The 120,988-nt window shown below is 43.2% G+C and overlaps 8 protein-coding genes across 18 annotated transcripts; 3 read left to right on the top strand and 5 right to left on the bottom strand.

The window, feature by feature from the left end:
- The first annotated feature begins 1,105 nt into the window (after positions 1 to 1,105).
- On the top strand, positions 1,106 to 10,397 carry kansl3 (KAT8 regulatory NSL complex subunit 3). 6 transcript variants are annotated; one of them, XR_009956253.1, is made up of 22 exons: positions 1,107 to 1,295; positions 1,927 to 2,201; positions 2,309 to 2,479; positions 2,587 to 2,677; positions 3,277 to 3,462; positions 3,569 to 3,697; positions 3,780 to 3,896; positions 3,990 to 4,088; positions 4,241 to 4,312; positions 4,444 to 4,518; positions 4,621 to 4,796; positions 4,915 to 4,978; positions 5,100 to 5,288; positions 5,602 to 5,758; positions 5,953 to 6,030; positions 6,191 to 6,367; positions 6,631 to 6,718; positions 6,927 to 7,054; positions 7,454 to 7,560; positions 8,049 to 8,253; positions 9,119 to 9,229; positions 9,761 to 10,397. XR_009956253.1 is itself a non-coding variant. In XM_062562392.1 (22 exons), the coding sequence occupies exons 2-22, from the start codon at positions 1,990 to 1,992 to the stop codon at positions 9,764 to 9,766; spliced, it is 2,625 nt and encodes an 874-aa protein (XP_062418376.1). In that variant the 5' UTR covers positions 1,107 to 1,295; positions 1,927 to 1,989; the 3' UTR covers positions 9,767 to 10,397. The 6 variants fall into 6 exon arrangements, 5 of the variants coding, with proteins under 5 accessions (XP_062418379.1, XP_062418376.1, XP_037337513.1 ...); XM_062562392.1 differs by having other exon boundaries at positions 4,639 to 4,796; positions 9,114 to 9,229; XM_037481616.2 differs by having other exon boundaries at positions 9,114 to 9,229.
- Positions 10,398 to 12,181: 1,784 nt separating this feature from the next.
- On the top strand, positions 12,182 to 37,028 carry bmp1a (bone morphogenetic protein 1a). The gene is made up of 20 exons (XM_037481610.2): positions 12,182 to 12,359; positions 19,140 to 19,253; positions 21,388 to 21,513; positions 21,761 to 21,878; positions 23,153 to 23,331; positions 23,740 to 23,845; positions 28,485 to 28,609; positions 30,112 to 30,227; positions 30,349 to 30,451; positions 30,623 to 30,739; positions 31,133 to 31,278; positions 31,385 to 31,580; positions 31,812 to 31,937; positions 32,772 to 32,932; positions 33,084 to 33,264; positions 33,362 to 33,487; positions 33,623 to 33,750; positions 33,868 to 34,081; positions 34,455 to 34,705; positions 35,783 to 37,028. Exons 1-20 carry the CDS (start codon positions 12,212 to 12,214, stop codon positions 35,915 to 35,917), a joined length of 2,916 nt encoding a protein of 971 aa, XP_037337507.1. The 5' UTR covers positions 12,182 to 12,211; the 3' UTR covers positions 35,918 to 37,028.
- A 6,680-nt stretch (positions 37,029 to 43,708) lies between these two features.
- On the bottom strand, positions 43,709 to 56,782 carry disp3 (dispatched RND transporter family member 3). The gene is made up of 21 exons (XM_037481596.2): positions 56,166 to 56,782; positions 50,075 to 51,031; positions 49,764 to 49,983; positions 49,526 to 49,662; positions 49,287 to 49,421; positions 48,926 to 49,086; positions 48,664 to 48,803; positions 48,451 to 48,542; positions 48,196 to 48,360; positions 47,798 to 47,959; positions 47,562 to 47,708; positions 47,334 to 47,470; positions 47,061 to 47,230; positions 46,825 to 46,955; positions 46,455 to 46,639; positions 46,234 to 46,360; positions 45,743 to 45,888; positions 45,493 to 45,652; positions 45,274 to 45,387; positions 44,972 to 45,144; positions 43,709 to 44,808 (listed from the first exon to the last, which is right to left on the bottom strand). Exons 2-21 carry the CDS (start codon positions 51,021 to 51,023, stop codon positions 44,452 to 44,454), a joined length of 4,008 nt encoding a protein of 1,335 aa, XP_037337493.2. The 5' UTR covers positions 51,024 to 51,031; positions 56,166 to 56,782; the 3' UTR covers positions 43,709 to 44,451.
- Positions 56,783 to 57,255: 473 nt separating this feature from the next.
- si:dkey-32e23.4 (dynamin-1-like protein) lies at positions 57,256 to 64,036 on the bottom strand. Of its 2 annotated transcripts, XM_037481638.2 has the most exons (18): positions 63,883 to 64,036; positions 63,279 to 63,410; positions 62,946 to 63,087; positions 62,655 to 62,693; positions 62,409 to 62,455; positions 62,252 to 62,323; positions 62,071 to 62,157; positions 61,780 to 61,942; positions 61,180 to 61,300; positions 60,696 to 61,034; positions 60,285 to 60,405; positions 60,016 to 60,171; positions 59,849 to 59,938; positions 59,662 to 59,760; positions 59,367 to 59,483; positions 59,144 to 59,253; positions 58,888 to 59,047; positions 57,256 to 58,747 (listed from the first exon to the last, which is right to left on the bottom strand). In XM_037481638.2, exons 2-18 carry the CDS (start codon positions 63,378 to 63,380, stop codon positions 58,691 to 58,693), a joined length of 2,022 nt encoding a protein of 673 aa, XP_037337535.1. In that variant the 5' UTR covers positions 63,381 to 63,410; positions 63,883 to 64,036; the 3' UTR covers positions 57,256 to 58,690. The 2 variants fall into 2 exon arrangements, with proteins under 2 accessions (XP_037337535.1, XP_037337536.1); XM_037481639.2 differs by lacking the exon at positions 62,655 to 62,693.
- Positions 64,037 to 64,255: 219 nt separating this feature from the next.
- On the bottom strand, positions 64,256 to 67,427 carry ubl4a (ubiquitin like 4A). Its single transcript, XM_037481721.2, has 4 exons — positions 67,198 to 67,427; positions 66,006 to 66,111; positions 65,679 to 65,908; positions 64,256 to 64,871 (listed from the first exon to the last, which is right to left on the bottom strand). Exons 1-4 carry the CDS (start codon positions 67,243 to 67,245, stop codon positions 64,764 to 64,766), a joined length of 492 nt encoding a protein of 163 aa, XP_037337618.1. The 5' UTR covers positions 67,246 to 67,427; the 3' UTR covers positions 64,256 to 64,763.
- A 7,050-nt stretch (positions 67,428 to 74,477) lies between these two features.
- acsl2 (acyl-CoA synthetase long chain family member 2) lies at positions 74,478 to 84,238 on the top strand. 3 transcript variants are annotated; one of them, XM_037481627.2, is made up of 20 exons: positions 74,478 to 74,592; positions 78,109 to 78,350; positions 78,442 to 78,556; positions 78,764 to 78,828; positions 78,916 to 79,017; positions 79,617 to 79,716; positions 80,190 to 80,368; positions 80,482 to 80,514; positions 80,720 to 80,771; positions 80,920 to 80,993; positions 81,320 to 81,397; positions 81,471 to 81,605; positions 81,671 to 81,805; positions 82,241 to 82,409; positions 82,491 to 82,579; positions 82,663 to 82,779; positions 82,877 to 83,020; positions 83,123 to 83,224; positions 83,322 to 83,393; positions 83,492 to 84,238. In XM_037481627.2, exons 2-20 carry the CDS (start codon positions 78,111 to 78,113, stop codon positions 83,630 to 83,632), a joined length of 2,142 nt encoding a protein of 713 aa, XP_037337524.2. In that variant the 5' UTR covers positions 74,478 to 74,592; positions 78,109 to 78,110; the 3' UTR covers positions 83,633 to 84,238. The 3 variants fall into 3 exon arrangements, with proteins under 3 accessions (XP_037337524.2, XP_062418374.1, XP_037337526.2); XM_062562390.1 differs by lacking the exon at positions 74,478 to 74,592 and adding an exon at positions 76,588 to 76,828 and having other exon boundaries at positions 83,492 to 83,974; XM_037481629.2 differs by lacking the exon at positions 74,478 to 74,592 and adding an exon at positions 77,581 to 77,904 and having other exon boundaries at positions 83,492 to 83,974.
- Positions 84,239 to 85,170: 932 nt separating this feature from the next.
- bin3 (bridging integrator 3) lies at positions 85,171 to 108,254 on the bottom strand. 2 transcript variants are annotated; one of them, XM_037481704.2, is made up of 9 exons: positions 108,057 to 108,254; positions 102,452 to 102,500; positions 101,412 to 101,452; positions 99,112 to 99,173; positions 97,417 to 97,553; positions 93,548 to 93,588; positions 89,387 to 89,528; positions 88,179 to 88,313; positions 85,171 to 85,629 (listed from the first exon to the last, which is right to left on the bottom strand). In XM_037481704.2, the coding sequence occupies exons 1-9, from the start codon at positions 108,062 to 108,064 to the stop codon at positions 85,483 to 85,485; spliced, it is 762 nt and encodes a 253-aa protein (XP_037337601.1). In that variant the 5' UTR covers positions 108,065 to 108,254; the 3' UTR covers positions 85,171 to 85,482. The 2 variants fall into 2 exon arrangements, with proteins under 2 accessions (XP_037337601.1, XP_062418375.1); XM_062562391.1 differs by lacking the exon at positions 108,057 to 108,254 and adding an exon at positions 107,349 to 107,503.
- A 137-nt stretch (positions 108,255 to 108,391) lies between these two features.
- Positions 108,392 to 116,955, bottom strand: egr3 (early growth response 3). Of its 2 annotated transcripts, none has more exons than XM_037481674.2 (2): positions 116,429 to 116,955; positions 108,392 to 113,847 (listed from the first exon to the last, which is right to left on the bottom strand). In XM_037481674.2, the coding sequence occupies exons 1-2, from the start codon at positions 116,580 to 116,582 to the stop codon at positions 112,769 to 112,771; spliced, it is 1,233 nt and encodes a 410-aa protein (XP_037337571.1). In that variant the 5' UTR covers positions 116,583 to 116,955; the 3' UTR covers positions 108,392 to 112,768. The 2 variants fall into 2 exon arrangements, with proteins under 2 accessions (XP_037337571.1, XP_037337572.1); XM_037481675.2 differs by lacking the exon at positions 116,429 to 116,955 and adding an exon at positions 113,995 to 114,172.
- Positions 116,956 to 120,988: the final 4,033 nt, after the last annotated feature.

Genomic DNA, 120,988 nt, shown 5'->3' with positions numbered 1-120,988 from the left:
AATCAAAAAGTTTTTATTTTTTGAAGATTATATTAGTGAAGATGAAAGTATCATGATGTTTGCCCTGAAGTTATAAAAATGGAGATACATGCATTATATATAAAATATCTTATTCACTAGCAAACCTCACACAACTATCTTCAACTACATGATTCCTGTATTCCATCTAATGCAAAAATAACTATACCAAAAAAACAATTTCACAATGTAATCATTTTAAACTCACCATAGTCAAATTTGTCTGGCTTGTGTTGAGATATTAAGATGTAGGCAGCTAGAGTTCTAATGAAGGGCTTTGTCTTTAAATAGTGTTTTTTGCAAGGACCTTTGGAATTAAATAACGGGAAGAAAAGGTGGGGGTTCTTTACTGAAAGAGGTCACTACAGTTCATTAACTAAATAAGTATAAAAATACCACATTTTTAAATAGCAGAGGTTCATTTTAAGATTTGAATTCTAATAATTTAGTAAATATCAGAATTTTTTGACTATGTTCTCATTAATAATGCTGTTAATTCAGCACACTGCTTTTTGGCTTGGCATCGCTCCTCTGAAGTTATTGCCTTTTTTCAGAATGGATTTGTATGTTGTATGTTGTGTGTTGTGTATATTGAAAAGGAGTCATATGTAATTTAGAGCTATACAAAATCAACTCTGAGTCTATTTGTACATGAATTTGTCTAAATCTTGTTGTGGTATTTGGACATTCTGGCAGCCTAACTCTGAGATTAGAGCTCAGTGTCCTAAAGTGATATTGTTTTCTTTTTCAAAATAATAACGGGGCGGCTTAAAGTATCTAAATTATCACTTCCGTCAAATAAATTATATTTAAATATTATTAAAATATAAATATTAAGTTATGTCTATATAAATATAGATAAACCATGCATGTAAATAAAAAACAAAATCCAGGCCTAAAGTTCATACGGTTAATTAAGTAAATAACATCGAGTGTTTTTTAAAAATAAGAGCAAATAATCCCGACCCCCATTAAAAAACCCTGTCCGTGTTTTGCGTCCCTCAGTAATGCGCCACAAATGGGGTTGCCAGTTCTCTTGAAATGCGGCCCTGCCTTCCCCAAGTCTTTTTTTACTGAAAAGGGAGGATTGTGGACAGTGACGTGGCAACAAATCCCACAACAAAAGGAAGTAACGCTACGGTTTTCGCGCACTGAATATATGAGGCTTAAAATAAACTCTAGAATTCGTAAAACCAATCACGTTTTTATTTGGTGATGCTTTGCTCAAAAGAAGAATTCAACGCGTCTCAACAAACATGGAATAATAGAGCGAAAAGGTGAGCAGAAGAACACAGCGATAGCGCCATTAAGATAGCCTTTAGCTTGCTATGCTACCGTTAGCATGTCAGGCCAGCCCACAGTCGTCAGACCCTTTTGTAAAAATCCTAAGAAATCTTCAATTTTGATCAACAGCCATTTAAAGGTACATTTTAACAAGCATGGTTTATATTCAACCCGAAACAAGGTGATAAATAAGTTGTTGTTAATGTAGTGTTACGTGGTGCTGACTGTGGACAAAGCAAAAGCATGTTGTATCGTATCATAATGCAAAGACCATGTTACGGTTATTTCCCCGAGTACTCGTTTAGTCTTTAACGTTGAATGGTTATGATGTTGATGATGCATGATGAGGTGAGTCCCAAGGCATCATCGTCAATAGTCTGGTTTCATGGCACAAGCCAAATATATGTAAAATACCATAGTAGTAACCTATGAAACAAGTATTAAACCTGAACTAAATTCTGGGCTTTTTCTTTAAACTTTATGGATTGCTGCCCCAAAACCTTTCAGCACTAGATTATGTTCAGCATGACTATTGCCCCCTTTCACCTATTAAGTACCTCGTGGGAGGTCTGTAAACAATTCTCCTCTTATTTCAAATATTTAAATGTGGCTCCTCTCTTCCAGTTCGGTCTGAATCCACCCAAGTTGTTGAGCTCTCCCCGGGGCCCCATCGGGCCCAGGAGGACGATGCATCGTGGTGGGGAGAAGGACTTTCAGATAACGGCACGGAAGATGGGCACGTCCTTGCTCTTCCAGCTGTCAGCTCATGAGAGAGAGCTGGATCTGGTGTTCCTGGACCACAGCTATGCCAAACCATGGAACGCCCACCCAGATGCCAGCAGTGCCCGGCCCACCAGAACCCTGTTTGTTAGCGCTCGCCGCCAGCCTGAAGCCCCGTTGTAAGCCAACAAAACAAAACAGAGTTTCTATTTCACTAATAATAATAAATTAAAGGCGCTGTTTTCTGCCTTGCCGTAGACTAATATTTTCCTTTCTTTGACTGCAGAGAATTGGATGCTGTGTTGGATGTGGAGACCGTCACACCGACACCTGTTCCTCTTTATGATAATCAGAAAGCCCTCAGTGTGATGAAGGAGTGCGAGCGTCACGTTCTGTTTGCGCGAACAATTGCTGAGAGCCCTCCGCCCCCCGATGACTGGGAGGAACATGTCAACAAGTAATCAAAATCTTCATTTAATATCCACGACACTTTTTATCAAGATAATGTTGAACGTATATATGTTATGGTACACAATTTTTGACTTAATATTTATTTCGTTTCAGGACTGGATGGTCAGTCGCCCAGAACAAACTGTTCAATAAAGTCCTTAAAGCTCTACAAGCTGAAAGACTAGCCCGGCTGGCCAATGAAAATGTAAGTTCTGAATAAGGTTTCTAAATTCTGCAGCAACGTTTGTGATCGCTGGATTGAAACGTAATTAATGTTCTCTGAAATCTACAGTTGTTGTGCAACGAAAATACACTGTTATATTATATTACACTATATTTGCAACAGTGTTGCAACTTTCTAACTTTTTGATGAGAAAGGCACTTTAAAACCAAAGGCTGTGCGTCAATGACTGTTTACACTCCAAAGAGTTTTCAGAACAGATTAATTGGACAGTCACTCAAGACGACTTGGATATTTTTTATCCGTCATAAACCCCATGAATCAATGCAGCTGTATCTTGAAGAACAGTGTACCGGTTGTGAGTAAAATTAGCTTTATAAACCAGTGCAGTATTTTTTGGATTGTAAAACCACCGGTTTTTAGTGTCCCGAGTACACAGGGTTTGTTCTTTTTATGAACCCTCAAGTCAAATCCATATTGATTTGTGCTATGGGCATTTGGAATCATACATCATCATTTGAAAAGCTTTACCTTAGGTCCCATAACCATTTCTGTCGAGTCCCCTGATGATATAGGATCATTGATCTCACGTTGTTGGGGTCTTTTGGGATCTTTTCTTTTAGGCCTCCAATGAGCCAATCTTGCGAAGAATAGCTGTGGACAAGTGTGCGAGGAAAGTACGGCATGCATTAGCCAGTGTGAACTGGGACACCAAACTGACGCAGTGGTTGCACACTACCATGATTGAATCCCTGAGCCTAGCTATGCTTGCTGCTTACTTGGATGTGCTGCAGACTCTCAAAAGCAAGGTACGATGTGTGTAATTCAACAGTAAGAATTGCTCTGACGTCCCTTTCTGTAATTGTAAAATCTAGAATTCTTGATTCATTACTTTCCCTATTTGTGTTTTGGAAGTTGCCGTTGCTGATTGACAGGATGTTGCTGACGACAGCAAAGACTGGCACTCCGAGCGCAGAGGCCTTGTCGTTGCTATTGAAGCGGCCTTGGGACCCTGCTGTGGGAGTCCTGTCTCAAAACAAACCTGTAAGAATTGGCCATTGTAAAATAAGGCATTGACGCTCCTTTTTTCTGCTATTAAAACGTCAGCTTTCCTTACATGTTTCAGAGCAAGCTTCCTGGATCGCCACTCATTCTAATTGCACCATCATGCCCAACCAATCCCGCCCTCTCTACTTCACGGCGAATGAGATTCTGGCAGTCGCAACTCTCTTGTCTGGGAAAGGTCTGCGGTTTTATTCAGTTTAAAGCTATATATTATTTGAAAGTCTGGTTTTGATAATCTCAGACGTGCCTATAATAGCTGTTTCCATGTCAGGTCATTCCAGTGCACAGTCACGTGAACAGCGGAGCCAATATTGGCATCACACAGTGCTTGGAGCACATGCTGGGGACTGTCAGAGCCAAGGTCATGGAGGTAGGACCTTCTGCCATTGTTTTCTACTTGAGCTACTTTAAGTTGCAGCGTGGTGGTCATGTTTGTGTAGTTTTTTTGTATTCACTGTCACATTCATTGTATGAAGTGCGGATGTGTCTGCAGCTGATTAATGCCATTAATTGTCCCGCCAGGTTCACAGTCACTTCCCTCACAAACCCATCATCCTGGTTGGCTGGAACGCTGGTGCTCTCATCGCCTGTCACGTGAGACTTCTTATAACGTGTCATTGCTATTTAATGTGAAGCTGTGTGGTTTATAACCCATTAAAAAATATATTTTTCTTTTTTCTCTCTTTTAAAGCGTCTTTAGCTCATTAAATCCTGATTCCTTACAGGTATCTCTTATGGAGTATCTGACCGCTGTAGTGTGTCTCGGCTTCCCCCTGCTAACAGTCAATGGGCCACGAGGGGTAAGACCTTCAACAGTATCTTCCACTCATTTTCATTCATTAGTTTTTGCCAACAAAAACTGACCCTTTTCCCTTCAAGCCAGTAGTTGTAACAAATGTTAGTGTGCCACTGGTTTGCAGGATGTGGATGACCCGCTGATGGACATGAAGACCCCAGTGTTGTTTGTGGTTGGCCAGAACGCACTGCAGTGTAGCATAGAGGGCATGGAAGAGTTCAGAGAGAAGCTGAGGGCAGACAACAGCTTGGTGGTGGTGGGAGGATCCGATGACAACCTCAGGTCAGTCACAGCCTTGGACTGTCGGTTTAACCAGGTGGAAATGAGAGGATATAATATTCTTTCTAACTGAGGACAAGTTTTAGTACTGGTGTTATCACTAAGTTTTCTTCTTCCACAGAATCAATTCGACAAAGATGAAATCGGAGGGACTAACGCAGACCATGGTGGACCGCTGCGTTCAGGTTCGTCCCTGTAACTAGAAATGTTCAATTTATACTGTTAGTCTGGAGAGCTCCCTTCTCCTGCAACAACCCCAAAAAAAGCCAATGTCAACACCCTCCTCCTTTCATGACGGATCCGCAGGATGAGATAGCCGACTTCTTGTCAGGCGTCCTCACTCGGGCGGAGGGCCACGGCCATGGCTCCGGGGAGATGAGGGACCTGGACACAGAGAAGAAGAAAAGGCCTCGGCGGGAGCTTCCCTTCGACATGGAGAGAGGACGACCCTCCTCCCCTGCACTGAGAGTTCCCATCTCACCTTCAGGTTCAGAGGTCAGTTGGCAGGTGCCACAACTACAAACATTCTTAAAATAAAGTGTACATGCATTTATTTTTTCCTCCGCTGATTTGAGTTCCAGAATTTAGGGAATATGTGGTATATTCTTATTTGTTTGAAATGATACAGGTGCAATTTTGGTGACTATTTGGGTGCAAATCTAATAAATATATATAGGTAGGTCGTTGGCGCTAACTTCGTTTTCGGTTAAAGTTACGTTTGTGATAGTTGAAAAAATGCCATAAATAGGTATCCATGTTCAATGCCTGACACTCATCAATAATGATTCATCAAATGTCCGTCCTCCAGGATCTGTCTAGCGTCTGTAGCAGTCCCACTTCAAGTCCAAAACCTAAGACGTCTGGTCTCTCTCCAGCGCAGAAGTCGAGTCTGATCACCGCCACGCAGCTCCTCAAGACGCACATGCAGCGCTCCGGCACGGTGCTCACTCCCAAGCAGGCCCAAGGTTCGCTCCCCGCCACGCGCACCGTGGGATGCATTGAAACACAGAGTCGACAGTCATGTTCCTTTCCTACCTGTCCGTACGCAGCTATAGAGCGAAACCATCTATAAGTCACAACATCTGATAGAAAGTGACTAAACACTGTCCTGTCTTCTTTTCCTTCAACTTTCCGACTTTTTTTCCTTCATTCATTCCAGCTCAGTTTGCTGCTTTTATGAAACAGAACATGCTTGTTAGGAAAAACCTTCCTCCTGGCACCCCTCCATGTATTTTTGGTAAGTGTCTATCCCTTTTTCCTCTTTCCTGCTTTCCATTGCTCTAATTGTCTATTAATGTCACACTGAAATACTGCACTGGCTCTTACATTTTAGTCAAAATATGAAGCTGTAATATTAATGTTGGGGTTAACGGAGGATACATGTTTGTGTGGTGCAGTGCCAGTGACCAGCGATCAGATGGAGGGCCTGGACAGAGATGAACTGAGGTCCCATGGCAGGAGGAGGCAGGCGCCTGGGGCCCAAAGCAAAGCCGCCAAGAGAGCGAAGATCAAGGTCACCATTGTTTCCCAAAGCGAGTCGGCGGGGGGCACCGCCAGCCCTGCCGCACAGGAAGGTACGAAACCTGGTGTTCTTATTGAGGATTGGACTCATTAGTTTGATACAGACTCCTTGATTTTATTCAGGGTTTTTTTTTTTAAACATAACTTTTGTTAGTAGCATCAGAGTGAACCGTTTGTTTGTTTTGTGACTTGATCAAAATCAGTAGTTGTGCTCACCTTTATACAGAAGTCTAGATGGTAAATGTGTAAGCCTTTTCCTAAAACGGCCCCTTGTGAAATCTCTCTAACATCATGATGTGACCCCTTTTCCACACAGCGGGTGTTTCTGGGAAGCCCTTAAGAGTGACAGTGGGACAGACCGTCTCTGATGCAAAGGAGCTCTGTGGACTTTTGAAAGGCCAGCGGTAAGCTCGCTTGCTCTGGTACGCACATTCAGTATCCAACACTTAGACCCGTCAGTCACACACACACACACGGCCCACACGCTAAGCCTTTTGGGCAAAAGTTAGTCTGGTGCAAGGGGATCGACAAATGGTGTAGTCTGAGAGACGACCAATCATCCCTTGCTGGGGTAGCTCCTGAGTAGAATGGTGGTTATGTGTGTCACTGCAGGTCTGGTAGTCTCTCAGAGGTTTCTGGGGCCCTGTCCCCAGGCTCCAGCTCATTCAGCAGCACGCAGCCTTGCACGGTGTCAGGGTCCTCCGCACCAGTCCAGGCGCAAGCTCCGGCTACTGCCCAAGGTATCTTTGTCCTGTCCTGCCCCGCACGCCTGTTTGCACTTTCAACTGTGCAGCTAATATCCGCACAGTAACCTCAACACACAGCGCAGTTCTAACCACGTTTGTAGAGTGAGATTCCAGATTTGGACACTGGATGAGAACATTGTGTGCAACATATATAAACAAGATATTTGCACAGACTCATTATCATCACTGATAACCTCTTGCGCCATCGCTGTCTGTCGCGTTCCCCGACCTTCCCCTTTGGACATGACTTTCGTATGACCTGTGTGTGTGTGAGAGAGAGAGAGAGAGAGTGTGTCCATCTGGATTAAGGCCTTTGGCGGATGGGAGCAGTTTGTACACAGAGTTGGTATTACTTCAGCTTGCGTGATCCATTCTCTTTCTGTCTGTGTTTAGGCCCTTCCGCCAGCAGTCTACTTCAAGGCCTAAGTTTCAGTCTGCAGGAGATCATCACCAAAGCTCCTAGTTTGCCTGCCACAGCAACCAATACAGGCAGCACCCAGGTACCTCATTGCTTTTCAGTTAGTACACAAAGAACAGCTAGTTATTTCTTCTTAATAGGAAATGATTAAGCAATGTGTTAGAGCGTACTGTGGGTATTTCAACCTGAAATGATACAGTAAAATTTCTAAATCCAATGCAAATGTAGTGTGATCAGAGACGGTTGCTCCAAACACACCTCTATGGTGCTTAAAGCTAAATTAATTAATAGACAGATGTCTTGATATTCATACTCTGACGGGAGATGTGATTTCTAATACATCTGATGCATCTGCGTCACAGATGTGGTACTCAAAATTAAAATATATCCTCCTTACCATTTCTATGAATATTTGTTTCCTAAATAGAAGGTTTGATCTTAATGCACCTAATAAAATGAACGTAATTTGTACCTACAACAATACTCTGAAGAGTTTTCTGTCCATCTGGTTGATATTGTCATAAAAAACAAGGCCCGTGAACTATTGTTTGTCTTCTTCTGCTCCTCCAGCTCCAGGCGGTCTGTGGCAAGCCCCACGATCAGGCCCCGAGCTCCGTCTCTACCAGCAGCAGCACTCTGCTCCGGGCGTTACCTGTGGTCAGCGCAGGAGGAGTGGCTAAAACCACCGCCATCCACCAGCTGCTCACTAACGGCGGGCTGGCCAAGCTTGCCAGCAGCTTGCCTGGCTTGGCGCACATCCCCAATCAGACCGCTGGTATGTCTGCCAAAACAGCCAAAGCACGGCGGCCACGTTGAATGCTCAGAGTTCATTCATCCGTAGTTTTGGAAGCACTAGTTCAGGACGCCGGAGGGCCAGGGAGGACTACCGCTGTAGAGGACGGCTCTGACGTGCGCGTGTATGTGTGTGTGTGTGTGTGTGTCGATGGTTTTCCTGGCTGTTATCAGGTGTGCAGATCAGCGCCATACAACATGTTCTGTATTCATGTTCAGACAGAGCCATACACAATGCTTGTGTTTGACACATAAGCATTAAAGTAGAAGTGGATGCAAATGTAAAATATAAATGTACGAAAACTATTTGATACCGAAGATGTGCGTGTGTGTGACCTACAAGTTCAATCCAGACTGCTTTGTACGTCAGATTTTTTTTGGCACTTCATGTTTGTTTGCCTCATGTAGTAACATTTTGTAAACCCTTCCATTAACTCCCCCGCATCCATGTTTAAATGCTAACCTCTTACAAAGTGTGTTGAAAAGCAATACTATTAGCCAAGCTTCTTTTCTGTTGTTACAATAAAGACTGGAATCAAACTTGTGTTTTCATCGCCCTGTCTTCTTTTTCTTTTAGTGTGAATCATTTGTGATTCCCTGTTCTCTCTAAACTAACTAAATCTCCCAGGTGTCCCCCGCCCGTCCCCTGTTCTTTTTTTTTTTTTTTAAACTCATACCGTTCATTGGACTACGACCTGAGATCGTTTTTGTTTTCTGAACGCAAAGCAAAAAGGTGGCTCTGACTTCACAACACGTTTTGGTGGCATGGTCGGTCCATTTCCACTCGGTACATTTTATTTTGGGGCGTGTTATTGCTGAGCAGCTGTGTTTGTGTGTTGGTAGGGCAGAAAGCCCCCACTTCCATAGCGGTGAGCCTGCGTGGAGAAGAGTCGAGTAGAGCGGGATCTCTCAGGCAAGCTGATGAGGTTGTGACGCCGGCGCAGAGCCTTGAGTCCAAGGTGCGTCTCATCCAACGTCCCACGAGATCACTTTGTCTTGCTTGATGCTTTTATGACTAATCAATATTACTGCACGTTTGCTCTTTTTTTTGCTTTCACAGTATCTTTTTGGCTAGTTTATTTATACTTTCACTGTCAAGGCAACCGCAGAGGCATGAAATCATTATTTGTGTGGAGGTATAGTATTTATCACTGGGGCTTTTAAGTTAAAGGCACACATGTTTGAAATTCTGCTAACTGGGCGGCCACATATGTACAAGCACTTTTACGTAATTCCCTTAATTAACCCTAGATAGCCAGAACGCTAATAGGAAAGATGCAGTGAAAATGACCCTCTCTATTATCATAATCCTTCTATATATGAACTTCCTTAAATATGGGAATGAAAGTGAAATTATGAAAATAATTTGTGAAGATACTGGGTGCATACCACTAATAAGTATTCAAAGCTGTCCTTTCTACTTCAAGCAAGCTTCATTTGGTTATGTTTTCTCAGTGTGGATTTATTAACACCACTGTGCCCTTTCACAGCGCTGAAAGGTGTCCTTGTGGCGATACAACCGGACTAAGCTGATGTCGCCCAAGAGAACTCTCGGAGCTGCAGCCTGCTAACGAGACTGCCTTCACGGCCTTGCATTGATACAAGACACCAACGACGTGCAGAACACCTGCCTGGGATCCTCCGGGCAGCTCCCCGATGGAGATGAGTGAAAGCGGCCAGGCAGTCACTGTGGATGTGGGCGTGCCGCTGTGCACAGACGGGCAACGCTTGCCAAAGCCTGCAATGGTTGGTCGTCGTGCTGCAGTCTGTGGTCTCTTTCACCTTCAACATCCTGACAGAGTAGAAGAAAATGCATGATTGCACATTATTTACCACATTAATCTTCGCTCCATCAGTGTTTTGTCATAATTGCTTTTTGTGCAGCGTTTTTTTTTTCCTGGTGGCAAACAACTCCCCAATAAGGTAGGCCTCAAATATGTTGGGGTAAGAACTAAACCTAAAATTAATTAAAAGTCTGTTAGTCACGATTATGTATTTGCAGAAGCTGCAGTGTTTTGTCTTGAGTTGACTGGGTCAACACAAAGTTCCCTTTGAATAATATCCACTGAAAAGGCTGCATAACATGAAAGGTCATGTCTATGTACTTACAATAAACTGTATGTGTTACATCTGTTTCTACTGAACTACTTCAGTTTAGACGCTCTTTCCTATCTGCACTGCGTATGAACCTTTAAAACAGCGATTTAAAAAAAAAAAAAAAAGATTTCCCTGAATTGACTCAACTTTGTTCCCTGTTTGCAAATCTAAATATTTGGGCTTGTTTGTTCAACACTGTGTTGAGCAAGCTAAGAAACTTCTGATTGCAAATGTAATGAAGGTGCATGCTGCCATGCACAATAGTTATACTGCTGTGTTTACAGCAACAACATAAATACAGCCCACTCATCTCATCTGTCTTAAGTTCCACACATAAGCAGCAGTCAGATAAGATAAAGAGAAGAGTGGGTCTCCTCCCTCTTATATAAGCCAGGCTGTGTTTGTAATAGGCAGGGACAGGATAACGGATGCCAGTCAGAGATCAACAGAGCTGCTGGCACGTAGCCTCCCGTCTCCAGCAGCAGATATTCAAGCTGAAGTCTCTATATCCAGGCTACGGTTTTGTTATTTTCCACATGAATGAGTTTGTAAAGCCTTTAAAATCCAGCGGGACTGGAAAATGCAATCTTCACCATTTAGATCCATCCTTTAAATCCATCTTATTCTGTCATTTCTGAATACATTGGATATACAGCACAGCTAAAATTAGATGGATTAAACATGGCAGTAATAAACTGTTGCAAAAAACAGCTTTTAATGAAGGATGGCCCCTGTGCATATCTAGCCAATACTAACAACTACATAAAGGACAATAGTAGTTTAAAGTTGATCTACTTTACACTGCATGTGCATCTGTTAACTCACAGATGTTTATATGCAAGGTCAATAGACATCAGACAATATGAGAAAACAATAGAAAACCGATTTGATTTATTAAAAGTTATCCATATTGAATGAAGTCTTGCAAATGATACATTAACGAAACTATAAATTTGCCAAACAGACCGAGATGATGACGACATGGACCTGTATTTACATTTAGTCCACGTGTAATCTACCATCGATTGCCAACAGGTGGTGCTCCAATCATGACAGTTTACTCAGGGATGCTTATATTTATGTGCAAGTAAAGATCGAGCTCAGTCTGTTTTGTTTGTGTGCGTGCGTGCGTGCGCGTGATAGCACGAGTGGGCGCCTGATGTCGAGGGCGCACGTGCGTTATAATGGATTGATTGTCAAAAAGGAGAAAAAAGAAAGTGAAGAAGGGAACTTGCGTGCATACAGCTTTGATTCAACTCAAATACAACCGGCATAAATAAACATACCATTTGTCATATAGGTACAGCTTCACATATACTTTTATAACTACTATGAGATTCAAATTGACTTCATTCATTAAGCGCTCACCCAGCGAGTAAAACATGACTCCGTTGGTCCATTCATAATGGAATTAACGTGGAGTATAAACAGCGGGCGGGACTCTGTCCCCACTAATCCTGCTTCACAAAGAGACACCGGGGGGACAGATCACAGTCCCGTGCACGCGCTGCAGGGGCCCCTCGTGGAGCAATGCAAATACACAGGAGCCTCACTGCGTAATGAGGCATCTTCATCTTCTGCCAGATCATCAAAGTTCCCTCAGGCAGTCCTCTGCACTCTGCCCCCCCCCCCCCCCCCCCCCCAAAGAACACACCGGAGAGAGGCTGGATTTAAAACCCGCCCTCCGGTGGGATGTCGTCGCACCCCCCCCCCCCCGCCCCCTCCAAAGAAAACCCCTCCCATTTTCTCTCTCTTCTTCTCACTCCCTCCCGTCCCCTCCCTCCCTCCGTCCCCCTCTCCGCTTCTACCTATAGCCCTCGCCTTTCGCCGTCTCCCCCACCACAATGATGGACCTCACGGCGAGATGTTGGTGTCTCCTGCTCTTCCTCGGCGTGGTATTTGCGATCGATTTGGAGGCGATTGATCCGGGCTACTATGTGGAGTCCGGTGCCACATCAGAGCCGATCGACTATAAGGATCCCTGTAAAGCTGGTGAGGTTTATTTTTCCCCCCTCTTTTTTTGTTTGCAGAAGCTGTGCGCTGTGATTCACCTTTTCTTTTCCTTTTTTTTTTAAACGTGGACACACGCCACGAAGCTCTCCTCGCGGAGCTCGGCGCGAGACCCGCTCTTTGGAGAGATGACAGCGGTGGATGTTAGTTGTTGTTTTTTTTTTAAAGGCTCGAGGGAACATTGTGTGCGTTTTTGGCTTCGCGCAGAGTGACACAGTTCGTGCAGTTTGAGACCCGTGAAGCACGCGCCGAGTCGCCTCGGATAAACCCAGCTGAGCGGCCGCGAAGGCTCGAGCGAATCAAATAGTGCGCGAGCGTCTGCATGCGTTGCTCCACACTTAAAAAGAAAAAAAAAGTTTTGCTTAGTCAAATGTCTGCAGCAAATTCACTTCTATCATTTTTATTCGATTGATGATAAAGCCCCTGCAGGCGCTGTGCTGTTATATCGTCAAAGGAATGATTTCTGCTCCCTTTCGGGTCGGTTTTTGTCAAAGCACAAATAGTTTTTTCTTCTTCTTCTTTTCTTCCTCCTTCACCGGCTTCTCACACGGCCACTAAAACAAGGTGGAGGAGGGGAGAGATGAAAGTACAGTGGAGCTTAGACATGATGCAAACATGAAGAAGTAAGGCTCAAAGTAAGCCTGTTACTGTATATTTTGTGCTGTAGTGAGCGCTGCATTTATTTATTTTCCAATTCTGTGTCGAATCTGACTTGTCATTGCAATCCTGTGCGCGCGCGCGTGAGTGTGTGTGTGCGTGCGCGTGCTGTGAACTCACTGTCTTGCCAAATCCCTTTGGGGGGAGTTTGAACAGATTGTGTTTTCCATCTGGTGAAAGTATTCCGGTTACAGATACAAAGAGTTGGCTTCACTCATGACCTCTAAAGTCTGGGAAAGGCTCACCGATTTGGCAATTGACAAAAATCAACATTTTTTCTGATGAGGCTGTCACTTAAAAAAACAAAACAATTCCAATCCCCCAACTCTAGCCTACCTACCTGCCTACCTGTCTGTGTGTCGTTTTTCTTCATCTTTCCTCTGAAGACTAAGTGGCGAAGCGATTGTGTTTCATGGGTGGTGTGGCTTTACATAAAAATGGCCCTGTCAGGCTGCAGATGAGTCACGTGCCAAGTCAGTGAAAATGTTGCTTCATTTTAATTCCTTGATTAATTAGAGTAATTAAAATGTTTTTTCCAGATTGTTTTGCATCACTAGGATGGATAAATGGTCATGTCTCTCCTTTATAGACTTCAGGGTAAACTAGCAAAGGGTGTGTATTTCAAAAAATAGTATTATCTTTGTTTCCACGGAAATGACTCATCTGGGACTTCAGGGTTGATTTTTGTCTTTTAATCTCCACCCTGATGGTCTCACAGACTTTGAGGCGCGCTCCCTAACTCCGCGAGGGTTTAGTTGTGTCCCACTGTCAAATCGTTGAGGGGCAGACATCTTGTGCCCTTTGTGAACCCTTTTCCTAAGTCACCATATGATGCCCACAATCGAGACGTTTAAAACCGGGAAACCAGTGAAAGCATAGAGACAAACAATAAGGAGGGCACGTGTGTTCGGACTCTCGTACTAAAATGTATACTTTCAAAACCTTCAAGGTGAAAACGCATTAATCATAAATCCGAAGATATTTACTAATTTATTTATAAAATTACATTTTGGCATTAAAGCATGAGGGACATGTCCAAGATGTCTCCTCTCCCTTTACCCCTCACTCTGCTGAGAGACAACATTTTTCAGTCAACCCGATACTAGTAGATCAGAATTCCTGGATTATTGATTTACTCTTTTTATATATATATATATTTTTGGCTTGAGTCCATCTGATCACTCCCCGTGGCCTCAGGGTCAGCAGTTTTTGGTCCGCCCAGGAAAAATGCTCACAGCATCCTGCGCAGTAGCTTTTTGTTAGGCGTGCATTTCTTTCTTGTCCTCTACGCTGTCCTTGGTTAACAGTCTTATTCCTCTAACAGCCGAAATGTCTTGAAAGGCGAGTGCATTCAGGACATATGACATGAAACCTTTCCGTGCCACTTCATTTGTGATGGCTGGTCAGTTGGCCCATTGACCAAATAGAGCCCATATTATATCATCAACTCATACTAATCAAAGTTCATAATTTCTTGTTGCAACAGTCAACTAAATCCCTAAAAAAGGTTTACAAAGAATTAGATGACCCATCACGTGAAACAATAGAAATGTGCATGGAAGCACTCAAGTGGTGTCATCTCTTAAGGAAGGGAACCAGTGGAAAATTCCTTAGTTCGCTGAACTCAATCTGGCAGCATCCCAGAAAGTTATTTAAGGCTCTAACAAGCCTCTGAGATAAGATCTGCTTTTTTTCCAAATGAAAAATAGATGAGAAGCAGTAACCTTCATTGTCTGCTCCGCTGAAATAATAATCTTGAAAACAGTGACGTGTGTGCATTAAATTATGAAGCAAACATCTCGATGCAGGCTCCTGCTCGAGCTTTGACGCCGTCTTCCTGTGCTGCTGCATCCTCAGCTGCAGGCCCCGCCCCCCCCCCCCCCAGCTGCGTCCACGAGCTCTGTGTCCGTCAACGGTGATGTCCTCTACCCATCTGACATGTGATTTTCCCCATTTAAAAAAAAAAAAAAAACTCAACAAATTATTTTTTCGCTAACAATGATTTGAAGCTTTTACCGATTTAAATCCCTGAAAATGTCAGCCACTCGAAGCAGAGGACCCTCGTTACTCCCTCCCTGCTGCTCTGGCAGCGCGTTAGTGCCGTTTGTTGAACTTCACGATCGGGCCTGTAAGCAACACTCGGGCAGATGCTTTTCTTTTATCATGAAATGCAGGCCGCTTGGCTCAAACGTGTTTTTTTTAATTTTTGTGCACACATTAAAGGACCCCCTGCCACTTCTCTCCCTGCAGGGTTCAGGTGATTAGGGAGCCAAATCTATTGGCACGATGGCAGTCCGTTAGTTAGAACAATGTGTTTTTTGTCATTGCTAATCTTGCATTACGTTTTAAGACTGGTTCCGGAGCCTAAATAACAACAAATGCTTGGTAGAACGTATTTAAATGGCTTGAATGAGCCATTTAGCCTATTAGAATGAGGAGTTTACCAGTCACTTCATTATTCAGTGTGTGTGGGGTTTTTTTCATTCTAAATGATTCATCTGCGCTACGTTGCAGTTCATCTGGATGGATTTTTCTTTGTTTCCTCCGACTGTGGTGAATAAAGATAGCTATTGTTTATGGAAAGTGTTGAAAAGCTTCCAGATTTAGTTAATCCACACACCTGCTTAAACTTTGCTTTGAACATTTGATTCTTTCCAGATGTATCAGCATGTTTCAGTCTGCTCCTATAAACCACAAAGACGACGCCTGGAGGGTCAACACAACAACTTTTTTTTGTCAAAAGGAGAAAATCCCTGCGGTGTGTCAATGAATTATTCATCAGCTTAAACGCTCTGTCGTTGACGGTTATTGAACGACCAATAGCTGGCAAGCTGATAAGTCATTACAGGGGCTTGATACGGGCGATAGTGGGCCTCAGTAATCGGTGGCAGGGTTGAGCTGTGGACTCCAATCTGCTAATGGGCTTGATGGAGTGTGAAATTAAAGGGGAGGTAGGATCTTGCTGTGTGCCCTTTAGCGGCTAAAGCTGCTCTCACTTTGCCCGTAGGACTGACGCTGCAGTGTGGTGACTGGATCTCGGCTGTGGCTCTGATGAGACTTCAGAATTTCAATGGAAAATAATTCCGCTTGGACTACAGCTTGAAACATTTGTACGTTCGCCTCAATCTCTCCTCCTAAACATAATGAAACCTGAAAAGTGATCCTCACCTGAGGGCAACACATTATTGGCCTCCATTTGAATTAAAATGCTGCGTTTGTCACCAAACAGCGGCTGTGAAAGGCAGTGCTGGGGTATTGTGATGCGTTCCAGGCTTACACATTGGCCAGTCGTTCTCATCTGTATCTGGGAGGACTGTCTAAACATCTCTATGGGCACGCCCAGGAGTGAAACATGGGCTCGCAGAGGAGTTGGCCTTCTAAATATAAGCTGGTGGCTTAGTATTAATGTTTGTGCAGGTTTCAGTGGCAGATGTCGTGGTCTGTGTTTGCGGAAGGGGATTTGTGGCAGTAGTCCTGGAGTATTTGACGCGGCAGAAAACGAGGGGAGGGCCTTGCGCGAATCAATGGGATTAATTTGATTGAGATGTCATGTATAATCTGAGTGGATGCGCTGACTGATTAGGGGGACAATCTGAGATCAGAATGATTTTTGATGGTTTAGATTAACAAAAGAAATTCAACGGATTTACATTGACAGGTCTCCCTTTCATTCAGGGTCATTAGTTTGAGAATACATACGTTGTTTACATTGTTTTCTCACTATAAAATGGGCATCTAACAACAGCAGCTAATATTATTACCTAACGAACAGATATTATTATTCCAGCTGCAGCTGTGGTGATTTAGGTGATGGATAATGTTGCCATCTGCCACATTCTGTGAGTTTTAATCTACAGCACAACACACACGTTGCTCTGTGTTCGTACCTCGTCCCATTACTGTGCTCTGTCACCACATCAGCGTTTTTACCTTCCTCCATTGCTTCCCCTCAATCTCAGCCTATAGTTGTCCACAAAAGATTCCCTGAAGCCGTGCCTCCATGGATAATTAAAGCCAGGAAACAAGGGGATTAATTCACAATTCCCCCCCCGAGTCTCTCCGTAAAACCTGCAACAGCGTCTCCACGACGACCGCTGTGCCCGGGGGGGAAATGAGTCCTAATGCCGCCGTGTTGTGCATTTGCTCACTTCAATCTCCACTGTTGTCTGAGAACAATGACACTGCGGATTAACCGGCCTCTGCGACACGGAGGTGGATGATTGGGCAGCGAGCGCAGCCCTCTGTGAACCTCCGTGGGGGTGGGAGACGGCCTGCTTATCGTTGTTTGGCCACATAGCACTGCTAATATGGTGAGTTAGCACTCAATGTGGGGGGGGGGGGGATGAAATGTCTTCTTAAATTGTGGGTTAATATTCTTCAGTCAAACCAGAGTGAAAAGGAGTTTCATAGAGTTGTTTTGGATATTTCTTCTCCGTGCTTAAGGCCTTATATGGCAGTAACTAGGAAACACGTACTGTCTGTTCTTTTCAGTGCTCCGTCAGTTCTGGGAATCAAATGAAAAAAGGGGGGACAGCAGAAGGGAAAATGTCCCGCTGTAATCACCTCAGCCATCCTACACTAAAATACAGTTACAACTGCATGTCTTAACATAATCCTTATTGTAAATGTTCCTATTTTCTCTTTTGGAATGATGAGTGTCAGTATTGCGGCATGTTTAGTGTTACTTGTCCCAACTCCTCGTATACATGTACATTAACAATAAACTGATTCTGATCTGATAAGAAGAAGCGATGAGTGGTGTTTCGGGGAACGGCTGTCAGGATGAGTGCTGATTCGGGATTTGGTTGGAGTGAATTAGTGGGGTTTTTTTGTGAGCACAATTTTTAAAGGATTCCTTTTAACCTCTGGAATTTAAACCCATCTTCAGAGCATGCCCTGTCTTGTCTGCTGTGATCTGCACCTTTTTCTTATAGTCATTAGCCTTTAATCCCAAAAACAAAAAAATCTGCTTTGCTTATCATACCTTTTTTGTCTTTTATAGGTTTGCTAGAGACAAGAAGATCTTTCCTGTCAATGTTTTTGATGCATTCTCGAAGAACAATAAATGCTGGCTTTTATTTCTCTACAAATAAGATGATCTAAACATATTGGCTTCTTTAACAGTTATGGTAGCTTCCATCTGCGCGACTCATTGGAGATTTACAGGTTCAAACTTTTGACAAGCACCTACTGTTAATCACTGCCCTGAACTCCCATCTGCGCCGGCCTGCCCTCCGCCACGCTGACCTCCAAACACACAGCAGAGGGCTGTCATTTTCTCTCCGCTCCACATCTGCCCTCCCTATTCAGAGGTGCGGTGAGGACACAGAGGATATGTCTTCTTCCTCTCTTCCCTTTCCGCTGTCGTTGTCGCCTCCTGTTCCCTCCCCCCTTGGCCCCTTCTTTCCCCGCACCCCAAAACTCCTGCATTCGAGCCGGGCCATAAATCGGTGCTGGTGTTAAATGGCTGTAAAAGTGACTCCCTGTCTCTGCGGAGAAGAGTCCCGGCTTATCGTGCAAAGCAACGGGGCCCGTGGGGATCCCTTACAGCGCATTCCTCATAAAGTGGGACTGTTGGGTTATTTTTCTCTCTCCTTGGCCTCATTGAAGAGCTATTACTTGTTCAAGGTGACCCATATTACTCCATTGAGAGTGTGTCACTGGCTCACTGTATCATGTCCGCTAGCTCCCATGAACGCCCTCAACGGCAAAAGCACAGAGTGTTTTTTCTTGTTTGCTCACATCAGAGTTTAACTTGGCTCAATTAATCCTGGTGAGGTTTGTGAGTTCATGCTCTCTCTTCATTGCATGTACAATATGCTACTTACTTTTATTTCCTACAATTTGGAGTCCAGATGCTGCAGCCAGTTTCTCAATGTCTTTTTCCCTGCAATGGAAGAGTAAGCAGATTAAGGACGGGGAGAAAGGAAAGCTGTTTTAATATTTGTTTCACTCGCTCTTGGCCTTCCATCAGTACTTTGACTGGGTTTCTATGCAGCCTGCGCTGTCTGGGCAGCAGGAAAAGCTTGAAGCCACATGGCGGCTCGGACCTCCGCCCCACATTGTGCCTCTCGTCTGACATGTGCCATCTCTTGTCTCTTTCAGCTGCCTTTCTGGGAGACATTGCTCTTGACGAGGAGGACCTGCGATTGTTTAAAGTGGACAGGATAATCGATTTGGCGCAGAGAACTGTCCAGATTGTTAATCATACAGACACAGGTAACAACAATATAAGAAATGTAAATGTTTGGCAATTACACTGCGGATGAAATGAACATGGTTCGTTTCCCAGAGTCTGCAGCAGCACCTGTCGGAAAGCACTATTGTGACTATTCTCACCACGCTTGTATAACCAGGTTCAAGAGTAATTGAAAGGCTTAGTCAACTTAAATGTTGCTGTTAAAATAAAAAGCAGCATTTAAGGAACAGCCGTGAGTTAGCAGGGACCAACGAGCTTCACAACCCTGCAAACTACAGGTGAACATGAACCAACAAGTATGTGCACGGTGCGGTTTGCTCTTGAATAGTAATCATTTTCTGTTTTTCACGGGAGTTAATGAGCTTGAAGAGGAACGAAAACGTTTTACAGGATTAGAACCTATTTACTGCAATCAAAATATCCAGGGGGTGATATTGATTTAAAGACTAGTGGTGCCGCCTCAGGAGAGCGCTGAGTGGAGACTCGTGGCTTTGAACTGCAACAGAGACCGAATGTGTCTACGCACGTATCTCTAAATAGCAATAGGTTCGCTTAAGCGGGTTAGTCACTGCACATCTAATCGTTTTGTAGAGGAAAGGATACTTTAGTGTTAAATATGAAAAACCCTATACCCTAGACAGAAATTCGGTCACTTTGGTTTAAATACCAGATCACCTTAGACAGATGTAAATGCTGATTATTATTCAAGGAAACCTCTATACATTGTTGTATTTAGCACGTTTCAGTCGTGTTTTATATTGAAGTATCTCAACTTTCTTTTCACAAATTGGTAAAATTATATTTCTTCAATTTTAGTATTTAAATCCCAATGCTGTCCTGTCACCTCACTGGACTATGACCTTCTAAACCAAAACTCAGCAGCTGCCTCTTTCTTCCTTCCTTCAAAGAGCATAAATAACAATCAAAATAGCAACAAATAAAACCTTTGACCTAAAGTCCCTCATGCCTAAATATGAACAACGGTGGTAAATTAAATACTACTATTGTAATTAACACATCTTGTCACAAGTGTAGTCTCCGCAGCATTTTCTTATCACTTAGCTCAGCAGATCTGGCTGTTATCAACGTTTTCCTCAACACGTGCAAGTGTTTGTGCTAATTGATCTCACCGGGCTGCTAAGATCTACTCTTGCAGACTGAAATTCGACAGAACATGGACACAGAACACATGGTTCAGCAAAATTTTAAAAAGCTGTTCCAACTTTGGCTCTCACTTTAATCCCGATTCCTTAGAAAAGCTGAGTGCTCGTAGTGGCACGACTCCAAGTATTGTTATGGAGCAACAGCCCATGTGCAGGATGTACTCAAACCAGATGTAAATGTACTTGTTTTTGCTGCAGTTTTGTCCTCATCGGACTTTCCCTTCTTTACCAGAGAATATCGTCTTTCTACACAAGTGTTAAATGTGTAGCTTAAAAAGAACTCCCATTCAATTCCTGATCTACGTAAACTCTATTTAAAGGTCCGTAGTCATTTACCTCAATCATCAGACTTCAGAATGCGTTTCTCTTTTCACCCATTTACCATTTCTTCTCATAGAAAAGGAGTTAGCCTTTTAACAGCATATATAGATATAATACCAATTTAGCCCCAAAATTGCATCGTTAAGTCATTTGAAAACCCACAACAGAATATAAAATTAGGGTCATGATTAAACCTTGTTCTATAAAATATGCATTTCTTATTATCACCAGGTTGGAGCTTAGTCGCCATGGTTACTCTGCATTTATGTGTGTTTGAGTGACATAGAAATGGTGAATCTATTTTGGAGAAAGAAATGATCAATCTTCAAGAAAATAATGAATGCAAAATGGGAAGACTATGTTCTTTGGACTATTGTCAATTTATGGGTGTATATGTAACTTCAGAAATAAATAAAAAAAATCCTATCTGAATGGCATCGAACCTTGTAACAGTGTCCTGTAGATTTAGGATAAAAGGCTCTTGTCATCTGTCGTCATTTATTTTGCATTTTTTATATTCTATTTTTTACTTGTAAATTATTCTATTTTCGTTCCATGTATCGCCAACATAGCGAATGTTTCTGATTTGGATTCTGATACTGTTAATTTTTAAAAACGTCGGACGGAGGAATGTATTTACCTTTTTGTTGTCTGTATTTGACATCTTAAGGATCAACCAACCAGAGTAGCCAAAATGGTCGAGGTTCACTCCGCAACAAAAGGGCTGCCACCTCCAGACCTGAACGTGTTTGGCCCGAAGGTGTTATTCCTTATGTCATCAGCGGAAACTTTAGCGGTAAGTAACGATGATTTACTTGATGATTGTCTTTCACCACGAATGCTTTCAAATACACGGAAAATCAAGCACCAAGGCGTCATCTTTGCACTGATGTAGTGTGTCATAATGCAACATTAATTCAAGTTTCCATCAGGATGTCAACAGACTCCATTTCCAGTAACTCTCTGTGTGCGTGTGTGTGTGTGTGTGTGTGTATGGCTCCCCTCAGCTCCACTGATCTCACCTTCTCTGTCGTCCTATTCAGGCAGCCAGCGGGCAATATTCCGGCAAGCCATGCGGCACTGGGAGAAGCACACCTGTGTGACCTTTGTTGAGAGGACACTGGAAGAAAGCTATATTGTCTTCACCTACCGACCATGTGGGTGAGTCAGTGGGTGTTTTTTACCTCCCGCGTGCAGGAACCGAACAATGGTCGGCCGCCGATGAGCTTCGTTATCTACAGCTAATTATTTAGCGCCTTAGTGCTTCTCCGTCCTCTCTGTTCAGCGGCCTTTCACCATTGTTCATCCAATGTGGCTCATCGTCGCTGCAACAGTCACTGAGCACCTCTGTCAAACGTGGTTGCACATAGTTGCTTCCGAGCCTTCATCATCTTCCTCAATAATATACTGTTTACTGGACTCGCTGAGTTGGGCTCAGTGTCCACTCAGCATTTGGCAAAGTTCTAGTTGTGGCTGTCCTTGTTGCTAAGCGACTATGGACAACCTGTTTGGGTGTGCGGGGCTCTTTTTAATTTTGCGGTGAAATATTTGCTGCTACTGGGAACACAAACTAGTTCAAACTTTTAATTTGAGGAATGCTTTTGAGGGTAAAAAAGATGGCCAAGCTGTTTCTATCAGAGAGCTGTCCAGGGGACACACAAATAGAAAACATTTCCACTTCCCATGTTTAAAACTCGCATAGATTTTAACCACAAGCTGGAACCATGATGTCACTATACACTGTGTACCTCTCCCACTGATGTGTGTCAACCCACACAACCCACTTAACAGAAAGTGGATGCAGCTAACGAAGAAATGAGCCTTTTCTAGTTGCCATTTTTATCTTGGTAACCGGTCCCTGGAGCAACAGGGATGGCATTATCCACGCAGGCGGCAGTGGTTAGCAGTGGGAAGGCTCGGCTCCGCTGCATATTCAGCGCGCCCCCATCTGTCCTGCAAAGTTCAAGGCGTGTCTCAGGAGAGCCTGGCCTGGCTCGCAGTAATTAAAGAGCGGCTGTCTGGCCCACAGGGCCGTGTGTGTGTGTGTGTGTGTGTGTGTGTGTGTGCTCTCTCAACTCCCACACTGAACCTTTCATGTCACGCTGAGATGGAGCGCTGCAGCCAGCTTCCACCGGCGCACTCAGCAGTTGCATTGGCAGACGGATGAATGAATGTCACTGCTGTGTGTGTGACGGGTCACCTGGTACGGCTCCCTTGTAAAACAGACCAGAGGTTGTTGAGATGATGTTGCTCTCATTACAAGCTCCATTTTTATTTGTACAGCGCTACCGGGTGACATTCTTTCTTCTTCTCCCCCCAAGAGAACGATTTACGTTTTTTTGTTTTTCTTTGGACTCCCTCTGCATTTTCCACCAAAGTCTAGGCTTCGTTAACACTGTGTGTTTGCGTGTGTGTGTCTTGCTGCTGATTCACAGGTGCTGCTCCTATGTGGGTCGTCGCGGCGGGGGCCCTCAGGCCATATCCATTGGAAAAAACTGCGACAAGTTTGGCATTGTGGTGCACGAGTTGGGTCATGTGATTGGTTTCTGGCACGAACACACACGGCCCGACCGAGACGAACACGTCAGCATCATCAGAGACAACATTCAACCAGGTAGGAGCACAGGTCTCATCGATCCCTCAGCAATAATGTTGGAGAGATTCAAAATAATGAAAGTAACACATTTGTACACACAGAAAGTCTGGGCTAGGATGGTAAAAACACCAGTGGGGTGTACGCTCATCCTCAGCCTTCAAGTGTTTATAGAACCGGTCAACGGCATATAAACAGCTGATCGTGACAGTCAGTATCCGGGCCAGCTTATTCCAATTTTTGCTGTGAAATGTGAAATGTCGAAGCATTTGTCATCCTAAAATGCATAAAATCTGACTGAAAAATTATCGTTTTTTTCTTGTAGACCCATAAAGTGTTAAAACTAGTAAAAGTGTCTTTACCGTGACATACGGTTGCAGATTATGACTCTGCTTCATATTTCAACTGTTTTCCCTTTTCATTTCACAGGACAAGAGTATAACTTTTTGAAGATGGAGCCGGGGGAGGTGGACTCTTTGGGAGAGGTCTATGACTTCGACAGTATCATGCACTATGCCAGGAACACATTCTCCAGGTAAAAGCCAAATTCCTTCCCATAAGACACAGACATAAAAACGAGTCTTGGATTGAGACGGGTAAAGCTGTTTCCTACTTTGCGGCAACCTTTTTAACCCCGTTTCTTTATTTTCCATTTCTGCTTTTAGAGGTTTAGGAGTATAAAGCTGTGTAATGCACCAGGTCTGTGTCTATGGGAAGCTGCTGAGTATTGTGGCAAGAGTCCCAAAGAGAAGAATGAAACACTCAATTCTCAAATAACAAATCGCTAGGAAACCTGTAGCCCAGATATCAAGTTCCGAAATGGCTCACTGTTGTCTATCTTGGATCTAAATTGTTTCCTCAGTGTTTGCGTTCAAGTGCAAAGATGTAGAAACTCTTTTCTAAGGAGAGAGTGTGTGTCCTTTAGTTTATATATTTATAATGTAGTTCCAGCCAAAAAGCCTGTATTTTGAACTCATTCTCTTGTCCATGTCTCCTTTGGCAGACCTTTTCCCCTTCAACAATCAATGCTCACATTGCATTTGGGCCTTTATGGAGAGTGTTTGAGCACTAATGTGATTTATGCACTATTTGGATAAGATGAAACTGCTTTAATGGAAAAACAAATACACTTGCATGAGGTAGGTTGTAGTTAGAAATCCGACATGTCTGTTTTCCCTTTAGTTACTCAGAGTAGATCTGTTGGTTTTGCATCTAGCTAGTAGTAGCAGGTCCGAGCAATGTATTACATTGTTAAAATCCAACAACTCTAAAGGGGGAAAAAAAATACATAATTTGAATTGGTTTATTTTTTCATAGTGAAAGCCAAGTCTTTGTAGCCATAGTGAAAGTGTTTGTCAAGGATGTGGCTGCTCTTTCCCACAGCCTGTTCAAATTAAGACTTCCCTCCCATTCCCCGTTCCCATTCCTGCAGTAGCTGCAGCACCAGTCCTCGGTCTGAGCTAGCACAGCAACAGTAGCCCTGCTTCATCAGGACAAAATGTCCATGTGCTACTTTCAAGGCTGCATTAGGCCCCTTGTAAAAGCTGGTACCAGCTCATTATGCTACTGAAGGCTCTGTGAGGAGGCTTTGGTGATTAGTAGCATGATGTTCACCGTAGGCTACTTACAAGCAAAGTAAAAAATGGTTGGACTTTAAAAAAAGAGAGAAAAAAAAATAGTCAGTTATAATAATATTGGGTCGAAAAATGTTTTCACAGGCACAATTCGAGTAAACCTCTGATGGCCTACATCTAACTATACATAATGTATTTCTCTTTTGCAAATGTCAAGAACCGCTCATCTGATCAACTTCACTCTCAGACGGTTTTATCCATGGGAATGCTTTCTCATATTTGGTGGCATTCCAACTAGTGACATGTTCCATAGGAATAGACTGAACAATCCAGCAGACAGGACTCTGTGCAGAAGCTGGAATGGGTTCAGGGCTCTACAGACTAAAATCCAGCATGTCGTCTGCAGCAGGCGGAGAGCAGTTTTTTTTTTAACTTTAAAACTAACCACCCTGCCGTCAATATGAGCAAATGAGAAATCAGACCAAGTGTACTTCACCAGTGAATGTGGCAGTTATGTCACAATAAGTGACTAATATGCCTATATTTGGAAATGTCCTTGGTTACGTACATTTTCCAGTTGTTTCTCTACTAAAAGTGACTCAGTCACAAGTTGTCTTGCATTAGTTTGTACCCTTTTTATTGGTAGTTATACTAATTTATTTTGCCAACTCAACCATATACTAAACAAAACAAACATTAGGTCTGTAAAGATATTTATTTTTAAAACAACACCAAATCCTGACTAACCTTGCTTTTTTAAAAATGAAATGTATCGACACCTTCTTTCAGTCTTGCTCCCCATAAATACTCTTCACACAAATTGACCGCAGACGCGTATCATTTAGAATGGACACAAATCAGGAGAACGACTTGATTAGTAGCCCAGTTAATAAAATCACATGACTTTAACATTGTGTATGATAGAATTTATACAGACTTAAATTGATGAACAGTAAAACAGTGTACCCAGATTAAACCAAATTTATTTTTGAATTTATTTTTAGTCTTTAGTCATGTCAAGATACTGTCGATTAAAAAGTCTTATTCACCAGTCGAGTCACTGCAAAGCCAATCTATTCCTCTTTGTAGAAGTTGACTCAGATTCAACTTCTGAGTAATATTCTTCCAACTAGAGAAGCGCCACTTTGCTCACTGCAAAGGAGCTTTAAACAACCACCTGCATGAGAGGATTTCCGAAAGCTCCGACAACCAATCTTCTGTCGTGTAAATATTATCGTTACTGCCTGCTGACATGCAGGATATGACTTGAGGTTTGTGTATTAAACTGCATTTCGACCCTTTTCTGTGTTTCGTAAATAAACTCAGTGGGAACCTTTTGGACATCTGCAGGTCTCTTCAACAATGGGAGAGTCCACCTAAAGCAGGAGAGGTTTTGACAGCGTGAAGTGAGAGTGGGTGTAATGTGATACATGGGCACACAGACGAGGCAACCCAGACTATGATCATAACTAGCGTATTCTGATATGAGAACCAGCTGTTGGCTGTCGTTTTGTTTTTACTTGGCCCTCTCTGTCAGCTATATATACTCTTTATTTCTTTTTTCTTTTTCGCCACCACCACCACCACCAGTACTACCATGACCTGTGTTACTCAGTCAGTGTAGGGGCCTCCTCCCAGGTCATCCGCCATGCCATTACTGTAAAAAGGCCGATGTACAGCAAGGCCTGTGATGTGTGTCCCCACTGAAAACCCTCCTCACAGAGCTGAACTATTGAAGGGTCTATTGCAGAATTTTAGCTCGTACAGACAGCAGCTATTTCTCTCTTTTTAGGTTCACGGAGTCATTTTGTGACTGATAAATTGTTTACTTAAAGAAACTTCTTGATAATCCCAATTTGTCTTGCGCTCTACACTCTTGCTGCAACATGGAAATGCCCTCCCATAAATAAAGCGTGTCAGGTAATCCGTCTTGTTCGGTCTTCACTCCTACTCTGTGCCTTTCTTAATTCCTGGAACAGTGTTGATCAATAAGACAGAGAAATGGCTGCCACTAGCGGGGACTGTTTCTCAGACCCGCATCGGCACACAAGAAGCCCCTGTTAGCTTTTCACAGGTCATCCCGAGCGCTTTCTCTTGAGCGCCGATTGGCTGATTTACCTGTGCCAGTGTCCTTCTTTGTTAGAACATTATTAGCCTCTGTGTTTGCTCGGTGTTTTACAGTAAATCACCGTGGGAAACCAGGGCCTCCGCTGCGGTGGTTTGTTGGGACGATTTCATGGCTGGTCTTGATGTTTTTCTTCGTCTCCCGGGGGGCAAGCAGGGCTGATCCCTCCTCCCCATGCTTTTTGTCTGGGGTGCGTTACTGACCCACAACTCTGCCTCCCCCCCCCCCCCCCTCCTCCTTTGCTCCAGAGATATTTTTCAGGACCGTTGCATGGAGCATTGCCAACTCAAATAGAGATCTGCCAGTGTGCCCTTTGTCTGCAGTGACACCGGCCGCAGTTGCGTTTTTCACCGAAAGCCCTCAAACGGGCTCCTAGAAGCTCACAGACGGGCAGGCAGAGTCTAAACTGTTAGCTCAGGCTGCTCTGTTTGCACATGCCTGGCGTTGATAGGCATGTCACCATGGGAACCACTAAGGAGCCAGAACATCTCTTGCCAATACCTTGAAAGAAATGGAAAATGGAGATGATAAACTAGCAAAGTGAGGGAGGCAGTGGGGAACAATTCAATTCAATTCAATTCAATTCAATTCAATTCAATTCAATTCAATTCATTTTATTTTGTATAGCCCAAAATCGCAAATTACAAATTTGCCTCAGAGGGCTTTACAGTCTGTACACATGCAACATCCTCTGTCCCGAAACCCTCACATCGGCACAGGAAAAACTCCCCAAAATATGAAAAAAACCAGTTCTTTCTGTTCTGCTATTTTTTTTAAAATGGTACTTAGAGGCCTTACCTGATTTATACAGATTATATAATGATCACACTGTTCCTCTGGAGAAGGACTCAAGCTCTTAATTTTGGTCCCATCAGTAGGGCAGATTTGTGTTAAGAATGATGTCAGCTTTAACCTCAGAAAAAAACCAACTTCGCAGGCAAGATTTTCATAAATGACTGAAACTGTATATTAGCCAGAGATGAGTAGATCTGAAAGAATCCTAAATAATTGATCAGTAATTAATACACATTAAGATATTCCAATAAACTGGAGATACAATAAGAAATGTTGACATATTTAGCCATTTCGTATGGTAGAAAATGTATATTTGTGATGTGAGTCACCAGGTTTAAATGTCTGCTTAAAAGTTTATGCAAAGTGAATAAAATAATTAGCACCTCATGCCTCTTTTGTGCGCTGTTGGATTTGCTGTATTTCTGTCAAACGGCCTTATTCGGTTTAGTTGAGCCAACACTGGCAGCACTCATCTTTGTCATTTAGAAGTCTGAACACTTTAGAAACCGTTCATTACAGTGTTGACAGTGATGGACTTGCCCTGTTGGTAAGTCACTTAATCCTATGTGCAAATCTATTTTGTGGTGTGTATTCATGTTGGAATATTCACCAAGGATTGTGTGTGCACGCCGGCTGGGTTTCATGCAACATTAACAGCAGCCTCTCTTGCTGAATCACAGGGGGATTTTCCTGGACACCATCCTGCCGCGCTACGATGTGAACGGAGTGCGTCCACCCATTGGCCAGAGAACCAGACTGAGCAAAGGGGATATCACACAGGCACGCAAACTCTACAAATGCTCCAGTAAGACCAAAATGACAGATGATTTGTGCTTAGGTTTTTTCTTTTCTTTTTCCCCTCCAGTCTATTTTTTGCACGTGTGTGTTACATAGCAGAGAGAGAGAGAGACTCCTCTGGATGCAGCTCACACTGTGGAAATAACCTAGCATCCACTGTTGATGTGGTGCGTTTTCTTGGTTTTAGCATCAGGCCGGGATGAGGGTTAAACACTATCCAGAGACGGGAAGTTTGTCATCACTCTTTCCCAAATACATGCAGAGGGACAGCTGTTCTCAAGAGGGCAGTGGCTAAAAGATTGTTAGGAGCATGACTCATGCGCCACGTGAACCCCGAGGAGGGTTACACTGAGGAGGGTTACGTAAGCCCGACCATTCCAGGGATGAGCGGATTCTACCGTGTTGAAGTAAACTGAATTCATAGCTTAAACAGATGTACGTTGAGGGCCGCCTTCTGCTGAATAGATTTGATGACACACAGTTAATTGCAGGTCAGGCACCACATTTAAAGCTTAATGAATTAAACCCAGTGATGTTCACCAGAGCTGGAACTACTGGTGCGGGTTTCAACCGTGAATGTGTCTATGCAAGCATTCTTTCTCTTCTATCGAGACACGTTCTGTCTCGTGGGGACTCACTCATGATGTGACGCACATTTTGTGGAGGGGGGTTGAGAGGCTAAAGATCCACATGTTCTTGGAAAAAATAAATGCTTAAAGATCTCCCATTGTGTGCCTGAGCGCTAGTTAAAGGCAAACCTCTCCCAAGCATTATTAAACACAACTCTTGGCTCAGGGGTTCTGGTTTTATTGCTTACGCACAGACCCCAAGGCAAGAATTTAATGTAAACTGACTGTCGGAGATGTTTTCTTGACTCCTTCAAAACCCAACCAGAAATAAAGATGACGAGCAGCAATTTAATTAATAGCGACGACAGCTCCCCAGATTAATAATTGAAGATACAATCTACTCTGGATCATTTCCTCTCTGCCTTAATTAACTGCAGACGACAGACGCGAGTCTCCCCGTGAGTTGGGTTCCGAATTAGCTCTCTCACACTTTCATGTTTAAGTTTTTGCCAGTCAAACAAAGGGTGTTTTTTCACTGGCAATGCGTACATAATGCATCACGTCTTCCACAGGGCTCGGTTATTTATAGTGGTCCAGGTTTATTTTCAGAGGGCGCTCAGAGAAATTGTCACAGTCTCGATTCCTTTGTGTGATCATCATCTGGAGGAGGTGGGGGAGGGAAGGGTTGAGGTGTTGGGTTGTGGGTGAGTATCGCAAGCAGATGTGCCTTTTTCAACATTAAGGAGTTGGGTGTTAGAACTCCAGCATCCGTCTCAGAGGCAAAAGGGGATTTACTTCAAATCTGATGTGTAGTTTGAATAAGTGGCTTTGGTGTTTTCAGGTGAAGACGAAGTGGCAGTGCGTCCTGCTCACAACTCGTAGAACCTTTGTTACACTGATGCGTTGGTAAAGGCAGTTTTCTGTGTGTGTTTGTGCACAGGATGTGGGGACAGTCTGCAGGACAGCAGCGGGAACTTCTCCTCCCCTGGCTTCCCCAACGGATACTCGGCCTACATGCACTGCATCTGGAGAATATCAGTCACACCGGGGGAAAAGGTATGAGCTTATGGAAATACCAGATCGTCCAGGAAATTCCTGAAAACCGCCTTTACGAACGGTTCACACTGATGTTATGCATCTGATCCGTGTCGGTAATCATGCTCTCTTGGTTTTTAAGATCATTCTGAACTTCACCTCCATGGATCTGTACAGGAGCCACTTGTGTTGGTATGACCATGTGGAAATCCGGGATGGATACTGGAGGAAGGCTCCTCTCAAAGGTAAATCAAAAATAATTGTTAGTTTGTTCTTGTCCATTTCCATGTATTGGAATTCTGTCCCTTAGGGTATGTTTTAGTTTCTATGAAATAAAGAGCTGTTTAGAGGAATCTCAGAACTATCCCCAGTGTTGTGATAATCGCTTCTTTTTCCTTTTCGTGTGTTTGACTCAGGTCGATTCTGCGGCGATAAGCTGCCCGAGCCGATCGTTTCCACCGACAGTAGACTGTGGATTGAGTTCCGCAGCAGCAGTAACTGGGTGGGAAAAGGTTTCTCCGCCGTTTATGAGGGTAAGCATCCATTCCGTGACCTAACGCCACCCAATTCCCAATTCCGCCCGAACGCATTGCCAGTCACAGATACAACAACGCGCCTAGAGGCTGAAGTGTTATCCACAGTGTTTGGCTCCCCTACTGTTGATGTGTCAGGCGCTTCATTCTGCATTTATCAGATTTTGGCCAGCCTTCACACTCCGCTCCATTGTTTCCAGACCGTTCAAAGGTGTGTGTGTGTGCGTGCGAGAGAGCTGATTTCAGCTAGACCACATTGTGTGAATCAGTGCAGTGAGCACACGTCTTTTTTTTTTTTTTTCCTCTTACGCGCGTGCTGATGATATTGCTATCGAGGGAGCTCAGTGTGAGGTTTCTTTTATTGTTTTGTTTTTTTTGTTCCGTCACATGCAGCCATCTGTGGTGGGGAGGTGAAGAAAGACAGCGGCCAGATCCAGTCCCCAAACTACCCTGACGACTACAGGCCGAGCAAAATGTGCATTTGGAAGATCACTGTTGCTCAGGGTTACCATGTTGGCCTTACCTTCCAGTCCTTTGAGGTAGGATGCTGGTACTTTTCTAATTATTGTTTGAAATGCGTTTGATTTTTTATTTTTTTTTGCCAATGTCCAACTCAAACCCCTTGAACCCTGTGACCTTCCTCAGATTGAGAGACACGACAGTTGTGCCTATGACTACCTTGAGGTGCGTGATGGAAACTCTGAAAGCAGTCCCCTGCTGGGCCGCTTCTGTGGGTACGACAAGCCAGACGACATCAAAACCAGCTCCAACCAGCTGTGGATGAAATTTGTTTCAGATGGCTCCGTCAACAAGGCCGGCTTTGCTGCCAACTTCTTCAAAGGTCAGAGGTTAAGGGTTATAAATTCTTAAGAGAGAATGTCAACATCAGTTAAATCGGACACACTGAAACAATCACTTGGTCCCTTGTTATCTTTGGCCCATTTCAGATGTTTTTATTCCCCCGCTCGGTACTTCGCGACCGTCTTTTTTTTTTGGATGTTTCTATTGTAAGCAAGGGGGCTGACAAAAAGGGTCCAAACATATCTTTTTTTTTTTTTTCTTTTTCTTACAGAGATGGACGAATGCTCCAAGCCGGACAACGGTCGCTGTGAGCAACGCTGTGTCAACACATTAGGCAGCTACAAGTGTGCCTGTGACCCAGGATATGAGCTGGCGGCTGACAAGCGCAGCTGTGAGGGTAAGTGCAGGGAGGAAAGTCACCAGCCTTACTCACCGTGATAGTTACATGTTAAAGTATTTAAGACCATTAGCTACCCACATTCATTAAGTATAGTCTTTGTAAAAGCCAGAAAAGATGCCAACAGTGATGCTTGTGCTGGCGCAGCACTGATTTTAAAATGTTGAGTCACAGCAATGAAAGAAATAATTTTATCTCAATTTTTTCTTTATTGTTATAACTTTTTAAATTCTAAACATGCAAATACGATTAAAGAAGGTTCAATAAGAGTCTTATATAAAAATAATGAAGAATTCATCAGGTTTTGTACAAATATAATGTTATAGAACATCTCACATGAAGAGTCTCCTCTGTAGGAGCATTTGCATACACAAGGGTACAAGGGTATTCTGTCAATACAAAAATACATCATATTGCATGGTATAAGAACAAATGGGGGTAGTACTCACTGTACTGATACCTGCGTTACATATAGAGAAAAAAGAAACATCCGCCTTACTTCTGTGTAGCAGGTAAAAATCATACTGTGACGTTTACTATCCAAACATTTCACCCTGTCCACATCTAATAACTTTGAAATCTATTTATCAAATTAACATCTGGGGCAGTTGCCAAGGATCAACTCTGCAGATTAAGTTTAGCTAAAAATAGCCAGGTGAGGCAACACCAGTATTTGTAACAGTCGCATGGGCCGGTTATGCAGAGAGACGATCCATTCCGTACAAAAGGATATTTTAGACCTTCATTTCACATGTGACATGTTTGCAGCACAATCCTTCGCTGACACGATTCATTTTTGTCCTCGTCTCTTCCCATGTTGCGCTTTCCATGCAGCCGCATGTGGAGGCTTCATCACCAAGCTGAACGGGTCAATCACCAGCCCGGGTTGGCCCAGGGAGTACCCTCCGAACAAGAACTGCATCTGGCAGCTGGTCGCACCCACGCAGTACCGCATTACCCTGCTCTTTGACGTCTTCGAGACTGAGGGCAATGACGTGAGCACTGTGGTTATTTTGAAGCGGCACGGGGTGGGTTTGTTCTGTGTTCTCTCTCTCTCTCCGTCATTGCAACAAGCCCTCCTGTCGTCCTTGTGTTACATAATTAAAGCACGATAAAATGTTCACGTGCTCCGTTTCCGTGCTCCAGGTATGCAAGTACGACTACGTGGAGGTGCGCAGCGGACTGTCGGCGGATTCCAGGCTACACGGCAAGTTCTGCGGGGCGGAGAAACCAGAAGCGATTACCTCCCAGTACAACAACATGCGCATTGAGTTCAAGTCGGACAACACGGTTTCCAAAAAAGGCTTTAAAGCACAATTCTTCTCAGGTGAGTCCTCTGACAGTGATGTCACGTGGCGCTGCCGTCTCTCCGTCTCGTGAGGAAGGAAGCAGTCACCAGGGTTTTGTCCGCTCTGCCTCCTTAGACAAAGACGAGTGCTCGAAGGAGAACGGCGGCTGTCAGCATGAGTGTGTCAACACCTTCGGGAGCTACAGCTGTCAGTGCAGGAGCGGCTTTGTGCTGCACGACAACAAACACGACTGCAAAGAAGGTCCGCCGCTGCAAGCGTTGTGTTTCTCTTGAATGTCCCAGCACATTGGAGCAGGCATAAGAGTCACAGACATATTAGCCTTATAAACAGGACGGCTTTGATTCAGTGATGTCTTTTTTTTTTAAAAATTTACAGCTGGCTGTGATCACACTGTGAACAGTGTGAACGGCGTCATCACCAGCCCCAATTGGCCGGATAAATACCCCAGCAAGAAGGCCTGCACCTGGGCACTCACGACCACTCCAGGCCATCGCATCAAAATCGTACGTGTCACATCCTCTCATCGCTCTGTATAATAAATACTTGAAGTATTTGCTCTCGTACTTGACCAATTGCTACAGACTTCTTCAAACATGCTCATCATTTTGTAATTGTCGTAGGCGTTCAATGAGCTCGACATGGAGGCCCACCTGGAGTGTGCTTATGACCACATCGAGATCTATGACGGCCGAGATGGGAAGGCTCCAAGTCTGGGCCGCTTCTGTGGCACCAAGAAGCCCCAACCCATCACCTCCAGCGCCAGCAAGCTGTTTGTTCGCTTCTTCTCTGATAATTCTGTGCAGAAGAAAGGCTTTGAGGCTTCCCATAGTGCAGGTAAGAATATAAACTGTTTACAATACTCCATTTCCATTACTGCTTATGAAAAAACACAATAGTAGCTGAGAAGGATTCCAGTAAAATCACTTTTGTGTTTTTTGGCTCCTTTTTTCAGATTTGATTACTCAAATATCGAATGTCTTGCGTGTAATGCTTGATATGATTTAGTTTGGTGAACATTCTCCACCCTGTCGGAGAATGATTGTGACTCATATCCAACTACAGGGCTTGTTGAAGAATCCTTTGTATCTGTATGACTATGAAACCACAAATAAGCCAGAGACCAACAAGTACAGACAGCTGAACGTGTACCTTTTTCAACATTGGCCTCCGCTCACAAAATATGACAACTACGTCTTTTTGGTCCCAGAGTGTGGAGGTCGCCTAAAGGCTGAGGTCAAAACCAAGGACCTGTTCTCCCACGCCCAGTTCGGGGACAATAACTACCCCGGAGCCTCTGACTGCCAGTGGGTGATCTCAGCGGAGAAGGGCTACGGCGTGGAACTCATCTTCCAGACCTTTGAGATCGAGGAGGAGGCGGACTGTGGCTACGACTACATGGAGCTGTTCGACGGCGCTGACACCAAATCACCCCGGCTGGGACGTTATTGCGGCTCGGGGGTAAAGCCATTTTTCCTGACAACCCCTACTATCTACTGTCTGTCCATCCCGGTGTCTTTTCCTGTTTGTCACAGCACTTCTTTTCAGGTGTATAACATCAGGAGTACTTAGGCAATGGTTCTGTAGGTCGCGCTGTTAAATGACCTCTGCCAGCGGTATGTAAAAGAATTTAGTCCCTTTTGTTAAAGTTGACCTGTTGCTCTGGGTTTAATTCATGTTACAACATGAATTAATCGGCCAACGCTGAGCCCTGAGTCTGCAAGCACGAGGCCAGCAGGGAACGAAAACACGCATTGCCTCAAGTCTGAGAACAGCTTGATTTCATTTACACACTTCCATAATGAGCTCTGGCCTTTTACTCACGCCTGTTCCTGTCAATGATTTGCTGGAGAGAACATAACAGCCCCCAGAACCCCAGGGAGTGGCTCCTCAATCAAGATTCCTTTTCATAAAACAGGTCGACTGACACAGTTCCGTCCAAAGTAGGGCGAAAACTCCTTATGGTGTTGGGGGGCTGAAATTAAGCCTCCCAACAACGGCTTTTCTCAGATAAACTGCACACTACATAATTGTTTGCTCACACCTAAAAAATTGTTGGCCGTTTTCTTTCTCTTTTGAAATAATCTACGTATAGTAGTAAGTAAGTACGGTATTGTACATGTATCATCCGTGGCCTGGTGTTTCACAGTTGGTTGCACAAGCTTTGCTGGCTTTGACTTCAGTGTCGTCTTTGGCGTAGCCACAAAGCTGCTGTCTGAGCACCTCAACAAACTAATTACATTTCAGTATGCGGTTTAGAGTTAATATTCATGTGATTCAACTATTCTGACAGCCCGTTCATATTTTCTGGGCACACAATTCATTTTATTCCCTCTTATTATTTTATTAAAAGTTAAAAATAGTTATACATAATAGCCCTGAATGGCCCCTGTGGCAGCAGGCATCTGCAATTAGAAGCCCTTCGTCATAGTCACTGACTTGACATCCGTGTCAGCTGGTGACAAGTCTTTCTTCTTCAGTGAAGAGCGGAACAGCAGGGACTAATCTGTGTTTTTTTTTTTTTGTCCCTCCTGACAGCCTCCAGAGGAGATCTACTCGGCCGGTGACTCCATTGTGATCAAGTTCCGCTCCGACGACACAATCAACAAAAAGGGATTCCACGTCCGCTACACCAGCACCAAGTTCCAGGACACGCTTCATTCTCGCAAGTGACCAGCGGGGGCCGGAAGGGGCCGTGCGGGGCAAAGGGGCAAACGGAGGGGCCCCCAGGGGAGGCGCCAGCCTGACGCTCGGAAACCTTCGCCCACCAAGATGAATCGGACACGACCAAACAGCCGCAAGACCACCAACCGCACCTCAGCTTCCAGGGGCTCCAGCTCCCCCCGCAGACTGTGAGGAGTAAAGCCATTCCGCAGCACACCTTGTTTTTACCTTTTTATGGTTAGATTTTTGGGGTGGATGATGAACGTCCACCTTAGGCGGACATCGGGGGTAAAGTTATTTACCCACATCCCTCCAGATATTTTTTGTTAGTTTCTTCTTCTTCTTTTTTTAAACGTGCCTCCCAATGAGCGGCACAAAGGAAAATAGTGGATTCTCAGGACCTGTAGGAAGTCGGGCATCAGCTGGACAAATCCTTGCTTTTGTCTGGCCAGCCAACTTCATCCAGGGAGGGGGGAGGGGGGGGGAAGAGGAGGAGGCGTACGTCAGGGGTTTCCTGCACGCCTTAAAAATTGCTCTCCTCTCCTTCGACTCTGATCCTTTTGGTTCAAGGATTGCTATCTGTAAAAGGATTAGAAGGACTTGACTTGAGATGTTTTTTATGCTGTATGTCAGTCGATTTGCATGTAATTACAAGGAAAGAAGCAAAGCTGTACAGTGACAACACCAGCATTTGTAATTGGCATTGCCCTGGCAACCAGTGGCAAGATTCTCATTGTTACCATTAACAAGGAAATTAAGGAAGCAGTTATCTTATTAAAGGACTAATAAATGAATTGTGGTCCATGTCTTCTGGTTGGTAATGGCTTGCCTGATGACTTGCTATTACTTTACCTCCATGTATAAAGTAATGTGTATGATCTTTCAAAGGGAACATGTGCTTTTCTCAGCTCAAACCAGTTAGCACTTTACAGTGAATTGTTCCAAAATCATGAGCTTATGAATTTTTGTGAAATGCAATGCCAGTTCACTTATTTTTAAATGCATTTTATCTCTTATGCTTTTTTTTTTTTTTTTTTTTTAATTGCTCCATTTAGTTTCTCGGGCATACTTGAACATTGTGTGTGCCCTGTAACACGGGGTAATAAAGATATGAATTATGTTTCAGTGTTGATTTACACTTCTGATGTAAAATTTCTGTCCAGAGAAAATACATTTTCTTGGTACAATGAAGTATTTCACAAGAATGAAATGAGCCTGGGTATTTATTATAATAGCTATTACAAAAATATATATGGAGGGGAAGGTGCTGTGGTAAGTAACTAATACTTGTCTTATGTATAGCAATTGAATATACTACCCCGCTCCATTTTATTCTCACTCAACATATTGACAATAATTTTAAGTGACATTTCAGTACTCTTGAGCACAAAACGAATGGATAACTGTTCATCTGTTTTCTGCCACTTTATTTAAAATATGTGTTGCACAGGACATGGTTACAGAGCTGAAGATTTAAATGCACGTTGCCCAGTGTATGACACATTCTTCTGACACAGGGTGGAGATGAAAAAACAACCACAAAGCAGACATAAATATCTCTGATTCAGGTTTTCTTTCATTTGCTATTTATAGATGGAGCTTGTCATTTGAAACTACAGAAGAAAAGCATTTAATTTTCTACTTTCCTGAATACTGAGTAGCCTCACAGCCCTCTACACATGTCCTTATTATTCTGTTATGTGATTTTATCTTATTAATACACAAGAAGCAGAGCAGTAGATGCAGACAACTGCAAGACTGAAATCATCCCTTATTCAAAAGAAATGCTGGAAAATATATGCAAATGTAAACAAGCGACACTCTGGGAAAAGTCTTGTTGTAGCATGTTGAACATTATATACGGAAAGGCATAGTATAATATGTTAATTTAATATAAAAGCATTAAAAAGACAAGTACGGGTATATGAAATCTAAAATAAAAACATGTTATAAAAGTGTAATAAAAAAAGTCAAAATACACCCAAAAAGCCAGGCCATAGTATGTTAACATAAGGCATAGTATAAAACAATCAAAATAAATGTATATTATATTATGATTAAAAAGAATCATTATTCTACTTACGCATGACTGAGCCAAACACAGTCCGAGTCCAACCGAGGCCCCGGAGTCTTCCTCTGTGCCCTGCGGTCCACCTGACAAATGCAGCTTGAGACGGATGCGGTGATCTGTAAAGATGTGGGCACAACAGTCACTGACCTCACGCTGCAGGGATCGCCAAATTCTCCAGCGTGTGGTCATAAGCCAGGAGTAGAGCGAGTGGTGTAATAGCCTTGGTGCCTCACTACGAGCCTTTAAAGAGTCATTGTATGTTATGTCACAAAGGTCACAATAAAATATGTAATGTAAATATTAGGGCCGGGACTTTAGCGCATTAATTACGATTAATTAATTACAATGTGAATTAAGATTAATTAATTACACAAAAAATAACACATTAAACATTTCTTACGCATTTTTACACTTATTTTTTGCACCGCGGAACGTTTCTCACTGGATGAGTTTCGGAGGACCGATTATACTGGAGCACCAACCAGCGTTCATGACTTCAGACAACAACAAACCACAGTGAACATGAACGAAGAAGCTGACGAGACCGTGCCGGGTGGCCCCGTGAATGGGAGATTTTATTATAATAAACACACGAATGGAAGCGTCGATAAGAGCATGGTTGTGTGCAAGCTACGCAACAAGGAATTCACATCGAGCCTCAAGTATCACCTCAACGCAAAACAATTAGCAGCTAGCGTGGACGTTAGCTCGACGAGTACAAGGACCTACACCCAACCTACACTGCACCGGATGACTGGTTTAAGGACCAGGGTAACTAAGTCCACGTCTGAAAAAATAACCAATGTTCTGAATGTACTTGAAAGTATTGGTCTACTTAAAAAAAACTAGTTTACAGAAGGTCTACTTACCTATAGGCTACCTGAATTTCTGAAAGTACTATATTTCTAAATATGCTATTTCTACACTTGTCTGCTGGAATTGTTTGAACAAAAATTAAAATCCATGTGAAAAAAATTACTTCTCACTGTTCTCAGGTCAAATATTTATGCAATTAAAATGTGATTAATTTTGATTAATTAATTACAAAGCCTCTAATTAATTAGATTAATATTTTTAATCGAGTCCCGGCCCTAATAATATATATATATATATATATATATATTGACCTTACATATATTTTTTTATAATAATGTTTTACCTATTATTAAAAAAAAATCTTTTCTTTTTTGACCCTACATATTTTGACTTTTTTCACAATATTTTTTTTCCCATGACATGACTGGAATGATCTTAGATGGAGCAACCTACACGTCCCTGTCACTAATGCCAAATGCCCCAAATTTCTGTACTTTAAACCTTATCTGGGTTCAACCCTCAAGGGACATGGTGGCTCTTCCTAAATCCTTTTTTAGTTTTGGGTAACTGACATTTTCCAGTGAGCACAAGACGTTATTTCAACGTTGAAATATGGTTGAAATCGGGTTGAAATGAGGTCTGAACGTCTAAGACCTCATTTCAACGTCTTTTCAACCGGCGAAAAAGTGCGAGAAACCTCAACGTGCTAGAAAAGGGTAAATTTCTCGATGATGTGTAATGTTGTAACGTAAGGTTGAAAGAGAGACGATAATATCATTAAGATTATCATAATAATGAATGAAGTGGTCGGCGAAATTTGGTCTACGCAAAGACGTGATTTCAACGCATTAAAGATTTTTCTTAAAACGTCATGAATATGGAAATACAGAGTGTGAGTCTGTTACGCCGCCAACCCCGGCTCGGGAGAGGAGGCGTAACAATATGCTTTAAGGACAAAATAATGCGGGCCGTTTCAAACATTAGTTGAAAACACGTAACTCTGCTCACATCTGTAACGCGCATGCACACGTTCTTAGACCCTTGCAGCGCTTCCATCGGGTGCACCGCGAGGGGAAGTGTGTCCGGGAGCAGAGCGACGGCCCCAATACTCTGTAAGTACGTGAGTGTTTGAATGAAGCATACCTATAACCAGATATTTTACTTGTGCTGCCCACTCGATACGGGAAAGACTGTTATTTTGGTAAGCTAGTTAGAGTTAGCGCAGATTGTTTGCTAGTTAGCATGCTAGCTCGGAGCATGCTTAGCGTTCAACATGAACTGGACCAAAAGTAAACATCATAGAGTATTTTCCTTGTGTTTGGTGTTGCTAATGCGTTAGGTTGTTGCTGTACCATATCATATTATTGCCGTTCCCATGTCATGTAGAAAATACACGTTTTTAAAACAACGCGGCCTAAACACAGTTCGCAGCTGAATTCAACAAGCTGTGGTCTGTAAACAAGCTAGCCAATACATCGTAAGTTACTGCATGCTTAAAGCAACATTGTAAAGTATGGTACTGTGTAATATACCTGGAAATGTTACTCCAGAAATGCCATAATTTGCAGATGAATTGTTTATAATGTCATAAGTAAACAATCTATAAATAAGGGTTCTCAAACACCTCCTGCTGTTATCATTATTAAACTTTTTATTACTGTCATTATAAACCCAAATTACACACTTTTTCCTAAAGTCTTTGTTCTTCCCTCCTCACAGGTTCCTGTGGATGAAGGTTACATCTGATGGAGTTTGTCCCTGCAGTTGTCCTGCCTTACACCTGGCGTACTACTCTGAATATTTGAATAATTTCTGTCGTAGGAATTGAACATACTGTACATCTTTAAGTTGTTCTCTCTGTACACAGCTACTCCTCCGCTGTTCTCCCTGGTTTTGGTTTTGTCCAGTTGAAAGGAGTTTTGCGTGTGCCGATGTGATGGTTTTGGGACAGGAAGCTGGAAGGTTTACAGACTGTAAAGCTCCCTCGGGCTTATTTTTCATTTTGGGTTGAACAAAATAAAATTAATTGAATTGAACGAACATGTTGACTAGAGGCATCTGCAACTGAGGGGTGTTCTGCGCATTCTGAATCATTGAGTGACGATGAGGGAGACGGAGCTGATTTCAGGTATACGATCCGGATTCAAGTGACTCAGAGCCAAATGAAGTGCCAATGATTCAGAAAAATGGTTTACAAACACAAAATTCTAAACTGACTGGTTCGTGTTGTTGCTGCACTTATAATTTCATAGTTTATTTTCACAAATTGTATTTTTGTATTCTGTTATGTATAGGAAAAGTGTTGTTATATTGATATGAATAAATACAAATTAATCAAATTGTGTTGTCCTTGTTATGGGCTGTTGACATGACAACTGACTGTGTGTAACTTGTACTTTTCCAGCGAGCAATTTATCCGTTGAAAAGACATTGAATAGACGTCTATGGCCCGACGTTGAAAAGACGTTATAAAATGGTTTAAAAGTGAAAGTTGTTTCAACGTCTATTCGTAAACCATTTTGCAACGTCGGGCATAGACATTCAACGTCTTTTCAACCAAAAAATGTTCATTCACTGGGCTGAATGAGACACATCTGCTCATCTTTACTGACTCATCCGGCCTTCTCTCCCGTCAAAAAGGTGGAACCCTATAGGCTATGTAGCATGGCTAATAAGTGATAAAAGCTAAATTAGCAATTAACATCAAATTTAGTAAATTCATCATTCAAAAGATTGATCATCATTCTTGACAATGCCATCATAAACCAAGTGACCGCACCTTGTGTTTCTGCATAACCCCCAGGGTACACTTCTCTGAAACAACCAGTGGGGACAATGCCCCCACAACTACCTCCGCGGTAGTGCGCTCAAGACTTGGCAGGAGCGGGATTTGAACCCACTGGCGGCGCTTAGAGAGGCTTTCGGCTCCTTCTTGCAGCCCTACACTACCAGTCTTGGTCACATTTTGGCAACTTTGATTCTCCTATTTAACCTTGAGCATGCGAGTTAAACCTCAAAACTCTTTTTAAATGCTATTTCCACATCTGGGCTTGAACCCACCACCTTCAAGTGCAGTGCAGGGGCTTATGTCAGCAGCTCTCGCTGTGCTACTTCACCACACACTAACCAGCCCTTTGTTTGTTGTATTTAACCTTGAGATTGCTACTCAAACCTGAAGTAAAGCCAAAGGCTGAAACCCAAGACTGGGCTTGAACCCACCACCTTCAAATGCAGTGCAGGCTTGTGGCAGCAGCTCTTCCGCTGTGCTACTTCACCACACACTAACCAGCCCTTTGTTTGTTGTATTTCACCTTGAGATTGCTACTCAAACCTGAAGTAAAGCCAAAGGCTCAAACCCAAGACTGGGCTTGAAACCACCACCTTCAAATGCAGTGCAGGCTTTTGGCAGCAGCTCTTCCGCTGTGCTAATTCACCACACACTAACCAATCCTTTGTTTGTTGTATTTAACCTTGAGATTGCTACTCAAACCTGAAGTAAAGCCAAAGGCTCAAACCCAAGACTGGGCTTGAAACCACCACCTTCAAATGCAGTGCAGGCTTGTGGCAGCAGCTCTTCCGCTGTGCTAATTCACCACACACTAACCAATCCTTTGTTTGTTGTATTTAACCTTGAGATTGCTACTCAAACCTGAAGTAAAGCTAAAGGCTCAAACCCAAGACTGGGCTTGAACCCACAACCTACAGGGTAAGGACAGTAGCTCCTCTGCTCTTGTGCTGCACTACCTCACCATGCACAAATTACATTTTTGTTTCTCGTATTTAACCTTGAGACTGCTACTCAAACCTCAAAACTCTTTCAAAGCAGAAGTGATGTCTGCATGAAGGGGCATGAACCCACAACCTCAGACAGCAGGTTGGAGCCTGCAGCCCTTCAGTTGTTCCCTTGTGCTATTCAAGCACATGCCTCATTGTGTCCGTTTCTCATATTAGACCTTGGGAAACCTCAAAACTGTTTCAAAGTTTACAGTTTGAAGCCCTGACTGCAACCAAACCCTCCTTCTGAGAGAGCAGGTCTGAACTGAGGATCCTCCACACTTCAGCCTTTCTGCTATCTCCCTGCACCGTTCCACCACACACCTGTTGATGCTCTCACTGTTCTCAGGTCAAATATTTATGCAATTAAAATGCGATTAATTTTGATTAATTAATTACAAAGCCTCTAATTAATTAGATTAATATTTTTAATCGAGTCCCGGCCCTAATAAATATCCATGGAACGGTATGTTATCAAATTTCATTAGAATTCATATTGTAGTATGAATGTTGTTAAAAGTAAAAAAATCTAATTTAGACAATTTGTACTTCAGAAAAGTTATGAATGAACTTCCAATATTCCAATATAATGTCCCCCCCAAAAAACGCCATAGTATAGTACATTGTCAAATCAAGCATGTCAAAAAACTGTATAAAAAAGACAAATCTCTTATTTTGTCTTATTTTGTTATATTATAAGGTATAGCATATTGAGAAAAAAGGTTCCAAAACTCCTATTAAAAATAAGTAATGGTATAGAAAGTCAATAAATAGTAAACTAAATGTAGTATAGCATGACAAAAACATTGGGCATATTTCCTCCACTGGGAGTAGAAATTTACTCAAAAGTGTCGACGCAAACAAAATAAATGTGATATTGCTGCTTCAGTAAAAAAACAGTGTCTGCCAATGTCTCTGCTCATGCTCCAAATATCGCAGTTCAGTTATTTTGTTTTGACAGACATGAAACATTCATGCACTGCAATTCAATGGAAAATATGAGCTCATAATCAATGAAAGTCAACTGGAGATATGCCTGCCTCTTGTCACTCCCTCATTAACCATGTGACTGAAGGCACTCGCATAACAATTCAGAAGAGAACCGTGCTTTTCACCAAAGAAAATACCAGAGGTTTTCTGCACCCGTTTTATTTGACATTCACACGTTCACAACACACGTGAAACACAAACCCACCCCCCTCGGCGCAGTTGAGTCAGACTCTCTCCCGAAGCCACTGTTGTGTTTTGTGGTTTGACAAACGGCCCTGACCTTCGCTGCGGGGCCGACCGCGGCGCGGCTCGATGGCCCTTTGAGAGGTGCTCTGACATCGGCGGAGTGCGGACGAGGGAGCCGAGTTGGTTAACGCGAGTGAGGAGCTGACCAGAGGTCTTGTTCGGTTGGTGCTGACGACAAAAATAGAGACACAGGTCCAACGTCTGAACATGTGAAGGGGTCCAAAAAAAAAACATCAAACACAACACAACATCTTGTGGGAGGCCTTTGTTTTGCACATCCATTCAGAACAGGTGAGTGCTGCCAGCCTCAAAAAGTCAGTTCAATGTGTGAGAGCAGCATACAGAAATCTCACAATACACTTAACAAAACTGTGCACAGTATAAGTTTGACTAGTACAACCTTTAATCCAGCCGATCAGCACATTGTGACCTAATGTGGCTGAAAACACATTTGATGCACAGCCAAGAAAACACAAAATAACGTTTCACAAGATGGCCGCGGCGGCTCATGTGACCCAGTTACAATAACCATCACAGACGTCAGAGTGCGGAAACCTCTCGGTCGTCCCTACAGCAAATCCCAGAACAATCGTTGATTTACACAGGGAAAAAAATGATTTGAGTCAGCCAGTGACTCCCATCGTGTTCACGTGGTCATTGACTGCCAGCTAAACGCTCCCAGCTGTCCTCCCACCCAGCACACAGCCGCTCCCAAGGCTGCCGCCGCCGTCACGGCCAGGCCGGCCCTCAGCACGGCGCCGGGGGGGCGGCCGAAGCGGACAGGGGCCATGCAGGCCAACATGGCCACGGTCACGGTCAGGGTGAAGAAAATGGAGACAGTGGTGTTGATGGCCACTATCTGGCCGAACTTGGCAAAGGGCACAATGACGCAGAAGAAGAGAGGGACTGTGGAGATCACCGTGGTGATGGCACTGGACACTATGGCAACGCCGACATGGTTCACCGCCTCCAAGGTCCGCCTCTGCCTCTCGGGCCCGGGCTCCTGCAAACAAAGCAGAGATCAACGAGAGTAGCGGCGCCCTCTTTATTCGCGAGTCGGCAGGGCGCTTTTATTAAATGCCAAATCGCAGTTATTATCTGTGTGTAAACACGCGACATGCCAGTGGAGGCTTTTCTCATTGCTAAACAAACGCACACTCCCGTACCGAGTTATGACCATGAGTAGAGGAAATGGCCTCCCCGGCCAGCAGATATCCCTCCACCAGGTGTAGACAGTAATCCACCGAAGATCCCACCAGTATAGAGAGAGAAATTGCCTCCACTGCTCCCATCTCCCAGCCCAGCCAGTACATGACCGCCACAACCAGACAGATCACTCCTGTTCAAAGCCCAAAAAACTCTGAATGATATACACACCATTCCAACCCAGGCATGAATATTTGGGAATTGTTTTTATCCAAACGGGAGCTACTTCAGAATGTGAAAATACCCATTTGTCCTCTCTTACCTAGGATGGTTATGAGCACTGGGAGCAGCAGCAGAGGATGGGCAGTAAATACCGACACAGCTGCCACACAGATGGCCAGAGACAGCAGCAGACTCCAGAGGGCGCTCTCCACACCTACCAACAGACCCCAGAGCAGTATAACCTCAGATCTTCACCTCCTCATCCCGAGGATGTCAGGTCACAGAAATCAACACATCATTTTGACACTGACTGACTCGCCTATTATTTCCATGAAGATCTGTTTCCAGTGCTCGCAGGTCTGGAATCCCCGTTTCAGAGCGGAGGACTGCGGCAGTGAGGCGAGCTGCTCCTGGAGGAAGTTTTCCCACTGAAGGAAGTCCGAATAGGTCTGAAAGGAGGATTTTCCCTTGTACGTGGTCTTGGGAGAACAGAGGGTAGGAAGAACATTACGCTGGATGGGGGCTGCCCTGGTTTGCAGGAGCACGAGCTGAAGGATGGAGGGACTTACAGACTCAAAGGCCATGGACAGCCAGCGGACCTTTCCCCCACGCACCCCCACTGCTCCGTGAGAGAGCTGCCCGGGCAGCAGGTTGGGCTCAGGGAGCGAGTGACATTCAGGATGCAGCAGAGGCAGAACAGCTGACAGTTTATTACCTGAAGGGAACATAGGACGGAACCTTTTACACAGGTGACTCTGCTTTTGTTCAGTGTCCTGGTAGTTAAGCACTTTGTAAAGTCTTTTATTTATGTGGTGCAAACAATGATTATTTTCATTAACATTTTATGATTATCAAAATATTCAATTTGGTTTATAAAGTGCAGTGACAAAACACACAATATTAATATTTTGGAAGATAGAACAAGTGGGTTTTTGACACTTTTTATTCAAAAATCAACAATTCAATTAATTAACTATTTCAGCCAGATAAGGTTATCATTGTTTTATGATATTGGCTGGCAAAATAAAAGCTTTCCTTGTTAATAGTGTTTGGATGTTACCTGAAGGCAAACACTGCGCTCCTCCTGGCTTTACAAGTTGTGTGTTTGCACTAATTGCTTTACAGATTTTGCACAGAAGCTCCATTTCCTGGAAAATGTCAAAGTCTGGATCCAATATAATGCTGCCCTTTGGAGAGAATTAAACACCATGTCAAAAAGTCTGTCTTTTTCTCCCATTTTGTGGATTATTCAGATGAAACTGACACAGGTGTGACCCTCACCATATCGCCAATGACGTGGTTCTCCCTGTTTCCGGTTCGATTGACTCCCAAGATGCCAAACACAACAAAAACCATCGCCCCGGTGTCCACCAGAGGACGAACAGCTGGATGTCCACATGCACCGCCGCTGCATGGGTCGAAGCCAGATGTTTTGGATGATTTCGTTTTGGCAGCAGAAGACAGATCTTTGGAAATATAACCAGAACAACTCTCACCAGGCCTTAATTTATACGTTGTAAAAATATATCTGTATGAGTAGAGTAGCTACTGAGAAAGAAAAAAATACCTTTCCTCATGTGACAAAAGAAAGAAAGAAAACCGAACAAACGGTCTCAATGTTAATGGTGCTTTCTGACACTTGCTCTCTCACCACTGGGAAGTGGAATATAAAATGTCCCCTGTGTGGGTCCATCAGGCCCAGAACCGATGCCGCAGCCAGGCGGGTGGACACACACGCGGCTGGGGTGAGGTCTCAGGCGGCGCTGGGCAAAGCACAGTCTCCTAAAAGCAGAGAGCAGAGTTTGAAATGGTAGATTGCCCACTAAAAACACATGACAGTCCATGTGACTCCCGATAAAGTTTTTATTTTTTTATTTGTATGTTGACCTGCTGTGCGGCTGCAGGGATGACGCGATATAAAAGGAAAACTCAGGGTTCCAGCCGTGACGCGCCTCACACGAGGTGGATGTGATCATCCAGCTGGGGTGCGGGTGGTAAGCATGGGAAACACACACTGTCATTCTGGTGGTGTAATTGCCATGGGGCTGATTATAAGCCTATTCAGATAAAACAAGATTAGTTATCAGCCGCTTTCGCGGCGCATAGCAGTTGGGAGACGTAATGGTACAACTAGCTACACCGCTGCTGTTACTATTTTACCTGAAAGGATGGGACCTGTTCATGCTCCGTGCTGCATTGTGTCCATGGGGACGGAGTGCTGGTGTTGAGGGAGAAGCGGTAAAGGGTTGTAGAGGCTCCAAGGTCCAATTTTGATATGAACACTGTCAGTAAAGCACCTGAAAAAACGCCCCACAAAGTCCAATATTTTAAAATAGTTGGAGAGGTTTTGAACAAAGAGGAAGAAGATTTTTACAGGCGGAATTTCACCCGTTTGGTTGGCGCTTGAATTTGGCTTTATTGATCTCAGAGCAGTAGAGACGGTGGCTGCGCTCTCGCTCTGCTGATGTGTGGAAAACTTAAACGTCGACGAGGAGGCGTGGGTGTACAACTGATGGGGCTTTTCCATGAACACACCTGGAGGTCACAACAAGCAACTTGGCTCTTTGGTTTGGATCTGTGGGAGTAACCGGCGCATTGGATTTCAATCGCTCCCACCGTCTCACCTGAGCACATGGGGCAGGAGATGCCTTGGCCACTGAGGTTGCTCCTCAGAGCCAGCAGGCTCTGGAGGTTCGTGTCCCGGCGGAAAAGAAGGGGGGCGTGGGTGGCGGGCCTCAGGAGGCAGCAGAACCCGGCCGACAGCAGCAGCACCAGGAGGAAAACACCTGGGTCGACAAACGATAAATGATACTCAGACAGAGAGACAGACAGGCACCAAGAATCAATTACAATCTGGCCTTAAAAGGAGGAGGATAAAATCTCCCCGATAGACACTTCCTCTGGCGGAGATGAGCTGACCTTGGCTGACAACGTCTCTGAGAACCAAACTGTAGACATTTCTCCCTGATCTTTTACAAGTGCCATGTCGCGGGAGTTTTCATTGATTTATATCAAATCTCACCCAGAACAGCCTTTCGTCGCACCACGGACGGCTCTGCCACTAAGTGCTTCAGAGCCCACCGGAGATTGGTGCTCACCACGCCCACTCGCTGCTGGCCCGGAGGGGGAAGAGGTGTCTCCACTGACAGGGAAAGGACGGCCGCGTCGTCTTCTGTGTCACACGAGCCTTGGGCCAGGACAAACGTATACTATATTTTTAAATCCTTTAAAACCCCTCCTCATGATTCACTCAATGTGAGGGAGATGATGATCTCACCTGGCTCCATCTCCACCGTCAACAGTGCCACATCATCATCCCCATCCGACAAAGGAGCGGGGCTCACCGACAGGCCCGAAAACAGCTTCCAGCTTCAGCGGCAGGAGGCAGTTTGGGGAGAGGGACGGCTGAAGGGATTACAACGTGCCCGTGGTGTCGCACAGCTTGCGCAGAGAAAAACCCACACACAAAAGTAAGCAAACAACGCCTCACCGATTCAACCAGGCGTGTTCCTGAGGCTCCACACAGTTGGTCCAGATACAGAGAGCTGCAGGCATCAAGGCGGACACGCAAAGCCAGCAGCAGCTGACAATGAGGGCCATGAAGAGGCCAAAGTCATGCACGGCTGGAATCTGAGTGCACAGTGTAAGGGAACCTGAGGTTTAATTTGTCTTTATCTGCTGAGAGAGGCACTTTGTCGTTTACATCCCTCGTACAGGTCCTATTAAGAGCTGAATTTATCTTCTTTGACTACCTGAGAGAAGGTGTTAGCAGCATAGGCAGCTGCGGTGGTGAAGGAGGTGAGAAAGGTCGCTCGGCCCGCTGTTTTAATGGTGTAGATCATGCGCTGCTGCGGTTGACGCAGGTGAGAAGCCTGTCTGAAGGTGCTGATGAACACAAATACATCATCCACCCCTGAGCAAAAGTGAGAGAACATAAGAGCAGCCTTATTACATAGTAGGGCAAATATACTGTAAATCATTTGTTTTTCAACTGAAGGACTGGTTTAACCCTTTGGAAAAATACACTTAACTTTTTTGCTTAAGGTTAGATGAGGATATTGAAACCACTCTCAGACATGATATCAAACAATGAATTCATTCATTTTCTCTTACCAATACCGATAATAACAAAGGCTGCAACTCCATTGAGAATGCCCAGGTACCTCACGCCAAAGGCAACATGGTAAAGAAAAAGAGCCATTAGGCAGCTCAGTCCAATGCTAGCAAGTCCGAAGAAAGTCAGAAACACTTCAGAGAGAGAACAAAGCACAAAAGAGCTCATTAACATTCGTACGGTAGATAAACATGTACAAAAATGAGGGGCTTCAATGTAATTGAAGGTGATACTCTACCAGAAAAGGAGGTGAGGACATAGACGAGCACAGTGATGCAAGCTCCACTGATGACCGCCAGCATCATGTCATTGTGGAAGGTGTGTCTCACCTCATCATCAAACAGCTCTGTTCCACCATACAGTACCTTCACCTGGCTGTGAAAAAGGAGAGCACTCACACAATCACGTCACATGTGAATGTTACTTTGAGGCAAATGAACGGGATGATCATGTAGTGTAAAACGAAGTTACTGGACCTGGTAGATTGCTTTGCCAGGATATCTGCGTACTGAACAACAAAGTTCTTGAAACGGGATCTTTGCTCGTGAGCTCGGTCCTGCGTGGAGTAGTAGGAAGGAAGAGGAGCTCCGAAGTGGATCTCACTTCGTAAGAGGGAGGAGGAGAGATGCTCGGGGGACAGACCCTCATCCACGTACCAGTAGAACTGTGGGTGGGTGATGGCCAGACTCAGAGAACCTGGGAACACGAACATGGCAAATAAGCAGCATTAGGAGGATGCCCCCCCCCCCGCACCCGCTCACCCACACTTTCTTCACTGTAGGCTCACCTTGAATATCAGCCAGATCTGGGCCCATGCCATCGTAGTATATCTTCCCTCCCCTCTCACTGGGGTACAGATAGGACAGGAGTGAGCTGGGTGGGGAGCAGTAGGACGGCCCCAACGGGAGATCCCTCAACATCTCCAGAGGCTTCCAGCAGAACTGGTGAAACTGCGGGTGCTGCATGAGCAGGCGCTCCACGTGGTGGATTGTCTGCAGACGTTCGGGGGTGAAGATGTTGCGATCGCCGTCCCCTTGAGCCACAAACACCAGCTCGATCCTCCACAGAGCCTGGCTCTGCAGGTAGTAGTTGGGAGCGAACCGGCGCCTCCTGATCAGCGGAATGGTCCAATTCTCCTCCCCTGATCTCTCTGTCTCTCTGGGATGCCCTGCCCCCTCATCACTCCTCTCTGACGTTCCTCCCTCGCCGTCATCTCCTGCGCGTAAAGGGTCCCTTCGAGGAGCAGACGACCTCGTGGCCCCGTCGTCGGTCCTGTTGGATGCCCCCCGTCTGCTCAGCCTCTCCAGCAGGAGCTCCCTCAGGGCATCAGGCTCGCCGTCATCCAGGTCTCGCCTACGTCTGTCCCAGGACCCCAGCTGGCTCTTCACAGCAATGGAGAGGGCGTCGAAGCGCTCGGCAGAGAAGTGACTGTGAACCTCGAAGGCACTGTAGGAGAGGTCTATGTCCAGAGGAGGGCAGTAGTGGAGCATGTAGGCAAACAGGGCGCACGGCAGTGAGACAACAGCCCCTAAAACCACTCCACTGGCCCAGGGCTGTGTGTACACCCAGCCTACTGCTCTCCAAAGTCCAAGAACACCGGCCTCCCCACAAAAACAACCCTGTCTTGTTGCCGGCGTTACTCCATCGTCATCCTCCTCCTCCTCCTCCTCCTCGTCCTCCTCGTCCTGCCCTCCCCAGTTGGTCTGAAACAGCAGTGGCGCATCATCCACATCCATGCTGGCACCTGTGAGGGACACATAGCACCACTTGATCATCGCTCATTTTAAGTAACACCCCTCCCCCCCCCCCCCTCTCTCTCTCTCTCTCTCTCTCTCAAGGCAGCAGGAGAAAAAAAGATGTTTGAACTGCCAGCTGACATGAGCATTAGAAAAAAAGATGGAAAAGGTTTGAAAAAAAAATGAAAATGAAGTGTGTCCTCAGTCGACAAGCAGCTTCTCCTGGCAGCAAGCATACGAGGAGGGGAGACTTTTTTACTTTTAAGGGGAAATTGTTGTCCGAGTCCTGCTTTGAAATGCTGATCACAAGAGCTTGAGGGTATGTGTGTGTGGTTGGGGGGGGTTAGACAGGTTAAAAGCTGTGATTTCATTATTCTCTGTCTATGAATCACCTCCAGCAGTTTCTGCTCTGCAGCAAATTAAATCGGTTGACTTGTCTAATTACTGACAAGAAGATCGAGTGTGATATCAGACGGGGTTGAGGAATAAGAAAAGCTTTATCTCCGGTGATGGGCACCCTTTGAATAAGTGTGTCAGTAGGGGGCCTCTTTTTCCGCACTCCTCTACACACCAGATACAGCAGTTTGTATTCAAGTGGCACTGAGCCCACTAACTGCAGCAATTTGTCTATTCTCCTTAGAGCGGTGCTTTAAGGTCAGCCAGGTGACAAAGTGACTCTGGAAGATATCTGCGCTCAGCTCTCTGGCTTAAGTGAAAAATCTATCATGAAAAATAAGGATTTAGAAAGTGACACCATGTAATCAATATTTGTAAAAAAAAAGATGTAAAGACTCTTCTAGTTGGAAAGCAGAGAAGAAAAAGATTCTGGAGAGAAATCTTGGAGCACAAAGTAAACTGGAGGCTTGTAGGTTTATAGGATTTGAGTTTGTGTTCTTACACTTGAATAAACTTTATTTTATGGCAGGATTATAGAAAAAAAGAGTTCATGTTTGCTGGGGAAAAATCTGTCGTCTACTAATGTGGTTCACTGTAACGGAGCGGCTCGTAGTTTTAACATTTGACACTTGTGTCAACAAAATGAAAGACTAGAATATGGCAGCTGATTGCTGGTTGTCTGCACGTTAATATGTTAATATTATTATACTGAGCAAATATATTCTTCTGTGATGCCATAATGAAAGCCACTTTTCCTCTTGAGACGTGTCTGTTTGTGTCCGCAATATCAAACATCATGGAACAAAATATATGTGAGATATAATTGCGCATTAAGAGTCAATTAAATTGAGTTGAGTTTTAGTAAATAAATTATTGTAATCCTCTTACATTTCATCATATCAGCCTCTGCAGCTTGTTTTGATAACGGTGCACTCATCAACAGAAGATGAGAGGAGACATTTAGACAGACACAGAAATATGATGAGACAAGAGGCTGTGGAATAAGAAACACACACACAAACCCACACAAACCCCCCCCCCCCCCACACACACACACACACGCACACACACCACAGCCGTCACCCTTCAAACAAACAACCAGCACCTCATGAATCTATTAAATAAAATGCGCTTTTCTTCCAATTCATCTTCATGGGAAAACATCTAAATGTGACTCCAACAGGCAGAACAAGTGTGTCTGTCTATTTCAACGTCAAAACAGGCTGATTAGTGCTGCAGACCTCACAGTCTGACAGTTTGAGCAATTCGTTGGTGAAGAGCTCCGTGATGAACGCCAACCCCCGTGTCCCCTGCTGCGTAGCGGGTAACGCGGGGGGGGGAAAGACGACTGCGTGGGTCTGCACGGCCATCGGGACGCTTCCTTTCCCCTCCTCCTCGTGGAGTCTGACGGTTCTTTGTGTCCAAGAGCATTGCACCACATGTGACATGATTATGAATGGTGTGCAGGTGAAAAGCACTGCAAGGAGCTCGGATGTGTTCCAAAGCACTGTTTTACTGTGGATTAAAAATAGTGTGTAATTTAAGATTAGGTTTTTTTGTGTTTACGAAAGTAAATTCTGTCTCCCTCAAGGCTCGGCCTACATGTTTGTTTGCCTAAATGTAGTTTTTGCCTCAAAACAGAGATAAATGCAGTCAGGCCCCCGGAGCGAAAATCTATTCGCAGCTTTTAAGGTATGAATTTGTGTATTAAACGATTGGAAAGCACTTTCCTTCCCTCACATGAGACACGATTTCAACTCCCCGCTTAGCTTCTTTTGCTTCTTAATATTTTGAATGGGGTGTTGCCCCACGCAGCCTCTGCTTGTTTGTACAGCAGTATTAGACACACTGCATTGTGCAGCACACCGTGTTTGAAAGCAAAGGTACTAGACCAGGGGCCTGTTTCAATAAGGAGGTTCAACCAACTCTGAGTTAAAACTTGAACTCTGAGTTGACTTACCCTGAGATGGGAAACTCTGAGTTTTCGGTTACAGAACAGCTGAAATGAGTTAGTTCAATCAACTCTGAGTTGACCTACTCTGAGTTAAGCGCGTGCACCACAACTATAAAAAGCCATTATCAATGGAGCGCAGATATTACGAGTCACCATGGCAACAGCGCCAGACAAAAAGAGGTCTTCATATTTTTCACCAGCAGAACTGGATGTGCTTATGCAAGCATATGGAGAGTACGAACATATATTTTTAAAAAAAAGCAACACGGCTGCAGCGGCGAAGGACAGAGAGTTAGCTTGGGAGAAAATAGCTGCTCGAGTCAATGCGTAAGTTTACATTTGAATTACTGTTATACAGTGTTGTGTGTAATTAATTTCTATGTAATCTAAAAACTAATTTAATTCCGTAATTTAAAGTAAAATCTGATGTAATTGCATTTAATGCTGCATAAACTATAAAGCAATTCTGTATAAAACAATAGTGGATTTAACATCAAATTTAAAAGATATATTTTTTCAAGAATAGTTCATGCAATTGTATAATGTTTATTTGAAAGCATTAAAAGTGCAGTTTCTTGTCTCTCCTTGTATTGTTCAAGTGGTTGAAGTTGATATGGGATTTAGAAAGTAATTAGTAATAAGTAGACCAATACTTTCTAGAGATAGTCATTATTACATTAATCTAATTACACTGTTGAAGAAGCCAGTTGTAGTTAGTAATATAAGTGACTTGCCCAACTGTTATAATATCAGAAGTGAAACTGGAAGAACAGTGTGTTATTCAACCTAATTTTAATTTTCATGTAGGTGCAATCCTGCACATTAATACTGTGGATGGACCTCCTGTTGACATAGTCCGCTTCATTTTCGGAAGGTGCAATGATGGGAATATGTGTGCCATCAATGCATCCAACCACATTCGGAAATCCTAAAAGGAATTCTATTATTAGTTTACTTCCAGGGGTCGCAGCAATATGCTCTTAACTGAACGTCATTTATCAGGTTAGCCTCATTTAAACCGATTTATACATCACTGACCTGCAATCCTGTGAAACTCCTCTTTGATGGCTTTCACGGCTTTGTGCCCAGGAAACAGCACAAAAATTCGGAGAAAGCGCTTAAGAGCGAGGCACACTTTCCTTACAACTCTGCAAACAGTAGCCTTACTGATATGTTCTGCATCCCCAATGTTATACAGAAAACTACCATTTGCAAAGAAACGTAATGCAACGCAAAGCATCTGCTCGGATGTTAGAGCACGGCCGCGATGGCTGATGTTTCTGATGTAAGGATGGATGAGATTATGGATGTATCTTATTGACTGTAAAGAAAAACGGTACCGCTCAAATAAAAATGAATATGGATATGACAAAAAATCCACTCTGGGTCTCAAAATCCTCTCCCGACGTAAATGCAACTCCCTACGGATTAATGCAGCCTCTTCATCCACAGGATCGTCCATAAAAGGACATGCCATTTCATTCACTTGATTTGATGCGCTCTGCGTGACTGAAATGTGCGCAATGAATGAATACCGAAAGAATGAATGAGGTGATTAAATACCACTTCCTCTTTAAAAAAGGGGAGGAGACGAAATAAACTCTGGGTTTCCCGAAGAAAACCTGCTCCCGACCAGGTTAGGTTCACAGAGTAAGTTGCCATGGTAACTGACTCTGAGTATAAGTTACCTCTCTTTCTGAAACAGGCTTGACTTACTCTGCTTTCTCAGGTTTAACATACCTCCCATTCTGAAACAGAAAACTCAGAGTTTCCCTCATTTCAGGGTTAACATACTCAGAGTTTTCACTTAACCTCCTTTCTGAAACAGGCCCCAGGTTTTCTCATGTATGTTGTCTCCGGTAAAAAGGCAAATAATCCGAGTGTCAGTGTTTTTACCCTCCGTTCCATCTCTGGATTGCGCCAGGTAGCCGAGGAGGGAGCTCTGAGGAGTCCCAGCATGCTGCCAGCGTGAACCTTTCACCTCCAATCATCTGTCTCCACATCTCTCTCACCCCCCTTTTGCTAGCCATCCCTCACTCCTTTGCCCTTTTCCTCCTCCAATATTTCTTTCTTTTCTCTATCCCATGCTTATAGGTGAGATGTGTAACCTTTATTATTGACAGCAGCTACGGATAACCTCACCCCTCAGTTTCATCTTCTTCCCATCTCATCCAATATAGATATCAAATGCTGCCCAACACAAATTCAGCCCTGGTGTAAACTGGGCAAACCACCTCATTTAAAGAGGCATCGATTTCCCCGCGTGTGCTCTATGAATACATTCCTTATGCATGAGCGCTCAGCGGTATGGTTATAGCGGACGTGCCTTCCATTCTTTACGCACTGTGAATCTGGATAACGGGGCTCAACTCAAACTCCAGATTAATTTGCACCTTGACGACTGTGTTCATTTTCTCATTGTGTTCTCGATGAATTCATGCTCGCGCTGAAGGGAATGCCAAGCCAGGTGTAAGGTGTGTGTGAAGCATCCTGGTGTACCATGCAATTTCTCCCACTCTTTCACATGAATTGTGGCAAAAATGAGCCAGTGGTGAAGATAGTGATTTTTTTTAAGCAGCATAAAAACAACACATTGATAACAAATAGATAACAACAAACCTCAGAGTTGCAATGCTATGCAAAACTCTCTTAATTGATTTGTTAATTCTTGTTTGAATTTCATTTGGCAGTAACTTACATATTCGTGATTGCGGTGTATAACCTTCAGAAATGACTATCGATATCAATACGTCAAAATCCAAAGCATCCCGAGCAACAGAGGAGAGTCTTACCTGAGGCTGACGACTCGGGAACCCAGGTGGAGCGTTCAGGCCCACTGGGTCCACTTGTATTGTGCTGAACTTGTGCTCTGCTATTTTATCTCTCTCTCGTGCCCTTGTGCGGAAGAAAAAAGAAAATCACTGCTTTATTGTCATAGTTAATAACTCATCATATGAGAGACACCAAGGGAACCCTGACTGACAAAAATCTACTCCCACCCTACTCCCCTCACTCTGAAGGAGTCTTCTAATCTCAGCAGTTCAGAATGGGTTGTTTTCCTCTTTTATGCTCCTGTGTCCTTTCTCTCTCTCTCTCTCTCTTTTTCGTGCGCCCACCCCTCTTCTCTTAGGCGGTTGTCCAGGCGACAGAGTCAGTGAGAGGCATTTCTTCCCAGAAGCTCCCTCTCTCTCTCTCGCATGGCTTTGTTCAGCTTGCACTGCTGACTGGCTCCACGGTTGAGGAGCGGAGAGGAGTGGATCGCAGCCGGGAAACCTCCCGTGAATCCCTGGAGAGCGGCAGAAAAGCCTCGAGTCATTTCGAGAGTGGATTAAAACATGCCTCGGGCTGGTTCCAAAATAATTCAGCATGATTTGTAAGACCAAAGCAATGCAGTCGTCACGATAGTGCAGCAGAGAACCCTCCAATGCTGTCAGAGTTGGTATGGTCTAGTCTAGTCTTATTGGGAAGAGGAGGAGGAAGGGGGGGGGGGTATAATAGGGTGAACACAATAAATTGGTACAAAAACTGCAGGAATTATGAAATAATTGCTTTAAAATCTTGGTCAATTTTGTTTCCAAGCATCACTCATTTAATCCATATCTGTTGTAGATGCATTTATTCCATCTAACAAGTTGTTTGGGAGGTTTTGTGAAATAATTGACTTTGACTTGCGTTTAACTTGTTCACAACTTGTTTCTTGTGTGTGTGTGTGTGTGTGTGTGTGTGTGTGTGTTTGGGGGCATTTGAGGAGTTTGTCAGTCACCCAGAATCAGTGTGAATAAAGTGAAGCAGGGCGACTCTGATCGCATGTCACTGTGTATGAAAACAGATCAATTTCTATCACTGCATGTTGTCAATATCACTCAAACAAACCTCATACAGTGTTTTTTAGGGTTTAATGAGTCCCACCAATATCCACAGACTTCTTTCAGTAGACATGTATCACAAATATTGGCAGACAATAACTCGTAGGCAGCTGAGACGTGATAATAAAATACATTTAAATAACACAAAATATACATACACCCGGCATTCATAAGTCCATGCATGCACACTGAACACACACGTGCAAACTAACATGGCTTTCCTTATCTTCTCTCTCTGATCACACAGAAGAAAGTTAAAAACCTTATCTTTAGGATCATTATTGGAGATTTACATGGATGGAGACAGCAATGACCGAAAACCTGAACTGGGAAGAAACAAAGATATGAACTTTACACATCTATCAATATTACAGGATTAATTTATGATTGGCACAGAAGCAAACTGCTCTGCATGCAGGAGGTATCTTCACAATAGTCTTTTACTTGGGTAATGTCCTTACTATTGGACAGGGACAATAATAGGGATCCATCTTATCTCCCTTTGTCACTATGAGCAGAACACAGTGAACAAATGGCTGGAGGAAATAAAGAGGAGCTAGAGAACATTACCGCCCCACCATCTGGCTTTTGAATGAAATGATCAAGTATTACATCATCTTCTGACTATTATTAAATAGTCATTTCTTTTTTTCTAGATCCTAAAGCGTATATACACACGACATACTATAACTTCCCAAATCATCTCCTTCAAACCTGTAAACATTTATGTTAGGAATGTTTGTCTCGGACTACACACAAAAGTAATTGCAACAGAATAAATGAGTTGATATGAAAATCTGTCTCTGGAATATAAACCTGTTATTTATATGCAGAAAAGAGATGGAAAAACAATTGGTATTCATCCAGTAATTTCTGTAAATAACCACAGTCTGTCTTCAGTGTTGCATTGGAGACAACATTAATTAAATTGGATTTTCACTTAATTTCCATCTCCGGTAGGAGCTTGAATAAAAGGGATTAAAGTTAAAAAACCTCTAATCTAGCATAGTTGCAGCATCTGCGAAAAGCATATTTTTTTGGTGGAATTGTACAGTGCAAACACATTTTGATCGAAAGCAAACACCATCGGGTACAACGGAATCCATTGAAAACGGCCTTACGATCCAACAGAACTTAATGTCACAAATTATACAAAAAGAGTGTATCTTTGTGTTTGACATTTCAACTTTAAAGTAACACTTTTTGCCTGAGTATTTCATCAATTTGCTTGACTACACAACGTTCATCGTGAAAGCAACAGCTCGAGTGTACTGGTCATGACCGCTGATGGAAAAAGAGTCGATCTGGATGTGCTATGCTCATTGGTCCATGACAAAATGTGGGTGCTGCCCCGCACACACAAACACACACAGCCACTCTGTGTAAACTCAAAAACACTCTCATACTCTAGAAACCTGTCACATGACAGGCGAATGATATCTTTCTTCTGGCTACCACAGATGTGTCTCCCGGATCTCAGAGATGATGTTATTGGCTTTTTGAAGGGCCTGAGGAAGACAAAAAAAAGAGAATAAAGGTCAGTGAAATCACTGGTTTTAAAATAATAGATACAAGAGAAATAGAAAAGGGCTTTTGGTTTTTCATGCCCAGAACCTATTCAGAGAACAAAAACATCCGCCGGCTTCACCTCAAGCATTTGAGCCACCTCGGTGCGCTGCTGTGCCGTGTCCTCTGACTCAATGAGCAGCTCCTGCAGCAGGGTCTGTTTGTAAAGCTGACCCACCAGCTCACTCTGCAGATGCTCTTTCACAAAGTTCACCAGGAAGTGCATCACTGTCTTTGGCACACTGCGGACATACAGCCCGGAGAAACGACGTTAATAAAAACAAAAGTAGAGGCCAGACGGGGGAAATTGCCCCCTTAGATCCTGGCTCCAGACAAACCTGTCTTGGATGCTTTTGCGGACAATAAGGAAGTAGCACTTGATGAGGCGCTGGATAATCTCGCAGTCCCTCTGCTCCTTCGCGCTGAGCTTTCGTGATGCGGGCACCGCCTGGCAGAGAGAGAGAGAGAGAGAGAGAGAGAGAGAGACAAAGTAATATGTTAACCGTGTGCAATGTGTTCACTGCTAAGTGTTACGTTCTAGAGGCCAATCGCCCCACTCACCGTGTCGAGCAGGTTAATGGACTGGCCTTTGCTGGGACTGCCAAAGCCTGCAGCCGGGACCCTCTCCTCCGCAACCTTCTCGTTCTTCCAGCGCTTTCCTCCATCGAGGGCCTCCGCCTGTCAGCGAGGAATCACAGTTAGTCAGGGAGGGGGTCGTGGCTATTTTGGCTGAGTGCATCACTTCACTACAAGCTTTAATAGGGGAGTTACCGTTTTGGAGGTAAGACTGCTCCTGTTTAGCCTAAAGAGAATAAATAATAAATGAGAGTACTTGCCGTAAGGCAAAAACAACTACCTGCTGACTGTTGACAGATGCAGAGACCTGCGCCGCATCCGTGAAGTCTGGGTGTTTGGTGTTGATGTAAGCAAGCTCTATCGATACTAAATGGTGCACCTAATAGGGGGAAAAAATAGAACGTCAGGCAGTAAAGAAATACTCGGCTGTAATTTGTATGAAAGATTTTAGCTACGCCGTGGATTACCATTTCATTAGTGATTGGCAAGCGCTTTCTCAGTAATCCAGTCACAACTTCCACGATGGAATCGTGCAGTTTGGGAAACCGCAGGAGCTCCTGGCAAAGACACACGTTTCTCAACACGGTGGCGCCATAATTAGTGCTTCTCTGTTTCAGCGAGTCTTTTGGCTAACCTGTGTGCTATAGGAGGAGCAATGCTGGATGATCCTCTGCAGCTCTTCATGAACCAGTTCCACACAACGCATGCTGGGCTCCTCCAGGCGCTTAATTTGCCGCTTCACCAACAACTCAAAGGACACCTCGGGCACAAAAAGTGCGGGTCGAGGACCCTGCAGGAAAAATCAGACACACGCCGGCTCAATAATTCACCTGCTATTCCTTCGAAGGAGAGAACTTGACAAGAATTTGGATGAACCCTATTAAAAGAGGAGAATGAGCTCACAGTAGCATTGCGGATGGCGGTGAGGATATCAAGCTCAGTCAATCCTCCCAGGGGGTCAATGGACTGCAAAGTGCGCCCAAAGGTCTCATGGAATATGTAACAGATCCGAGCACCCCCGCAGCTGGAGAAAAGAAAAATGAAATGCAGTGAACAAAAAAGGTCAATATTTTCTCTCTACATATTTACATAAACAAATCACCTCATGGCAACAGATCTGTAGAGATGAGGCAGCAAACAAAGGCTGACCCCAATTAAAATGAGATTTTTACCATTAGAGCACCACAAGAAAATAATTTATCTGTTTATATGATCTATTTCATGAACCACAAGAAGTCAAATGTGGCGTTCCACACAATGCGTGTAATCAGAAGACCAAAAGACAACGAATGAAATCACAGAAATTGGACCCACAGCTCTGAGGTCTGGATGTATCTGGCCGTGCCCTCAATGGTGTTGCAGTAATCGCTGGCGAACTTGGTGACAATCTGCAGCAGGGTGGCGCTGTGGTCTTCTACCGGCTGGCCATAGCCGTTGAGGCGCGCCTGGTACTGGGCACTCAGCATGGTCACACGGGTCTTGAGCTCCGGCAGGCAATCCCGGATGTGATGCATGAGCAGCCTGCTGAGGGTTTTAGCCAGAAAGCGTGAGCCGGAGCGCGAGGCGAGCGAGGGGTAGTGGCGCTGAAGGTAAGCCTGCTCGTCCCTCATCGAGTCCTCAAGGCTCTTCTGGGTATTGATGTCATGCTGGCTCCTGTGAGGATAACCAATCGGGGAGGGAGCGGCAAAGTAGTCCGATTTGCAGCGTAATAAAAACATGAATAACTCCCCCTTGCTGTATTGTGAAGCTTAAAACATCACATAACTTAACTGAATCAAAAAATAGTATCACTGCAAACCTGTTAACCACCCCGATAATGCCCAGTCTGACTGGAATGACACGACCCAAAAGGACCTCCAGAGCATCAGTCCCTGCATCCATCAGGTCCAGCTTACTGACCACCAGCAGTGTTCGACGACCTGACGCACACACACACACACAATGATATTTGTATAGGCAGTGAACAGTTTTTGAAATGTAGTTTTTCATAACTTGAGTGAGTCGAGATTAAAGTATTCAGTAGGAAATCTTAAGAAGAAAACCAATTCAACTGGTCTCTAATGGGATATAATTGAGGCCAGAAGCCGGCTACATACACCCTGACTAGCACACACACTAAATGCCATATTACAAGACAATTAGTCCAAGCAGATTTACGTCATGAACGTAATACATGGACCTATTATTCAGAGTGCACCATGAAAACATGCATTCATTCATTTCCTGAACAACGCAACCGGTTAGAAGGCTTTCGACACTAAAGGCTGAAGGGATTTGAGCATAATATAGTCTTCCTTCACTTTTAATAATTCAAACGCTTCTACGTGAGGCATGTTATGAAATAAGCAAAATTAAAAGGAAATACGAGGAGACGAGGCACATTTGCAAAATGTCCTACCATCTGTATCAACCTCACGAGCCAATTTGAGAGCGTCTGAGGTGGCCAAGTCGGAGTTGGCTGGGGACACTGTGAGGATGAGGCAGTTTGGATTGGAGATGAAAGACAAGATCATCTCCTGTACTTGTGCCTCAATGTCCTCTGGCTGGTCCCCAACCGGAACCTGAGGCAACAACAAGGATCAGCCAGCATTAGCACGGCAAAGCACACATGCCTTTCTGCTGTGAATCCGTGAGCTTTGCACTTATGATCATTTGAATTTGCATACGCGAAACAACTGGCTTAGTTTACCTTAGTGATTCCAGGTAAATCAACCAGGGTGAGATTAAGCACTTTAGGGGAGAAAATCTTCAAATATATAGGCTCGGGACTGATACCCTAGAGGATGTGTAAAAAAAAGATGCAACATGAATTATTGCCGAGTAAAAAGATAAATGAAAGGCATCCATGACTTAACACGGCTTTCTCTCACCTTGTTGTCACCTGAATTGCGTTCAGTCTCTGCTTCAATTTCGTGACGGATTTCCTGAAAATCTGTAAAGATCTTTCAAAAAGGTGTAAGAATGATATATTAACTAAGCCCAGGACATAAAACAGGACAACAATTTGAAATGTGCAGTTAAATCTACCTGGTTTTTGCAGTGCAGAAATGTTCCCCATTCCTCAGCTTTGACACCTGAACGGACATTTAAGAGTGAGTGCACGACAATGACAGATGCTTTGAAATAAATTACGACAAATAATACAACAAAAGATTATTAATGGAGTGATATCATGCTCAAAAGACGAAGTTCAGAAGAAACAAAATGTTTGAGAAAGTTTACAAAAGAAATGAAATGGCTAAACAAGGACAAGCAGAACAAATATACAGAGACCTGGGTAGCTGATTTGGGCATTTTGTTTTAGCCCATTTCCTGAAGAGTAGGGAAGAAGAAGAGGAACAAAGACCGCATATTACTAAAGAGAGGTTCGGCAAGAAGTTAAATAGTGAGTGAAAGTGCGTAGCTATGCATACAGATACAAACCATACATATTATATACAGTACGTTCTAATATTTAGTTTATCATAACTTGCACCAAAGCTTAGTTGAGGGTTTTCAAGGAATATCAAATGAATTCCTTCTAATTTAAAATGTGAAGCAATAAATGAAGAAATCTGATGGTACCATTTTCGTTTTTCAGTCTCTCCTGCAGAGGGGCAACATTAACAAGTTGCAACACGAGGGGTCGTCTTGTGACTATTCCTGATCCTCGGGGCAAGAAATCCCGTCCGACCAGGCTCTCCAACACAGAGCTCTTTCCACTGCTCTGTTAAAGCACACAATGAGAGCAATTCAGCCATTTCGAGCAGCACTGCAGCAGTCAGTGTTTACTCAGACACAAAAACCATAAATATTCAACCTCTGATCAAATCAACACTTCATGACCAAAAACTCAGAACAGAAGGACTTTGTAAGTTTATAGTTCAGCTTCTCGTTGGGGTTTCATCCCCGACCGACCTGTGATCCAACCACGACTATTTGCGGCAGCTGTACGACCTCGGCACCCACTGTGAGGAAGACCTCCTGCAGCCGGTTGATGGTGGGAATCAGAGTCTCCATCCTTCCAAAGGTCCAGGGGCAGCTGCTTATCTGGTTAAAAAAAACAGAACGAACGTGAACAGACAGGAAAGTAAAGTAGCCCAGGTCTCATTACATTATACTTAAACTAAATTTAACTAACCAGCTAAAAAAAGATGCTATTTCAAAAAGCTAGCTATGATGATTCCTTTGGGAAAAACTGGTCCTGATGAGAGACAGGGGGGGGGGGGGGTGTGCAACGTTGACGCCCCGGCATCAGTTTGACCACCAGTTACGAAACCTCCCAGATTAAATACTCGAATAGAAAAAAAAGAATTTCGAATACAAAACTGACAACTAACCATTAACTGCCCGACACGGCAAGAAATGATGCAGAACAGACCGAGCGGTCAGCTAATGTTAGCTCAAGCTAATCGGTAGACAGGAAGGGAAATGGTTGTGCTAGCTTTGTGCTAATACTAGCTTCACCTACGGAACAACCATGCAGTCTTTACGCAAAACCGATGCTCCGTTATGACCATACCGAGGTTCAAGAGATAGTATCCGTCCTTATCCAACGATGTTGTCCATCGTAATTTGTAAGGGATAAAGGGAGTAAAAAAACATGTCATGCCATCCAAATTATGAGAATTGGCCGGGAAAACAGGGAACTCGCTACATGGGCGGTACTCCTGACGTCACTTCCTCTGATTGGTCATCAAACATACTAATATGTATATCTGTTATGTGATTGGCTGACAGGTATCAGAATCACTGTGATCCCGCCTTAAGAATCCCCTGGAAACTTCAAATTCTACTCTTCAAGATAGAAATCGCTTTAAAACATTACCGTTCAACATTATATTTCTTTTTCATTTCTTCACATTCACATAAAATATCAGCATCCAAACAAAGATTACGTTTTTCCTTCTGTGGTTTAATGTACATGTATATAAACATGATATTTACAAATCATTCAATGACCATCAGTTAGTTACATAATAAAAACATGTGTTACCTTTCAAAGGACTGTTAACAGAACACGCCATCAGACACAGAAATTACAAACACAATCCCTCCGGAAGCTGCCCACTGGGAGTTGTAGCAGCCAGAGATTATGTGAAACCAACAGCATAAATTAAGTCCTTTGTTTTAAAATAGTATATGATCAGATTGAATGTCAGAGACACTGGAAAATTCAAAGTTGCTCGGTTTAAACATCCGTCCTTTTGTCATAAGAAAGCCCAATAGCTGACATAATCAATAGTCTCTGGCATCTGTCTTCACTCAGCCAATGATTAGGCACACAGCTCAATGCAAAGGGATATTGTATTTTTCAATGTCTCAAAGGCTAAACACCGTATGCACCTCAGAGAATCGAGCGCTTCTCAAAAGACAATGACAATGACCAACTTCCAGCTAATCTTAGTCCATGTAGGAGGTGTCCATGACTTCGCCGTCGGGGTGAAGCAGTCGTCCCGCCAAACGCTCAATGTCGTCTAGACTAAGTTGACGAAGAGAACGTTCATAGTCCTTGAAGAAAAAACAAACAAAAGAAAAACTTTGAGAAGGGGCAATTTTTTAAATATTCTACAACCTATTTTAACACTGTGTACAGCCATATTGTTTTAGTGCTAATGAAGGATGAGAGAATGGATTCTTTAGTTGTTAGTAATGCAGAGCGACTAGTGCATTTACAGAAAGCTGTGACTAAATTGGTAGGTAAAAGATTTTCATACGACGATCTCAAAAAGCTGCCACTAAACTACCTATATTTAGATTATCATTTATGGGGCATTTACGTACTTTAGTAAATGCTCATTTGCAGGAGACTTTTTTTTATCTAAAAATGAAAACCAAGACAGAATTTATGCTTACAGGAACAAAACGTGTGATTTACCCAGCCTTCATATGGAGACCTTGCAGTGCTTCTTACATTGATCAAGTTGTAGAAATACGTTCCTCTGATAAAGAAGAGGACCATCATTTTAGAATTTGATACATTCACCAGGCATACCTCAATGATGGAGCATTGAGGTATGCCTGGTGAACTCATCAACAATGGATTGATGGATTTAGAGGGCTTTGAAGGATAAATCAAGTCTTAATTTGATTTATTAAAATGATTTAAACAGTTTTGATTGTTCTATCTTGGAATCAAAACTTACCTACATTTTACACACATGGAATTTCAACTCGGCATGTAATAGTTTGAACCAGAGCTTTTACGCATGACAGTGTTCTTGCTTGTTCCAAGAACATCCACCGCCAACCCTATGGTTAAAGGACGACCCACTCTTGTTTGAGACTACAATGCATTGAAGCACCATCATTAAATACCTTAATAAGCTGTTCATGGACTTTTGCTGCATCAGCTGGACTAAAGTGTCTAGCAAGTATAGTGGACACTGTCTGCCACACTCTTCCTTGTGAGGAGGAAGAGGAGGAGGCGCTGCTGCAGCCGCTACTGGAAGCCGTCCCCGACGCTCCAGTTCTCTCCCCCACTGGACGGATGACCAGATTCAATTTAGCCTCTGGCCCAATGGAATAATCACTCAGTCGGTGTTCATCTGAAAGAAGAAAAAAAAAAGAGGCAAACTAGATTAGTGAATCAAGCCATTACAATTATGCATAAAGATTAGGAAACTTGACTTTCGGCAAATCCACCTGCAAGCGCTTTTCCTTTATAGAGCAAACGCTGCTGGTTGGCTGGTATGTTGAGACGGTCTGACACAAGCTCCTTCACTGTGGAGACCTTTTCATCTTCAGTCACCTAGAAGATCAACAACACTAAAAAAAGTCATACTAAAATACCTTTACGTACCTCCTCAAATATACATATAACCAACAATGAATGGGGAATTCCCCATTCAAGAATCAAATGCACATATACCTTTATGCTTGAGAAATGGACACTTCAGCACATATATTCCAAAGAAAATAAACTATGCCAGTGGCCTAAAGTGGTGGCATCTATCATTGTAGCATTGAATACCATCAATTAGAGGCATGTTAGTGGCCAGGTACTTTTGAACTTTAAGATCAAAATCAGGTTTAAAGAAAGGCACCAGGATCAACTTATCTTCTGCGGAGTACGTTTTGTCCAGTATTTTATTTACTTCCTCATTTGATATACAAGTCAGCAAATGCTTTACAGTATTACATTTTATAAATACCCTGGAATGCAGAAGCATACATATCCTGTGGGTAGCCCGTACGACAGTTCATGCGATCCATGAACGATCAACGAGTTGTTGCCTCCAACAGCCCAAGTCAGTGACTCATCCAATAATGTTATGAACTAAAACCACACTGAGGCCAGCACCTGTGAGCCATACTTGCCTTAGTCAGAGAAATGACATCAGCAAGATAAACTACACATCATTGAGTGCTTAGAAGACCATTTAAGTTACCTTAACGCCAGTACTAACGTCAGCTAACGTTCATTAATAAAATATATTTAGCAAAAGACTTATTTTCAACAAAAAAATATAAACACCACTAGGATTGGTAGAGCTCTCACTAAACAATCGGCTGACCGTTTGTTAACGTGTAATACTGTAATTCTCGAGGATGTAGGGAGCAAGCTACCTACAGCAACATCGTCTCATAACTTTCCGAAATGAGAATATGCAGTATAGATCCGCCGCGTTGCATTGCATTGCATTTAGTTTCGGCAATGTTTAATCCGAAGCATCATATTTGTAGTTGCTTCATTTAAAGTAGTTTACACAGGACCATTGCCATTGTCGGCAATGGGGCTAGCGTTGCTCTGAAGGCTAACGTTAGCTGCGCAATAAGCTAGCGGTTGGGAGGTTACACTTTAGCACTTAGCTGGCTGGGCACTGCTTCAATTTACCTGAACACTGCATTCCTTTCCTTGAAGGGGTTTTACGGTAAGGATCATTTTCGATGCCACCTAGAACAAAACACTACAACTCCTTCAACAAATAAGCTAAGCGACTAAATATTTCCAGCTAACGTTACTTTGCTAGCTCAAGATAGCTACGGCGTTTCTTCGCTTATCAATGGCCCATCTTCTTCTGTGGTGGATGCGTGCTGCTGCTCCGCTCACGTGACACTACTGCCACCGACTGGTTGTTTGGCGGTTCTGTGTGGAGGATATATTTCAACCGAACAATGAAAGAAAAATAATTCATTTATTATTCTTACCTCACCTCGAGATACAGGGATTAAATGTTAAAGGATAAATGAAACGATGACGATGAAATAAAAGGAATATATATATATATATATATATATTCATGTATATTTATATATCAAGACAAATGTGATGGTAGCCTACAATGGAGCATAAAAAGACTTAAGAGTGCTCACAGCCAGCCTTTAAATCTTTCACATTGGCAAAATATCTGAAGAATAAAACATCTTGCTACTCTCGTTGTCAGAGACCCATCCCCGGTGCTCTGAAATACCCGATAGACCATCTGACCCAATTGGGATCCAGTCCATGAATTTGTCATTACAGCCTCCCGAATAGTCCCCACTGTCTGGGTCATGATTGTCTGGTGTTTGCCTGTGCCCAGCCGCGAGCGGGAGAGGAGCATCTTTTACTTTTGACGGACGCAGAGAAGCTCTGCACCTGTCGAATGGTGCGTCTGCTGCTAAATAGGGACGAACACGCAAGAAAGACTTCCACACTGTCAGACAGGCTGCATGTGGTAAGTGCACCTTTGTTTGTGTGAGATGTGAAGCACAGCATTATATTTCACAGGACAGATAATACATGCGTGTTTAGTTTATTGGACGACACAGCGCTGTTGTCCCATTTTAGGGAGTCATTTATTAAAAAGGGATGAGGCTATAAAGACTTTGTATTAGTCAGTTGTTTTGTCTCTTTTAGTTTACTTTAGCACCAATTCTTGTCATTTGTTGTCTTATTTCTGTTAACTGTACCTTAAATCATCGTCTTCTTTGTGTCTTGAAACTGTATCTTTAGAATAATCTTTACTATGTTTTGTTTCTAATCAGCCTATTGAAAATGTTTGGCATTAAACATGTTTCATCGGATCAAATATTAATATCTATCTATCCATCCATTTAAAAGCCAATCACTTATCCAACTCTCCTGTAAAAGCCCTTTAAACCTTATTGATTCGCCGTTTATATTATTGATAATACTGGTCTAATTACAGGAATGCATGCAGTTGGCTGTTAATGGCTGTTAACTGAGATTGTAGCTACAAAGAGGAATCACTGCACCTCAAAATCAGAGAGAAATGTGTGTAGTTGGACCCACTTAATATATTTGTGTGAAAACAGATATGTTTTACTATGTTTTGTCAGCTGGTGTTTAGAGGTAATGGGTACACTTCGGGACCTCCAATTTGCCTTGCAATTAAAGATTGAGGAACTCCGGCAGAGGGACACACTTATAGATGAGTTAGAGTCAGAGTTGGATACAAAGGATGAACTCATTCGGAGACTGCAGGAAGAACTGGATCGCCACAAAGCCACCGTCTCCCTCCCAGGATCATCTGCAGCCAGCGAGGGTACACAATACGGTTCTTATAAATGTCATCTTTTATTGAAGCCGAAAGCAGGTAGCCCAAGTCTTATTGTGTGTGTATTTGTTTTTTTCCAGCAGCTTGCTCAGCTCAAAGTGAGGACTTGCATCCAGCCAATAGAAAAACAGTTATTTCTGAGCCCTTCACTCTGGACCCAGTGACTCTCGCCATGGTTTCACACAAAAGCTGTGACAAGAGCCAGGAGTAAGAGCTTTGTTCTCTCAGCTGTCCTCACTGAAAATATGTTTTCAGCATCAGTCAAACTCCATTTACGTTTCCGAACCTTTTCAAAACGATGCTTCATCCGACCTGTTTAAAACTTGACCTTAAATATTACACCTGTTCTCTCAGGTCTCAGAGGTCAATCCAGTCAACATTTAAAAAACGTGTTATAGAACCTTGGTATGGGAGAAATTAGAGCCATCATGGCCTGTACACAAAGTACACAGGGGACTGTTTCAATACAGCTTCATGATTGTGTTTCCACCTGAGCTCCAACGTAACAACGACCGTTCCTGTGTCTGTTGAACTGCAGCTCAATCGGACAGCAGGCCGGGGGTTATTGACCGCAAGAGCTACCAGACCATTCTTATGCAGAGTGGTCTCAACCGCCTTTCTCATTCAATGGCGCTGCTTACCAGGTGAACATTGAACCAATGCACCTCATTTGTCATAGAGCAAGCCGGGAAGGCTGCTTTGTATTCTAGTATCATCAGCACGATGTCACCACGGTCATGTTGTTTATCAGTCCCTCCAATGCTGCATTTGGGCCTTTAACACTGACCAAAATATCATCTGTCCTATGAAATGTTTCTGAGGGGAAAAAATGAAACCCATTTTAACCCTGTCATTGTGTCTGCAGCATTCCCTTCCTCCCGTCTCTGCCTGAGGATGTGATCATGAAAGTGTCCGATCTCATGAAGGAGGTACAGATTAGGTTCTTGTGTAGCCATCACTTCATTTTCAAACAGAATTCAGCTGATTTTAAACATTGTATTTATTGATATTCTTTTTTAAATATTTGATATTTTACAGACAGGTGCTGGGGTAGAATCATAATTAGTTGTTGATTGTTACTGGGCCTCAACTATTTCTGTAATATACTGTTGGTTCTTTTTCTTGCTGTTTTTTTTTTGCTCATTTAAATATTTCTCACACTTCTTACACACTGTCTTTAATTAAATTCCAAAGTCACGCTACACTGAAGGTGACTACATCATTTGACAAGGGGCCACAGGAGACATGTTTTACATCCTAAGAAAAGGCCAGGTAAAGTAGCATGAAATCAAGCTTTCAGAGAGAAAAAGATTGAGACTGTGGAGGACGAAATGTCAACGCAGCTTTAGGAATTTTATTATAATGGTGGTAATTGACCTTGGCGGTTACTGCGCTGCTCTCCAGCACTTTTCATTACCTCTCTCTTTTGTGTGTGCCAGGTGAAAGTGACAGAGAAGAAGCCAGGCCATGGAGAGCAGAATGGTCTTTGTAAGCTCTCTGAGAGACAGCGGTTTGGAGAGAAAGCTCTGAGGGGGTAAGGAGAAAATGATGTACTTTTAGAGGAAATTATGGAAATGGTACAAAAGCACATAATGGTGAAAATGGACTTATACTATGTCATCATGATATCATTTTATTTTTGCATTTGTAACGTTAGCGGATGTCATGGCTGCTGGGGAAGTTACATGCTTGGTCATAGACCGGGAGTAAGTCACAATTTTGTGGTAACAACAAAAAAAAATCTTTAACAAATGTTTATATATATATTTTTACCAATCAATCTATTCCAAATAATAAATAGTAACCCATTATATCAATTAAGGGAGTGTATATATGATCAGCAATACATTGTGAAGATTTACTCCACAGTAGCTATGGGCAAGAGTTTCTCAAAGCACTTCAATGCCTCTCTGAAGTTTCTGAACCAACAATTATTGGTTGGATAAAACCTGAAAAATATACTAACGGATATCTCCTAAGAAAGTCAAGAAGAAGAAAAATATAGCCCAAACCTGTATTATCTATATCAGTTGCTACACTGTACTACAAGTTGGCCACGAATTGATGTGCTTAGCCAGAGAATGTTCATGTGCTTCTGTGTTTCAGGTGCCGTCAGGGACATCATTGATGGATTGGTATTTGACAGCAGTGGTGACGTGCGGTATCGCCCCGAATCCAAAATCGAGTGAGGAGCAGAGGCTACAATGCTATACTTTCTATAATAATTACATGCAATTTGCACCTATAGAATACAGGTCTGACAAGGATTATGATCTCTTTTCACCTCCCACCATAAGATATTTCCCGGTTATTTGCCCTCGAGCCGTTGGGGAGTTTGGTCACGTAGACCTGGTGAGGGTTGATCTCATAGCAGCTCACACACATAATGACACACAGCCGACCTGCAGCTTCCTCTCCCAGATTCCATGTTTCTATAATGTAATCTATTGACTTCCCCCCTCCGTCGGGCGCAACTAAAGAGCAACATCAAGTGTCTTCATGCATTGAGGGTCCTTGAGATAAAGCTGATCCTCAGCCACAGAAAACAACAGCACATGCTGCACATGAGAGAAGACCCCCCCCCCTCATGGAGGCTCATTGTCCATTCACAGCCAGGTGTCTGTTATTCAATAGTTATCAATTTAGGATTGTTTTGATTTACATTATGATCATTTACATACTTATATGTTTGCATTGATTGCAGGCTGCATAAAATCTTTAGAGACAAAGAGTGACTGTACATTTTGACAGAAGAATGCCATGGTGGGGATTTATATAGTCTAAAGATAAGTAAGTTATATTGATAACTTACTTATCTTATATCGATATCATCGAGTCCATCCTCTGCTCCTCCATCACCGTGTGGTACGCTGCAGCCACAGCCAAGGACAAGGGCAGGCCGCAGCGTGTCATCCACTCTGCGGAGAGGGTGATTGGCTGCAATCTTCCGTCTCTTCAGGACTTGTTCGCTGCCAGGACTCTGAAGCGGGCCAGAAAGATTGCAGCCGACCCCTCCCACCCTGGACATGAACTGTTTGTGCCCCTTCCATCCGGCAGGAGGCTGAGGTCCATCAGGACTAAGACGTCCCGCCACACGAACAGTTTCTTCCCTTCGGCAGTCGGGCTCATCAACAGAGCCCGGGCCCCCCCTGACTGACTCTGACTCCCATGCTCATCATCACTGTGTCACTTTCACTTGTCACCCGTCACTTTGTTTAGCTGGTGCACTTTATCCTTATTTTTATTCCTAATTTTATCTTATCTCCTCTAACTTACTAACCCATAGCTTTAGTTTTTAGCGTACTAACCCATAGCTTATATTTTATATTTTATATTTTATTATACTTTTATTTTATTCTATTTTTATCTCATTTGCACTATGTTGTCTTTATTGTACTGTCTTCATGCACCTTCCGCCAAGACAATTTCCATGTATGTACAACATACTATGGCAATAAACGTTTCCTGATTCCTGATTCCTGATTCCTGATAAATAAATTCATTGTCCTGTTGTTGGGTTTTTAGTCAAGCTTCCATCACAAAGCCATGTGAAGACTGAACAAGATTTGATGTCTTACGTCTTCCTACATTACATGTTTTGTTTTATTTGCTGCCTGCTTAAAGCAGTACTACCCTCGGGGGATGTCTGGACAAAAAGCAGCACCAGATTGTACACAGCTTGTGTTGTTGAGGCCTTGACCTTTCTTCACCGTCAAGGTGTCATCTATAGAGACGTCAAGCTGGAAAATGTTGGCTGCAAACTTAAATTCTGAAATCATAATATTCTGGTCTCTACTTCAAGTACTTTAACTCATAGCCTCTACTTTCTAGATTGGTTGCAGATGTCTAAAGAAGGTTGAGATATTATTTATTATTTGTTAAGCTCATTTCTCCAGCTGTATATCAAAGTGAAAGGGACACTTCCTTGTTTTTCTCTCCAGGCTCCCATTCATCGACACAGACCCAATTTTTTTTCTTCACTGCAACCATTAATGGGATCAATCAGATCGACTTTCCCAAAAAACGCATTAAAAGTTCCCCCAGTCTGTTCGAGAAACTGTGCAGGACAGGTGTTGTAAACGTTCCCTACTAGACACCACAAGTTATAATGTAAAAGCAATTGACAGTTATTTCATTGTGCTCTTTCTGACAAATACTGAAAATGTCTCCCATTCCACCATTGGGCTTTTTTTAATTTTCCAAACAAACAATCCAAGCAACATCGCAGGTGTGTTGACGCGACCTGTGGTGTAACATCTCCTTTTAAAGGGCAGAATCTGAGAAGTAATTCGCCCATTTGTGTCCGTATGTTGTTTGCTCTCTATTGCCAAGGACCGATCCCTCGGAGGGGACTGAGTTGTCAGAGAAATGGGGCCAAGGACATTCAGAAGAAAGAAGAAGTAAGACGAGAGATTTATTAGATTGGAGAAAATAAAAGGGGCCAGTGCCTGGAAACATGGTTTTATAGGCTGTGATACTCCGTTTCGTATACGGATGGTTTGAAGGATTAAACTGGGATGAACACTGTAAATGATCATTAAATCCTCCAGTTATTCCCAAGACACGCTCAGTTTGACTTACTGTTTCTGTCTTGTGATGATAACTGATGTTTGAGTGAGTAGATCGGTTTGATCCTTTTTATATGGTGTTTCAGGTTAAGGGATCTGTGGTCAGCCGTACATGTGGTCATTACACTAAGGGCTCAGTGGAGCCAAGCACAAACTGGGAGGATTTCTGATGAATCAACATGTGAACTGGAAAAAGTCAATACCATCTTTTTCAGGTTCAGTCCATTAATTATTTATTGCCATCAAGAATTCATTGTATTTTCAGACACATTCATTTTGACTATTAGTATCTGCAGATAGTGTTTGATGAATTAAAGATGCTGCCTGTTGTGTTTATCTCAAATTCCCAACTAGTACCGATTTTTAAATTCAGTTAAGTTCAGTGATGCCACTGATGATGAATGGAGGCCTAATAAACAAAAAGGCGGTAACAAACTGCTTTTGCTTTCTGCAACCTGACCGTGTTTCCCTTTTCATTCCGTGCAAGTCTGTTATTATTTGATCTGCCCAAGATGCCTGCATGCAATTAAGAAGTGACGTCAGAGCCGGCGCAGACGTGTCAAAGCTACAGAAAGCTAAAACAGACGAATACCAGAAGCTGTGTGATTTGAACTTCAAAATAAAGTATCTTAATTCGACTATAAAAAATGTTAAATTGTTAAGAATGTTGAAAAATGACATTAGATTAGGCTGAAATATAGAGTGAAACAAAATATGCTGACTCGTAACTTAGAAGTGATTTATTGTATGGCTGAAAAATCTAATAAAAAAAGGATGAAAGAAGGAAAACAATACATATAATACAATATATTACTTGTTGGATCGTTTAGCATTTCATGTCAAATGATCTTTTATCACTCACATTACCATATGTTAACCTTCGTCATTGTATCCTTCTTTTAATTTGTGTCAAGACAATATTCTATTAGTGCTGCCGTAAAAAAAGAAACGACACAATTTGTCTCTTTCCAAGTTACCTGTCCGCTTTACATTCTGAGGTCGCGCATATTAATTCAATTATCACAGGCTTTGGGTTTGAAGTTCCTGACCGGAAATACAAGCACAGTGTTTCTAGTGTGACGCGCTGAAGCGATGGAGCTGCCGCTGAAGTAACTTTGTAGCTAAATCTATAGAGCAGTTGGAGGCCTCGGTTCTAGCGAGGTAAGTTTCATTTGGCCTTTCGTTGTTTAGCCTTTAATCTCAGGTCAGATGTAGAAACTTCCCTAAGCAACAAAGTCTCAGATTGTGAGCTACAAGTTGCAAAAAAAAAAAAGTTTGCCTGCAGCGGGTCCAGACCACCGAGTCATCGGAGCACTGCGCATTGATTAACCTGCTAAACCGTTGCATGAAGTTGTAAAGAAACGTGACTTTCTTCTTCTTCTAGTAGATACGGTTTTTAAACCAATCATTGCATTGGAAACACTTTTGATGATCAATGACGCCTCCTCTGTGTGGCTCTTCAGTTGTGTTGCATTGCGCCTTTACTCCAACTGGAGCTTTAACTTATCTCGTGGTGCAAACACGTACAGTTTGTTCGCTATTTTTAGTGTGCGTCTGATTCTTCACCAGACCTGGGGTGCACTGATGTGTAACTGACCCTTAAAGCACCGTTCCGATCCAAGCTGAGCCCGAATGTGGCTGGTGGTAAATAGTTTCCCTCACATGTGGTTTTCTGACATTCTTTGTTTTACAAGCCGATTTAATTTAGCCCAATATCACAAATCACAAACAATATGCATCACAAGGCGGTCCAACCGTAGAGCTTCTACTCCCATAAGCAAATACTCTTTGTTTGTGTAACCTGCATGTCTACTTGTTCTCGAGAATGCAACACGTTACAAGTTGCCCCCATGGCCGGATGCCAGCCGGCTGCCACCCTCCCTCATGTGTTTAGCAGCTACAGTGTATAGGCCGGATCTACAGTGTGGCAGCAACAAAATCACACTCTAAAGTAAGCCATGGTCTGTGCTGCCAGGAGAGCTAAATATGGAAGGTTACCACTGCACAGTGGTGTTTGAAACCGGTGGCGCTTTGTTACTTTAAACTTCAGGCAGTAGTGGGGGGGGGGGGGGGGGGGTACAAGTCTAGCATTGTTCACTTGAATCCTGTTTGGATTCAAGTGAATTTGACACCATGAGAGACACATGAGCGTCATATGGGAAAAGCACCCAAACCCTTTCTTCTGTTAATGGTCACCCCCCCCCCCCATTGCCGGGCCTCCTTCCTTCTTGATCAGAACCATTCACCGCTCGTAGCACATGGAAAGTGTGCACTTCACTGCTGCTGCTGGTTAGAAAGAGACGTGGTCTCTCTCCCCTATTAAAACCTCCCCCCTTCTCACGTCACCTCCTGTCGGAGGGAAGCATTACTCTGAGCTACACAGAAGCTCCGCAGGCCACTGAGCAGAGCCTTGGCTCCCTCTTCTCCTGATTTATGGACTTTTTCTATACAGGGATTTTGCTTTGAGGAGATTGAATTTTGGCTGTGACTCCATATGTTAAGTTTAATTCAACACTAAAATAACTAAAACGCATTGATATGGTCAGTCCTTTTCTGTTTGTGCATGATAAAAGCAGCCGTGACACATATTCTTTGCTGCCAAAGATAAATGAATGAAGATGACTCCTCCCTGTTTTTAAGTCCCTGAACCAGCTCCCCTTTTAATTCTGTGCAGGACGGTTTCACCCTACGGTGATGTTACCCACAGCCATTTCTGACCAACTGTCATCTACTTCTCGAAGAACCAAAAGCTTATGATGTTCCAAAATCCTGAAAAATGTCTCTACAACTACACATACTACACATGCTTTCATAACCTGTCAATATTGTTTAAATCAGATTGTAAACGCTTCAACAATTTCTCAAACCTCGCAATCTCATGTTTAATATTTCGGCACCTTTCCAAGGTTGACTTGGTGTGAGGCTCACTGCAGCGTCCAAACCGTTGTGATTCCTTAAAGTGATGATTGAAGTCGTCGCTGGTCACAACCCCCGATTCTTCTAAAACCACTTTGGGGTTTCTGTTTTTGCACCTTCTATATTCTACCAGGCAGCATGTGCTGCGGCTCAGAATATCCTCCGGCGCTGCCTCTGCCTGTTAGTTGGACTAAATGTGCACAGACATGCAGACACACCCCCCCCTCTCCCTCGGGCTTATCTGCCTGTCGTCCTCCTCTGAAACTGCATCATGTCAATTTGCTTCTGTTTTTACAACCAATTATTTTTTTTCTTGTGTCAAACATAATTTGCATTAAAATAGTTTTGATCCCCCATTGTTTTTGTTTAACGCAGGTCCACGTGGCGTTATGTTTGTTCCTCTATGTAATCATTGCAGGAACGGTAGCAACGGCGTCAAAACGTCCACGTTTTACTCCCCCAACGAGCACCGGCTGCTAAGGTGCATTTGTATTCCATCAGTATATTTTCACGTGTGTGTTTGTGTGTCTGTGCCGTTCCTTTTAGTCTCGTGTCTTCCAGAGAGTGAAAGCTGGGAGCACAATGGTCCCTGTCTGGACCCTGACAATAGCCTTTATGAATGGGAGTGAGAGGGAGGGAGGGAGGGAGGAGGGAATGATGGAGGGAGAGAAAGGGGTTACAGGAGGCTCTCGAGGTTACAGGAAGCTGGATCGTCATTTTTGTTGTTGTGTGTGTCAGTTTCATAATGCCCTTTTGTTTGTCATTCATCTGTGGACGGGACTCTAGCAGCTCACCAGTGACGCGGCATGCAAGCTGTTTTAATTCAGATGAATTGATGCTGAAAGTAAATTCTGGACCCTTTCTAAGGATGAAGATGGCATCACTCTACCGTTGCTGGGAATGGAGATGAGGGAGGGGTATATCTCTCTTTATGCCCTCCCTTATTGGGGCTGGGGGAGAAAGTGGGTGAGAGGTTGAGGGGTGTTAGGAAAGGGGAGGGGAGGGGAGGGGCGTGGATGTGGGAAAGCAGAGATTTATTTTCCTGGAGTAGGGTGGAGGGGGGGGGGGGGGGGGCTGTGAGGCTTTTCACAGTTTGTGTTGGGACACTTCTTTTATTCACTTTTGATATGAACAAAAAAAATTCTTTCTCCCCCCCCCCCAACCAGCCCCTCATTACCGCACGCACCCAAATTCTCTCTTGCTGCTCCCTGATTAATGAAAGCGAGGCACAACATGACCGGGAGTAACCTTTGTGCCCGTTTCTAACCATCGTCATCACGGCCTGCTGCGTCCCCTCTCCTCCCTACGCATTAAGGGTTTTGGGGGCATTCTATGTTTTAAGCGGGCTGGTGATGAAAGGAACGGGGCTCACTGTGGTGGATCGTTAGAGGAGGTTCAGAGGCAAAATGCAACCATCTCGCACATAGAAAGGCTTTGTCTTGAGTGCTGCTGTGCAAAATGTGGGCTGAAAATGTTGCGTGGCTTCAAAGAGAGCTCGACAAAATGTGATCGATGGACCCAAGGGGGTGGCACTCGAGTAAGAGACCCAATGGACAGGTAGGGAAATGACTAGAATTACTGAGTTGCATTGTGGGTAATGTAGGCACTGACGACAGGTTAGTTAATTAGTTAAAAGTAACTTAGTGAATTTTATTGACCTGATTTATTCTGCTAAATGTTCCCTCTGCAAAGGGGCTCTGAATCCCTTCTGTTTCACTCCGTATGTTGTCTGTCTTCCCCTCCTTTCCTCCTCCTCTCCAGTCATGCATTTCCAGGAGTGGTTTCGCTCCAGCGCCGGAGTCAAAGGTCCTGAATCCGAAAACCTCTGGAGTCTGTTGCCGTCTCTGCCCCTGTCCTCCTTCTCCCTGTCCTCCTTGTCTCTGTCCTCCTCCTCTCTGCTGGGCCTGGGAGCCCTGGCCTCCCTCACCGCGTACTGGCTGGTGACCCGACCTCGACCCACGCGTCCGCCCTGTGATCTGCAGGCGCAGTCTGTGGCCGTGGATGTGAGTGGCTCGCTCTCGCCTCATCACGTGTGTGTGTGTGTGTGTAAAAATGGTGAAATGCCAGCTGTTTTCACCTGAGCGTTCCTTGTAGGGAGACCCCAGCTGCAGGAGATCGGCTCTCCTCAAGGATGACTCGCTGATGGAGTATTACTACGAAGACACCAGGACCGTCTTCGACATGTTCCGGAGAGGACTGAGGATTGCAGGTATTTTTATCTACAGGTCAAGAAACCGCAGAGTAAAAACCTACATACACATTGAAAATGGAATGATATCAAATGAACTAGACAATAGTGCAACATTTTTTGAATTATTATTTCACAATGTATTTCTTCTTATTTTAATCCTATGCTTGATTTTGTGATGGTATCATGGTTGAACCGACGTGACTCGACGGCCTTGTGTCCTCCCAGGAGACGGCCCGTGTCTGGGCTTCAGAAAGCCGGGGCAGCCCTACCAGTGGATCTCCTACAACGAGGTTGGACACGTGTTTGAGTATAATATTTTACTACTCCAGTGGTCGCAGCTCCCTTTTTATTGTGTCCTGACGTCTGCGATTCTTCAGGTGTTGGAGCAGGCGCAGGTGCTGGGCTCCGGGCTGATGGCCAAAGGCTGCCGGCCGAACCCGCAGCAATTAATTGGGATATTTGCACAAAACAGACCAGAGGTAAGACCAAGCACCTCCCGGTTTCTGGAGTGTGATGTTTATTTGTTTTTTTGTTTTTTACTTCTCAATGGAGCTTAAGTATGACTTTCGCCATGAACTTCAACAGTCTCAATTTGTATTTCATCTGGATACATATTCTCATCTCCAGAGGATTGTTCCTTCCCTTAATTCATTGCAGGAATATTTTTCCTCTGTGGAAAATATAATTTTATCCGTACTGAAATAGTTTTTGCCTAAATTAATATTGAGAGCAGAGCGATGGTGGTGAGTTTGGGTCTCCAGGGCAGCTAATATCGGAGCAGATTTACGCCCAATCTCATTTTGTATCATATCCATCAAGCAAGGCCTTTTTTTTTTCTTCTCCCTATTCAATGTAGACGAGAAGGGAAAGATAATTTTCTGCTCCATCAGAGCCTTCAACCTCACACCACTCTGCTTGTAAAAGGCGTTTTTTTTTAAGCTTTAAATGTGGTTTTTCGGTTTGCTGAGTAAGTGCGAAACCCATTCTGATCGGCATAACCACACACGACTCCCTAATGTTCAGTTTATATAACTCGCAGCAGTGGTTGAAGTGCTTTGTCTCCCTCTGCTGGTCACAGTGGATCATCTCTGAGCTGGCCTGCTACACGTACTCCATGGCAGTGGTGCCTCTGTACGACACCCTGGGGCCCGAGGCCATGGTGCACATACTGGACCTGGGTGAGCAGCTTACAGAGCATTGTTAATGGAGTTCTAATTAAACACATGTAAACCCTGTTCCCCATCAAATAATATCAAGCCATACAATGGTGCTGAGTGATCCATCTCACAAAATATTGATTTGGAGTCATGCAAACTGTGTGTATATTATGACATGTAAGTGATTTTTTTGGTAGACATTATGTAGGAATTTACTTGGCTAAATGTACTTTTCTACAGTTCTGCAGAAAAATGTGGTTTGGAATGATAAAACAATTAATCTCATAACTGGGCCTTTTGTGTGAGACTACACAAATAGTTAAAACATTATAGTATGATGTTTTCAATGTAACATTCTTTTATGCAATGTCATGTGTAACTGCAGCATAAAACCCAAGCTGATTAGATAAATACTGATGTCCTCTTTGACAATGTGAGCAGTGGACTCACTGTAGTGTTTCGTTAGTAACTGTTGACGTTGGTGCCGTTGCTAGCGGAGATCTCTCTGGTGCTCTGCGACCGGGAGGAGAAGGCTGCAGCTTTGTTGGAGAACAAGGAGCGAGGCGGGACTCCAAAGCTCTCCTGCCTGGTTCTCTTCAACGATTTCAGCGACGCGTTTGTTCAAAGGGCGAAGAACTGCGATGTGGAGGTTTTGAAACTAGACCAGCTCATGGTGAGCACAGTGGGGGGGGGGGGGGGGGGGGGAGGACCTCTAATACCTCTGATGCAGACTCATTTAACTTAGTTATCAATGCTGCTGTGTACTCCTCTTTGTCCACATCTTAGGATCTGGGAAGGCAGAACCTCAAAGATCCGGTGGTGAGTTTATCATCTTGCAGCTGCTGCATAACTGCATCCAACTGGTTTGAGTAAATGGCCCCACTAAATACTGGGATTACAGTTTTTTCCCCATTACTCCTGTCCAATAAGATATCATTAGCACTCACTTTTAACCAGCACTTCCAATTAGAAGTGGGGGAAGCCTGTGTTCATTTTCTCATATTTCTTTTGCTGCTTGCCGTAGCCGCCCCAGCCTCAGGATCTGGCCGTGGTTTGCTTCACCAGTGGAACCACAGGTAACGTCGGCTCTCATTCTTCTCCGTGTGATTATCCTTCACACGCATCATTCCAGAAGTGCCCACTAACAATCTTTCTTTATAGCACAGCTGTAGTTTCCTTTTTGCTGCGCGGGGCACTGCAATAATCTCTTGTTTATTTATCCAGGGAAGCCCAAGGGAGCCATGATCACCCACGGCAACATCGCCTCCAACACATCCTCTGTCATTAAGATCCTGGAGGTCTGTCTACACTTCCACCTCCTTGTCTAATTGAGAACAGCCTCACAGCTAACATCACTTCCCACCCGCTTGTCTCCGTATCCAACTGTCTCCCCCCCGCTGGGTCTAATGGTATGATTAATAGGCTGTTTGATGGCCCCTGACGATGCGAGGTACTGTAACTAATTACCCGGTATAAAGATTGTGCTATCTAACTGCTTTAGAAGAAGACGTGCGGCATGTTTGATTGCCTGCGGAGCTTCGCCGTGTGCCTGCTTCCTGGACGTAATCTCTCCCCTGTGCTTTTCTAACTTTTTTTTTTTTTTTTCTTCTCTTTTTTCTCTCAGGGTTCATTTGTGATCCAACAAGACGATGTCTCCATCTCGTACCTGCCGCTTGCGCACATGTTTGAGAGGATGATTCAGGTAGCTGATGCTCTTTTAAGACTGTCTTTCTTTGTGGTGTGTTGACCCTAAGCCAAGTCCGTTTCGGTCACAGGTGACCATGTTCTGCCACGGGGCCAGAGTAGGGTTCTACCAAGGTGATATTTCTCTCCTAATGGACGACATTAAAACTCTCAAGCCCACCTTCTTCCCTGTCGTGCCCCGTTTACTCAATCGAATCTACGACAAGGTAAGTTCTTCTCACCATCACCTGGCACTCGTTTGGCGATGTTTTAACCCTGGTCTCTGTTCAAGATCCTGGGTTCTGCGACTTCTCCGCTACGACGGGCGCTGCTTCGCTTCGCCGTGAGGAGAAAGCAGGCTGAGCTCAGCAGTGGCGTCGTCCGTAACAACAGTCTGTGGGACAAACTGGTGTTCAACAGGATCCAGGTCAGTTTACATCGGAGCTCCACTCTCTATCCACCTGGATCTGGTTTTGCCGTCTGTCTTGAGTAAAGACCTACTTTAGAAATGAGCCCCGACGGGTATTTCCGTCTTGATGGGTTTGGTTAATCCAGGACTCTATATCTGTCACTGTTTATATTGGTACGTGTAGACCGGCAGTCAGGCAAATATTCAACACATTTGTATCCAAACTTTACAAGAGGAGCACAACTATTCCAGCATCCAATGCCAAATTCACCCGGAGCATATTGGTCCCGTGGGAGGGTATTGGAGAAGCATGCACACAAACAGATTTTGGCTTAGTCTGGTCAATGCAGATGGGAAAATCCAGTGTAGGTTGAAAACCGAATTTTGCTTGTACCCACAAGATGTTTACATTTGACCCTGTTTTCCATAAATACTCCATGGCTTGTGTTTCAGGCTAGTTTAGGAGGTAATCTGCGGTTTGCCCTGACTGCTTCAGCACCCATCTCCCCCACTGTGCTGTCCTTCCTCAGAGCCACTCTGGGCTGTCTGATCTTTGAGGGCTACGGCCAGACCGAGTGCACCGCAGGCTGCACCTTCTCCATGCCCGGAGACTGGACCGGGGGTGAGACGCCACCCGATTGGCTCGTGCTTCAGCTGCTGGTTGCCCTTCTCCTCTCCTCATGTGGGTGTGTCTCTTTGTCAGGTCATGTCGGCGCGCCTTTGCCCTGCGCCAAGGTGAAGCTGGTGGACATCCCCGAAATGAACTACTACGCCAAGAACGGAGACGGAGAGGTGAGGCGAGGAGATCTGCGCCGCCGCCGTATCGCACAATGCAGCGACGGACTGACGCTCATCCCGGGGCTTTGTCCCGTTAGATCTGTATCAGCGGGCCCAGTGTGTTCAGAGGTTACCTGAAGGACCCGGAAAAGACCGCAGAAGCCCTGGACAGCGACGGTTGGCTGCACAGCGGGGACGTGGGCCAGTGGCTTCCGGTAAGATTGCACAAAGCAATTGGCTTGACGCCGTCGGATGGCGCCTTTCAGACTGAAGTGTGTGTGTGTGTGTGTCTCTTCGCGTGTCCTCTGGCAGAACGGGACGCTTCGCATCATTGACAGGAAGAAGCACATCTTCAAGCTGTCCCAAGGGGAGTACATTGCGCCAGAGAAGATAGAAAACGTCTACCTGCGTTGTGTTCCTGTGCTGCAGGTGTTTGTGCACGGAGACAGTTTACAGGTACAACTTGATGGACTTTGCGGTTCAGTTTTTAAAACCTTTTAATTTTCTGTGCTTCAGGTTCCCATCTTTTTGATTTTCTCTTCTATTTTGTGTCACCAGTCTTATCTCGTAGGCATAGTTGTACCTGATCCTGAGGTGTTGGTGGATTGGGCTAAAGCCCGAGGATTTGTGGGATCCTATGAAGAGCTCTGCCAGAACCCTGTATGTCATCAAAACCCCAATTTTGTAACCTAACCATTTTACATTTTTTTTCTAATCGTCCCAGAAAAATTGTGTTATGAACATGATCTTTTAATAGGATTTGAAGAATGCAGTATTGGAGGACATGAAAGCTGTGGGGAAGAAAGCCGGGCTGAAGTCCTTTGAACAAGTGAGGAGTCTCCGCTCACATTGGGCTTGATAACAATTTGCAACCAACTAGCTTTTCAAAACTCACTGTTTTTGTGGTCTTGTTAACTTTTTCCTCAGGTGAAAGACCTTCATTTGCACCCAAAGGCGTTCAGCGTCGCCAACGGCCTTCTCACCCCCACACTGAAAAGTAGACGCGCTGACATCCGCAGAACCTTTCAGATACAAATATCAAGCATGTACAGCCAGGCGGCCTTTTGAGGGAAGCCACACAATAAGGTCACTGGTGTCAAATATGGGAAAACAAAAAAAAGGGACAGGAACACGGGAAAAGAAAAATGGAAATCTAATCCTATACATCCAACACTGCCTTATTTAAAATATACAACTGTATCATAGTCTTTCATTCAGATCCACCTGCATACATACATCTGTACTAACTTCACATGGATTGGGACCAAACCACTTTGTTTTAAATTTCCTGTTGTCTAACTCACAGTGGAAACTGACTGGAAGATTTAAAGGATTGTATAGTTGTAGAGATAAAAATAAACCTGCGCAGACCTTCAGTTAGACATTAAATCTGACCTGATCTTTTTAAGGGGGGGGGGGTCCTGTGAAATTGTGCTTATAGAACTTAAGGGTTGTTAGACCCTTGTATCACCGTGACATTATCTTTTCATGAACACATCTATTGGGTATTTCTCCTTCCGGTTCTGCAAGATTTCATAAACAAGTGAACATGTAATTATCACATGAAAATAAAATTTGACTTAAAAGGTTGAACTGTACATATTGCGTAAGACATTCGCTGAACGGACACTACTGACTAGTTCCAGTAAAGGGATAATAAAGATTAGCAACTCTCTTGTGTGGTTTCAATTCTAGGCAAAAATACAACAGCGTACACAGCTATTCTCAGTGAATTTATTTCACAGTAGACTATACATCACAACGATGGTTGAAAATTCATAACTTTACAGATTTAGTGGTAATACATGAAAACAAAATTACGTCCACTCTATTAAATAATTACTTGGTGTGACGATTTCTCTTCACACATAAAACTTCATTAAAAAAAAAACCATTAATGCACTTAAGTAAAATAAAACGACTCAAGGGCAATTAAGCATTTGTTTTAGTAATTTCAAAATATGTGGGAGAATAAAGTTCTTGGTATGAAATCCCTTCACATGATACAATGAGTTGATACTGAGGCCGTACCTAATGAAGATGGAAACAAAGGAGTGCAATGATTTGGTTCAAAAGTCATGGAACTGCTAACAGACAAACTGAACCACAACATAAAGGATGGATGGTGTGAATAAAAAGTAAATTGTTATGATTCATATCTTCCACTAGAGGGAGCACCAGCCTTTGTTTTTGATCAGACTTCCCAGCAGCTTGTTCTCTCGGTCCGAGTGGTCGACGCTGCTGCACAGACACAAAATCACTCCCCTTGACAGGCAGGACAATGTAGGCACTTCATGTACAGGTGATTTTGTCCAAACCATCCTAATAAACCCCAATGACAAGCCCTCACACGACATGGCACAAAGCTAAACTTAGAGATAACCAGCAAAGGCCGAAATACACACTTACATTTTATTGCCGGGAACCTTCAGTATATTGCATAACATTCTGTTTGTAGTTATCATTTTAAACATAGGCCATTAAAGATTTTAAAAATTGTCAGTGACATTGCAGATGTGACTAATAAAAACATTCCTGCTCTAGAAGCAAACGCTAATAGACAACTGTGACACCAAAGTGTATCCTTGTAAATTAGTTCTGACGAGAACAGATTGATTCCTTTAAAAACATAAAAAAAAAAAAAAGCATTGGCTTGTAATGCTGCACGTGGCTAATGGCTTAGTTTAATGTAGCATTTCAGCTGCTGTGAGTTCCAGAGTGTCTGTAGAAAGGATGAAACATGGGATTGTAGCGCAAGAGGAATGGGGAGGGTGATGATGAGGCCGCAAGGAAACAATCTGATAATCAGGTTAAGGCTGTTGCTGTCCGTTTGAACTGCACGAAGGAGCCTGAAAAGACTGCACTCCATTCAGAGAGGCATGAAAGAAACCCTTCCCGGGTTTTTCGGCCGTCCTCCCTCAGTCGTCGGCGACAATGGACAGAGCACGCAACTCGCTGAGCTTGGCCTCGGTCTCCCTCTCCCTCTGCTCGTCAGTCAGTCCTGCCTGGTCGATCTGGTCTGTTAACTCGCTGAAGATCTTGTACATTTCGGTGTAATAGACCACCTGGGGAACAGGAAAAAAAAAATGGAAATGGTCCTGTCTGATGGGAAGTCAGGAAGGGTCCACGGTCCTTTCTTAAAAGCCTCTGAGGGGAAAAAACTCCCAACAAATTCATATCCGGACTCTGCTAGCAGAATCTAACCTTGCTCTTACTCACGCTAGTCTCAAGCTGCTGGTCTCGTACCTCTTCAACTCTGCTAATGAGAAGTGATTTGAAAGGAGAAGAGGGAGCCCACGGATATCAAACAACGCCGACAAAGCCCCAAAAACCCCGATACTTCAGTGGGTAGTGACCCTGCTTTTCTCTCCCGATCTGAACAAGAGATAGAGGGTGTTTACTGAAAGCTTTCTTGACACTTCCCACCCCTGCTTCTTCCCCACAGTTCATGAGTCAAGCTCCCTAGAGAGTTGCTTTGATGATTAATAGACTTTAATCACATTACAAGACTCCAGAAGAGTAGGCAGAGAATGAAAGTAGTGGGGAAATACAACCCCTTAAACCCCCCCCACCCCCCACACACACACATATTCATATTAATTCATGCAGCGATGCATTGGATACCATGCACTCAAAGGCACCATAGGCTTCTCAGAAATTACACGTGTGTCTTTTTGTAGACTGATCTACTAAATCACAACAGACTAAGGGCGAGGTTAAGCAGGAAATAACCAGGAGTCATGCATCTTATACAGAACTAACATGTCTCACTCTGTCATGAACAGATTTGACAACGTCAGACCCAAAGGAAAAACAAGTCACGTTTCTGAAACCACCTTGTACAAGCTTTTTTAAGTGCTCAGCCTGAGAGGCCTTTGTATGTTTATACCAACATTTGCCACCTAAACCACATGAGTGGGCCATAAGTATTGGGTTACTGCTGTTTGAGGGGGTAAAGCGGATATTCTTTTGCTCAAAACGGCTTGTTGAAAGGGCCATCGGAAATGCCCATTTGACCAGTGATGATAATGTACACCAGATCAGCTTTTGAGTGGCCTCTGGAGCAAAGACACTATTACAATTAGTCCACTCACCGGGAGGAGTAAACGCAGCCTGTGACCACCTACGATACAAAAGGGCGTCTTTGGCTGAAGCAAAGCTTGAAATTAGATGTCATGTACACATGACATCCATTGCAGTCTGTCCATCCCGGGAGAGGGATCCCTCCTCTGACGTTCTCCCTAAGGTTTCTTCCCTTTTTTCCCCATTGAAGGGTTTTTTCATATTTTGGGGAGTTTTTCCTGTGCCGATGTGAGGGTTTCGGGACAGAGGATGTTGCATGTGTACAGACTGTAAAGCCCTCTGAGGCAAATTTGTAATTTGCGATTTTGGGCTATACAAAATAAAATGAATTGAATTGAATTGAATTGTGTCTGGACATTTTAACATACCACTGTCTCAGCTGCTTAATATGTATACGGAGAAGTTACACTTTGACCTTTTAGCCCACAAAAATAATGAATAATGTATGCTGCAATGAACCCACTACGTCCTACAAACATTGTGTGACCACTGCTTCAGGAAACAAAGGAAATCAACTGAGAAAATGACGAGGCAATTGTTCAAATGTTTTTTTTTTTTTTAAAAGAACACATGGAGCGCAGAATACAAGACTGTGAGACAATGTCTCAATTCATCAACATCTGTACAGGTGGACAGGTCAAGCCAAGTGTCCCACTGACAGTTGGAGGACGGGACTTGTGATAGTGAGACCGAAGGCTCAAACAAAGGCAGCCTTGTGCCTTTTCCTGCTGCCGCTGGGAGCCGAGCAGCAACAGCGGCTGGGAGAGGAGGGAGTGGAGGATGAAAACAAGTACTTGCAGGCTGGGATGAGGTCCACTGGCCACCCACGTGTGGCCGAGCGTGTATGTGTGTGTGTGTGTGTGTGTGTGTGAGCTGGTGTGTAAACATGTGTAAATGCTCATTCATGTGCTTGAGATACATGAATAGAAATAAAGCATAAGTTTGAATGATAACTAACCTCGCACCCTGCCAAGCCAGGTACAATTTAACACAAGCTTAGCGCAGATTTGCGGTGATATTTCATGTTGGTCGTAACAGATTGTTCAGGTTTCTAATTTTCAAGTTCAAAGTACAACATAGGACTCCATAATTGGCATTAGGACAAGGATAATCAAGTTAACTGATTGGGAGTGTGCCAGTGACTGTCCCATAGAGGAAATGACATGGCCAGGCAGGTCTGGGGTGGGGGGACATGGTGGCGCTAACTTGAGACGCCCAGCTGCTTTAAGAGCAGCTTCAGGTTGGCGGACGACATGCAGGGCTGCAGTGGAGCCAGACGGATGAGGCCTTGCTGGGCTAAACGCAGCAGTGTGGGCCGTCACTGGGGGGGGGGGGGGTTAATCACATTAGGAGAGCGTGGAGGGAGACAGACGGCCACAATTATACACTTCCTCCCATCAGACACTTCGTCCACTGTCTAATCAACGTTTGGAGGGCGTAGCAGACACTGTGGGGTGTGTATGTGCGTGCATTCACAAGCATATTATAGTTTGTGTGTCCCCGTAAGGAGGGCCGGGGGGGAATCACTAACCTGCGCCCTGATCAGAGCCTCGAAGCTGGGCTGGAAGTAGTCGATGCGACTGTGGTAGAATTTGGGCATCTCGTCCAGCAGCTGCTTGTTCTTGACCTCGAAGTCGTCCCTGACCGGTCGGAGCTCCTCTCTGGCCTGGGGTGTGGAGGGGAGCGAGGAGACAAAAGAACTGCTTAACATTGGTCGTTAGCACTTGTAATTTTACATAACATTCTCTCAATCCACCATGTCAGCTCAGGTTGTGATTTACACATTCTGCCACAAAAACGAGGGCAACGAATTGCAGATTTTGAGAAAACAGGAGCATGGTAGTTTGAAGCATTACGGCAAAGGAGCCATCTTTCTCATTGTTCAGAAAGATTTTTGTCTAATTCCCACGGAGAAGCATTGCAACAAAAAAAAAAGGCTGTAATCACGACCACAGTGAGGAGGAGTGGGTTATGTGGGCAGACTTGGCTGTGAGTGGACTCCAGCACCACTGATCTGTGTGTGTGTGAATGTATTAGCGGGTAGTCTACTGTAGGATTGGAGTTATGGAATGCACAATGAATATGTGCGAGGGGCAGAGATTGTTTATTAAGGCAAAAGGGGATGAGGGGGTTTGCTTCATTGAAACACACTGTTTATCTACTGCATTATGGTAAGTTCTCTTCACATTAGTTGGTTGGCTTTACAAAAGGCAGTTAAAATGGCATACAAGTGTTTTCCCAGGATCATTTCTTTAAGTGCACAGGGACTCAAAGGGCAGGGATGTAGGGGCCTCTTCCAAGGCTTTGTTCCCCTGACAGTGCTTTTCTCAATGTGTGTGGGTGGCTCGCCATGTGAGGATGTGTTCGAAGCAATAGCATAGGCAGCACTGCAGCGCTATCTGTGAATGTGTGCGCTTCTGCAGTGGCCTCACGGTGTGTGTATGCGTGTGTCTACAATTCTCAATTACATGCCTGTAGATGTGCAGCAGCGCCTTTTTGAAAAGGCACTACTTGAGAGCCTGGTAGCTTGCGTGGGTGAAGGAGCGCACATGTACAGTGTGCATGTGCTCAACTATTTTTGTTCGTATCCAGTCAGCATTTGTGTCGTTCTCCACTTATTGCGCCCTATTCACAATATGTGGAACATGTAAGAGCAAGTGAACTCTGGCCCTCTGCAGGTAGAGGGAGCAATGGAGTGGAGCGACACCGTGCACAGTGCAAGCATTAAACTCACAGTACCTGATGCAGTTTGACCATAACGGGCCCCGTTTTGTCTTTCTCTTCATACTTCTCCGCTTTGGATTGCAAGCGTTTGTAGTCCTGCAGAGCCTGTTCCCGGCGCTTCACTGCCATGTTGAGGCTGGGGAAGACGCCACTGTACCTGCGGTAAAGTGGGACACAGACAACCTTAGACACCGCCGTGTACTAAAACACACACACACACACACACACACACACACACACACACACACGTGTGTGTAAGCAGATATACCGGGACACTCAGAGTACTCAAAAAGGAAGAAAACAATTTTTCTGGGGAGAAGGTGACTACTAAAACCAATAAAGCAAATTGCTCTATGAAATTCTGCATGTCATTCTATGTTAATAAAAGTCATTAAAATACCTCTCCTAAACATCTTATTGGACAGCTACTCTCAAACCCCAGAGGACAGCTCTGCTTTAAGCTGCCTCTAATCTATTATCTAATTACTGTAGTTCAAAATGGCATGAAACGATTCATTTTGTGACAATTATCATATTCAAAATGAAAATATATTCTTCCAATGAGAATCCTAGTCTTCAGCACTGAAAATAGGGAAACACTCATCTGTAACTTAGCAACAGGAGTGTGAGCTTCATCCTGGGACTGGTTTTGTGTCTGCTTTTAATGGGAAGCAGGAAGGAATACTGTATATAGTGAATCTCCAGCTAAATATTGAATTAAATTAAATTATCAAGCCAAATATAAACAACACAATAATCTCTCTTCCTAACTGTATTTGTTAGTAATGCCTCATTTTATAAGTAAACAAAAATAAATCTAAGAATATACAACATATGTGGCTGGATGTTAGAAAATAAAACAGCATTGAATTAAAATCCCAATAGTACAAATTACTTACAGCCTCAACAGGAAACTCTTTATCTTTCTAACATATAGACGCAAGCGTTTTTAAAGAGCAAGAGTATAACAGGTAACATGAACACATAGATAAAGCTCTTTTGAATGACCCATTTAAAAGCATTTTAGCACCTGTATAGGTACAATACTACAACAGTTTACGATGTCAGCTTCTGCTGCCCGTAGCATTATTACCTAGAAACTGTGTGGGCATGATTTACTTTGCTCTCCATGCCAACCCTCGTCCCGCTCTGTGCAGCAGATGAGGGAGCCACTGAGAAATGATGGAATTTCACAATCAAATCCACATAGCGTACACCTTACCAAAGGGCAAAGGGGCGGGGTACGAGACGTAGAAAGTGAAGCCTAGTCCCAGTCAGACAAGTAAGGATTGTTTCCTACAGGATGTCAGGCAAGGAGTGGTCTTGTAGCATTCGAGTGACATCACATAGCTCAGCTCAGCCAAGCCCGACAGCCCACGTTCCTCCGCTATTTATAAAACACCACTTTGGCCCAGTTTATGGCAGGAGTGGATGCCGGTCCTAAAGTCTACTATCTGCTCCAGTGTACACATGCTTGAAGTGGCAAGGGATTATGTCACTGCCCTCTAGGCATGACTGCTCTCCAACACTATTGGCTGACGACACCGCAGCGGCAGCCAACCAGCGTTCAGATGACAAGAGGCTGATCGCATTCTCACTAGCGCACTTCACCTGACAGGCGCACGGCTATTTCCTCATGACACATCATGGTGGCATGCGTTTTGTTCTCAAAAGTGGGACAACGCTGCCAGCAACGGCTCGGTTTCAGTGCACTAGAAGACTTAAGGGCCACGGCTCTCCTGGTACTGAAGGAGGAGGAAGAGCAAGACGCAGAGCCAAAGGCTTGTTAACCCATTCCTGTCCAATCCGTGATGCTTACAGTTAGTTGCTCTGTGTGACCGGGTGGTATAGTGACTCAGCTGTGCCAAAGGCCCCCACACCAGAATGTGCAGCGGCGGCCCTGGTCAAAGGTGACTGTATATTCAGAAGGATTGCTATTGGACGTTCCCCTCGATGACAGCTGCCAGTCAGGCGGCTAGGTCTACACCTGCAGACTGAGGGCCACGCCGAGGACCAAGAGCTCACCACCAAACATGTGACGGGTCGGGTGTGGTGAACAGGCTGGATGGAAATAGCATCTGGACCAGAAAGTCTGTTTATGAGCGGCTCTGGTCCAGACACCCTCGGTCTAGGAGGCAGGCTGTCCCGTTTGACCATCAACATGACATAACTCGCTACTGCGAAAAAACAAAAAGTTAACCACTAGAAAACGGAAAGTATCACACTCTTAAATGTGCAACACTGTACACTGTGTTGCCCATGTTAAGTAAGTACGAATGGTTTGAGAGGATTGGGCCATGGGAACCTGCGGGTGTGTGAACGTACATGCCAGCAGAACCTCCTTTGTCCCACAAGGAGAGTTTCGTCTTGCCGTAACTTGCCCTGCGCTTTGTTGATCAAAACTCAAGCAGCCTGGAAACACGATACACCAGATCTAACAAAATTAAAACTACTGCTTCCCCCCCCCCTCCCCCAAGAAATCTCATCATCCCCACAGAGTCTTCCTCTGATTGGAAGGGGGTGAATCATGTGGCCCGTCTAGTCACAGCTCGACCCGGGACTGAGGTCTCCAAACAGGCTTTGACTTCTGTCTCACCCAGAAGAGCAACGGAGCAGAAAGGGCTAGGTTAGGAGGCCTGGATAACACGAATGCCTCCATGCCCACGCACTCCCCTCCCCTCGCATAAACAAAGTCACGTCATGGAGTGACCCCGCTGGGTGGACACAACTCCCATCGGAGCCTGAGAGCGAGGAGGAGAGGTGGGGGCTGCGTTTTCATTTGTTTCAAACTAAGTACTAAAAATGACAAAAACCTTAAATGGCAGGAACACAAGCACATATCTAATACACATACATAAGGACACACACACACACACACGCTCAAGATCTTCCATTAACACCAACGTTCTCCTTTCAACTCTCTTCATGATGACACAATATCAGCAATGGAGTATTTTGTGTAAAGAATGAAAAAAAATTCATTAGTGACGGACTAATGGGACCTTAATGGAGGCTTTAAAAGTACAGTTGCTTTTGCGTCTGTTTTCTAGAGAAGACACTTAGTAAACAAAACTAAGAATTAATAGTGCAAAGTCTTTAAGGAGGGGAAAAAGTCAATGTAGAGGCCAGATTACTTGTTTATGAACTAACTTCCTCAGCTCCATTACAGAATCATGTACATTTCCAACTTTATGGTCTTAAATACCATACTTGTGAGGCAGCAACCCCTCCAAAATCTGGGTTAGTTTTGGTGTGTGTGCGTGTGTGTGTGAGAGAGAGTGTGCGCAGTCCTGAGACAGTTCCCCTCCTCAACCAATCCACGGCTCTGGGCCCAGGAAGCTGGGCCCTTTGCCATATTCTGAGCCTGCCCACACGTCCGCCTTCCACCCACCAGGAGGAGGAAATTAGAACCATTCCATCCTGTCATTGCTCCACCACCAGAGCACACAAGAAAGACGGGGCTTCAGACACACACACACACACACAAACATACATCAAATCAATTTGTTTAACAGAGAAATATTTTTACACTGGTTATTAAAACAAAAAAACTAACAAGCTTCTTGAGTTCAACATAAAGCTGAAATTGAAACATGCATATGCTCCCATAAACAGCATATGTATAATCAATCTCCTGGGAGGAGCCAAGAGGAGGAAGCAGATCCTTAACAAGCACTCCGGAAGCAGGGAGGGATAGTCCAACCACTCCCTTCAGTACCTCTGCTTTGCATGTGCAAGTACAGTGTGTGTGTGTGTTTGAAAAAATGAAACATTACAAATGGAATAGCACTCACCGCCCTCTCACAAGGGGGGGGAATATTAGGAATGAGCACCGAATAAACCCTCTTCCAGACGCACTACCACCACTCACTCTTTAGTTCAGTTAACAATCTGCACTACACTTCAGGCCTTTCTGTTGCCCAGTACAACAAGAACTGTGTCAATAATACAAATGTTGACTTGAGCTCAAGGGTGTGTTTTATGGATTTAACCAGAATATTAGGCACAAAAAGTGAACTATTAAAACAGTGATTTTTTTTAACCCTGCACCAAACAAATATTAAAACCTGTCGGAACAGCTATATTGAACCCTGGTCTTATGTTGAGTGTCATTCAATGCAAATCCTTGAAATATAGACACAGATAAAAGTTCAAGAAATGAAGACGGACACTTACTTTTTTAGCGGGTCAATAACCGTCTTCTGGATCTGGTTGACCTGAAATAAAAATAACAATTGTTAACACAAGGAAAAAGCAAATCTTAGGAGACTTTACAAAAAATGGTTTTGTATTGTCAAATAGGGTTACATCAAAACCACAGTTGGAACATACTAGCGTCTACATCGCTCACTCATTAGCTGCAAAGTAATGAACTGAACAAACATCTACAATTGTGTACATTTCAAAACAGAGGACTCAAGAAAAAAAGAGGAGCGAGGGAAAGAGGGGGGCGCCTTGCAAAGAAACTTTCATGACGTTGACTGTTTTATTGTACACAAGCCCCGAGGAGAAACCCCTGAATATTCATCGAGCCAGCGATACAAAAGGATGGAACTGTCAGGGGAAGGACATGAAAGCAAAGCCCAACTGATTTCAAATCCTGTGGAGGGTGGGCTGCCTTACAAGATGAAAGTTCTTTGCAAACAAACATTTTAACAATAACAGTTTATATTTTTCTGCATTCTCCTTCTGTTTGCCTGAACTGACAGGGGAGGGAAGGGGGGGAAAAGGGGGGGGGGGTGTTAAATGGAAGTAAATGAACATCTCACCACGAGGCCTCCAGCCCCGGCACCAAGTCTCATCGACAGAAGTTGGCGCACAATTAATAAAGTTTCCAACGTAATTTACATTGCAGATTCAAAACGACTGCTACTCCTGGATCTCCGCGAATGACAGACTGCTAAATTAATCCGCCAATCGAGTGAAGTGGAGAGCAAATACCAAGAACAGAGCTGGAGAATGCTTCAAAAACAGAGAGATGTGAAGTGACAGCGGCGTGATAATAGTGAGCAGCTCCACTAATCATATGTTCACTCGCTATTGGAAGGACAGTCAATCACCCAACAACAAGGGGGAGGCGAGATCGCAGCTGTGCTCTGCAAAAATGCCCCTGACCATCTCGGAGAACATGCAGCAGCGCTCAGCGCTCCACGCCGGCTCATCTCAGAGTACAAAATGGTTGATTGTGGTCTGAGGGAAAACGGAGAACCAATAACAAATAAGTACATGGGAATTCACATTGTCTTTGTTTTACATATTCAAACCCCCCCCCCTCCTCCCCTGCTCCCCCGTGCCCCTCACTGGAGCTGCGCCGCTGCTTCTAAGGTGAGAGCATGCAGCGAGGAGGGAAAACAACAGCGGCAGATTTGCTTAAGCATGCTTGTGCCCTCTACCCTCTGCCCCTTCCCACAGTGAGAGGGGGGGGGGGGGGGGGGATGCAGAGCTATTCCTTGGAGGCCCTGCAGAGCCTGAGGCCGGCGCTCAAGCAGTAGTCTCCATCAGTGAGTCACGGGGCAGAGGGCATCCCGGCACACAGGCCTCCCAAAAATACACACAGATCGCAGAGGAAATCAATATCCCTCCAAACGGAGCATCCTCTGCTGCGCCGCCGCCATCTACGCCGGGGCTCAGCTTCGACAGCAGTGTGCCGGCGGGGCTGTGCGCCCTCCTCAGCCCCAGAAATAAAACACACAGACCTGGGCCACTGCTGCCTTCATTATCGCTGCACGTTTTATCTGCTGGCTCTCTCACTTGCGGACCCTGCGGCGGAACATCTCGTCTCAACGCCGGGAAGAGCAAAGGGTGGATGCTTTTGTGTCTGTTTTGCAGGAGCAACAGGGTTTGCTGCCGGTGCCGTCAGAATCAACAGTCGGCTTGAAGGGAGAAGCTCGAGCCGTGTTGAGCTGTGCTGGATTTTTAAACACCTAGCAAACCTGGGGTGATATTCCACGTAGCAGGCTGACCAAAAAGTTCTCACAATCACTATTTCGCCTTCAGCTCACTTTCAGCCACGCAGCCCTGCCCAAACCAGCAACGGAACGGTGTGTTGAGGCGAAGATTTTTATTTGGTAAGAGTGAAAGAAGTGAAGAGAAAATCGGGTGTGACCTTGTAGTCAAAAAAACACTCCGGATTAAAGTCTGGAAAGAAAGAAAGAAAAAAAAAAACAACATACAACCACGTCAATAATGTTGGAGACTGTAGTCCTCCACGAGTGAAAACTATGCTGGAATAGAAGTGCCGAGCTGAATCAATGTCCGTAAAGACACGTTATACCTTTTGCTGATAGAGACGGCCTCAAATGTGAAAACACAAATCACAAGAGATGACAGGTATAAAAGGTTTCAGTTTTAGCGAGCAGGAAAAAGTCTTTTTCAGAGAGAATCTTTATCATCTTCTTCTATCTTAATCTCAACTATATACTGAAGACAGTCTAACTGGCAGGATTGCAATACTTGGCGCTGAACCAAGCCAAGCTCTGGAACATATGCGCACCCCGGGTCAAACCCACACGCTCAATCCAAACCCACGTTCTACTTTGTCTAGTCATTCAAAATGGCTCCTGTAAAATTTGATGAGTTGTGAGCAAAAGCCAGTCTGAAGATGTTGTAGCGGAATAGGAAAGGAGAGAAACAAAAGAGTGACTGCAATGCTGCAGCATAGTAGCTTATAATCCACTTACTGCAAATGATATTCACTACAATTATTTTTTCTCTTTGTCACTTTGCATGAAGGTAGAAAGTTAATTAGGCCAAAAATCTAAACATTTTGTATAAAATCATTCTGGTACACAACTGACGGTGAAAATTAAGGGGATATTTTCGAAGGTAACAAATGTGAAAAGCTCAAAACCACAAACAGCGGGGCAATGATTAAGAAAAACACTGATTGGTATATGCGCCTTAGTGCAATCTGCTGCATTTTCTTCCTCTTTAAAAGTCTGCCCTTCACAGTGTAGTGCCTTGTGGATGCACAGATGCAAGGCCACTATGATTCACTTCATAACTACCCGTGGCGATGATTCTAATCAAAAAACCCAAAGTGCACCTGGCAAATAATCTGATATCTTCCCTGATAGCCAAAGAAGAGATCTTCACAAAGTCAGTGAGATAGTACGTCTGTGAGTCCTGGAATGAAATGTTGACTTCTGTGTGGTTACCCCTTAGGACAAAACATGCGAGAGTGAAAGCAAACCGAGAACACAGGAAAACAGAGCAAATCAACAAATACTATAAACACAATAAATAATACTATCAAAACACAAAGTGCAATAAGAGGACGTTATGGACAATATTGTACATGTATGTTGTCTTCGTGTGGAAGCTTCACTTTGGGTTCCCCAGATGGACTGTATACAATTTGAAAGTTTGTGGATGGTTCTCCTCTAGTTCTACCAACAAAAATGAGATTTCTATATAGTGTTGTGAATTAAAGCTGATAACTGTTGCTGTTCTCCGTGAAAAAGAAAAAAAAACCTTTTTGCTGTAAAAGTTATGATATGTAGTATAAAACCACTTATGTAAAGAAACAGTGTTAAACTAAAGCCAGAGGTTTGTTTAAATAAGTAATACAATAGATTCCTTGTTCACTATGCAAGCCATCTGCATACAAGTACGTCTATAGATTTTGTGAGAGGACATACAGGCTTTTCCTGTTGAAAAAAAGAGGCCTTTCCATTGTACGAGTTATTTTAGACACCAGTGAGTCACAAGTGCATCAATCTTCACAGCTGATAACCAGTAGCTTGAGCTTATAGAGGATGATGCCACAGATGCTTTTCAAAAGCAGCAGAAGGAAAGGCATACGGATGGTTTTTAGTCCACAGGCTGCACAATATTGACAAATATGAAAACATGCATTTTCAACAAGAACCCGCTTAGTTTCCTACTTTGAATGTCTGAGGAAAGACATTTTCCCCCGGTGCTATCATAATGGTATCCGTGCCAATGGTGAATGCCAAGGAAACAAAGCAGAGAAACACAGCAAAAGAGTGAGAAAAGCACTGAAAAGAAAAAGAGTGGGAGACTTGGGTGGGTATGAGTCTGACCTTCTCCTGGTTGAAGGAGTCCATCCTTCTCATAGCGGTATCTAAAGCGGTCATGGAGTCCATGAAGGCCTGGTCCTGATCACACAGTGGGTTACTCAGCAGGTCTGCAGAGATCTTCACTGCTGCTTTGGACATGGCTGAAACACAAACACACACACACACACACAAGGTAAAACATCTTTCGGACTACAGTGTAGACTACGGGCCATTTAAATGGTTACTGCATATGTCCTAAGATAGACATTCAACAACAGGGGATTTTTTCATTTAAAAAAAACTCATCAACTGTTCCTCCATGTCTTTGTCTGTGGTCTTCAAAAGTGATCTTTTGTGAAAGCACTGAGCAGCAAAGTGGCACAGCGCTGCCCACATTGTAAAAGGCTGAGGGGTTGGTGGGACTGGCTGCCGTGATGAATGTTCACCAGAGCACCAGAAATCTGTACAATGTTTCTATACTGACAGCTCCAATTACTGTTAATCTGCACACATGCCACGTTGTTTAGACACAGAGCACATATCAGATTATGGCTTCACAGTCTCAATAAATGAGCTTCACTGAGGAGATACAAGCTGACAGGTGAGCCTGTGGGGAAAATGGGCTTCATGGAGATCTGGACCAGTCTTTGGTTTCTTTTCACACTCCCTCAGGATCCTCTTAAGAGCGATCTTCAACCAATCAATTATCGTTGCGTGCCGCTTCTGCATCTTTCTCAATTTGACAGGTCACAAATTGCTAGATTTGGCCTTGACTTACATGGCTTAAGACATTTTTATTACAGGGTCACGAAAAGCAAAAGGTGACACAAGGTCTGCGATTTAATGATTTGTGTTGGTAAGGTGCAAATAAGTGAAGCTCAAGTCACTTGTAAACACAAAGGGCTGAAATCAGACGAGAAATTCCTCAGTATGGGGAGAACAACTATCCCTGCCACGTTCGGCATTTCTGTTACTTACAGAAGCAAGCATCAAAATATATTATTGGCTCCCACCGGCTAATTGGAAGCAAGTTTAATCGAGTTCTGCAAGTCACCACCTTTTACTTGATGAATGATGGTTGATAGAGAAAGGAGTTTATTAGATGCAGTGCTGACATGCAGAGTAGGCCCAGTGTTTTGTTTAGGAGCAGTTGTTGGAGTAGGGACCTGTGCAACAGATGGAATCCATTAACGGTAATGAGGCACTGACAGCTAATACGCTTTGATGATGCCAACATCCATATTCCAGAGCACAAAGGAGAGGAAATGAAGAAGTCTCTCACTCCTCCATCCGTCCCCGCTCTTCCACCCCCACAACCGAATACTTACCACAGGCCATGCCTATTGCTGCTTCCAAAAGTACACAACTCCATAACCAACAACCAGGCAAATAAAAAGTAGAGTAAACATGGGGTCTGTGGCCAACAATTGCTTGAATAAATGAGGCCAGAGATGGCAGACGAATTGAGCAGTACACTATTAAATCTAAAACACACACTATGATAGGGACGGAAAAAGCTTTGAAAGATTAAGGCCTGTATTGTGTCGTCTCATTTGTCGAGTTGTTCAGAGAACTGCTGCACCACCAAAAAAAAACCAAGACAACCAAAGAGTCTGTCTAGCCCTGAAAACCTGCCAAGCAACATCAAGTATGTTGGTGAACAAGTGGAGATCAATGGCACACCAGGCTGTAACACACACGTTGGGAGGTAGAACACACCTAAATCAGCCTCAGTGCTTTTCTTCATGTCCTTGTGAAGCTTTTTTGTCTGATCTTCCAGCCTGTAAAACAAAAAGGAGAATGATTATAAACCAGCTTCTGGTAAGGATAAACAGTAAAGCATCAGCAACACTGGCAACAATAGGGCATATAGGCTACAATGAGTAACAAACAATGGCATTAGAAAGAAGAAACAATACCAAACCCGACAAAAAAGGTACAAGGGCTTCAGATTTGTACACGACAAATCAGAGTTAAAGCTATACACTTTTCAAAGTTGATTCCATCCATTAAAGACGTGTTGAAAACATCCAAACCAAAAACATAGAAAAGGAAATTAGTATATAAAAGAAGACATGGTTCAAGAAGGAATTACACATTTCATTGATTCCACATAAAATGCTATTGTAACATCCGTTAGCTAATTAATAATTCAGGGAATCCTTGTTGTTACTGTCAAACACATTTCCTCTGAAAAGCATTAATGTCTTCAATCATTCCAGTGCTCATATTCCATTGATGGGTGTTAAAAATGGCAATTACCAGCCTATGGAGGCTGAAAACACACGCCATTCATTACATCAATTAAGGCAAATGAGAGGTTTAGAAACTCCCCTGAGACTGCCGACATGTAATTTCTCCTTTTTGATGAAAAGGGGATTGTGGTGCTCTCATTTCCATCTTTGCTTTGAGGTATTGTTCTAACAGAGAGCACAAAAACTGGGTTATCCAAAGGATTTCTAGTGGGGTCACTATGGCCACAAGATTTAGGACACTGGTAACCCACAAATGGCAGCCTGTTGTCTCCACTTACAGGGAGGTTTTTGTCATTTTTAAGCAGCTGATAAATAAACAGAATAAGCAACCGAACATGAATGTGTGCTTCTGCCTCAACGCTGACTATTCAAAATGTTATACCTAAAGGGGTTGGGCATTTGTACCAAAAAGTACTATTTTTAGTTCTGAATAGTATTGTCAATTGATTAAAATATGTAATCAAGATTAAACGCATCTATGTCATAGCTAACTCAAAATTAATCACTATTATTTGCACATTTTCTATCTATTCTAAATGTCCCTTCCTTTATTTTTTCCATATTTCTTTTCATTTTAAGGCGCTTATCAACATGGAAAAGTGGATTGGCTTGCTTTATGCAAATATTTTATTTTATTGAAAAACAACATTGCCAAACAGTGCAGTACAAAATAAAATTATAAAGTGCACATTTCATGTAAACAAGGACTCTAGACCCTATAGTGCAGTTAAACCATGGCACTCAAACAGACAAGCCTTAATTCAGTTTCTGACTATGTAAGAACACCAAAAATCCCCATTGTACAAAACAAATCACAAGTGACAAATTAGTTAACAATTCATTATGAATTAATTTAATGGTATCAGCCACGTCAAAATGCATTTGTAATAGCTTGATTTTAGACTTTGATCTGCAGTTGCAATGTAATTTATTCATTTGTTTGTTGTACTAACAAAGGGCTAGTAAACTGTGCAGATGTAGGGTCTAAGGGTAACTATAAACCAATAATTACTCCCTATCATAACTTGTCCTTCTTATCCTTTTGTTTGTCGTGATGTGTTCTAGGACTGGGTATTAAAAACCATATCAGTCCTCCCCTGAGGCACATTAATACATTACAGATCTTTAGCAATTGGCATTTCTAAATTCAGTAAACCCACATTCAAAAACTTATTCTTATTATTCCACGTAGGCCTGAACAATGTGCTGTAAAGAGTGATCAGACAAGCATCATGTGTTTCTAATTTTTTGAGGACATCTAAAGAGAATTTAAAAGGCAATATTTATATCTAACTATTATATTACAATTTGTTTACATGGACAGGAGTAACCTGTTGAATAGGCTACTAGTTGTCTGGTTTCGAGAAGCATTCATCACATGGTAGGTCTACTTATTTTAGAAAAATTCTAAAGTCATATTACACCAAAATCCTTTGTCTGTCAGATGGGATTCCAAAACAGGAACTGTGGATACGTCTACCAAGTATATTTGGGCCACAGTGTGTTGATATGGATCTCTAGGGTGGAGAACCTATAAGTCTGTACAGGCCTGCTGCTCTGACTCATCTATAAGGTCTATTGGCACCACACCTTCCTGATAATGGGTCCTCCTACTCAACAAAACCTGAGAGGCAAATGGTGCTCCCACTCATCCTGCATGGCCCTCGGGGAGTTTCTATAATCTCAGCCGTGCAGTAAGAGAAGGTTCGGCTCAGAACACGTGTCGACCTTAACATTGAACTTTGGTTCAAAAAGCAAACTTACTTTTGGAGCTTGTCATATTCCCGCTCGAAGTCTCTTTCAACCTACAGAAGAACACAATTCATGTAAAAATGGTGTGATATCATTGCATGAACATGTGTCAATTGGATTTGCGACCACAACAGATGTATACGCACATCACACAAGGTCTGTGGAACTACACGTCCAGAGAATCAAATTTGGGTAAAGAAAATCCTGTTTACATTTTTGCATCATCTGAAGAGAATAATAAAGAAGCCTAAGTCAATTAGACCAGCAACAAATGAAGTTTTTACTTGGTTTGAGATGATAAAACAGAATAGCAACAACCAGTGCTTCTTCGTAGTGCGATTAAATTATGTACAGTTGATGGGAGTCTCTAGGCTTGCGGTAGCACTCAACCCGCCTCAATGGTTTACGCCTTTCCATTCATGCCAATAGTTCCCTCGGCCGTGTCCATTTCCTAGAAAGGCAACTTGGGCACAGACCACAGCTAAGGAATTATAACAAAAGAGGGTTCCAGGGGATTAAAAGGAGGTAACATCCTGAGTGCCTCTAGTTCCCAGGGTGAACAAGTTCGTCCAACCATGTCTCCAAAACATGCGACGCAGGTTACCGACAGAGCTGGGGTTCCTGTCTTGTGGTTCTGTGTGCTCCTGGATGTAAACACAGTGGCTGGAACAACGAGGAGGGCAGTTGACATTTTGTCACCAGCGGATAAACTCACTGGGCTGCCTCTAACCCACTCCCTGGTTTTGGCCTGGGATGGCACAGGATGCAGGAAACCCAGTCTGACAGTTACTGCCGGGCCACAGTCCCATTACGGTGGAAGTGGTTTCCTCCAGCCAGGAGATCACCCACTCACTGTCACTTCAAGGTAACCACCTCTGCCCCCTTGCATGGGTCCCTCTTTCTGGTGAGGAACTTTGATGACCTTATTTATTCTACTATTCATGTTGTATACACTGTTTCCTAAACCCTCCCAAAAGATGATTTTTTCATGTACTAAATGTTTTTGATTAACAAGTTAATTGAGTCAACTTTTGTTCTAGTAAGTGACTTACGGTTTTAGAGACAATCTGCTTCTTTGGTTGTCCAATCTTGAAGGGAATCCTGAAATCACAGGTGAAAAAAAAAGGTGAAATAATGGAACGCTTCCATTGTTGCTTGACGGGTGATGAGTGACTGTTACAGGTCTAAGAGACTGCTACAGGTCCAAAGGTCCTGCGCATCGTTCAGATCCATGACACCAACAATCTGAAGCTGTTAACTCCTGCCTCTCAGGACTGTGTATATTAACCACATGTCATCGTCACTGAACACATCTGGCTCTCATTGCAGGCGGTTATCACCAAACAGAAGTGGTTGTCCTTCTGCTTTGTGTCTTTTAATGCACGACCCCTGCTGGCAATCGAAACACTGATGCGCACGCTTTACTGTATAATCAAGCAAAATAGTGTGTTGGGACTCAACAGGGCACAGCCAGGACATTCTGAAATATAACTTGAGAGGGTTGCTACAAATTAGTCGAAAAACAAAACCATGCCTGTGTAACTGAAGTAGCTGCACATCATTTTGAGAATGAAATAAAAACTTTTCTTCAGACATGAAAGACAGAACACACTGACATTCTGACAATAGTTTGGGTAAAAGAAACCTGTTCCTTCTTAGTTAAAACACAATCTTTTATCCACGTTTCAAAACCTTGCCATTGCCTTAATAAGTCGTTATCAGACTGCTTTGGGAAAGCAGAAGACAAGGGGGAAAAAACTGCCATGGCAATGTGCTGGGTTGTAGGTTGTCATTGATGTGGCACTAATAGCCTGAAATCTAAGCTATATGATGGACAGTTGCTGCTGACAGGCAGGGTGAGGCAGCAGCTGCGTCAAAAGAAAGGTGTGTAGACTAATGAGATGGAAAAGAGAGGGTGTGATGTAGGGCCTCGTTGTGCAACCAGGGAATGCGACTGATGTGCGGGGAAGATCCTTCTGATGACAGCTCAATCACGAAACTCAACATGGCCAAATACAAGCAAGCTTAATCTAGTAAAAAAAAACAGCCCGACAGGTTTCACAAGTGACTGAGACACTTTATTTTGATTAGCTGGCTCCGTGTAGATGCCGAGTTTTAGTTTGTAACAACTACCATTTGTCCAGACACTATCTTCATTGGCGTCATTTGAACAAATCTTTTATCCATTCAAATCTTTACAGATTCCCAACATCTAAAAATATGTTGTTGCTTTTGGCTCAGCAAAGAAGGTTAACCCACCGTGTCATCATCTGGGTGAGCCATCACGGAAAAAAACCATAGAAATTACTCACCAGAGTCTTACCTGACACACCTTTCGATTACTTAATCACTACAACGTCACATTAAGTGGAAAACGTAGTTACGTACGTAACAGTCTTTGACATCGTATGCATCCCTTTTCCAAAATACACAAAATACTATTAAGTTGTGGCTGTCACAAAACTTTCTTAACTAGAACGAAGATAAGACGGAGTCTATCATCTTCAGTACTTCGGCCACAATAAAACGGTCCATCTTTGAGTTTGGGAGCACATCATTTATACATCAAGCCAGCTGTCAGAAATTTGGGGGTTACTTTCGATTGCAACATGGAATTTGATAAACATTGGCTCCCTGTGCGTTTTAGAATACAGTTTAAGATTTTAATGTTTGTTTTTAAGGCCCTTAATGGCCTGGCTCCGGAGAACTTATCAGAGATTTTAACCCTGCGTGAGCACAGTCGGTCCTTGAGGTCTTCCAATCAATTGTTCTTAGAAGTACCGAGGTCAAGGTACAAACGATGGGGCGATCAGGCATTTGCGGTTGCTGCCCCGAGACTTTGGAATAAGTTGCCCCCTGATATTCGCACAACTACAGATGTTGCTCGTTTCAGGTCTAAACTCAAAACCTACCTTTTTAGAATGGCCTTTAATACTCAGTAGTGGTGTGACAATTTCTTATTCCTGTCTCTATGTAACCTTTTATGATTCCACTTTTTTTAACGTATCATTCTTTTAATTGCAAGGTATGTTGTTTTATTCTTATTTACTGATGTGAAGCACTTTGGATACCTGTTGGTTGTTGTAAAGCGCTATATAAATAAATTTGATTTGATGACTTTGATAATCAGCCAGAAACTACAACTGCGCAGTGTCTACATCAATAGGTTTTAAACTAATAGGAATTGTATGCATCTTGCTACTGGTTTAAACTGCAAAACCTCCCAGATTATCTTGCTAATAAACATTGGAGATGGTGAGAATTATTGTGTCTGTGTCACAATTTCTTTGTGTGGGAGAATAATTATGATTTTGTATATGTAAATTGTCTCAGGTCTACTTTGTAAGACAAATGTTGATCTCAATCAAACTTAATCAACCAATATGTGCGACAGCAGTGAGTGACCATTTTGAAAAATGAACAATTTAAAAAGGAAATTTCAGAGAACATGAAATGAATTGTAGAAAAGAGGAAAATGATAAAACACAGCAAATGTGGTTATGAAAGAAAACAAATTGACAAGTATGTTGTCTATTTAGTGTTTTACAAAGTTCAAATGGAGAGCACTGGTGGTGCATTCAAAGGGGATTTCTCAGGCTTCCACCAACAGCAACGACTTCTGATGTTTCCTTGCATTGGGTGGGTATGTCAGGAAGAGTTCAAGTATAAACATTACAATTTTGAAATGCAGCCATCAATGCACCATGAAACTGTTCGCTTTCAATGTTCTCTTTTGCCATGTGTTGGCAGCGCTGACCATGACAGGATTCGTTTCTCGATGACATCAAGAGTCCAAGTGCAACTGTATTACGATGGATTTTCCCTTTAACGTACCAAAGGATCCATTTGGTATATTTGGGGGAAGGGGGGGGGGGGGGGGGGGGTGAAGTGAGTCCTTAATGTTACAGATTCAGAGTGTATCCACTTCTACAAAGAGCCATGGGAAAGGGGTCGCTCTTCAGCTGCTCATGAGAACTGGCAAACACACAGAGTGAAGTGTGCGTTGGGTGGGAGAGGGAAAATGTTGCAGACAACCAGAGGGAGAAAATGGGGGAGGCTGGTAGTCACTGGGGAGTAGGATTTCTAATGTTTCTTCACACGGCCATCTTTCTGTAGGGGCTGTCACATTTAGAAACACTGGTAAGTTAGGTCCTGTGAACCTAGAACTAGCGTCTGACATGGCAGAGACCTGACCGCAAAACAGCTGAAGACAGAAAACGTATGTGTTACAACCACTGAGGTCCAATTCTTTTCTGTAAGGAATTTAAGCCTGGAGACCAATGCTTTAGTAATTAATGCTAGATACTTCCAATTTGGATAAATTGTGAAAAAATAATATGAAGTCCTAATTGTTACTTGTACATGCACAGTACTTGGATTCAAATATTCCCTAAACCTTTACTCACACAAGTACATATAACTCAAGGGATATATGGATATGATAGTTTCAGAAACGAGGATTGTGCAGCTCAGTGAAAAGGGAGGTTAGAGGTCAACATTGGTCATTGTCCAGTTTCAAGCCAAGACGCAGTAAAAAAAAAAAAAAATCTCTTTTACACACTTGCTGTCATCATCAGCATGATGGTAAGCCTGCATTTACAGGGCTATCTGATCTTTGCTGTAAACTGTAATGGGCTACACATCACTGTGATCAAGCAAGCACGTAGGCAAGAACAAAGACGCAACAGTCTTCTCTATCCGGGACACATTTACATCGACTGGAAGAGCCAATGGCTTTTCACTAAAACTGCAAATGTGTACGCCATTAGAGGGATAGTGCATCATTCAACCTTAGATATTCCATGGAGCACAGAGGGCTAGTTGAAGATGTTGGGAAGTGGAATTGTTCTGATGGTGACCCCAAAGTCAAACCGCTCACGTCATAGAGGCAAGTTTGCAGGCCCTACTGGAATGCATCAGTCAGCAGAGCCCATAAAGGACTCTTTTCACTGGTCGAGCACCCCACTCTTGACCTTGCGTTTGGCGGTGTGTGCGGGTGGAAGATTTGCTTGCCGGCTATTAACTGACGCCTTTTTGCTTACTTGATTACTGTCTTCCCTGAAAATGGCACTAAGAACATGTAACATATTACAAAGGGAGGCAGTGCGCATCCACGTGACTGAAAGAGTTTGTTGCTGGCCTGATACGTGTTTAGTTCTCTGCATTTCATCTTGAACTGCATTCATGTCCAACTATGAAGACCTCTTTTTAAGACAAAAAGCAGCCAAAAGACAATAAAAGTATATGTTTTACAAGCATATACTGCATATGTACAGTATATGCTTGAGCATATGAATATATACATACATACATACACACAAACCCCCCAAAAAACGGTCCCAATATTGAAAAAACAATATTTGATATTTAAACTTATTTGAGTGAAGAATCAAAAATGAACAAAACATATTCTGTTGTAGAAGAATGCATTTTCTTGTTGCCATTTGGCTGAAAATGATAGCACAGCCTTGTTTGCTGTTGTTTACTTTCTCAGGGACGTCACCAGCTGGACGGAAGAGCTCGGATGACAAGACTGTCAGATTCAGCTAATATCTGGGCAGATAATCCATTCAAACTATGTCACGAAACCAACTGTTCACACCACCTCTCATCATCTTTTGACCGGAGTGCCCCAATCATCTGTGGCTCCACAGAAAACTACAAAGCACTTTAAGGACTAAAAATATCCAAATGTGCGAAAAGGGAAACGTTTGTTTTCAACGAAATGTTTCGTTGGTACCAATAAAAATGTATTTATAATCACTTTCATTCATCCTTGCTGATCAGGATGTGCAAATGGATTACTTTGGCACACCAAGTTCCAAACAATCTTTAAAAAACAGATTAGTATCTTGGAGTAACTTCTTACATTACATTATTAGCCCAAACATAAAACATTATTATGTCAACACAACAGTACGAGAACAAACCCACACAAAACAAACCCACATTGAAGATGGTTGTGTTAATCATAGTTGCTTGCACGTCAAAACGCAGACGACGGCTTGTAGCAGATGACGAACGTTACTGCCATCGGATGATCAAATCCCTTTAAATGGCTTCAGTGTTCATCCTGTTGAACCAAGAAACAAGCTAGCTAGCTAGCATTGCTAGTTTCCAAGTGACGTTATTGCTATAGCAACAACTTACGTTTCTTTCAACAGTAACGTTATGTATTAACAAGCAGCCAGCAGTTAAAGCTCTAGAATGCACTTTACTCCATTTGTGTAAATTCGCTTGCCAAATTAACTTAATGTTTCAGCAAGCAAAAACTAGCCTCAACTTGGTACCGCACATGATAGCTAAACAACGAATACGTCATCAAACACCCATCGATGAGAGTTAACTCTTTGCAACAGCTTACGCTACCAATTTATCTAGCAACTGTTTACCAGGCAGACAGTGGTATCGATCAATAACGCGTTTCACGGTCTCTCGGGCAGATTATATTCGTGGGTTAAACACGCTAGCGCTAACTTATGTTCAACTGTTAACGTTACGTTAATAATGTGAAACGTTAGCGCTATCAGGAAATAGACGGAGCCCGTTGACAAGCCCCCTCTCCTTGTTCATTATTAGTAGTTTAACGTTGTCCTACATTATAGTTTGAATCTAATACGCCGGATCAATCGTCAAGAGTGTGTAGATTGTACATACCAGCTCATTTTGACTGAAGCTCTATTCCGGTTTCATTGGGTAGATTTATTATCTTCCAAGGACTTCATCCCCTTTCGCCAGTCAACAGCCAGGCTTTAAACAGGAAGTCCGGAGATTAGTCGCTTGTGTTTCCTCTAAGGACGTTTTGTCATAAACTGAAAAAAACAACTGCTAACAAGGTTATGATGTGTTCATATAATAACACAAAATGGCTTTAGTTTATATGCTATTGTTAAATGTGTTTTAGAAATGCAGTGTGTGTGTTTTGGGTATACGCGTCGCGTGCGCGTGTGCGTGTGCACGTAGAGATCCAAGTGAACTGAAGGCAAGTGATATTTTTCTTTATTCAAGTACTTACATAGAAATAACAAAACAATTGCATTACAACAAACTGAAGTGCCAAGTAAACAGGGGAGCACACCTCCCCATCACAAGGATATAGTCAAATTAATTTTAATATTCAGCTCATCATAAAATTACCTTATTATAAGGTAATAAATACATGAAATTGGCTAAAGACATCCACAACATTTCAAACAAGACCCCTTGTTTTCTTAGAAAAAAAAAGAAAAAAAGAACAGTTATCCCAGTGTGTGTGTTTTTATTTGTCTATCTCGTTGTTGGGTGTATTCCATTTCACCCAATGTGACTTATTTTCATGCATAATAAAGAAATGAGCACCACCCACAGTATCTGAGGGTAGCATTTCCGTGCACATGCAAACATGAGGATATACTGCAATGAAAATAAAACACAACACAACAGAAAACAGTGAGTAATGACTCCATCTGAACACTGAAGTGTCACTGCTGAAGACCATAAAATCCCTGAAGCCACCCTGTTGTCCATAAGGTGACAGGAGCAGCCTATAATATCTACACATTATTGAAATCTCTTCAAACATGAGGGTATTTTTTAAACAATCTCTAATTATTTATTGTCACAAAAGAGCCCGCCTATTGCCCTGCCCAAGGCCAACTGCACGAAGACTAAAAGACAGTTTAACACAAACATTAGCACAGTACTGCGTTCAACTGCAAGCAGACTGAGGTCACATTTATGATTTGCTTCTCCTGTGGAGTTCTCATCTCATATTGTTTTTGATCAGCCAACCCTGCAACCCAGTTTGGCACGAAGATGGCTGCTGATGTTGGCTCAGATCCAGTGTGGAGCAGAGAACGAGAATGAGGCAAATTCCAATTTCAGAGCATTCAGCTGCCTACTTTTGGACAATAAAACGTAAAAAAAAACAAAAAAAACATTAAATAAATTATTCTTGGAGGAGCCATTGTAAGAAGGGGGTTGTTTTTGAGTTTGTATAGCAAGTTATTGACATATATATATATATATATGTTTATATATAGCATTCATACATTACACAGACGGAATGTTGTTCAACAGAACATGGTGCAGCCTGTATTGTTGTTCAACCACCAAACTATATTGAAGGAGTGGGATACGGGGATCATATAAATATAGATACCAAATGTATCTGTCCCTTATAAAAGTGTCACAAAACAGAAGTGACAAGCACAGTGAGAGGATAGGACTGATGCAATACTGTTTGCAAAATTACATGGCTTCATTTAGGCATGGAAATAGTTTGGTGCATTCTGTGCCTCACTCAAAATCATTCCTCAACATATAGAAACCACAGTTTTCTATCAGAGGAGGCCACATTGTATATTATAATTAAAATCCATCCATTCTAACCTACAAAATCTAAAATCAAGAGCAACACTTCTGGTGAAATAAATTGAATTTAATTCAGTCTATGATGGACTTTATCAAAAATCCAGTTATTCTGGATAAACATTTAGCATTTGCTATCACGTCACATACTATATTCTTTTGGGCTGACTCTATGAGGCGGTCTGCTACACAATGTTTACATTAGAGGCCATTGCTTATGTTGCAATATTTAACCTGGGAAACTGAAATATTACCATTATTATTATTGATATTAATCATCTGCGATCAGGCTAGAGGAATGCTGTTTAATGTTATGTGTAAGAATTTACATTTTCTTTTCGTTTAGTCGTATGCCTTTTAGTAAGATAAGCTCTCATAAGATTTCATCTAAAAACATTAGATGAAATAAAATCTGTGTTTTTTTAATGATACCGAACTATTGATTTTACAGTAGTGGTGTGGATTTTTAAACTATCTAAAAAATTAACCACATGGATGAGTTCAGAGGAGAATCTCTGAGGCCAAATTAATTGGAAAATAAGTGAACACTTGCCAGGGAGCTCAGCAGTGAAAACTGATTGTTACAGGAAAGGCAAAGCGTGGCCTTGGAAGCGTCGGTCTGTATGCTCTGTGTTCTCTGTGGCATAGCTTTTCTGAACCTTTCTTTTGGCCTTTGCCTTTATCAGTCGCTGTTCTGTTTAAGTCTGATTTCAGTGTCTACTGACACAATATGCACAATGTGTTTTCTTTCTAGCTGATAACAATGTTAGTATAAATTCTCTGCCTTGCATACAGAATACGGTCCTTAATATTCAGAGTGCACTGACAATTATCAGAAATACTGTCGGTCAAAGTAGAAGGAGAAATTTGTGTTTTAGTGATAAACTCTGAAACTATCTTGGCACTTAGACGAGGTTATTACACCTCATATTTCATTTTATGGTGCCATTATGGAGTCTTAGAGAAAAACACACTAACCTCCTTGCACAGAGAATTGTTAAAACAAATATATTTTAAAAAACATTTTACCTTTTATATCCCCAATTGGGAATACCGGTTCAATCTAATATGGTTGTTGTTTCGACACTTTTAAGTTCTCATAGAAGCTAATGGGTAGATGAGCCTACACAAAATATTTCGTTGAATGAAATAAGAGTAATTTCCTTCAATCACGGAAAAAAACATTAAGGATTGTGAAAAACATTGGCATAGCTCTGTAATGATTTTGTAAAAGGAAGTATCCAATAATTTAGTCTCTTGTCAATCCGAGAACAACCGGTGTCTTCTCTGCAATGGGTAAGATGTGCTAATTGAAGTAACTGATTTGCGACTATAATTGAGATGAACAAAACGTAAGAAATCTTGCTGTTTATTCAGAGAACACATTAGTGCTACCGTAAACCATTTACCACTTTAAAATGTACAAATGGCGCTATTATTATTATTTTTCTTCTTTTTATGAAAGCTAATACACCTTATTTGGCACCTTTACAGTGCTCCAAATGTTTTTGCAATGACCTATGACAACAAAGTATTCTGTAATATAACTACTTTACTAAAAGCTTTAAGACACATTCCGCACAGGCTTCCAATCAATTTAAATTTCTTGTTTATGCAGACATTTGTATTTACATAGAGTGCATGAAGGCATGCACATATATGCACAATTTAATACTGAATTATGTTGCATGTGACATTTGAGTACAAAAGTGTAACTTCTACTGTAGCTACCTGCATACATGTTTGTATAATGTACAAAACGTCCTTTACAACTCGCTCTCAGTCACTTTGTATTATAAAAGATGTAAACATGGATTTGGACATTTTGATTTATTTTTCTCTCACCATATGCTGTTCATCAATTGGTAATTTAAACTAAATATATGGTCCTTTCACTCTGAGTATCCCTCACTCATCTTTGCTTTCATATTCTGTTGGTTTGCAACCCAGTGTCATTTATGTACTGTAAGTAGTTCAGTATGTGTAACTGTGCTCTATTTTATTTTTATTTACTGGTTGGTGTAATTAAGCGTAAAATTGCAGAACTCAAAAGAAATAAAAAAAGAACAGCATTGGTTAGCCTTTAAAAAAAAATCAGGAATGATATTAGGTAACATCACATAAAGCCACCATGTAAAAAGGCGACAAACATACACAGTGTCTTTCAGTGACTAATAAATAAATAAGTATTGGCAAAGGCATTGATTGCTGCAGTCATGTTTTATAAGAACAGGTAACAGGACAAGACGTTGGTTTGCTTTGTGTAACCAATTCAGTCATCATCTAGACCAAATTAATCCAAATCTGAGATACTTTTTTTTAATCTGATCTATCCCTAACCTCAACATGTGTGCTAAACTGATATCACTGCTGTGTTTGGCAAATGTCAGGCACACCAATAAGAACAAGGTTGGCTGTATCACCACAATACATTTGGCACATTCTTTTGAGAAAACAACATTCAAATAGAAAATAAAAAAGCACAACACCTCAACAAAAACAACAAAAAGACAGCCAAGTGCCACTAATAAGGTATCCATGACAGTACATAAATATAACCAATTGCACTTTTAAACAGCCTAATAAAATGAATGCATACATCCCAGGAAACGTACCCTTTAACTAAATTCCTTTGTAATTGTGTCTGTTTTTGAGTCTTATGATGGATTCTGGCTTCCTTCCAATTTAGAAATTCTCAGTAAAATTTACAAAAGTGTATCCACCCCAAAAAGCTTTCGGGCGACTTTGTAGACACAATACGCCACGGTGCCCTTCTTTGTGCTGGCACTGTGTCACAGTAGCTGAGACTCTGAGTTACTTGAAAGAGAAGGGCGCAGCAGCCTTTCCCCTCGTACTTAACCTAAAGGCATCCATCTGTAAATAGAAGTTAACTGAAAAGAGCAGGGGTGTAAAAGAGAGGAAAAGAGTCACCTATTTATCTCATAGTGGACGTGATCCTTTCTTCCTTAGTCTCTTTACGAGGCATGGAGAGGGTCCAGTCCAAGTGCACGTAGCGACGGTCATGACGTTCCCACCGTTGGCCCCCCGCAGGAGCCGGGGGGCGAGCTGTGGCTCCCAGCCGCCCCGCTGCTCTTGTCAGCTGGCTTCTTGTCCTTCTGTTTCAGGTGGACCTTTGCGTGTCTCTTTCGCTCGTCACTTCTGGCAAACTTGCGTCCACAGAACTCACAGGAGAAGGGTTTCTCGCCTGTGTGTGTGCGGATGTGTGTGGTCAGGTGGTCGCTCCGGCTAAAGGAGCGCATGCATATTCTGCACTGGAAGGGTTTGTGGCCTGTGTGGATGCGAAGGTGGCGCGTGAGCTCGTCTGAGCGTGAGAAGCGCCTGTCACAGTTCTCCGCCGGGCAGGCGTGCGGCCGTTCGTGGACAGGGGTTTTGCTGGGACGGTTGGGGTACTTCCTTGGTCGGATGGGTTTAAGGGTGAGTGTCTGTGGCTGTGGGTGGTGCTGAGGAGGGTGCTGCTGGCCACCAATGAAACCTGGGTGAATCTGCTGTTTGTCTTTGAACGCCCTGATGGTCTCCAGGGGCGTGATAGGTGGAGGGTTGACTCTGATGGGGTCCATGGTCTGGAAGGGCTTGTGCTCCATCACGCCAACTTCCCCCTGATGGTGGAAAAGGTTGTAGTCAGGGATCATAGAGAAAAGGCTCCCATCCATGGAGGCTTTGGACGTGGAGTGATAGTCATTGCCTGGGTAGGCTAGACCCGTGCTGGTTGCAGGACTGTGGTGGAAGGAGACCTGGTCCTGGTACAGGTCACTGCAGGTGGAGTAAGCAGGCAGTGGTGGACCATACACCTGCTCCATATCTGACGTCTGCCCGCCCATGCTGGCTGCAGAGGATGATGTCTGCGTGGTTACTGTGCCGGGTGATGGAGAAACGCCCAGGATCCCCGCGCTGACAAGACTGATGATATTGTTATCAGAGCACCAGCCAGAGCCGCCGATGCCCCCTGACGGAGGAGTGTCAAAGGCAAACTTCCCCAGATAAGTGACAGTCTGCCCGCTGCGGTTGGACTGGAAGCTGGATCCATACTGAATCTCTGCGGATGCTTTCTCGCTCCCCATGCCCAGATCCATGATGTTATCTGGATAAAGGCAAATAAAAAAAACAGATATCATGAACGAGTCGTCTACGTAGTTGCACCAACACAAATATGAAATAAAATCAGCTGAGAATGAAAGCCTGCAAAAGTCATTTTGTGAGTTGTGGAGAAGAAATCTGGAAAATTCACTTTTTCAACAATATGAACTTGAAGGGGTTTCAGTTGGTCCAAAATTCAGCTTTCCAGCATATCACTCTAATAGTTTGCCAAAAAAAGAGAAAATATAACAAGTCCACCAGAGTTCATGAAGAAATGTGAGCGCTGTCAGACCTGCAAGTTAAATAAGTGACTGCTGCATGTGAGACAGTGGTGTCTCTCTCTCTCTCTTAGATCCCACAAGCATAAATCAAGCCCTAAACACCCCCTTTGATCCAGTCATTGTGTCCCTCAGGAGGACAGTCAAATCAAATGGCAAGATCGGATTTCTTTACAAAAGGGAGGATTATAAAGCAGACGCCACATTTATCACGGTCAAGGATTTAAAACACATCTGCAGCATAGAATATCTGCACATCACGGTGTGTCAATCTTAAATTTCTCCAATCCAATCACTGCATTAGTGAGCTTAACAACATTTCCACAAATTTCCTTGATATTTTAATCGTACGGATCGCACTTTATAACAAAAACGCACACTCACATGCATTTTAATAATTAAAAATGTCATTAAAAAAATCTCACATGCAGATGTGCTTAATGAGGATGCATTTATGTACTGATCGTGCTCTGAGGGCTTAATATAACACATTTACACAGAAATCTTTCTTAAACCAAAGTTAAAATAGACCCCTCTTTCTATTTGTAGCAAATCATACGTGCTTAAATATGCTCTCCCAGCAATAACAACTTGCTGGAATGTTACTAAAGGCAAATCATGATGAAACAACAAAAGCTAAATTATGTATATCACATAATATTGTGACAAAAAAGTTACATGAGAACAATGACACTTGTGGCACATTTCTTTTTGGTGAAGTATGACTTTCAAGGAGGCATGCTTGAATTGTAATCAATGATTTTTATTCTAAATCTATTGTTGTCTGGAGGTAAATGTATTCATGGGATATTAAACTGATTGAGAGGCATCCCATAAAGTCATCGCTCTTTTCCTATAGGTCAGTGTTGAAGAGCAAATCACACCTGCTGCACCTGTTAAATTACAGCATGGTACTTTAAAATCTATTAGAACGTTTTGCACAAAATTGTTTACATTCAAAAATTACAAATACACACATTTTTGAGTTTATAATGTGGATTCTCTCAAGATCAGACAATTAAAACAGCAACTCACACTGTTTCTGTAACACCTTTTTTTCTCTTCACCGTGTTTTTTTTTTTTTAAAACATCTACTCTCAGAGGTCACATAAAATACATGTTGTTGCCGTGTTTATAGAGAAATGTATTTTGTGTTGCTCTTAGTCACGTACTGACAAAATGAAGTACCATTAATAATACCTGCCATTGGTTAATTAAATAACGCACACTTCTTAGGTAATTGAGGAGAACATATTTCGGGTAAAATTCTAACTGAGATGTTATTCATATTTTTTAACAAACAATTTCAACACACCAATCTGATTAACTAACGCAGTTTGAAAAGGAGATTCTGAAATGCGTTCACTTCATATGGGCACCAGGGTCAAGCCCCACAGATTTAGTATTTTTTCATTGACCCATCACCTCATAAAGTGAGACTCATAAGGTGAGACTGTATAGGCCTAATTAGTTCTTGATTTATTGCCAACACTGGGCAGAACAAACAAGTCGTCTTTGTGTATGCGTCTAAATTAATCAAAAATAGAGGTTCAACTTGACCAAGCAATACATCGATCAATATCTCCGGCCTCGCAATTTATAAAATGGTCCGTGTCAAATAGGGAAAAGCAGCCACACACGCCTCCTAAAATCCAATCCGTGATATGCTAGTTGTGAATGAAAGTCATTGTCCCATCTTTGCGGGGTTTGTGTTATTTTAATAAATCACGGGCATATGTAGTTTGACCACATCCATTCCACTCATAACCTAAAGATTTCACTTTCAATCAGGAGCCGATTGCGTTTTGAGTGGACTTCGCGAAAAAAACTGCAGTTTTTTCCCTCAGCCGTTCACGAGACATTTCCTCAAACAAGTCTCAGCTCTCGGGAGTAGAAGTCACTACAAAATAAGGTACATTTGCTTGAATATATAACCTCCAAAAAAAGTTTTTTAGATGGATCACAGCGGTCCTTTTCACGTTTGAAATCCTGACGTGTCGGCTACGGACAAGGAAGAAAATAAAAAAGGAAGCAAAAAAAAAAAAAAAATCACATGGCCAAACCTGACAGTCATTTTGAACGTGTGTAAAGAAAAAATCATAGTGGCCAGTGTTAACCTACACCTGACCCCCGGGAAAAAAAGTATTGTGTACGACAGTGTGCCTTTGTGCGCTCCAGCCGGAGCGCAAACAGGTGCTCCGGAGACAACTGTTGCCTTTCGCGCACACCGCTGTCTGTACCAACGTGAGATCAAAACACGCACACGCACACCTATCCAACCCCCCGAAAAAGTACATTAAATCTTACCTGTGTTCATCTGTGAATAGTGGTTAATAGATTCCGTACTGGTGAAGATATTCATGGACGTCGGGATGTCCTCTTCTGGGTAGAGACTGTCAGGGATCGTGTTTATTAAACTGCTCATCGTAAGAGGGAGCTTCTCCGCTAGTTTCCCTGTCATAGCAGTTGTGTTCAGTCCGACATTTAAAGAAAGGACAACGCGCCGGTATCCAAGTAGTTACACAAAAAAAGAGTGTGCGTTCTCAACGTGGAAAACACAGGTGTGGACCAGGAGTGGAGAAGAAAAAAAGAAGAAGAGGAGAGCGGAGCAGGGATGGACCCTGTTGCTGTAGCTATCCAAGTATCCCGCGGAGGACGAGCAGCGCCGGTTCTCTCCTCCCGTGTGATCACCGACTACTGTTGTTATTAATCTGCTCACCGTGGAAGCTGATGGGCTGCTTGTGGGGGAATGTGAAGTCTGTCTGTGAATCAATGGAGGAGGAGGAGGAGGTGGTGGTGGTGGTGGTGGTGTTGGTTGCACAAGAGCAGCTCTACTTGCTCTATTGGAGCTGGATAGGGGACTCCAGTCTGCTTGTATTAAATAGGGGGATGGAACATTTGCGTGACGTAGATGACCATATATGGACAGAGCGCCAAGTGCCGAGGCTCTCCGCGCGTCAGTCGATGGAAACTACAGTGGAGGCATAAGGCTCCGATAAAGAGATAGCTACAAAGTTTACCAAATCAACATGGAACCTCCAGCGGCGTCCCTTTTCGGGATAAGCCGACGGGTTTCCTCTGTTCCTGTCCTCGTGGAGAACATTACAGTGATTCAACAGCGTGTTTGCCTTTATTACCGTGAGGCTTCGTGATGTCCTTTGTGGACCATCGGGCACACTGGGAGCTTTTCACGCAACTGTGTGTGAGTGAGAGGGAAAGAAGGAGAATGTGTTGAGGCTTTGGGCTGCCACTCGAAAAACGGACTACTTTATGTCACGAGTTAGGCCTAAGAACTGTTTTTTTTAAATATTCTATCAATATTGACTAAATACTACTCTATGTTTCTTTACTGACATTTCTTTTACATTTTCATTTTAGATTACATTTTGTCTGAATAAGCTCATAGAGAAAAAATACATTTCATTTGGCTCCTCGTGAATGCTTCGCGCTGTCCTGTGTTGCTGAAAACTGGTTCAAACCCCCTTTTCATGCAGCAACACTTACAAAGACAGTAATTGTCGGAGTTAATCGCTTGTAAATATTGCAGGCGCATTGTAAATCCACAGACTTGCTTTGACTTGGAGCCCAAGTGACCGCTTAAGTGGAAACTCCAAAAAAGGCAGTGTCCGGCCCCGCCTCCTCATGTCTGTATTTGGACATGTGAGTTCCGGGTGAAGCAGAAGTGGAAAAGTGATCGGAAGCTACAGACGTTCGAAGCGATGTCAGTGGACGACGCGTCATGGCTCGCTTTTCACCAAGATGTCAACGTGTGAAATAAATACGAAGAGGGCTTGCCTCGTGCTGTTTAAACAAATTCTCCTTTGTGATTTGGTTGGTTACACAATAAACCGAAAGTCTTTATATATATAACCTCACTGTGGTTACTTGCAGTTACACTTCTGTTTCATAGTCCAGGGAAGATTAGTTTTTTTTCGGCTTAAGTTGCAACAATATGAAACACACAGGCCTTTGCAAAATTCACAGAAAATATTGAATGAAGTGTCAGTGCCAGAATATTCAGACCTGAGAAATGAATAGTACCTCAATGAACCAGAAGTGTAAACAGAGTGTGGGAGAATTAGTCTGAATCACGCTTTGTGTTTAGGGGGGCTTACACAAACCGAGCAGCCACCGATCTTGTGCGTCTCCTTACCACAAGCAAGTCCCCTATCCAAGTGTGTGCGTGTGTTTCATCAGTAGCCGTCATTCCAGGGGGCAGCACCGGCCCCTCTCAGGGTGTCCCCTGTCTTTGCCTTGAATCTAATAGACAAAGATCCTGGTGGACATAATTCTAGCTGTAACACAATTGTATGGGTCCAAGGATGCGTTTTAATCTATATTTTGGATTTCTACGTTGTCTCGGTCATCTGCTTTATACTTTAAGCTCTACTTTAAGTTGAAAGCTGCCCTTTGTTAAATTGACTTTAACGTCAAAAACATCTGTGGAGAGTGAATTTATCAATATGAGAATTCAGTCCTTATTTGTCAACAATTGCATAACCAAACAAACACAGTTGTTTATAATTTGTACTTGGTTTGGACTTGTCACACTTTAAACAAAGATTATAATAGAAATATAAAAGGCAGTATTGATAGCAGGATTATTTCATTGTATTGCCTTGTATTGTCTGTTGTTCCTGTTTTTTTGTCCAGCCCATAAAGTTCCCCAGGTTGATCAATGTAGTGGAAGAACCATGGAAAAGGCTGCGTCAGTTATTGTGTTTGTGTAAGCAAACAAATGAGAGAATCCCAGAGGTCAGTTTGGGGCCCTACTTTACTATTGTGTGTCTCCTCAAGAAAGTGCTAGTGTGGCGCGCCCAGCTGGAACGCCTACCTGTTGCAGGTTTATTTCCTCCAATGAGAGCTGGCTCACATGGGGCAGGCCTGCAATGTTTGTAGACGGCTTGTTGCATCCATGCCAGCGTCCATGCTCTTTTGCATATGGTGATTCCGTGGAAGGCAGCGCACAATGGAAAACGGGCCTGTAGTGTGGATACATAGTCAAATTAGTATTTTTTTTTCTAGGCTTCATGGGAAAGACTACAACTGCTGTTCCTTGTTGTTAGTTAAAGATCTGGATATACAATGTTCCCTGTTATACCATGTATTGTAGAATTGACAGCGTTAATTCGAGAAATATCTGCTCTTCATTAGGTTTACTAATCTGGTTTAATTAGCTGGCTATGCTGATGAAGTAAACTGTCCCAAAAAGAGTAACTTTTTAAATGTCGCGTCACAAGCATTACATTTTGTCATTTCATTTTTGGATGATCTCTATACTAAGTCAATTTAAAGTTAGAGTAAAATGTTTTTTGCCATGACAACATGCTTGAATAAAAAAGTATCCAAGGAGTAGAAAAACAAACTGTGCTGACGCTTTCTGTGCATTTCATTGTCACATCATAAGTGAAGGTATGTTTCCTCGGTTTCCTATAAAGTCTTGTATTTTGATTTGAAATTGAATATCATTAAGTGGATACCCAATCATTGCTACCTGTCTGGTTATATTCTGGTTTTCTTAGCAGCTGCTTCCTTTTTGCTACAATATCGGCTTTGACAAAAAACCAACGCAGGCACCTTAGCAAAGAGCCTTAAGATCTGTTGGGTTAAATGTTGGCAGAGAGGTGCAGTTTATGACATCTTGCAGATAAAACAATGGTGGATTACACAAAAACACAGATGGGCCAGAAGTGTTTGGTTTGTCGGTTCTGAGCTGCATTAGAAACATGCTGGACTTGCTGTGTAGAAATATATACGGCTCATTCCAAGGTAACAAAAACATTATTCTCATTTTCACGGAATTGTTCACTGCAGAAATCCTTTCTGCTTATAGAAACACATGCGCTACATTGTCAGGCAGTGCACACTGTTGACATGCATTGGACAGATGTTGCACTTAAATCCATTTTCCACTACTCACAACAAGTGATAAACGGCAGGAAGTCTCCTGTGAAATAAATATTCTGCTCTTCAGCAGCAGCGAAAAAAGAAGAATCAAGAGTCACCATGCATTTTAGATCATGCCGGTTAGGCAATGAATTGATTATACAAATTCCTTTTAATTAATATACATTTGAATAACTTAAGTAAATATGAAATGCCTTTCCCATATTATCAGGGGATGTGAACAGTTTGTTATTTTCAATATAGTGCGCGCCAATGAACTACAGCTGTCAGTTTTTCTTAATCAGAATATTACGACTCTCCTGACATTTGGAGTAAAAATAAACACATTCAAGTGAAATGAGTGGCAAAACCCAGCTGTTTTGGCAGGATATCTTTGAGATATGAAAGAGAAAAAAAATGCACAGTGTATTTGGAAGTACACATTTTGGCATTTCAATGGTGTACTGATGGATTCAAGTAGGTGTTTTTTGGAAGAATGCTCTCCCACTTGGCATGCCTCACAATGAGTGCGGAATTATACTACACTTGCCAATTGTAAAAATGGGATTTCATAAGTCGAATAAGATGAGTAAATCAAGGTCAAGAGCAAAATTCCAACGGACTGATACTAAACATTTACTTTTCAAAAGCAGTGGACCGTCTGACTAACTGTGGGCATGTGTGCATTGTTTTGGCCGTTGTGGACGCGGCTGCTTTGACTGCTAAGTGGGGAAAACAAACAAAGCAGATGCAGGACAATTTGATCAATGATCTCCCAGAGTTCATTGGGAGGGCACATAGGGGTTTACCAAGGCTGGCTTAACCACCAAAGGAACAAAAACCTCCATTACCTACTCCCGCCTAGCCCACTGATGAGACACCAAATTAGGGTCAATGAAACCACCAACTAAAGATTGATCATCACAACATCAAAGTCCCTCATGTAAATCCAGCCTTTTCCAGACATCTTGGGTATTGAGA

Source organism: Pungitius pungitius, chromosome 5 (genome assembly GCF_949316345.1).
Source record: "Pungitius pungitius chromosome 5, fPunPun2.1, whole genome shotgun sequence".
Lineage (NCBI taxonomy): Eukaryota > Metazoa > Chordata > Actinopteri > Perciformes > Gasterosteidae > Pungitius > Pungitius pungitius.
Note: the sequence above shows the minus strand (reverse complement) of the source record. Positions and strands in the feature narration are given on the sequence as shown.

Excerpts from the sequence above, each read along its gene's own strand:
- ubl4a (XM_037481721.2), bottom strand. The coding sequence starts at position 67,245 with ATGATCCTTACCGTAAAACCCCTTCAAGGAAAGGAATGCAGTGTTCAG. Across the intron at positions 66,112-67,197 it reads GAAAGGAATGCAGTGTTCAG|GTGACTGAAGATGAAAAGGT; the intron begins GTAAATTGAAGC and ends TTGATCTTCTAG. Across the intron at positions 65,909-66,005 it reads TAAAGGAAAAGCGCTTGCAG|ATGAACACCGACTGAGTGAT; the intron begins GTGGATTTGCCG and ends TTCTTCTTTCAG.
- disp3 (XM_037481596.2), bottom strand. The coding sequence starts at position 51,023 with ATGGATGTGGATGATGCGCCACTGCTGTTTCAGACCAACTGGGGAGGG. Across the intron at positions 47,709-47,797 it reads CTCCTGCCCCATGTGCTCAG|GTGTGTTCATGGAAAAGCCC; the intron begins GTGAGACGGTGG and ends TGTGACCTCCAG. Across the intron at positions 44,809-44,971 it reads CTACTCATGGTCATAACTCG|GAGCCCGGGCCCGAGAGGCA; the intron begins GTACGGGAGTGT and ends CTTTGTTTGCAG.
- kansl3 (XM_037481616.2), top strand. The coding sequence starts at position 1,990 with ATGCATCGTGGTGGGGAGAAGGACTTTCAGATAACGGCACGGAAGATG. Across the intron at positions 4,089-4,240 it reads TCAGAGCCAAGGTCATGGAG|GTTCACAGTCACTTCCCTCA; the intron begins GTAGGACCTTCT and ends TTGTCCCGCCAG. Across the intron at positions 6,719-6,926 it reads GGACTTTTGAAAGGCCAGCG|GTCTGGTAGTCTCTCAGAGG; the intron begins GTAAGCTCGCTT and ends GTGTCACTGCAG.
- bin3 (XM_037481704.2), bottom strand. Across the intron at positions 99,174-101,411 it reads GAATATGACAAGCTCCAAAA|GCTGGAAGATCAGACAAAAA; the intron begins GTAAGTTTGCTT and ends TTTGTTTTACAG. Across the intron at positions 85,630-88,178 it reads AGGCTCTGATCAGGGCGCAG|GTGGTCTATTACACCGAAAT; the intron begins GTTAGTGATTCC and ends CCTGTTCCCCAG.
- acsl2 (XM_037481627.2), top strand. The coding sequence starts at position 78,111 with ATGCATTTCCAGGAGTGGTTTCGCTCCAGCGCCGGAGTCAAAGGTCCT. Across the intron at positions 80,772-80,919 it reads CTTCACCAGTGGAACCACAG|GGAAGCCCAAGGGAGCCATG; the intron begins GTAACGTCGGCT and ends TTATTTATCCAG. Across the intron at positions 81,398-81,470 it reads TGTTTGAGAGGATGATTCAG|GTGACCATGTTCTGCCACGG; the intron begins GTAGCTGATGCT and ends TTTCGGTCACAG.
- egr3 (XM_037481674.2), bottom strand. The coding sequence starts at position 116,582 with ATGACAGGGAAACTAGCGGAGAAGCTCCCTCTTACGATGAGCAGTTTA. Across the intron at positions 113,848-116,428 it reads CTATTCACAGATGAACACAG|ATAACATCATGGATCTGGGC; the intron begins GTAAGATTTAAT and ends GCCTTTATCCAG.
- si:dkey-32e23.4 (XM_037481638.2), bottom strand. The coding sequence starts at position 63,380 with ATGGAGACTCTGATTCCCACCATCAACCGGCTGCAGGAGGTCTTCCTC. Across the intron at positions 62,694-62,945 it reads GAGACTGAAAAACGAAAATG|GAAATGGGCTAAAACAAAAT; the intron begins GTACCATCAGAT and ends CCTACTCTTCAG. Across the intron at positions 61,301-61,779 it reads TCGTGAGGTTGATACAGATG|GTCGTCGAACACTGCTGGTG; the intron begins GTAGGACATTTT and ends TGTGTGCGTCAG.
- bmp1a (XM_037481610.2), top strand. The coding sequence starts at position 12,212 with ATGATGGACCTCACGGCGAGATGTTGGTGTCTCCTGCTCTTCCTCGGC. Across the intron at positions 21,514-21,760 it reads CATCAGCGGAAACTTTAGCG|GCAGCCAGCGGGCAATATTC; the intron begins GTAAGTAACGAT and ends CGTCCTATTCAG. Across the intron at positions 33,751-33,867 it reads CAGGCCATCGCATCAAAATC|GCGTTCAATGAGCTCGACAT; the intron begins GTACGTGTCACA and ends TAATTGTCGTAG.